The sequence below is a fragment of the Aedes albopictus genome, chromosome 1 (assembly GCF_035046485.1).
Source record: "Aedes albopictus strain Foshan chromosome 1, AalbF5, whole genome shotgun sequence".
In the NCBI taxonomy this organism is placed as follows: domain Eukaryota; kingdom Metazoa; phylum Arthropoda; class Insecta; order Diptera; family Culicidae; genus Aedes; species Aedes albopictus.
This window is the reverse complement of record NC_085136.1, coordinates 313,798,128-313,930,153: the sequence shown is the minus strand read 5'-3', so window position 1 is coordinate 313,930,153 and position 132,026 is coordinate 313,798,128. Positions and strand designations below refer to the sequence as shown.

Sequence of the window (132,026 nt, the reverse complement as noted above, 5' to 3'; positions counted from 1 at the left end):
GCAAGGATGTTTTCGATCACCTGGCAATAACTCAGTTCAGAAGCCTAATATTAAAATGTGATGACATCATAAGCTTGAGAAGCTTCTCATCAAAAGCTGCTCTTTATAAGATTAAAAACTTTGCAGCAGAAGCTTGGAAAACTTCTCATCAGAAGCTTGAGAAGCTTTTCATTAGAAGCTTGTGTTTACCGCATCAGCCCATCGTATCGAACAACCCTACGGTGAGCCATTGTGAGCCACTACCTAGGCCCAACGGCTTGACTGACATAAGTAAAGATGATTTGCAAAATTGAAAGCACTGGAAATTGAGACTTTGTTTTGGATAGATATTCGATCTACAGTGAAATACTAGTGATTTAAGGTGTGGTAAATTAAATGTAATATTATTGAAGTAAAGAGGTTAATTGAAATCTTGTTTGTAGAATTAGGAAACATATCTTGTCTCTGTTTGCGAATTGGTTAAAGTGAACTCAGTCGGAGACTAAAATGTGAGTACACACATTGAAATAGTAACCTGAACTTGATTGTAATAAAAACATTATTTATAGCTTTGAGCTGAACAGACTCCAAATTGCGAGTTTCTGCTACGAGAACTCCGAAAGAATCTCTTCGCAACAGATTCTCAAAGATTTTATCACGAGAAAGATGGACCTCCAGTCTAACGTGCGACAGACTCGGTCACGGACCAGGGCGATCCAGCAGGAGAATGCTGACCCCACTCCACCGGGTGACGAATATGGGATGTCGCAGCAGTCGTCGGAGGATTTATTCGTTCCTTCGATGATAGATAGTGACGGAGGTGAGTTACGGGGCTGTGTCGGTTGTGATCGGCCGAATAACTCGGAAAAGTACATGGTACAGTGTCAGAAGTGTTCTCTGTGGTACCACTTTTCGTGTGCTAACGTTAGCACGACAACGGTACGTACGACGAAGTTTGTATGTACCAAATGCGTTCCTGGTGGTGATTCCCTTGTACCGGAGCAGACACCGAGTATTATGAGTGGGATTTCGAGCTCGTCTAGTGCTCGCCGGACAAGAATTGATCGGGAATTGAAGCGCTTGGAAGAGGAGAAAAGGCTCATGGAAGATTTGAGTCGGCAGAGAATCGAAATGGAGCGAGCTCTGCAGGAACGGGAACTTCGAGAAAAGCTGGATCGCGAGAAACAATTCATCGCTCGCAAGCATGAGTTGTTGAGCCAACAGGATGGAGAAGAAGGGAGTGTGCGGAGCGTGCAGAGTAGCCAGAGAAGTGTGCAACGCACGGTAGACTGGATCAGGCAGACTGAAGCAGCCAAAAGCTCCGGTCAGGTTGGCGTAGAAAATACAATTACGTCGATCGCTACGATTTCGGACCTACCAGACGACGCACCGGCAGCCAATCCGCAGGTTGTACAACACTCTTCAACACCACTGAAGGCTACAACATCCAAAGTTTCTCAGGTCATCGGGGAAAACCGACCGTGTGCCGGATCAGAGGTGAAGTCGATCCCTCGCACATTGGGGAGCATCACGATTGGAGACGAATCAGAGGATTCTCTCGAAGGTGCAGTCGGGGCGGATGCGGATAATCGAGATGAGCAGTCGTCCGATTTGCCGTTAGTTGACCTGCAACCCTATACCGATCTATTAAAGGTCGAAGAAGTAGCACCAGCTGGCGCAATCCCGAAAATAAATCGTTTCGGGGCCCACTGCTACAAACGCTGGAGTGCCGAAACCGGCGAGCTTCGTAGGCAGAATGCACAACAAATGGAAGCGGAACACCGAGTGATCCAGGAGCTTGTGGCGAAACATCGAGTGGACGTTGACATGAGAAGGAAAAGGGAAGTCGAGCTGGTGCACCAGATCAAAAGCCTTCAGTTGCAACATTCCAACGAGCTGAAGCTAGTGCGGCAATCAGAGGATAATTTGCGTTGTCAACTCAGACAGTGGGATCGTGAACGAACGGATATGAAGTCCCAAATTGAAGACCAGGAGAAACGGCTGATCGAAGAGCGGAAGCAGGCGCGCATTTCGGAGGAAGATTTGCGCGGCCAGCTCATCGAACGAACCAAGGAATGTGAAGCGCTTCGACTTCAAATGGCGGAACTGGAGAGCGAATTGCAGTGTCTGCGTGAGACAGAACTGCAACTGCAGTCTCAAATCGAAGCGGGACGTCAGCGAGAGTACGAAGCCATTCGTCTGCGGAATGTAGCAGAGAAGGAATATTGGGATCTACATGATGAGGTACAAGAGATTATAAATCGAGAGAAAGATCGTGCGACAAACGATCATTGTTCTTCTCCGTTGCCTCCTCCTCCGGTGTCGTGGGCTGAGCCCTTGGAAACGTCTCACAGAGGTGATTTCAATCATTGCGATGTAGATGGTTCCTCCTTTCCTCCTCCTCCACCACCTATAGCGGTCGACGTCGAATTATCCAACAGTCAGCGGAATTCAATGGCGCACCATAGATCCTCTGGTTGGGAAACGAACAATCCACCTTCAGTTCCCTTCGCTTCGAATGTCTATACTTCCGCACCAACTATCCATCCGCACACGTATTCTCAGGCATTGCGATCGCCTTTTCCAGGTGATCAGCTTGGACCATCGTCGCAACAACTTGCGGCAAGGCAGGTGGTGACTAAAGAGCTTCCCATTTTCTCTGGTGATCCGATCGATTGGCCGCTGTTCATTAGCAGCTACCGGCATTCCACGGACACTTGCGGGTATACCAATTCCGAGAATCTTCTCCGCCTACAACGAAGTCTAAAGGGAAGTGCGAAGGATTCCGTCAGTAGCTTCCTACTCCACCCTTCTACCGTGCCCCAGGTTGTGTCCACCCTTCAGCAATTGTATGGGCGCCCGGAACAGATCGTCAACAACATGGTCGCCAAGGTTCGCGCAACACCTCCACCGAAACCAGACCGGTTGGAGACTCTTGTTAGTTTCGGTCTAGTGGTCCAGAACCTCTGCGGGCACTTGAAGGCGGTTGGTTTAGAAAGACATTTGGCAAACCCGATCCTTCTTCAAGAGCTGGTTGACAAGCTACCGGCGACGGTGAAGTTCAGCTGGGCTCTCTATCAGGAGCAAGTTCCGGTGGTAGATTTGAATGTCTTCAGCGAATACATGGCGAAAATTTCCTCGGCGGCGAGCGGTGTTACTCCGCTTGTCAGCATCCCGCAGAAAGCAGTGAAGGACGAACGAAGTCGGCAGAAGGAGCGCTCCTTCGTGAACGCACACGTCTCAGCGAACCAGCCGAAAGGCAGCCGACGAGAAGAAGCAGAGAAAGCTGCAACGAGCAGTGGAAAGCAGATTGAGAGGGAGATCAACAAGAGCAGTGGTAAATTGTGCCCAGTCTGCAACGCTGAGAACCACCAAATCGAGAACTGCTCGTCCTTCAAGCGACTGGATTTGGATGGCAGATGGAAGGCAGTGAAAGTGCATAAACTTTGTGCTCGTTGCCTAACATCTCATGCTCGTTGGCCATGCAGAGGTGAACTCTGTGGAATCAACGACTGCCCTAAGCGACATCACCGGCTGCTTCATTTTGAGCCGCCATCGGAGACGAAGGCTACGAATGCTGTTGTAACAGTTCATCGTCAACTATCCTCCTCGACGCTCTTCCGTATTCTTCCGGTTACCTTGTTTGGGAAATCTGGTCGGGTCAACACGTACGCGTTCCTCGACGATGGATCATCGGTCACGCTCATAGAACGATCGATAACAGACGCTCTGGGGGTCAATGGAGAAATGGCAACGTTGCACATCGAATGGACCGGGGGCATCAACAAGACGATTACGGGTGCGGAAGTAGTTGAGATGGAAATATGCGAAGCCGGCGGAAGCAAGCGATACAAATTATCCGATGTGTACACCGTAGATAATCTTGGCCTACCAACACAGACGATGGACTATTCAGAGCTGGCAGCAAGGTACGCGCACCTCAATAAACTACCGGTGAAGAGCTTCAGATCCGCGGTACCTGGAATCCTGATCGGTCAGAGCAACTCTCATCTCCTAGCAACTCTGAAACTGCGAGAGGGAAAACTGAACGAGCCTATAGCTACGAAGACAAGAATTGGATGGGCAGTATGCGGCAGTTTGCGGAAACCTCAAACGAATTCGATGCATCGCCAGTTCCACATCGCGGAGCCAACGGTCGTTGATCTGCACGAGTTCGTTCGCCGCTTCTTCGACATCGAGAGCATGGGAATAGCGGTGGTACCAGCTGTGAAAGGAGCAGAAGAACAACGGGCACTGGGAATCCTAAAATCCACAACACGACGATTGAGCGGCGAGAAGTTCGAGACGGGACTGTTGTGGAAACATGACTACGTGGAGATGCCGAACAGTTGGCCGATGGCAGAACGTCGATTCAGGTGCCTGGAAAAACGTTTAACCAAGAAACCGGAGTTGTATGAAAGCGTTCGACAGCAAATTGCGGATTTTATAAGCAAGGGGTATATCCACGTAGCGACAGCGGAAGAAGTTGAAGGATTCGACCTACGGCGCACATGGTTTTTACCGATTGGAGTTGTCGTGAATGAGAAGAAGCCAGGGAAGATTAGAGTCATCTGGGATGCGGCAGCGAAGGTTGACGGCGTTTCACTGAACTCGATGTTATTGAAGGGACCCGATCTTCTTACGCCGTTGTTGTCCGTAATGTTCCCATACCGGGAGCGACAGGTGGCAGTTTCTGCAGATATCAAGGAGATGTTTCTGCAAATCGCAATTCGTCAGCAAGATCGTAGCGCTTTGTTGTTTCCGTACCGAGATTCCCCTGAACTTCCAATGAAAATTATGGTATCTGACGTGGCAATTTTTGGTGCGGCTTGCTCACCAGCCCATTCACAATACATAAAGAATTTGAACGCGCAAGAGCAAGAACAGGAGCTACCCCGTGGAGCTGCGGCAGTCATCAAAAGGCACTACGTGGACGACTATGTAGACAGTTTCGACACTGCGGAAGAAGCGTGTGAAGTGGCGAGAGAAGTGATCGAGGTGCACAAGCGAGCTGGATTCTACATTCGGAATTGGATGTCAAGTGACAAGAACGTGTTAGAGAAGCTTGGAGAAGTAGACCGGAAACCGCCGAAGGACATGTTACCGGAGAAGGAAGGATTCGAGCGAGTGTTGGGCATGGCCTGGTTACAAGAAGATGACGTCTTTTTATTTTCGCTGCAATCCTGTGATAAAGTACGAAGCCTGCTAGAAAGTGATCGAGCTCCTACGAAACGAGAAATGCTGCGACTGGTCATGAGTATATATGACCCCTTAGGACTGGTAGCATCGTTTGTAATCCAAGGAAAGATTCTAATACAAGAAGTCTGGCGAACCGAGACCGATTGGGACAGCCGAATCCCAAAGGAACTTGCTGCAACTTGGTTGGAGTGGATAGCCATACTGAAGAAGCTGGGTGAATTGCGTATACCTCGGTGCTATTTTCCGGGGTATGATCCGAAAAGCCTTGAAACCCTAGAGCTACACGTGTTCGTCGATGCTAGTGCTCAAGCCTTCGCAGCAGTAGCATACTTTCGAATCATTGATCGAGGCCAGATCAGGGTAGCACTCGTTGCTTCGAAGACGAAGGTCGCGCCGCTTCGAGGACTATCTATTCCTCGACTGGAATTAATGGCGGCGTTGCTAGGAGCTCGGTTACGCAAAACTATCGAGGAAAACCATTCGCTGAAGGTCCAGAAAACTTACTTCTGGAGTGATTCATCTACGGTTTGTTCGTGGATCAAGTCGGATACGCGACGGTACCGCCAGTTTGTCGCCTTCAGGGTCGACGAGATATTAAACCTTTCATGTCTAGAAGAATGGCGATGGATTTCAACGAAAATCAACGTGGCGGATGAAGCAACGAAGTGGGGCAAAGGACCTTCATACAACATAGACAGCCGCTGGTTCCAGGGACCAGAATTTCTCTACAACAGTGATGAACATTGGTTGAAGACTCCGGATGAAGATACCGATGAAAGCGATAAGGAGCTACGGGAAGCGTATGTGTGCAGCCATCTAGTTAGACAACCATTGGTGAATACTGAAAGGTTTTCGCGCTTCGAAAGGATGCTGCGTACAGTGGCGTATGTCCATCACTTCGTGGATAGTCTACGGTTAGCGAAAGGGAAGGAAAAACCTGCTGATGTTATGGGGCTGACTAGTGCGGAGATTCAGAAAGCGGAAAGGACGTTATGGATGCTAGCGCAGGCGGATGCGTTTCCGGACGAAGTCGCAATCCTCAAGCAAAACTTGGAACGTTGCCGGGGAAGCCAGAAGTCAGTGGGATCGTCCAGTTGTCTTGCGAAACTTTCACCATTCGCTGATGATTTCGGAGTGCTGCGAGTAGGCAGTAGGGGCGCAGAAGCTCATGTACTGACCTTTGATGCTAAGTTTCCCGTCATTCTGCCAAGAAATCATCGGGTCACCGAGTTGCTGCTGGATTTCTATCACCGGAAATATGGTCATGCCAATGATGAAACCATCGTCAACGAGGTACGTCAGAAGTTCCATGTGCCACGCCTGCGAGTCGAAATACGTTTAACCAGGAAACGCTGCATGTGGTGCCGCATACACAAAGCAATGCCTGTGGCTCCAAAAATGGGACCGCTTCCAGCTGTACGGTTAGAACCAGATGTTCGCCCGTTCACCTATGTGGGCGTTGATCTTTTTGGCCCATATTTGGTGAAAGTCGGACGGAGCGCAGCTAAACGATGGGTGTGCCTTTTTACCTGTCTTACGATCAGGGCTATTCATCTAGAGGTAGTAGCTAGTCTGTCTACCGACGCGTTTAAGAAGGCAGTTAGAAGGTTTATAGCCCGGAGGGGATCCCCACTGGAAATCTACTCCGACAATGGGACTAACTTTTTAGGAGCAAGCCGGGAACTGCTAGATGAAATCAACAGAATCTACACTGATCTGGGGAGCACCTTCACAAATGGTAACACTCAGTGGCGGTTCAATCCCCCCGCAGCTCCTCACATGGGGGGCTGCTGGGAACGTATGGTTCGCTCTGTCAAATCAGCACTACGAGCGATTCCTATAGAGCGAAAACTGGATGACGAATCGTTTGCGACCGTGCTTGCTGAGGCAGAAAGTATGGTCAACTCTCGACCATTAACGTTCATCCCTTTGGAAACGGCGGACCAGGAATCGCTGACCCCGAACCACTTTTTGTTGCTAAGCTCAAATGGTGTTCGCGAACCTGAAAAGTATCCAACAGATGTAGGTACGGCGTTACGAAGTAGCTGGAATATGGTTAAGCACACACTGGACAATTTTTGGCGGCGTTGGGTATTGGAATATTTGCCAACCATTATCCGCCGGACGAAGTGGTTTAAGGACGTAAGACCGATTCAGGTGGGCGATCTGGTCCTCGTGGTGGACGAAACCGTCAGGAACAGATGGATACGTGGACGAGTGATCCGGACTATTCCGGGCAAGGACGGCGTGACACGGCAAGCAGAGGTGAAGACTATAGGAGGAATCCTTAAACGGCCCGCTACGAAGTTGGCTGTGCTAGACGTCGGAATACCTGGTGACGCTGAACCGGAAGTCCAGACGACACGGGGGGGAGGATGTTTACCGCATCAGCCCATCGTATCGAACAACCCTACGGTGAGCCATTGTGAGCCACTACCTAGGCCCAACGGCTTGACTGACATAAGTAAAGATGATTTGCAAAATTGAAAGCACTGGAAATTGAGACTTTGTTTTGGATAGATATTCGATCTACAGTGAAATACTAGTGATTTAAGGTGTGGTAAATTAAATGTAATATTATTGAAGTAAAGAGGTTAATTGAAATCTTGTTTGTAGAATTAGGAAACATATCTTGTCTCTGTTTGCGAATTGGTTAAAGTGAACTCAGTCGGAGACTAAAATGTGAGTACACACATTGAAATAGTAACCTGAACTTGATTGTAATAAAAACATTATTTATAGCTTTGAGCTGAACAGACTCCAAATTGCGAGTTTCTGCTACGAGAACTCCGAAAGAATCTCTTCGCAACAGCTTGAGAAGCTCCTCATCAGAAGCTTGAGGAGCTTCTCGGCAGAAGCTTGACTGCGTTGCCATAGTGCCGCGTCAAAGTGAGAGTGTGAGTGCGCGTCCAAAGGATTTGTTGTTGTTAATATTCTTCTTTGCGGCTTCGCACAGTAGCATCTAGCCAGGAGTTTGAAAAGGTTTTCATCAAAAGCTTAAGAAGCTTCTCAGTGGAATCTTAAAAAGCTTCTCAGCAGAATCTTAAAAAAGCTTTTCAGCAGAATCTTAAAAAGCTTCTCAGCAGAAACTGTAGAAGCTTCTCAGCAGAAGCTTGATAAGATTCTCATCATGAACTTGAGAAGCTTCTCATCAGAAGCTAGAGAATCTTCTCATCATCAGAAGCTTGAGAAGTGTCTCATCTGAAGCTTCAGAAGCTTTTCTTCAGAAGCTTGAGAAGCTTCTCATCAGAAGCTTGAGGAGCTTCTCGGCAGAAGCTTGACTGCGTTGCCATAGTGCCGCGTCAAAGTGAGAGTTTAAGGCGAAACTGGAAGCATTTTCTCATTATTTTGGTTTTTGATTTTTCATAAAATATCGAAGCAATATTTTCAAAATCGGTTTTCGTGCACATGTAGAGTATGGATCAAGGTATCTCCTGAATTTTTTTCAGATGGAAAATGTTTTTAGTTTTTGCAGAAACCATTTTTTTAAGAAATTTCGTTCAAAAATGGTTTCTGCAAAAACCAAAAACATTTTTCATCTCAAAAAAATTCAGGAGATACCTTGATCCATACTCTACATGTGCACGAAAACCGATTTTGAAAATATTGCTTCGATATTTTATGAAAAATCAAAAACCAAAAAGTGAGGAAATGGATCCAGTTTCGCCTTAAGTGCGCGTCCAAAGGATTTGTTGTTGTTAATATTCTTTTTTGCGGCTTCGCACAGTAGCACCTAGCCAGGAGTTTGAAAAGGTTTTCATCAAAAGCTTAAGAAGCTTCTCAGCGGAATCTTAAAAAGCTTTTCAGCGGAAGCTTGATAAGATTCTCATCATGAACTTGAGAAGCTTCTCATGAGAAGCTAGAGAATCTTTTCATCATCAGAAGCTTGAGAAGCTTCTTATCAGAAGCTTGAGAAGTGTCTCATCTGAAGCTTGAGAAGCTTTTCATCAGAAGAACAGAAGCTTCTCAACAGAAGCTTAAGAAGCTTCTGATCAGAAGCTTGAGAAGTTTATCAAAAGAAGCTTGGATAGCTTCTCATCAGAAGCTAGGAAAACATCTCATCAGAAGCTTGGGAAACTTCTCATCAAAAGTTTGAGAAGCTTCTCATCAGAAGCTTGAGAGGCTTCTCATTAGAGGCTTGAAAAGCAGCAGCTTGAGAATTTCTCAGCAGAAATTTGACAAGCTTCTCATCACAACCTTGAGAAGCTTCTTATCACAATCTTGAGAAGCTTCTCATCATAAGCTTAAGAAGCTTCTCATCACAAGCTTGAGAAGCTTTTCTTCAGCAGTTCAAGGAATTTTTCATCAAAAATTTGAGAAGCTTCTCATCAGAAACTGCTCTTTAGAAGTTTAACAAGCTTCGCAGCGGAAGCTTGAGAAACTTCTCATCAGCAACTTGAGAAGCTTCTCATCAGAAGCTTGAGAAGCTTCTCAACAGAAGCTTGAGAAGCTTCTCATCGGCAGCTTTGGAATGTTATTAGAAATCGAAATCAGCATGAGTTACCAATTGGCTGCAAAGCTGCCAGTTGATACCAGATCAATCGTTGAGGTATTTCTATTAGATGACAAGCAAGTAGGGCTGATCTATTTGCGCCTTCAAGTGCCATTGCGTCATTGACGAAGGTGACTTCCGGTTTTTAGAGGACCTCTCGTTCGACGTAGCGTCTTCGGGATGACGAGTCCAAAAATCACACACATCTGTTGCGACTCTAATTAGGATGATCGTACTTTTCCCGGAGATTCATTAAGTTCAACCTTTCAATTGGTAAATCTGCGCACACTTCTGTCCTCGTTCTCCCTGAATATGCCACACTGTAACCGATTAACAGCATTCCAGACAGAATTAGTTTTATTCGGGAGAATCTTTTAAATGTCCTTCGCGTGTAAACACCTTTCTGCAATGGCTCGATTCAACCAAAACAAAAAAAAAAAAGTAACAGTTGCAGTTGCTTGCTATAAATTGATGCGTTTTCTCCGTCTAACCAACGAAGATTGAAGCGACCATGACTCGGCAAAAACAAACAGCCACCTATAGACAACATGTGCAATTCATTCTTCGTCTTTTCTGATGGGTGGTGGATTGGATACCAACAAAAAAAATCTGACGATGCTGACGTCTGGATGGATAATTGGATCAACGTCATTCAACTTTGTTTATATCGATGTTATTGCGTGTCACTGAATGATGTTCGACTGCTTTTTGGTGTGGATTGATTCTTAAAGTTTCTTGTGTTGAGTTTTTTATCCTGTTTGTAATTAAAGGCTGTCTGGTCTGAGCAGACAGGTCGAATATTTGCCTAGGAATGGGTTGAAGGACAAACGTCTTGTTGGCACAAGAGAATTTGTCATTGATGTGTGATATCCGTGCCACAGAGAAACAGACGTCACACTCTGATCGTTTCCCATCGATCATTTGTTTAACGATTGATTCAAACATTCAGTAGTTGCTTGATTGACCACTCGCGGCGCTGGCATCGTTTTTGCTCCTGTTTGACGTTTGCCCACTACCGCCACCTAGTGATGGCCCGGCCAAACACAGTACGTTTAGCATTGGGCGATGACGTTTGTTTTTTTTTAATAAAATTTGTTCTAAGTGTTACGTCTGTTTCTTTGTGTCCGTGCTTTGCTTCGAATTTTGTCCAGTATTTGTTCTTTGAATTTTTTTAGAATATTGAAAGTCATCAATTTCATTGTTATACTATTCAGCTCCAATTCTATATCAGAATGCAAGCTTTTACCAGTCCCAAAGTTCTCGCTAATTTTTAGATAGTTCTAGCACAGACAAACAATCGTATCACTTGGAATAAATTGCGAATGAAATAATCGTCACGAAAAAAATATCGCCCAATGCTAATTCCACTGTGCTTCTCAAACCATTAAGGGGCTGTCCATAAACCACGTGGTCATGAGGGGGGGGGGGGTTCGGCCAAAGACCATTTTGTATGGACAAATAAAATTTTTTGTATGGACTAATGACCACGCGGGGGGGGGGGGGGTTGAAAAGTCCCAAAAAAATGACCACGTGGTTTATGGACAGCCCCTAAGTAGGTGGCGGTAGTAAGCAAACGTAAAATAGGAGCAAAAACAATGCGAGCTCTGTGAGCGGGTGATTTGCGAACTACGGATTGTTTGAATCAACCGTTAAGAAGTGAAACGATGAGGAGTAAGTAGGGTGAGACTATCTGTGGTTCTAGAAGATTGAGTTTGAATAAAGGGCGAAAGTGACATGATTGATTCTTCTTCATCGACACTCTCTTCTTTGAATTAAAGTGACAAGATGCTACACCGGAAGAGTTTTCGAACCAGCAGACCAACAGGCGATCCGATTTTCACGGCTAATTTTCTTCCACAGAGCTACGATCGGAGTCACGCAACATAGCTCGAGGAGCTTTTGGCACTGCACGAGCTCAAATTGAAAACTGTTCTGAAGAACGAAGCGAAAAGTTCGCACTTATCCGACGACGTATTGGCCCGTTTTTGATCCAAATGAAGAGACGACGGATGTCCAGTTTCTACGTTTATACTTCATAATGTTCCAGAAGCTTTAAGCACAGACAAACAGACGTATCACTTGGAACAAAGTGCGATAAAAATCATCGTCACGCAAACATAATCGCCCAATGCTAGTTACACTGTGGTACGCAAACCCACCGAGTAGATGACGGTAGTGAGCAAACGTCAAACAGGAGTAAAAACGACGCAAGCGCCATAAGCGAGCGATTTGAATAATCCGTTAAAAAGGGAAACGATGGGAAGTGAGTAGAGTGAGACGTCTGTTTGTCTTTGCTTTGAGGTTATGGTCCAGATTATGTTCTGTACAGAATTTTTTTTTGTTTTTGTTTTTATTAACGTGTATTTTAACACATTCTGTACAGATGTCGACGATACAATGTACTATTCAATCTGTGATAATGGCGGCTAGCAAACTGGAACTATAACTTATTCGTTGTTGTGCGATTCCTGCGATAGCTTCTTCCTGTTGCATTGCAGTGTCTTCTCCAGTGCAGTGACGTTACAATTGTTGATCTGAAATTTGCAACTCGATGGCAGTTTGGTTAACTTGAAATATCTTAAGAAATCTTCCTATCTGGCACCACTGCCATCCATCGATTCTAACCAAATCACCCACACAGACAGAAAAGATAGCCGGATCCCGCACCGATGCGATGATGGCACGACGAAACTTCCCCACGCCCTATCACTGTAGTGGAAGACGGAGAACTAGAGAGAACCGTATTTTTTCTCCCAGGACGGTCGTTTGCTTCCACCATGTGGCTATACCGTTTCATCTCTTTTGCTTTGCATACCGTGTGATGAAGAGGAAGGGGCAATTTCTTCCCGATAATACGGATACACTGAGCAGCACGCAACCTGGGTTAAGTAATATCTACTACATAGTAGTATTGTGGACTGTGGTGTATTTGTCGGCCGACCGACTGACTCCGTTCGGTCGGTCATATCCATTCCAAGTTCCAACCCAACTGATTTGCAATGACAGAGAGAGGGTGGAAGGTGGGTCAACAAAACCGCGCTGTCGACGCCACCGTCCGCACGGAGAAACACGTGCATCCTGCTGTAACTATACCTAGTCACGATGATATACATCGTCCGTTTGGGAATGGGAACCAATCTGTCTGGTGTAAATTGTGAAAAGGGTCTAGGCACCGAAATGGGTAAGGAATCTTTACTAAGGATTGTTGATATAACAAAAGCTGTTCCTAATACCGTTCCTAACCTTTTCTGTACTACTATGTTCTAAAACACAGATTGGCATCGGGTCAAGCTCAGCTAGACTCTGGTCTACGAGGCGAATACGCTCCTCACCACCGTTGAGTTGGTTTCCTGCTTAGCGTTCACGTCCACGCTAAGATGATAATTGCGGACAAATTCAGAACATGGATTTGAAACCTTACCATGATTTAATGTTACGCGTCAACCGATGCTGCCGAAATGCAAGACAAAGAGAACTTTTACGGCCACTTGAACTATGAGTACGTCATGGGACTCCATTGTAGAGTTTTGTGGCAAAACATGACATGCTGTTTGAGGGATAGCTCATTCTCCATCGATCAGTGAACAAAGTGAAATGGGTTTCCCGTGATCATCTCACACCACGGAAAATCAAATCGAGCAAATCTGCGTCAGTAGATAATGGAGGCGGAGCCTTATTGGTGTGCAGAACAAACGTTGCGCTGACATTGTATCCGACCATCATATCCTATGCAGCAAAAATTCGACTGCACATTGCTAGGATCCATCGTCACCAAGTTGAACATCCTCCGTGCCCTGAGTGAACGCCTCTCGTGGTACTTTGATTAATGTAGCTATAGGATAATGTGTGTCCCTAGCGTACTTTACGGATCCGAACTGTGGAGCAGAGGTAGCACCGCGAACCTCAATACAATGAAATTGTTAGACTCTGCTCAGGCGCTTTCAAGACTTCACCGGTAGCTTCTCCACGGGTGGAGTGTGGAAGGCTATCACAGCTGCTAAGGCTGCGCGGCTCCTGGAACGGGACCACCTTTCTGGTGGGATGCCGGTAGTCCAGCATGCCTCAAGTCAGTGGCACGATCTTACGTCGGCGAACCTCCCTCGTTAGTCACTAGGCACTAGGCCTCGCCTATGGCAATGTGCATGGGGTACGATCGTCCCTAAGAAAGACTGGCGCGTGAAGGAATCATGCGGGGCTGATACCAACCCTGAAGTTGCTCAGATTATCTACAGAGAGGTTGCAGCTGTGTATGCGGGTAAGCCACATTATTTCACCGATGACTCATTAGTACACGAGGAAGTAGGTTTTGGAGTGTCTGGGGAGGCCATAAGCCGATGCGGTCGGCTACCCGGTGTATGTGGTATCTTCCCAGCTGCATGGAGGCATGCCAATGGGTAACAGGCTGTTGTTTTCTCGAACTGAGTTGTCTTTCTGCCCTAGAGCATGGCAAAATTGGACACCCGTGGCTGATTGAGGTGCAAGAGTACACGAACATAACGTTTGTCCGGGTGCCTGGGACACGCAATGAGACTGCCAACGTTCTAGCAAATCAGGGGCGTCATGCTACACAGGAGGTCGGTTCCTCTCTGTGACGTTACCCGCTGGATCAGACGGACCTCGAGGGAAACGTGGAATGCAGTCTGGCATTACAACCGGGAAGCTTCCCTCCACAGGATAAGGAAAGACACACAAGAGTAGAGAGATGTACCAAGCTTTCGAGATCAGAAGGTTCTGACTTGACTGAGAATCGGACGCACTCGGCCCACTCATGGGTCAAGATTCGGTGGCAATGCGGCCTGTTTTCAGGGATGTGGAAACATTTTGGACGCAACATGCATACTAACAGAATGTCCAGCACGTGAAAAATTCAGGAAGGAACTCGGCTAAGCGGTTCAATACGGGACGTATTGGCGAACGACCGTAACACTGAAAAAGCGGTTATAAAGCTGATTAGAATGTTAGGGCTCTATGGCGCTATCTAGCGAAAAAGGGCTCTGGTGCTCTAAAAAGCTAAAGGTAGAGAGATAGACAGTTAGCGGGCGAGTTTAAGAGGGGTCGTTAGCTACGAAACGCGAGATATCGTACTTCGACATAGTACTGGGTAAGGCAGTACATACCAAGACGTAGAGGTTGGCTCTCTAAGCATTGAAGTTGAATTTGAAAGAAATGACGATGGTGTCCGTCATCAGGACGGAAAAAGTCAACAAGAGGAATGGGGCACGTTCGGTGTTAGTATGTACTAGATTTGTAGTAATGAGCTGAATTTTAGTATGGTGAGAAGGTAAATTCTTCGTTTCTGCAATAAAATGGTGCGAAAAGCGTGGGTATTATGATTCCTTGCCTAATTTGATGCTGTTTGAGCAAAACTTTGGTTAACTATGTTGTTTATGTTGCAAGAAATGGAGAAAACAACAACACTGTTGCCCAAACTTTTGCTCAAACAGCATCAAATTGGGCAAGGAATCATAATACCCACGCTTTTTGCACCATTTTATTGCAGAAACGGAGAATTGACCTTCTCACCATACTAAAATTCAGCTCATTACTACAAATCTAGTACTTCACTGATCTGTCCTATTGACTCACAAACTTGCTCACACATAACTCTAGTTCTCGGGTGTGACGAACACCAGCCTGAGGTATCCAAGAAATCAAAGGAACAAGAGTGTAAGAAACAAAGAGGGAGGAGGGCGTCTAGTGCGATGTGACGTCAATACGATTCGTCGACCAAGGGTTAAGTTGTTTTTACATCAGGTGGTTCGTACCTTGTGCCGTCACGAATGAACTTCTTAGTTTAAAGTGACGTTAATAAAAGTGGTCATCGACAGAAGAAGCTGGTACAATACACGCTGACTGGAAAACGCTGAAAAAGGTGCTGCAGATATTCCGAAAGGTGGAAGCGTAGAAGATCAATGGAGCGCCTACATCGTCACCGGCGTGAATAATTTAGGTAAACTACGCACCCAGAAGAAACAGTGCAATACAGATAACAGTTGTGCCGGGGCCCGTGGCGTAGTTGGTCACACGTTCGCTTCATATGCGGATGGTCATGGGTTTGATTCCCAGCCCCGGCACTTGTAATTTTCGTCAGTTGCTTTTCCCCCGAGAGCAACTGACACTGACCCTCTTCTGAGCCCCATGGCTCAAACGGAAACGGATACCTGGACATCGGCGAACTGCTACTCATAATGGACCCCCAATCGGACTGGAAAGGAACAACGGCCATCCATCATCATCCTTGTGCTCATCATTCTACTAGGTATAAAGTAGAAAAAATGAAAGCAGCAGAAAGGCAACCTGTTCGATAAAGTAGAATAGAATCTAGGCGCTGTACAAAAATGTAAGTGCAGCTGTCAATTGAAATTGCTCACGTAGTGCCCCAGTGGACAATAGAGCTGTAAATTAGGTTAAGTGATTAAGAATAAAAAAAAAAATACAGATAACACCTGAAGGAAGATAGAGTAACGGAGAAACGCCAAAGCCGCGATAGAGCGATTGAAAACACGAGCTAAATCGTTGGATGTAAACACGTCAACCCTTCCAGCTTTACGGTAGCTGGGCAAGCAGTGGAAAGCTTCCAATATCTTGTTAGTCGAATGGCGGCCGATAGCATCACCGAGATCAACATTGTTGCACGGATCAAGAAGACGAGGGCTGTTTTGCGAGTTTAAAAAATGCAGATTAGTCAACGCACCAAAATCCAAATCCAATCGCCCATGATGAAAACCTTTCATTTCGGCCCTATGCACCACCAAGACCAGGTGAAAGAAAGAAAGATTAAACCGTCTTCAACCAGAGGTTGTACAGAGTTAGGCTGACCATCCGTCCCGTATTTAACGGGACAACAAAATTTTCAATCACTTGTCGCTGGAGCACAGTTAACGTTTTTGACTCAATTATTCGTTCTTTCTAGCTGAAATAGCATTATTAACAACATGCAGTTCTGTTTTTGGACATTGATTTGCTTTTTGTTGAGTTTCCGAAATGTGTCCCGTATTTAAACGGGACAAATCTGGTCAGCCTATACAGAGTGAACGAGCACTAACATGAGAAAACGGACAACTCACGAAACACCCAGTGGTCCAGTGGAGAATTTTCCGTTTGACAAAAAGTTTTCACCGAATGGAGCGGGAATCGAACCCACACTCCGAGGCTTACGAAATGCCTAGACGACTGACGCCGCTAACCATACGGCCACGAAGCCCACTCAGGGCAGAAACATAAAAAAATCGACGTGATATATGGGCAGCCCATATGGTAACCCCGAACTGTTACCATCTGTTGTACATCTCAACTGTAAAAAAAACAGTTCAAACCAAAAATCTCGACTGAGGACCTTCTCGTTTGTTCCACCAAGCCATCAGCCTGTCATCACACTACACTACTGGACTGTTACAGGTGGTGGTAATGCAGCGCATGTATGGGTGGCCCTCGTGCCCCCCAGCAGCGCAGACGACCCAGACCTATCAAAAAGCTATTAATTTTCTACCAGAATCTGATGATAGTCTTGGCTTCGCCTTCGATGTGCCGATGCCGATGTCGATACGATGATGATATTGTGTTTTTTTTTGACGACGGTGTGCAGTACAGGTCGTGCTACCAAGGCTTGATGATGGGCGACGGACGGTAAATTGTAGTTAGTTGCAATTGAGGTATGCGCGCGAGCTGTTGCAATCCTGATGGTAGCTCTGTTGTGGTTGCTTTCAGTAGCAGAGAGGAGTCAGACACAATAGTGAAGTGTAGTATGAGCTTCAACTTCAGCACGTGAAGTGAATGCAAATTTTTTTTAAAGAATTATTCTCGACCAATATCTACTAATTGTGTTCTTTAGTGGAGTATCAAAAGTGTTTCAAGTGTGTTCCAGTGAATTTGTTCTGGCCCAAGTAGACAACCAAACCAATCTCAGCAAAAAGGACCAAGTTGACAGTGAGTAGCTCTATACTACAACCTGCCCCGATGGGTGATAAGCGACCGCACCTCTTTTGGTTGGTCTCAATGAGAAAAAAAAACCCAAAACGTTCCTTCTGTTTGTTTACATTGATTTTCTCGAGTGACACCTCTCCTCGTAAAGAATACTCCACAACACCAAAAATAGATCCACTTTTCCTAGCGTTCTCGTTTAATCAGTGTCACCACCGTCCGGCGTCGTAATCACGCAGTGCATTAGTCACCGAAAATTTTATTAAACGTCATTAATTGGCCGTCTCGTTCTGTCCTCCATGGTTCCTCCAAGAGGTATGAGTTTTCCGCGCGGCACCGTTTGGCCGCCCGCTTGTACCATGGCCATCACTGGCCACCACATGGTTCGACGACGATGGGTGGCGGCGATTACTACCGCAGTGTGAGTGTAAGTTTGTCTGATCTAGTTTTCCTTCGTTCGTCGTCGTTGGTCGTCTTCTATACAATATTTCATATCGATGTGGTGAGTGTCGGTCGGCCGAGTGTTTGGTATCGCGTATCGTGTCGAAAGTGTTTGCGAATAAAGTCCACAATCGTGAGGAGAAAAGCCAAAACATATCGTATCGTGTGATGTTCACCATAGGCGTCTTGTGGGGTAGGGACCCTAGCTAGACTTGAAAAAAAGTTGCGATTTATACTGTGAATACTCATTAATACTAGAACTTTCGTTATTCAACGTTAACAATGGAGAAAATGAAACGTATTATATAATATGCTGACAAATAAGAAGCCCAAGTATTTTCATTAGAATGGATGTAAATTGGTGAGCTCGTTTCATACCATTTTTTTGTGAATTAATTGCATTACCTCACAAAAGTAGACAGCAGCGCTAGCTAAACCTTCGAGCAAGGAGCCATCAGTTTAACATACGATGCTGTCTGAAATGCTTCTCTCCAGATAACCAGATGCCTGAAGGATACGGAGGACTGCGCATGTTCTGAGAATGCCGGACATCTACCCTGCGGTTTGGCCTTTAAACAATAGATGTTTTACTCTGATTTACCAGATCTATTGGAGCCATTACCTCTCAACTACTTGAAGAACGCTTTGCATCAGGTCAATAGCTTGGTCGATAGGAGCATTGATGCACACACCCCTTAACAATATTAGGTAGTCGTTGGCAAAAGCATTACACTGTTCGACAAAAAAAAACTTTTGCCGTGATCAGAGACCCCATTAATAGGGCATGAAAGCGCATGGAAAATGTAGAAAAATGCCATTTTCAAATCTGTTGGAGCACCCCTAGAAACTTTTTGAGATGAGTTTGAATTTTATTCATTTTTGAAGGTTTGACAAAAGCTTCAGAAATCATCATAAACACATTTGAAATACAATATCTTTGAAATGCAGTTTTGTGCACCGCTGAAATTTTCACAGATCTGAGAAGCAACTTTGATAAATAACTAGTCAAAATTTCTACCTATTACGACATTCCGCTTCATTGATACATATTCGCGAAGGCTTAACTCTGACTTATATAGTGAAAATCTTTAAGGTTTTTTTAATAATCCCATAAAGCATGCCCATATTCATATCCATTTTAAAAACTTGTATGCGTTTATGCCGTGCAGCGTCAGTCTTTCGGATACTCCGAACGCCTCGGAATATTGCATGGATTTCCGCTCCAGCAGGAGAAAACGTTTCTTTACAAGTTCTCCACTAGGTCACTAGATGTGACGTCCGTTTTCTAGTGTTAATATATTTTTCAGTCTCTGACTGAAGAAGATGAATATTGTATTTCAAACATCTGGTTTAACTAAGTATGATTCTGGAAAGCTATACGAGAAATTTTAGGATATGATTACAAAGGATCCACAGGAAGAAAGTTAGATTAATTCATTGAGGTCAGCATGAGTGTTTTAAGAAAAAACTTTTACAATTAAAGTTAATGTTCTAATTGCAGTTTTCAAGAACTTTTTTGTCGCTTATGAAAATGAACATAGCATTTTGTAACATTTGACATCAAATGTTACTTTCATAATCATGTTTAAATACCAATAAACTGCGATTTTGAATGCGATGGATTAGGATCACAATTCAGGCAAAATACACTTCGCCCATTTAATGCAAGGAAGTATTTTGTTTTGATCGAATTTTGAGTCGTGCCCAAATTTAAATATCCATGTATCGCATATGGATGAGAATGCTTTTCAATGATTTGGTGTGTACCTAAGTAACCGTTCCAGATTGCTTGTCCTGGTGGATATCAAGCAGTTCCATGTTCTTAAAAATTTAAATTCGATGCGGAAAATATATTCAAATTCCAACGACCTTTGCATTGAAACAAATTTGGACTAAATAAATTATATTAACTCGCCTTAGTGCTTCTGGATAGATAGTATTTAACACTATATTAACAAATAGGGTCTAGGACCATTTAGGCAGGAGCACCTGTTTTGGGCACTTGCTGCTATAGCTCAGTCAATTCCAAACCGATTGACTTGAATTGTTGCACAAAGCTAGATACATACTATGCGTATCTGATCGTGTCTCAAAAATCAAGTCAATCGGTTCTAAATTGACTGATTCATAGACACAAGTGCCCGAAATAGGTGATCTTTCCCAAATGATTCCAGACCCTATGCCGCTGGAACTTATAAAGCAATTTTACAATCGTGGAGGACATTATTGAGCTTGAAATTAAGATTGGAAATATTTTACTATATGACAAATTAATTTCATAAAAGTGTCTTCAATGGTAATGCCCCAACATACACATTCTGTATTGTGAAACTAACATTTTAACATGAAAACAACGATTACTAATAGTAAATGGAGAATGTTCTCATTTTTGGCTTGCAGTTTTTTAGGGTTGTATCAGTTGTATTGTTTTGAACAGTCGTAAATTTAAACCATGTTTTCTGCACAATGAAAGCTTCAATTCATTGTATTGAAATAGGTTTGTTTTATTCAATAAAGTTATCAATTTTACCACCTTGGTATGGCTAGGCTAGGAGGTTCTTCGAAACATTAAGTGAACATAGACAACCCACGAAAACACTGGAAACGTTTTTTTTTGTACTGATCGCAAAATTAAATGTATTAGATTTTATTTTTATTTTGAGTAATTTGAAAAATCGACTGGATTTCCTCCTCGAAAATTTGAATTCAATTATTTAGATCATAAGTGTAGCATTTCGAAGTCAAATCAAAGTAAAATAGTTATTTTGGTATGATTAGATAATGACAGGGGCTTGCTTTTGGTGATTGAATTAAGAGAAAACTTCAAGGATTTGTATTATATAAGTCATATTTAATTCTTCCCGGATATGTATCAATGAAATGGAATGTCGTAATAGGCTGAAATTTTGACTAGTTATTTAACAAAGTTACTTCTCAGATCTGTGAAAATTTCAGCGGTGTACAAAATTGCATTTCAAAGATATTGTATTTCAAAAGTGTTTATGATGATTTCTAAAGCTCGTGTCAAACCTTCAAAAATGAATAAAATTCAAACTCATCTCAAAAAGTTTCTAGGGGTGCTCCAACAGATTTGAAAATGGCATTTTTCTACATTTTCCATGCGCTTTAATGCCCTATTAATGGGGTCTCTGATCACGGCAAAAGTTTTTTTTTGTCGAACAGTGTTAGTAGGAAAATCACTTATAGAGTGGTTGCAATATTATATCTTTGGCATCGCGGAAATCCACCCACACCTTTGTTGTGAGTCCTACAATAACCGGGTTTGGCCTCCCAGTGAGGAATCTTGGCATCCCGTGAACTCCAACCCGGGCTGTAAGGTCCAGTATCCAACCCGTAGCCCACAAAGGGTCCTAGCCTTGCAATGGAACATCAACGGTTTCTCCCAAAATCTCCCGGATCTGGAGATCCTCCAGACTACGTACACTTCCATGGTTATAGCCCTACAGGACACCAGGCAGCAACAAAGCTTATGGATCGAACTCTCAACGGTAGCTACAGATGGTATGCTGAGGCCGGGAAGCACATCTATTACTCTGTCGCTCTTGGAATAGCTGCGAAGCTGTCCTTAGAACGGATAGATCTGAAAATCGACCTTTCCATAATCACGGTGTAACATGACCTTTCCCTCTTTCGGACGCGTCGTTACATCTGTCAAACGGGAAGCTGTATGATTGGAAGAAAAAGATCTACGATGCTCTGGAGAATATTCCTGAACCCAAGCTGAATCAGTTAGTACCTCCAGGAGCTACTGGAGGCGCCTCAGGATCATAAACAGCAGTTCAATTTTCGCGATTGGAAGCACGATCGAACAGCCAGAAAAACGCCACCTCCGGAATTTTTGTTGCTGTTTGGAGAGGAGTCCGGTCCTGTCCTGCCGTCCTGAACGTGTCTTTGAACAGTTGACTCGTCGAGGTGTTTTCATTCAGCCAGGTTTCACAAAGAGCGTAGACATCATAGCACCCGTCACTGATAACCGACTCGTACTCGGCGATAGAGCTGTTGATTCCACCAAAATGTTGGTAGTACATCGGGATACTTACGGAAGTCGGTGAAACGTTTGTTCGTGTTGTTCCGGATGGTACATATGAGGACCTCGATGGAGCCGGGGCTGCCGGTAAGCAGGAATTTGGATCAGTAAAGTACGGCGATGATTCGGAAGCATTGTGGCAGGCCAGTTCCAAAGCCGACTGGTATCGTTAGATCTGGCAAAGGCTTACAACAGGGCCTGGATGTCGGTGCTCCTGCACTAGGGCTCAGTGATCGCGAACACTCTTTTCCAGGTGGAAATGAACAGTGTTTTCAGAGTTCTAAGTACCAGCAGGAGTGCACACCGTTGACATTCTCCTGCTAGTCACCAGTAAGCATCCCAAAACCGTACGTACAAAGCTGCATGCTACGGTTACAGCTCAGTTCCTGTATGGGCGGCCAAAAACGCCTAGGATCGGTGCAACACTAGTTTGGATCCCCCTAAAGGCGGTATCTGTAAAACGATCACGAAGCAATGGACTACCCGCTTTGCGCGCAGCCACAGTTGATCAGCAGGAGTAAATCAATTTAATTTTGTATGGCGAAATGCATCTAAACTTGAATTACTTGAAATACAAAGCTATTCCCGAAAAAATATTTGGTAGGCTTAATAGTGGTCACCATTGTGCACAACTACTACCAAATATTTTTTCGAATAATGTGGTCCACTTTGAAGAATTTGCCTTTAGATGGTATTCGCCATACAATATTTTTGCGATTTACTTTTAGCGATTTTTCGCGCATAGAAGCTAGCGCCACATTGGTCGATGCGGAGAGTAGGAAAACAGCCGATGCAGGTAATTAATTGATTGTCGCTTCGTCGAATTGCCAATGCAATCGTGTCTATCCGGAGCCTCTACGGTATTAAGGTTACCTGCCGAGCATCTGAAGAACTTTTGAAAATCCTTGGTCTATCCTACAACGGTGTCGTACGAAGTGTACCTGGTTTGCTACAATCGACACCTCCTGCCCCGGGATCAGCTGCCGAGCCGTTAGCTACTTGGAGTCATCCACATCACACCAACAAATAGGGGTCACCTGTAAGTGAGCTAGTGTTATTCTTAGCCAATTGAGACAACTGCAAAGAAGTTAATATTGATGATCAACTTCATACGGCACCGAACAGTCAGAGGAACACTCTCCTCCTCCTCTTCTCTTCTTGGCGTAACGTCCCAACTGGAACAAAACCTGCTGCTCACCACAGAGTTTCATGAGCATTTCCACAGTTATTAACTGAGTGCTTCCTCTGCCATTGACCATTTTGCATGTGTATATAGTGTGGCAGCCACGAAGATACTCTTGCTGAATATTCGCGCTCTTACTGCTACGACTATGTGATACCCTCAAGAGAGCACTAAACATTCTAAGATCCCCAGCGTACATTACGAAACCCCTATTTTCCTCTACATACACCCCTGGTCACCGTCAAATACGTGTTTACTAACCGGGAATGAAGACTGGACCTTTTCTGGTAAAGTCACCGAGCGAAGCCATGCAAACAGCCAGTCAGTGGAATGACTAGCTTGCGCACACCGTTTTCCATCGATCAGGTTTCGATGTTTTGGGGTTTCTGGTTTGCTACTAGCGGTGCCAATCGACACACAACCGCACTTGTTGCAGAATTTTTCTACCATTTCTACCTCCCGCAGATCGCCGCCATCGCCACTACGACGGCTTGTCTGGGACCTGTGTTCGATTCGGTTGCATATTCGGCCCTACTGGCTCACTAACACGCTCACGTTCGACGAATGATGCACAGCAAGCACATACGACCTCGGGCGAATGATGATGGTTCGAAATCGAAAACACGCTCTTTTTGGCGAAACGTCACTGGCGGTTGGCTACTGGCGACTGATAAGAAACCGCGTGGGATGATTCAACACGATGATGTCGCAGCACCGACCGATGAGGGTGAATAATCAGCTGACTATCTTTCGATAAGAACGTCGTGCCAATGGATGGAGTAGGGAATCCTCCTAGCCCCTTGTGAGCGAATAACGTTCGTCTCACTTATCGGGCTTATCAGAATGTGTCTTCGAGGATTACGGCGATAGAGGAAATCGATTTCCTAGACTCGATTACCCCGGATTACAAGAATTAGATGAATAAGCGGGCATGTTTGCCTAGGTATTGTCCAGTCAGGCAAGTAACGATCAACTCGAAATGCGCACGGCCTTCCAGTGCCAGAGTCAATTCATTGACTCCAAAATGGATTGATTGAAGATAGGAGGTCAAAGTCATGGCGAACCAGATGTCATACTTGCGATTTAGAGTTTTTTTTTGTGTCGGAACAACTATCTTAGGCATTTAGATTACGTCCAATGTTCGGCCATACGATCGCGACGATAGACGACTACCGTTGACCATGAACGGGCCTCGGCGGAAGAGAAAGTTGACAAAATTGAAGACGGTCGTCGTTGTCGTTGGATTTCGAACGCATCTATTTTTGCTGAAGGCGAGGGTGGTTTCCGATATGTTTACGATGCGTATTTGCGTATTCCAGTTATTTGGCTAGTCGTGTGACGGAACTTGTCAGTCAAATTCAGCGTACCTCGGTGTTATTGGATGTACAGTAATGACGAAATTTTGCAAGCACGCAATTATTTCGATTTGTCATTGTTGATAACAGTAGTCCGTAGCGACTGAATGAATTTCAACTTGTGAATCGTTCATAGGGTACCTCACCACTTTGTATCACATACACTACACACTTGAGCAGTGGCTGGTATTTTTTGCGCTTTTCCACTATAACCAATTGACTTGAATTTTTGTGCACGGCTAAACGTATCTCACCGCGTACTAAGAATTATGTCAATTGGTTGAAAATTGACTGAGTTACAGTGTCAAAGTGCCCAAATAAGAAGCCCTGGATTCACCTGGTTCTGGATGCCTTAACGCACGGACGTGAGCTGACCGAAAGGTGGAAGCAGCGCTTCGACAAACATCTGAATGGCGTAGTGAACGTATTAATTGAACACCAGAGTAAGAAATGACGACGCGCAGCTGAACACGCGAGTGGATCAACTTTCACGCTGGTAGAAATAATAATGTCACCAAACAAGCTCAAAAATAAATCAGCTAGAATGGATATCGCAGCGGAACTCCTCCAGTTAGGCCTAAAAAGGTTACCATTGATCTTTAACCGGCGCAGATATGATATTTGATAATACTCGTTTTTTTATTTTCTAAATAACACATAAAGATCTATTCAAGCCTGTGCGTATCATCTTATGTTTCGAATTGGTCAAAACATCCATGGAAGATTCCACCGTGGGTTTCCTACATCCGCGTGAAGGTCAATCGGCCAAGATCGACCACCAAAACTCGGTCACGCACAGAGACCAACGACAACAATAACATCCGATCCGTCAAGGCAAGAGAGGACATGCTTCGGAAAGTAGTGGATAGATATCGATCGCATCATAATCGACAACAAAGCCAGCTGCGCGTCAACTCGAACTTGAAGGCGAGATACGCCGACGGTGTACCGTAAAAGATCTTCCATACGATTCTACCCAAATTGCCGCCGTCATACCGAACTGACCACAATCACAGTGATAGTGTGAGTGGGTGGCGCGTGTGTGTGCGCGCGCGTGAATTATGCAATTTGTGTACGAACGAAAAAACCGGGTCCCCACACGGCGAAAGCTCAGCAACCGAAAAACTGCATTATGGATGGACATGGCTGGCGGTGACCTAAAGAAAGACGGCATTCCGCACCACATATACCTCCACGAAGCAACGACGACGACGACGACGACCGTCAAACAAGACAACGTTTGTATTCGAGTCGAGTTATCGCCTTGTCGCGGTTGTCGCCTACGATGGTTGCCTTGGGGGTTCGTCGCATCTACGCATTTTTCGCCACAAATGTGGAATTTGACACCACCGTCGTTGCCGAGAGTCGAGAGATGCCGCCGAAGATGCAGATTTCAAAATTACTCAAGAAGTTTGTCGGACAGTCGACGACAACCATGTCGACGACTCACTCACTACCTACCTACAAGTCGATGAATGTCCGGGTGGACACACCACGAATTTGCGCAACTAGACCAGGTCGAGCAGAAAAAGCATTCGCATTTTTGAGGCTAAAACAATAAAGATAAATAAACACGACGCTGGCTGCCGCCGCGCCGGTTCGGCATCTACCTGGATTGATAGCGTTGCACGTGCTGCTTCCACTCCACCGCCACCACCGAACATTTCAGCAACGAAGTACATATACCTACGTTGAAGCAGAAAAGTGGAAACGAATTACAGGGAAAGTCCAATCGGAGGATGGAATTATATTTGCACTATTCAATCGGTAATGTAAAAAGCAATCGAGTTGATGAAGGATTTATCGTCCTGACGTAGAGCCAATCATGAAATCATTATTGTTGCCGTAAATAACATCGAATTGCGCTGAACTTTAGGGTCTTCCTTGGCTGAGTGGGTTAATTTACAACATCATACTGAAAACGACTGAATTTGTAGCTCGCAGTATGGCAGGAGTATTCTGGCCACAAGCTGGGATGAAGATTTTGTTCCAGTTGGGAAGTAAAACCAGAAATTAGAATAAAGCACTAGCTTTCAGGCTGATTGCAATCGCTCTAATTCTACCCAACCCCGGAAACGCCCTAATAATTTAGATAACGTGAGAAAGCCCACGTGGCCGCTGCTACATGGTTGCACTTTCGACGCCATTCGGTCGTCCCATGATGTGTGGTCCCACATATCCCACGGCCATGCGAATGGATCTATCATGAGAGATAGTAACCATGGCAAGCGGTCGGGACCACAACAGAGCGACAAATCCTGTTCCAGCTGTCCACCCGTGTCGCACAAACATGAATCACAATTACCGGTTATCCTGAGAGCTAGCGGCCCAGAACTGCGTCCGTTTGGACGACGGTATAATCGTCGACCGATAGATCTGCATATTGAAATTTTATAGCTCCTCCAATCGGAGCGCGAACCGTACATCAACCTCTCGAGATATGTTTTTTTTCCTATTTTTGAGTATGTTACCTTGAATGAAATTCCAATGCCAACTGCCTGCCAATAGCCAACCGGTCAACAAACGTCGCAGTTGTTGTCTCTCGTGCGTTGTCTGATTGTTCAAATGTTCCAAAAATGTTAACGTCGGTTAGTCGGTGCGACCCCGACACCGCTGCTGGATAACCGGATAACTGGTTTGGCTCTCCATCCGTTCAGTTTTAGGATGTGTCAATTAATCGGTGACATCAAGGATCAAATGTCAAGCATTGTTGGTGCTTGGGTTCAAGAGCATATGCAAATTTCGGAATGGTAGTACAAAGATGCTTTTGTCATTTATAATTTTCAATAGTTTTTTTTAAAGCTAACGATGAACAATATTGAAAGTATCACTGGCGCCACGTCCTAAAGTGCACTAGGTACACCGCACCGCAATCTACGACTAAATCCAAGTAGTTCTGGAATTTCGTTAGATCTAAACGAAACTAGGTTTTTTCAGTTTAAGATTTCGGCTTAGCCAGTCTTTGATTTTAACGTTGATAGTTCGTTATTTTCGCCGTCGTTTAGATCCTCGACGAACTTCCTTCCTGTGATCTTCAGCCATTTCGCCGCGTCATCTGCGCAAATTGTGATTGCCATTCGTGATACTCCGTGTGATTTGATGGATTTCAACGCATTTCGGATTAATACTAAAATTTTCGTTCTTTGCCCCGTTCTCCCGATGACATCCCGTCCTTTTTATTGAAACGTTGCTGTTAAGCGATTCTTGAACTGCTGGCAAGGCTTTTCAACCTCTCGTTCCTATGTCAACGGTTTCCAGCTAACTGGAAACATTCACAAAATAAAAAGGCGACAAAAGCGGTATCAGCAACTACCGTGGAATAACCTTCCTCTCAGCCTGCTCCAAGCAGTGATGGAAAACAGTGAGGAATGCAGCTGAGTAGACACAAACGCAAAGCTATCCTACTCGCGAACAACAGAAGCCAGAATATATTCGCACTTCCTTCACTCGCGAGCTAACGAAGCTGGTCGCACTCGTGATTGATTCGCGAAGCAGCTCTGAACATTTTTCAATTTTGTGAAAAAACGAATTTACACGGCCGACAGATTAACTTTTCAGGAACAATAAAGCACAAGTCACTACTATCTGATGGATAATTACTTGTTTTGCTATTAAAATCGCACTAAAATGCAATTCCCGCATCTCCACTTGTTCTTCGCGAATAAACATTCATGAGTGTTTTTGTTTTTGTTTTGCTTCATACTCGTGAAGCAAGCGGGTGCGAATAAACTCACACACGGCTTACTCTCGGCACCGTGAGTAAACCGTTTGTTGCTTTTACACTCGCGAGTTGATTCACGATGAGAGTGTTTCCATCTCTGGCTCCAAGGTGTTCGAAATCATTAAATGATGTACTTTTTACCTATTGCCAGCATTTTATTTCAAATGATCAAAATGGATTCTTTCCGAGACGGTTTGTCATCACCAATCTGACTCAGTTTACTTCAACATGTATGCAAGCAATGGATGCCGCACATCAGGTAGATGCTATCTATTTGGACTTAAAAGCCGCCTTTGACAGAGTTGACCATCTCATACTTCTGGAGCAACTGGAGAAAATTGGCGTGACTCGCAGCTGTGTCGAGTGTCCGGTTTACCTCAAGGCAGTAATCCCGGCCCTCTGCTGTTTTTGCGGTTCATCAACGGCGTGACGCTGATATTACCGCCTGGAGTAAGGTTCTATGCGGATGATGCTAAACTATGCATCGTCGTTACGACTGCATTCAGCTCCAAATGATTTTATCCCGAGTTGAGAAATAGCGCACGAATAACAGACTCACTCTCAGTGCCGAAAAATGTTAGGTTATCACGGTCAGTCGGAAACAAAAGCTAATCACGTTGGATTGTTCGCTAGCAGCAGAATCTCTGGACCGAATACAGCAAGTTCGTGACTTAGGTGTTATCCTCGATCACGGTCTCACATTTCGTTCTCATTACTACGAGATTGTATCTAGAGCGAACCGGCAGATCGGATTTAGATAATGAAGATAGCCAACGAATTCGAAGATCCCCATTGCTTGACGTCACTCCACTGCTCATTGGCGCGCTCAATACTAGAGTTTTCCGTCGTTGTTTGGTGCTCATTCCAGAACACCAGTGATTTCCCAATAACTCCTGAAGGATTCTCCTTCTTTTCAGGAGGAACTTCTGGAAGATTAACAAAAATAATCTATGGGAATTTTTTCAATACACACCAAAAGGGATCCCAGAAGGAACTTCTAGAGGATTTGCAGAAGAAACTCCTGAAGGATCCCCAAATACAACTTCTGGAAGACTTTCAGAAGCAAAGAACATGCAGGAAACACAGTAAGAAACTCTCGAGAAATTCCAAAGACGAGTATATAGAGAATCATGCAAAATTTCATGGAAATCCTACACAGAACTCCTGGAGAATTTTCTTGATGAGTCCCAGAACGATTTCCTGAAAAAATAGCAGAAGAAACTGAACTGAAAAAATTCAGAAAGAAACCTATGAAAGAATCCCTGAAAGAAATGCTGAGGATCACCAGAAGGAACTCCTGGAAGAAAAGCATAAAGAGTTTTTGGAGGAATTTCTGAAAATAATCCATAAAATAATCTTGAAATAGTTCCAGCCAGGGATGGGAAAAATACTGAAAAAACGGTTACTGGCTCTACATCTGACATTTTTCCACACGGAACATCGCAGGCCCATCCATACTTAAACGACTGCAGCCTTCTCCCTTGAAACAGTTTCCAAGCGCGAGAGCGCCAGTACTCTACCACAACGATTTTCTGTCTCTCCCGTTTTCGTTTTTTTTTTCTGCGTTTCAAACCGTGTTTAGATAAACTTCTTAACATGCATCACAAATGTGCTCTAGCTATTTGTGCAAATAGATTTAAATTATTCATTAAAACAAGTCAGTTTTTAGCAGTCGAACATATTTGACATTTTTCGCAATGATGGTATTGGTGCTGCCGTTGTTTTGTTTTTATTTTACAGCCGATATGGATGAACGGAAAAAAGAAAAAAGTCTCTTTGCCATCCCTGATTCCAGCAGTAAATTCTGAAGAATCAGAGGAACTCCTGTAGGGATTCGGCAAGGAATACCTTGGTGAAACTTAAAACCTGCTCGTGGAGGACTTCCAGAAGCAACTCTTGGAGGATTCCTCGAAGAAACTTGGAGGAACACACAATAAGAATTTCTGGAGAAATTCCAAAGACGAGTATACAGAGAATCATACAAAACTAGGGTAATGTTACAAAAAACTTCTGGAGAATTTTCTTGATGAGTCGCAGAAGGATTTTCTGGAAAAATACCAGAAGAAACTGTTTGAAGAAATTGAGAGGGAAGAATCTCAGTAAGAAATGCTGAGGAACTCCTGGAGGAAAAGCAGAAAAAGTTTCTGGAGAAATTTCACAAAATAATCCATAAAATAGTCTTGAAATAATTCCAGCAGTAAATTCTGAAGAATCAGAGGAACACCTGTAGAAATTCGCAAGGAATATTGTGGTGAACTCAAAACCTGCTCATGGAGGACTTCCAGAAGCAACTCTAGGAGAATTCTTCAAAGAAACTTGGAGGATTCCAAGTACGCGTATAGAGAGATTCATACAAAAACAAAGGAAATGTTACAAAGAACTTCTGGAGAGTTATCTTGATGAGTCCCAGAAGGATTTCCTAGAAAAAAAAAAATACCAAAAGAAACTGTTTGAAGAAGTTTAGAAGGAAACCTATGTAAGAATCCCATAAACAAATGGTGGGGCAGCACAAGAAAGATCTTGAAGAATATTAGAAAAAAATACGGTTTTCAAAAAATAATCTTGAAAGGATTCCAGGACTAGGTTCTGGAGAATCAGAGGAACTCCTGTAGGAATTTTGGAAGGAATATCTTGGTGAAACTCAAAAGAAACTCTTGGAGTAATTTTATAAGGATGTCCCAGAATGATTTATTTAATAACATCTGACTCCTGGTGGAATTTCTGAAAAAATCTTTGAAAGGGACAGCTGGATTAATCCGAGAAGGAACTCCGGATGAGATTCCAGGAGCCAAAAACTCTTCCTTCATACAAAATATTCCATCAAATTTCTATAAAAATAACCAAGCGGAATGATATCTTGTGATATCACATCATTTTTGCTGCACAGTCGCGTCGTAAAAGTGATGTCCAAATCACATTCTTTCCACTCAGCACATTTGCCGCCGCCGCTCGAAAGTGAGTCTAGCGATCGGTAGAACCGAACCTAGAGACAAATCATGTAAAAGTAAAATATACGGATTCGTACACAGATCCGCTGATTCTGAGGTATATCTCTTACCTCTCGCCTATTTCACCGAGTTAGAAGGTTGACGATAAATATGGTACTGCACAGTTGGTGAAAAACGGTAGAAAAGCCTTTCAACTAAACGCCAAGGAGTCTATGTACATCGCCACAGCTGGTTGTCCTCTCATGTACGAAGACGATGCCCCAATACGATCCGCCCTCTTCAACTTGACTAAGCTGAGAATTCAGTGCTCCATGTAATCTGTCGGACATCGTCCTGTCGATGGGCAACGTCGAGCCCGAAACTGGTCTACCCCTGGAGACCTTTTTGAAGAAAGTGGTTCAAACTATGTGGAAGAATACAAACTCTATCGTATGGAATTGTAGTAGGTTATTGTGAACGAATGCTGCAAAGATTCATAAGAGAAATTTTCGAATAATGTCAAGCAGTTGCCCAGCTGTCAAAAGGTGATATCAAAAAATCTCTTTGAATTAAATTTTAGGTACCGAAATAAAGTTTTAAAAATCTGAAAAAATATCATAGTGGCTCAGAAAAAGGTGCTCTATACGAAATAAAAAAATCAATACATTTTTCAAAATTAAAAACCCAATTCACACTGTTCTCACAGATTTTTTTCATTGTATTCTATGCATTTTAAATAGTATCTTGACAAATTTAAGAAAAGAATAGAGAAACCACAGATAAACAGACGTAACACCTAGAACAAATTTCGTGAAAATCCACCGGCCAGTTCACACTACCATCACCTGGTGCAAGGCCGGATTTACAAATGTGGGGGCCCGGGGCCACAGTGTTGTGGGGGCCCTTTATATAGAGTCAGTGAATCAAAATTCAACCATCGCGCAACAATAATGACAATGTCGCAACCTGTACTTGTTGCGACAAACAAACGTGCGACATAAGTTTGTCCCAACTTGAAAATAATGGGATTAACATCGTGCATCACGAGTTTAGAGATTTTTAAGCCTTGCATTGCGATTTTCGAACGGTAACTTCGAGTCGGTAAACACAGCAACTCTGGTGAAGCTCTATCATCAAACAGTTTCGACTTTGGGTTAGAAATAATTGATTAATCACGAGTTGAAAAGTACGCAACAAATTCAGCTTACGTTTTGTCTGCAACAAAAAATTTCGAGATCATGTCATTATCTGTTACCAGTAGGGATAAAGAGTAATCGTCGCACCTTCTTTGTTGCTTGTTTTGTGCCTCTTTTGTCTGACAATTCTCTTCACTGTATAGAGTATATATTTTTGTCCATCCAACATGGAAAAAATCTATAAACTATTAATCTTTTTCAAATATGTTTATGAAGGAAGGTATTAATGTCATTAGGGAGGAATTTTAAAATTTTATACATTTCTAGCCAAATTTGTAGCACAACCGATGTTGTTGTTTTTGCGAAATTCATAGAGAATTTCTAGTGGATCCCTGCTGCAATATTTGGAGAAGTTGCAGGTCGATCACCACAAAGAAAGAACACTTAACAAAAACTTGTTCTAACGCGATTGCTAGGCAAGGTTCTCACGACCTCCCAGAAGAATTTTTCACAAAACTCTGAAATCAAGGAGGAAATTATAAAAGAAAATGCTGAAGAAATTTTAAAGGGAATTCATGGTAAGTTCCTGATAGAATTTTTGATTCAATTTCCGATATAAATTCTTGTTAAATTTCTTGAAAATATTTAACGGAAAACTCGGATAAATGTTTAGCCAATTTCTCCACAAATTTATTCTGATAATTTATCTAGGAATCTATGGATTTTATCAATTCGTTATAAATTCATCCTTATTTCAGCAAGCAAATCTCTTAACTCACAAAAAAACGAACTGAAACTCTTCAAAATAATTTGTTTTAATTTCATGCTAGATTTCCTCTAAAAAAATGTTGCAACAGTTCTGATGTACTCCGATTTGAGTATGTCATAAGCTGTCTAAGTACGAGTCTAAGTAAAATCAAAAACAAGAGCTTCAAAAACACCTCTAAATTTCGGGAAAAAATCCCTTAATTCTTCAAAAATTCTTATAGAAAATTCTTCAAAATATTTTCAAAAACTTTAAACAGAAAAAAAACAAATAGGGTAGAAGCTTCAGTTTTGGCCAGTCCGGAGTTTTGGCCATAGTGCGGTATTGAGCCCGTTGCGATTTAAATCGGCGTAAATTTATTTTTTATTAGTAGATCCTAATACAATATGATGATTACAGCTGTGAAAACCACACATTTTGATTAAAAACTGGAAGAAAAAAATATATTTCCTTAAAAAATCTGCTCCCATATATCTATTTTGGCCAGGGTGCTTCTAATTTGGCCACTCCCATAAGAAATACACGTGATTGGCCAAAATAGAAACCAAACTTAAGAATATGGCCAAAACTGCGGCAGAGCTTCTATTTTGGCCAGTGACACTTTTAATACAAAAATCAAGAATTGGCATGATTTCTGCATTTTTCCTTCAAAATATAGATTGAAACCTTTCTTTTGACGCATTGGTTGTTTTCATAGGATTAGTAGTTATTTTTATAAAAATGATTTCCCTTAGACTGGCCAAAACCGGTGCCCGCACCCTACATTTAGCGGGAACTTTTTGACTCTTCAATTTATAGTCTTTTGAAGTTCCTTTAGAATTCAATCGAAGATATTCTTCAGGATTTCCGGTAATTTTTCATAAGAAATTGCACAAAGAAGAATGCAAGCCTAACTTTACCAAACACCGTATGTAACATATGTAAGCAAAAAAAGATTTTCACATTAGCCACTGAATTTCGTTAAGGACTACTTGTATAACTCACCTTTGGGCATGATTTGTGAAAAAATATCCGGATTTTTCACGTTTCCGAAATGCTCAATGTATGAGTTGCTATGGGAACAGCGAACTTCCCTTCCGATTTTCTCCGCTCGTGGATTTTGTTAGATACGGTGTTTGGTAAAGGCTTGAATGGTAATAAGTTTTGGAGGCAAAATTTAAAATTTCATAAATAGCTGGACAAATAGTTCTAGTCTTTCCATGAGTCTTTCTCAAAAGAATCACAACATATCACATACATCTTGCCAGTAGACAGAAATTTGAAGTTCTTATGACAAAAATCAAATCAAGAGAAGTTTGTTGCACTACTTTTTTCTGCTTCGCATTTTTTTTCGTGAAGTGATATTTTGTGAGGCCCCTGAAATGTGGGGACCCGGGGCCCTGGCCACCCTGCCCCCCCCCCTAAATCCGGCACTGACCTGGTGGAAATGCTTCACGAAATACTGCGTTGTGCAATATCGTCAACAGAAGGCGGTAGTTTGAAACGTCAATCGCAAAGAAAAACTATGCGTGCGCCTCTGGCTGTGAAAGCCACAATTATGAAGATTTAAGATGATCGTTAAAAGCTTGGTCGAGGGAAATTTCGCTAGTGTTACGTCTGTTTGTCCGTGGAGAAACGCTGAAAGAGATGTTAGGAAATCAGTAACATTGATATGTAGGATAATAACTAGGGACAATGGAAATTCGCGGCAAAATTTCTCAAATTTCGCGGGCCCACATTGCGAATTTCGCGGTGATTTCGCGGCACCACAATTTGACCGTATCGTTGAAGAAAATCCCAATTTTGAATGCTAAATGAATAATGCACTTGGATTTTGTAAGGCGTAATCATAAATTTACAGAAAAAGTAACAAATTTGATGAAAAATCAAAAAAGAAGTAGATGTTGAATGCATTAAACTTTTATTTTGCCAGATTCGAAACCGTAAATTACCTTACACTGCTAAAAAGTTATCAGCTAATATATGTTTAAATATTCAAAATTGGCAGAATTTTGAGGGTATTTTCAAAATTTTCCCAGATTTCGCGTCATTTCGCGGGATTTCTTAAATTTCGCGACCATTGTCCAATTTCGCGAATTTCGCGGCTTCCGCGAAATCGCGAATTTCCATTGTCCCTAATAATAACAGAAAGAATATTCGCTCTGCTATGGAGTTTTCAAACTACGTTTTCTACAAGGATGACCTTAGCTTCCATTCATACCATAAGGTCAAAAGAGATTAGTGTATTCTTCTTTTTCTTTTTTTCTGGCCAACTAGCACCGTTCGGCGCCAGTTGTGTTTTACGTCGGCTGGGTCTAGGAGCTAAGCCCTCAATTCCGACGCCCCAGGGAGACAGCCACCACACCTGAGGATTAGTGTATTCAATTCTGATATGTCACCCTTCTCAAGTATATGTGTTTCACACTGTTGTGGTTCACTCTTCACTTCATTGCAGTGCTGACAGTTGTTAAGTGTGCTTCAAGCAGATTGCGAGAGAGTCAATCTCTCTGAGCAGTAATGCAAGACGGGCAAAGCGAGCAGGGGCGTTTAATTTCGTTTCAATGATACACTTTCATGCAACATTTGAATGAGTCACTTTATCTGTTTGACACACTATTCGAGTCTTTCTTTTCGATTCGGAAAACGTTCTCATTCATCGTAGCACTCGGTAGTCTCTCTTCGGGGTGGTGTTGCTTGCACGGAAAGATCGATGTACACAGAGCAAGGAGTATCTTTCACGCAGCGATCGAAAAGACAAAAGATTTCATGCAAACTTGTGTGAAAATTCACGCAAATTTGTGTAACACCGGATCAGCACATTTTTTGTGCTGATCCAGTCGTACGCAAATATGAGTGAAAAATCCTTTGTCTTTTCGCAAGTTACTCATTCGCTGTGTACTTTCGTTTTAGGGTGTGTGCTTCACTCGGCAGAGCAGAAGTGCCTCACTCTTGCGCGTTAGTCTCTCAATGGTTACGGGCGCCGTTTAATTGGATTTAAGCGGTCGAACTTGTGTTTCGTTTTCATAAAACATAATAACCGTTCTTTTGGCGTGCACCACTATTTGAAAAATTGTTTTAAATAGTGTTTTTAGCACATTGAAATTTTTCTATGACCCACAATGAATTAACTACATCGGCTGTTTTCCTACTCTCCGCATTGACCAATGCACACTGGGCCAGGAACAGAAATTAGCAAGACAAAACCTCTAGCACATTGGGGTTAGGTCTTATCAAAATGGTGTCTTCGGCAAAGTTGTTGGGTTTTATCTGCGCCTCAAATTGCGCTTGGAATTTAGTTCGTAAAACCACCGCATAGGTGGCGCTGCGGTGCTAACTTTTTTATTTTACATCCTAGAGCTTTGGCGTCTTCGGCAAAGTTGTAGAACAGGCAAAAATATGAAAAGTTGTCGAAGACACCAAACTGTACCTCTTAAAATAACAAAGTTACATTCAATTTTAAAAACGAACGACCTAAATTTTCGGTTTTATGTCATTCTCTTGTTTTCAGCCTACATGTTGCCATGGCAACAGAAAACAACAATCGCAGTAGTCGAACAAGATCGTACATTTGAAATTGTATTCACTCTTGCAACAATCATGCGTTTTTGAGAATAATCTATACATTTGAATTACTAGTAGAAGTTCCTGTTTAATGTATATGGTTATATCGCTAGCTGTCGATTTGCACTTTCCTGATTTTGCCCGAATCAAACGCATTTTTCGTAGGTGAATTCACTTCTAGTATCTTTTATACTTTTGTTTCACGCATTTTAACATCAAATCATAAACAATATCAACAGCAAAACTGAAGAATTTATCAGATAAAAGTTAACCAATTATCCATTCACGGCCTTTGTGGGTTGTCAAGATAGCACACAAAAGGTATATTATTTTAATTCACTATTTATTATATTAAGTATGATTGAAATAAGCAGCATTAGCATGCGGAATATTGCGGGATTTTGTTGAACATAAAACTGTCGATGAAGTAGGTGGAATCTTAACCCGCTGTTTCATCTTGCCCCAACCGTTTGAACTTGCCCCGGTGTACCTTATATCACTCATATACACTAAAACAGGAATTTCTTCTACTAATACCTGGACAAATATATGTATTATATTACGAAAAATAATGAAGCACTACAAATGCGTATTGAAGATATCACATATTGTAGTGGATCACTACAAATGCGTAATAAATTAGGACATCACAATTGGACATACACAACACAGAACATATATTTGCCCTGTTACCCTGTTGGATAACAGATTCCGATGAAAGGATGACGAGGTTTCATAAATGTTGTTGGTCCATCAGTCAATCCTGTAATCGTATTTTGTCTGGCAGATTGCCTTTCGTTCGCAGCATTAGTTGCTTTCATAGCTTGAGCTTTGGTCTAGGAATTTCTAATCCTAAGGGGGCATGCCGATTCGGGTTTCATCACTAGAGTTCTATAACTTGAAGTCTGTGCCAGGGAAAGGTTTACATCTCTAGTACTTAAGGGCGGACGGGACGGTCGGGGAAATATCCGCCATTGCTCTGTTGCTACTAAGATGGTAATCTCAGATTCTACTTCATATTTTGCAACAAAAAGCTATCACTGTGTATGCTCACTTGGAGTGCATATGCTGATTGTTTTTCAGCATCTTCAGTGCGATAGAACTCGAGATTACCATCTTCAAAATCACGAGGCAAATTGTTAGAAAGAGAGGCAAGATAGGAAAAATAACACGGCGTCCCGTTTCACCTTAATCACGGCCCGAAATGGCCTGAATGTTGGCAATCGAAATAGGATTGCGAGCCTCTATTCTGCCAGAGCCCTATAAATGTGCATTAATACTAGGGGAATATCTACAAGTTAAAATAGCACATTTAACACAAAAATAAAACTTGTAATAATTATTCCTCAAAACGCATGATTGTTGCAAGAGTGGAATACAATTTCAAATGTACGATCTTGTTCGGCAACTGCGATTATTGTTTTCTGTTGCCATGGCAACATGTAGGCTGAAAAACAAGAGAATAACATAAAACCAGAAAATTTAAGTTGTTCGTTTATAAAATTCAATGTAACTTTGTTATTTTAAGAGCTACAGTTGTGGTGTCTTCGACAACTTTTCATATTTTTGCCTGTTCTACAACTTTGCCGAAGACGCGAAAGCTCTAGGATGTAAAATAAAAAAACTTAGCACCGCAGCGCCACCTATGCGGCGGTTTTGCGTACTAAATTCGAAGCGCAATTTGAGGCGCAGATAAAACCCAACAACTTTGCCGAAGACACCAACTTGATAGGACGTAACCCCAATGTACTAGAGGTTTTGTCTTGCTAATCTCTGTTCCTGGCCCAGTGTGCAATGTGGCGCTAGCTTCTATGCGCGAAAAATCGCTAAAAGTAAATCGCAAAAATATTGTATGGCGAATACCATCTAAAGGCAAATTCTTCAAAGTGGAACACATTATTCGAAAAAATATTTGGTAGTGGTTGTGCACAACGGTGACCACTATTAAGCCTACCAAATATTTTTTCGGGAAAAGCTTTGTATTTCAAGTAATTCAAGTTTAGATGCATTTCGCCATACAAAATAAAATTGATTTGCTCCTGCTGATCAACTGTGGCTGCGCGCAAAGCGGGTAGTCCGGGTAGTCCATTGAAACGAAAATCCAAAGTGTTTCATTTCAATTTTCAAACACACTTGTTTCAGTAGCAGTAATGAGCGAGCGTGTTGCAGTGTGAGTTATGAAGCATCGCAGCAGTCCCGTCGCATGGGAAACGATTTGCTACAGCTCTCGTGCGTCATGTTTTCCTTTCGAAATTGTACGTCCCTGAAAGCGAGAGAGTTTGTCGTAGACCGGACGCACTGTGGGATATACGTTTTTTGTGTACGTTCTGACGGAGCTCTGCGGAACAAATAGGATTTGTGACGTCGTGGTGTGCTTGTACTACTCCATATGCATTGCTTCGCTTACCATTATGCGTACTTTTCTCATATGGGCCTGTCCATAAACTACGTAGACTCGGAAGGGGGGAGGGGGGGTTCAGGGCAAAGTCTACGCTCCATACAAATTTCAAAATTTTTGTATGGACAAAAGTCTACGAGGGGGGAGGGGGGGGGGGTCTGAAATTGCCAAAAATGAGTCTACGTAGTTTATGGACAGCGCCTATCCACATCAGTGGTGATGGTCGCAAAACAAGTATGGTGGGTGATGTGTGTGTGTGATTCAGTCTGTTCAGGAGTTAACCGCAAAGAGCGAATCAGAAATCATAAAGAGAGGTTAACAGTGACACAAATATGATTTAATTCAGTGTTAATGTGCCAAGAACGCTCATGGTTCGCGGCATTGATCAAAAGCATGAATATACTTATGCTCATTTGAACTCCTAAAAGACCTGCAGTCTATTCGCTTATTAATAGATTATACGTGAACATCGCTTTTGTGAATCTGTAGATCATAAAGTTCTAGACAATGTTGTCATCATCTAGCTACTATTGATAAAACATGGATTGTTGTACATTTTCGGGTATGGTATACCATCTGGTTGACCATGGCTAATAAATATTATTCGATGTATTGTCAAAAGACGATTTTTATATCTGAAAGAACTTTTAAACTACTGGTTGCTGCGTGAAGGTCACATATGTCTCAACAAGTTGTTACTTCCCAAAAACAACTCATGATACAATAAACATGAATCATAGGATATTCTAGAATGCAATGTGTGATCAGCAACACACGTGTTCTCTGAAAAATGATTCAAAACAACACTAAACCGTTTCTCCACGCATGACCTTCACTGCATACATTTATCATAAGTGATTCATTGGTCGAAAGCCTGAATCGGCAACTGCGCACACCCATTCCGTTTGATTGCAGCAGCCCTGACGACTCAAACTTCTCGAATTTTTCGCAAGAACCTGCCTTGACTACGTAGACCTTGTACTTCCACCTCGTCCGATCTGGGCTAATCACTTCGCTTCCATTCTTAGGGGTTGTTCTTGGCATGTGCCGCTAGAGCTAGAACTAGAGAAAGACCGGCAGGCGGCGGTGCCGATCTGGAAAGTTCTTGAGCTTGCACTCTATCGATCCACTCACCGCACCGCCGCGGATGCAATGTTGTTGTTGAATGTTGATGCATTTCGTCCATTCTCGGGGGGCCCGGTTAGCCTTCGCGCCTTGGTAACATTGAAACTACGAAGCTTCCAGAAACTATAGCCAATTGCGAGCGAACGAGCGAGTGAACCGTTGGTAAGTGCCGAACGGAGCCGGACCCTGGTCGTCCATCGTCCACGATCATACACATAATTGAGAGTAGAATTAGAGTTATGCAACATCTCTTTGGTAGCCTGCCGGCGTGCGACGGTGCGCGCCACGCTTTTCTAGACGTTTACGCCGATCCGGACCGACCAAAGTCCAATAATTGCACATGCAGGGTGTGCGATATGTACACCGCATCGACTGACTGCGGTCAGTTCTGCACATAGGCTGTAGGGTAGACCAAAAACTATCAAAAAGCCTCAAAATAAAAACATAAAAAACGTTTTCTTCAAAAATTTGGTAAATCAAAACTATTGATTTTTTGTAAAAAAAAAATCCAAAGATGTGAGAATCTACAGGTAAACTTTATTAGTAATTGTTAAAATGGTTCAACTTTTTTGGTTCGATCTTTTAACGACGCCTTATGGGCCACCCTAACAGCTGATCGTACGAGTGGTGATTGGAAATTTCGTGTGATCTTCGGGGTGATCTGCTGTTGTTGTGGAGAAGTGGCTAGCCGTTCGTCGTTCATCGTCGTCGTCATCGTCTGATTGGTGTTTACCGCGGATAGCGGCGAGTCTGTTGTGTTACTCGAAACATTTCATCGGTGTTGAGTGGATGGTTTTCCCGGGAGTTCGTTGCTGCGACGGCGACTGTTCTATAGGTAGATAGTTACGTGGGAGACTGTTTGTGAGGAAAAATTATAGTAGAGTAAATAAATTCCAAGACGGTTTGGCATTGATCCGTTCATTCACATTCGCATGCATATCATCACGGTTAATCCCATTTGTATTATAATTGGTTGCATTAATCTAACGAATGTTTCTTTTTCTATCTTCGTTACAGGTACGTATCGGAAAATCACGGAATTGTTTACAATGATGTTGATGTTTGTGCTAGAGAAACCGTTCGCATTGAAACCCGAGTGTGCCATGATTCAGCAGTGCAATGAATAAACCGAGAAAAAAATCAGACCAATCATAAAAGCTAGAAGGCGAAGCAAGAAGCAGATGATCGGATTTACCAAAATTGCGGCCTCCGAATGTATCCAAATGTAGTTCCAGTTTCAAGTGTCTGACGAGAACACCGCATGGTTGTCGAGTGTCGACACGCCGCCAGTTGAAGGTGGCACGTGCCGACGACTAATCAGCGAAAAATGCAAAAATTTGATTCATGATTTGCGAAAACAATGCGGTGTCGTTGGGTTGGCTGTGTGTGAATTGCGTGTTCGTGATGTGCAGTGCTTTTTTCCAGCTACACAAGTCGTTGTTGATTTAGACAGGAATCTGTTCGATAAGGATTTTCTGGAAGGTTCTATTGCGTAAGAATTTCTGTGGACAAGTTCCGGCTTGACGTATACACTTGAGCATGTGAGTTTTAGATAAACATCGACAAAACAATCCTTTCAGCAGAATTTGTTAGATCTTCTGTTTAAAACTGTTAATTTCAACCTTGGTGTACAATCCAGAAAGTTTATGACCAAAAAGGTCAATCCCGACGAAGGCAGATCGGAAATGATCGCCACATTTAAATGCAGAGAACCAGTTATACTTAAAGATTTTAAAAATCAAACGAGATTGAAAACAGTATCGTAAAAGTCTGAGACGCACCTTTTGAGAAGAGTTGTAAAAAATCAGTAAAACTGAAAAGCAGATAGATGTTGCTGTAAAACTAAAAGAGGAGAACAACAGCAGCTGACAGTATTACAACTGAAGTGAGTAATGAAGTAAGGCGTCAACAGTGTTCGAATGCAGTGATGTGAAGTTTCCATGAAATAATAACTCCGGCTCAAAGTGTCACTATTTGTGCAACAGTTTCTCGTGAGTACCTTATGAGCAGTATTGCACTAGACCTCAGTAAAATATTACAATTGGACGTCAAGTAGTACACACTCAAAACGTATTAGCGGGCCCGGCAAAAACGCGCACAGTCGTGTGCTCAGTAAAACTATTAACTGATATATCTGTTACGAACTGGGGAAATGCTGGTGCACCTCGGCAATCCAGAAAAAATCATAACGCCAAATGTATCGAATACTCAGAAGCTTTTACCTTTGTCAAAAAATTAACTGTGCTCGTACATAGGGCTAATTACAGGACATTGCCCATTTAAATATCATCTGAAATTAATGGGCAAAACTGAAAACGATATTTGTCGCTTTTGTCTAGTGTCTTTACCCTTTACCCGACAAAAACTGATATTTCAGCAAAAAGCAACGTTTGTTAGCTGACTATCAGCGAAACGTTCTCTGAACCTTAGCAATTGATTGTCAAATTTGATGACGTCTCGGCAGAATAGTTGTTTGGTGATTATACTCGGATGTGCAATTATCCGCATTTTGCTGCAAGAAAGAGGAAACATTACCGAATATTACCAACACCGCTGCTTCACTTCTGAACTCGTGTGATCTGGGCGACATGAGGTCGACGCACCTGTAGCCGGAATGCAGAATTTGGCAGCTGGACTAAATGTGGACGATGTTCTAATTATGATGATGTTTTTGCAGCGACTGCCTGCTACAGTTAAACTGCGTTGACGATCCACGACAGCAGAAGAGAAAATCGAAATTTGTGTAAGCCTAGGCACTATTGTGCCAATTGCGAAGCACGAGAATTCAAAACCATGATGGATCTAGGCATCTGTCGCCGTTGTTCAAGTTACAGTTGGATGAGTTGACTACATTGTGTTCCCAAAAAGTCTGTACAATTACAATTTGTGGGAGACTGCCGGACGGAAACTGAACAGTGTCCCTCAGTACTATCAATCTTGAACGGGCATATCATCAGATCCCGGTAGAAAAAGACTGGAATTTATTGGGATGCAGTTTGCGCTGTGCAATGCTGGTCAAACATTTCAAAGATTTATGCATCGAATGTACGCAAACCTCGATTTCGTTGTCGTCTTTATCGACGATATATGCGTAGCATCGTCCTCGATTAAGGAACACTATCAGCACTTGCAAAACGTTTTTGATCGACTTAGATCAAATGGTCTTGTGATCAAATGCCATTTCGTTCAAGGGTTTTTTTTATTATCGTACAAATTGGTACCAATGTTCTCATAACTCAGGAACGGAGACAAACCACATCTTAAAAATTTTACAGAATATAGCTTATGTAATTCTCATCCAGAAATATTTTTTTTAGAATTATCCCGGACTACGAAAATAGTTTTTCCGACTTTTCCAACCGATTTTCCTCAACAGTGGAAAATTTTATGGAAAACAATTTTTATTTTGTATTTTTTTTCAATTGCTGAGAAAATTTGCTTATGATTTCACAAAAAAACATTGTGTCTACGATGCTTCGTTCTTAAGTTATGCTTTTTCAAAGTAGGTAGGGTGCCTGTACCAATCATGGCACTACCTAAGGAAAATTATTTGTACAAATATAACGAGAAGACCAACGAATGTCATCAATATGTTAAAAGATAGCTTAGTTTCCATACTTTACAGGAAAAATATAGGAACGGAGCCAAAACTACTTTTAGTATTTATTACAGCGTGTGCCAATGATAGAAACCCTGCACCAGTTATGGATACATTTTATAACTTCGGTTCCTTTTCACACCATTTGCATGCATTTCTTATGGGATTAGCCATAATTGGTACACTGTGGCGAAAATGGGTGCAAGGAAGCCGAAATTTTAAGGAAAATGATTTATTTCTTCCATAATTTGAGCAAAATGTGGAGTTTCAATGAGTGCAACCATCTTTTCTGAACGTAATCTGTTGTTCACAAAATTATTCTGGCTGATTTACATCGTTAACGGGTGAAAAGCCAACTATGGCGAATAATTGGTACTATAGCCATAATTGGTACACTTACCCTAGTGTCTGTGGAAAATGTTAGTTTTCCACTGGAGTTTTCCGGAAAATTAGGCGACTCTGATTTTTTTCAATTTTTTTTTTGTTCATATATATATGAAAAAATTTTCATTGAACTTTGAAAACCTTGGTACCAATTTGTACGATAATAAAAAAAAAATCCCTCAACAAGAAAGATAGAATAAAACTGCTGCCCAGTCGAGTAACTGCAGCACGTAGAGCAGTTCAGTCTACTAACGACGGTCAAAGATCTTAGTAAGCGCTCTAGTAAATGGCTATACGCGTTTCGTACGTCAAGCTACCGACATGCAAGTAGCATAAAGATCAGTGGCGTCTCGTAACCTCACTTTTTACCTGTTCAACGACCCTAAAACTTGCATTTACGGAGAATTCAGGATCATAATCAAATTTAAAATAGACGGAAACGGCTATTCTCGTAATTTTCTACAACTTACAAGGCAATTTGTTGAGAAAATTCAAGAATTTACAGTCGTTGAACAGGTTGATTTGAGGTTAGGGAATCGCCACTGATAAAGATGTCTTACCGCTGCTGGGAACAAGAGAAATGATTAACGAAAAACCGAGTGGAGCGATAGATCAGAACAACGACGTCAAAGTCCAAACATTGTTGAAATCGCCTAAGTCATCGATGACTTTACAAGCCTGTACCGCTGTACTGCGAAGCAGGTTGGTCTCGACCATTCATACCAGAACCGCATCGGCAGATGGTTATAAAACATTTCCACAATATCGTTCACTCTGGCATACCAGCGACACAGACGGAAGTTGATATCCAGTAGATTTATTTGGCCCAAAATGAATCAACAAGTCGGCTTCGATTGGTTTACCCAAATTCCGTTTCAACCACATCCGAATTGACCTTGTGAACCCGTTGCCACCGTTTTGCGGTCATACCTACATTATCTTCTTACAATTGTAGATCGAAATACCAGATGGCCGCCTCCTTTGGAGAATATGACGACGAACACTGTAGCAATGGCACTCTGCTCTCAGTGGATCGTGCGCTTTGGCTGCCCTAGAATATATCACTACTACATGTCTGACGCATCTATTCGAGTCCGAGTTATTCAGGGAATTGCCGATTTTACTAGGAGTCACATGTACAACGACGTACTACTACTGACAAGCAAACGGGATGGTCGAACGTTTTCATCGACAGTTGTAGCAGGTCATCATTTGCGCCGACGCCAATCCATTAATTCTGTTGGATTTGCGAACCGCCTTTGAAGAGGATATGGATTGCTGCCTCGCCGAGTTGGTCTACGTTCAACGCTTGCGTCTACCTGAAGAGTTCTTCAAACCCCCGGGGAAGTTCATCGATCGGGCCGATTGATCTTGACCTTCATCGAGTAATGGTCAAATCAGACCAGGCCATGCCAAACATCACACCAAAGGGAAAGTGTTCGTACCTGAAAAATTAAAGAAGTGCACACATGTATTTGTACGTTACGATGCTGTGAAGCAATCCCTACCTAGAGCGACCATATGATGGACCGATAAGTGTTTGGACGTCATGGTAAATCAAAAAGTGCAAAGAATTTCGATCGAGCGGGTAAAACGAGCTCATACCGGACCGGAAACCATTGCCAGCTATCCTGAAAATAAGAAGACTAGTAGAGTTACAACTATAACAGGCCACCGCGTAAGGTTCTTGGAGTACCTGGGGGGAGGCGGTGTGGCACCCCCGGGTAGCCACTCACACTAAGAAAGCAAAAACGACGACGACAGTGGATAAGAGACAACAAAGCAGATCGAAGTGAGAGTTCTTATGTGTAGCAATGCGCTGAACTCGGAGATCGAATAACTCGTGTTTTGTTAAATACTCGCGTCCCTTTATTGCTGTATTCGTCCTCCACGAGAGTTTCAGCTTCAATCTAAGAAAAACATATGACAAAGTGATCGAATCCTCCTACCACCATTTTACAAGGAATGTTCAGATGATCGTGTTTGAAATCTACAACAATAAAAACGGGAGAAATAGGCAAGAGACGGTGTCATGAACACTGCAAGAACTAAGCAAGAAATGTAATATTGAGGGTTTGAAAGATCAGAAATTCTTCAAAGAGTAGTGAGTTGAACCATTTGAGCAGTGCTTCTATTTTGCGCACATTTTTATACAACTTTCGCCAGTTTCGAATTTAACGATTTGGTATTTTTTTTACAGGATAAGACAGTAACTGTCTTTTCGGATGTATCCACCCGGACGCGAAAATGCAAGTGCTCAAATTAGAATAGCTGCCCGAGTGGTCATATCCAGTACCCTGCCAAGGATCTCAGAAAATTGTCAAAGAATTTGTGCGGAATCACCATGTCGTCGATAGTTGATCAAAGTTATTTTTTTTTCGTGATATTTTGGAAACTAGTGTTATCAGATATCTATAACTGAGTCAATGTTTTAGATTCATTCTCAAATGCTGACTATGCACAAGCATCGTAACGCACCATTATGTAAACCTTCAGAAGCAAGGTTGTCATGCGCAGTGAGAGCTCCGAAAAAATGTCAGAAATTGCGATTCCGACAAGTTTTCGGTGAGGACCGAAAAAAGACGTCAGAAAACCTAGCGAAATATAAATGAAGGAGACTTAGCCAGACGATCGCTGGAGTCGTCACCGGGGCTGAACTACTACACGGGGACTCACCTCGACCGAACGAGCGCAACTGCTAGCTTGCGGGGAGAGGGGGCGCGCGGTGGGTACAGAGCTCTGATAAACCGGAGGTGATGGGAGTTAAAAGTAACTGCGCAAGTCGCATTGGAAGACTACAGAGGCCCATGCACACACATATTTGGCAAGCATTCGTGTGTCGGATGACAATAATTGGAATTTTGCCGCGGGGTTTATGTATTTATTTTTTCGTTTCGATTTTACTTACAAAAGACTTGGTGCGAGCAAGTGATGAACCTGAATTTCATGGATCAAACTGCTGTCCCCTACTCCATCCATGTCGTCGGTAAGCCGAAGTGTACGCGAGGTTGGATTGAGATATCTGTTTTGAGTCGGTCAAGGGGACTTATGGGGAATAATAGTCGAGTGGCTGAACAGTGGTTGGTCGACCCCTTATAATCCTTTTTTTCCATTCGCAGACAGAAAAAAATCCACTCCATTCACCAGAAACCGACCCATAGGGATCGGTATCGAACTGGTCTCGGAGAATAAGGGGCCTGTTCGGGCACAAGTCGTCGTCCGACCGCAGCTAGGTCTCGAACTACTTCATCAACCCAATTCGCTTTCGTATTGCACTGTTGTTGTTGCGATTGCTGCTGCCTCACATAGCCGACCAAACCGGGCAAGACCCAGACCAAAATGATGACGACAGAGCTGGTGCTACCGCTGCTGCTGATGGTGCTGGTGCTTGTGCAGTGATGTAACTCCTTGGTATGCGAGTCCAGCCAGCCAGTCAGTAGTTAGTCAGTCAGTCAACGAGCAAACCAACTGATTGCGATTGGTGTGCGAGTGCGCATGGCTCCATTGTGAGAGCGCGCGTGCTCGGTTGATCCATTCGCCATCATCGATTGTTGTACTAGGGCTATCAGAGATTCTCAACTTTGTGGGGATTTCTATGATTTTCAGCTGAAAGATGAAACTCATTCTACATTTTTTCCTACGAAGATTATTTTACTTTGAACAGAAAGTACCTAAGTTAGTGTCTGATGATAATTACCAATTTGCAAAGCTTGGAGCTCACTGTCTGAACAAATTGGTTTGTTGTTGAGCTACGCATTACCGTACCAATGCCCTTCATGACTCTTTACCCTTTCACTTTATTTGAAGATGCTGCTCGTCTTGTTCTGAGGAAATCATGCCGTTCGATATGGTCATGTATGTTCACCAGAAGCTGTCAAAATATCTTCACATTGGCCGCGTTGAATCCTTAAAAAAAAGGCAGCGTTGCAGAACTTCGAAACCTTGTTCAAGGTCAGTTCTTCAATAGAATGGGTTCTGAATCCCTGACAACATCGCAAGTTCAGTACAGAAGAACAGCGAACATGCTTTGTCGATTACTGTCCGAATCACTAACCTAGCCAACCTACAAATATTACCGTTAGCCAAGCAGTCATGATTGTTTTTTTTTATATAAATTCTCTATTTCCATTTAGCTTGTAGAGCCCGCGCTCGTACGGAGGAAGGTTGAAGCACAAGCCAAACCGCCGGCCAGTAATGGGGTATCGAGGTGAAAGAAAACCCGATCGCTATCGGCTGCTCACTCATTTACTTTGGGGAGCTGGCAAGGTAGCCACCAGCGGATGCCCAACAATCAGTCGTTCGGGTCCGACGCGGGTTGCATGCGGTCGGGTTTTCGGTAAAGCCACTTCCGAATTTGTGCACGTAGGCATATTCCGCCGTTTGGGGGGGGCTTGTGAGCGCGAACCAATGCATTTAAATGGCGTTTGCACTACAGTCGTGATGGAGAAATTTTTTCGCTGCATAATTGTGTCGTTGGAAGGAAGTGGGTCATGCGATTGGAAATGCTGCCGATTTGATTGACTCGTTGTTGACAATGACGGGCTAGATTTTGTAGCGTTGATGCATTGGACAGACAAACGACTTCAAAGTTTTGAACTGAAGTAAATCCATTCAGCTTAAAAGCACGACAACGTTGTCAGCTTTTCGCAGTTGCAACACATGCACGGAAACGTCATTCTTATATGTCACAGGTGCTCAAAAATACATAAATTCTTCAACAGCTCCAAACACATCCCCATTAATCATTACTTCAGCACTAACATCACTAAGCCTGTCTCTGCATCTTCCCGCAATCATGTACCTTATATTGGTCGAGTTTATTGTCAAGCATATCATCGCGTTCTTCCTCTTCAGAAGAGCAAAAACTTCCTGTGCTATCTTACGATTAATTTCGCCAGAAAACCATGTTGTGACACTACCTGCCAAAGCTCAATTGTTTTCATCACAATTGTGGTGAATCAACAAAATTGCATTGCTAGAATTGCACTTTGAGAATAAGTGGAGTGTCCCAGCCCTTATTCATTTGGATCTCAGTGCAATTGGTACCAGCTCAGATCAATAACGGAGTAGCAACCATTGACATGTATAGTCAGATTTGATCGTTTTTGTTTTGATCAATTGTGGTGAATCAACAAAATGTATTCCTATGGAACACATGGGGACATCCGCAGGTTAAACATGTTTGAGGGTTTGACTCCTTATTCAGCAAGCTGATTCATTTGATAGCTGTGAATCCGATTATGGAACTTCATATCATTTAATATGTAACTGTCCAGTTTTTGCGCAATTGCGTTTCCGAGTACTTGGGAAACACTTATTAGGTGAAACTGACTTCAGAAACCTGAATCTTCAGGACGTTCTGTTGTTCTTGACCCGCTGTGGTAAAGAGCTATAGGCTCTCTTTACGCTTTATGCATTATCACAGTGCCCTTCTCAGGGCGCTGTTCGAACCCATTGTGGCACGCTTATGCGTTATTACAGTGTCCTTTTCAGGACGCTATGTGAACCCATTGTGGTACGCTTTGCGAGTATGACGATCCTATTCCCTTACCTGTCCTTTCCCATGTCCTATCCTTTTTCCTTCCCTTCTCCGTCAGGTAAATGATGAATAGGCTCGTGTTCATGGCGATGGCACAAATTTCCCGAATGGAGGAGAACGTGCCTCTAGAGCCGACCTACTGATACCTGATACCTCAAGACTCCTTAGTCCATTCAATGTAACGGTGGTGTCAGTATACTTTCCGCATACAATAAAAGATCGAAACATCATAGATGCATTAGAAAAACTTGTAAAAACAACGTATCCATCATACATTATAGCAGGAGATGTGAATGCCTCTCACGAAGCTTGGAGTAGCTCTAAGTCAACGAAGAGAGGTAGAATGATTTTGTCTTGGGTAGTCAAAAATCAAATGATCGTTCTAAACGATGGATCTCCAACTTGTATAAATGAAGCGCGTGGATCTTTATCCGCCATCGACATCACTATTGCTTCGCATAATCTGGCCTTCAAGTTCATCAGGGAAGCTGCAGAGGATACTATAGGAACTGATCACATACCGATTTCCCTGAAAACGAATGAGACGTCAACCTACTATTAGAGCCCAAAACGGTGGCTATACAAAGATGCAAATTGGAAGGAATATGAGCGAAAAATTGAGAAACTAGCAGACCATGATAGTACCGGCGAGACCATTATTGAACGCACTATTTATCAAGCAACAATGTCTTCAATACCACGAACATCTGGAAAACCATGTGGCAAATTAGGTATCTGGTGGACGGATGAGGTGAAAGCAGTTGAAAAGGCTCGCCGAAAGGCATTACGTGCACTGAGAAAGGATAGATACAGACGACCCTCGAAGGAATTATTGTCTCCAAGAATTTCAGAGAACCAGACGGAAATCTCGAAAAGTTATTACCAGTGTCAAACAGGAATCCTGGGTTCAGTTTTGTGAACGTTTTGCACCTACAACTGGAGCGGATCAAATATGGAGCAACTTCAATAGACTATGCGGCAGGAAGTGTAATGGAAACAAAAGTTTTATTATAAACAACAAGCATGTCACCGATCCCGCCAAGATCGCTGAACATTTCGCCGATATTTTCGAAGAAAACACTGCAGACACTACCAACACCGAGCAAACCGAGGGCCAATAGGTTCAATCAGACTCGAACTCCGAATGCGACGAAAGTGACCCGCCTGAAATGGACAAACTGGACAGCGAATGTAGTCTCTAGGAACTGTTGAGCGCAATCGATTCGACGAAAGGCTATTCGACAGGGAAGGACCAAGTAGGCTACCCTATGATCAAAAGGCTTCCTTCATCTGGCGAACTAGCAATGCTGAACGCGTTTAATAAAACATGGACCAAAAGACGTTTCCCTGAGAGTTGGAAGAAGGGGTTTTTTGTTCCAATACCGAAACAAGGAGAAAAATCTAAATTCGCTTCCAATAACCGTTCAGTAACTCTGTTGAGATGTATTGGCAAAATCTATGTAAAGCCTACGTAAAGCCTACGATAGGACTTGGCGTCCTCAGATCTTGAAAAGCGTGGGAGTAAACATGTTCAAATGTATCGAAGGATTTCCTTACAGATCGTACATTTCATGTCAGTTTCGGAGGTAAACTTTCGAATCCTCAATTTCAGGAAACGGGCGTACCACAAGAATCAGTCTTTTCAGTGACCCTGTTCACTCTGGTCATGGATACAATATTTGAGTCTATTCCATAATGCGAGGTATGCACTTCAAACGGAATCGCTCAAGTAATTTTCGTTCAGTGCATTATTTTTCCGTGACCGGAATGGTCAAGATATTTAACACAGCAAGCCCCATTTGATTTGACGTTTCGTTTCAGCTCCGTACTAGGATCCGGAATAAAGCAACGCTTTCTCATTTCTTGAGCGATTCCTTGCCTGAATTTTCCACGCATCGAGATAGGCCAATAAATTTCTTGAGATACCCTGCGTACTACACATAAAACGTGAGAATCTTGCTCTATGCCGAGGATATATTGCTCATTTCCACTGGAAAACAAACGTTTGCCGCCAGAGTAAGACTGAGGAAAGCTATTGAGGCGGACCATATTTGGGCAACGAACAACCATTACGAACTTTCTGCAAGCAAATCATTGTTGCTACATGTTAGCTAAAGGAAACACTCCCAGGTGAAAACAGAAGAACAGATTTGAAATCAAACCGTGAAAAAATTCGAGACGTACCGTCAGCGAGGATCCTTGGAGTAGAATTGGATAGGCGCTGCACGTTCAAAAAAAAACACTGCAAGATGGCCGTTCAATGTGTTAAAAAGCGATTAAACTTCATTAAAGCAATTGGATATCACGCTACCAGAGAAGTTCTGTGGCGGTTAGGAAATGCCATCTGTATTTCAAAGCTGTTATACCACGGGATCGAATTATTCGGAAATGTGTCAAGCCTTACCAATCCCCGTTCAACCAACTCCTGCGAATGACATCCGGTGCTTTTCGTACATCACCTGCGATAGCCATGAGCCATGGCTGTAGAAAGCGGAGTACTGCAGGATATTTTTGGCAGAAGCAGCAGCAATAGCTACAGCAATGAAATATGCATCGAAAAAACCAACCGTTGTTTTATCTGCCTCAGCAAGTTGTTTGAAAACGTTGGAAAGTGGTAAATGTCGGAACTCCAGCACACAATCCATCGAGTCAAGCATCGGCAACAAAAAAAAATCACTTTTTGCTGGGTTCCGGGTCACACAGGCATCAAGGGAAATGAAGAGGCCGATCGAGCTGCATATAGAAGAAGACCTTCGCGATTATCAGTACATGACGTTCCAGCATCGGATATTGTCAAATGGGTTTCAAAAGAGCTTTGGAAGAAACATCAACGTAAATGGACTAACGAACACCATCACCATTTAGCATCTATTAAACCGCAAGTTAGGAAGTGGAAAGATCGATTGAAGCGGAAGGAACAAATAGCTTTAACAAGATGTCGATTAGGACATTCCAGAATAACGAAAAGCCACATTTTTATAAAGCTTGCACCAGATATATGTGAAACATGTAATGATGAACTGAACATTAACCACATATTAACGAGGTGCAAAAAGTTTGATAATATCAGGGAAAATATAGGAATTAGGTTGAATCTACAAGAAGATTATGCTGAAAATCGATATTTTATTCATTTATAACGGGGACTTGGATTTGAGACGTCAAAAACGCAGTAGGCAAAGTTTGCCAGGTACAGCTAGTATCTTCATGAAAATCTAGTAGCGTGGCAGTAGCTACTCGCTTCCGCGCTTAGGAATTTCAACTGGGGTCGGACAAAGCTCCGTTATGCAGGACTTTGCATAACGCAGCCTCGTACTGCGCTTCGATAAGGTTGGCGTTTTTATCTTAAGCTGCCTTGCGTCTCAGAACGCTCCACAGATTTTCGTGGTTCAGACGATCGAAAGCCTTTTTTTGTAGCCAACGAATACCAAATAGAGGTACCCTTCGAATTCGTTGACCTGCTCCAGAATGATACGGAGCATGACAATATGGTCCGCACATGATACGGCAAGGAATCCTGCCTGCTGCCGCCGGAGAGTCGCGTCTATCTTTTCGAGATGTTGATGGTTAGTCGGACGTTGGAACTTGAAGAAGTTGTTCGAAGTGCTCAAACCAACGCAACGGTTTAGCTGGTCAGTTGGGTCGGTGAGTAACTATTCAGTAGCGTCTTTCACTGGGATCCTCGGATTCATCCTTGCTCTGCCCAGGTATCGCGAGATATCATAAAAGAGGCGGATATCGCTGGTTGAGGCAGCTTTCTCCCCTTCGTCACCCATGGAGTGCACCCACGCTCGTTTTTTTTTTTTCATTTGCAGCAGTGTTTGACTTCCTTTTCTATAGAGCCGAATACCGTTGACGAGACTAGTATTTGACTGCTCTGGTTCTTGCCCGCTTAATCGAGGCCTTTGCTTCACCTCAGTCTTCCGCCAGGTTGCATCAGTGATCCAATCTTTTCGCTGAGTGCGCAAGCTCACCCAATAAACGCATTCCTAATGGCTGTCCACTGCTCTTCTACAAGTTCGTCATCGAATGATCTCTTCACAGCTGGATCTTCTAATCGGTGTGTACTGAATCGTCGTTCGAGTGTTTCCTCCTGCCGCTGGATCCGAGCAATAGGTAGCCGGATCTGGCCGATCTGATGGTGATGATCAGACGCGATGTCAGCTCTGCGTTAATTCCGGACATCGAGTAAGCGCCGTCTTTTTTTTGTCTGTATTAAAGAGATTTTTAACCCTAGGCTAGTTCATCTCGGGACCCACGCTTTACTTCCCTTCCGAAGGAAGACCTCACATTATGTGAGTATGTCGGGAGTGGGATTCGATCCCAGGTCCTCGGCGTGATAGTCTTGTGTTCTAACCACCACACCAGGTCCGCTCCAAAGCGCCGTCTCCATGTCTGATGCAGATGTGGTCGATTTGGTTCGAGCCCCTAACAGTGGTGGAATTACTCTCATCATGAAGCAATGGGGCACGTTCGGTGTAGTACTAGATTTGTAGTAATGAGCTGAATTTTAGTATGGTGAGAAGGTCAATTCTCCGTTTCTGCAATGAAATGGTGCAAAAAGCGTGGGTATTATGATTCCTTGCCTAATTTGATGCTGTTTGAGCAAAACTTTGGATAACTATGTTGTTTATGTTGCAAGAAATGGAGAAAACAACAACACTGTTGCCCAAAGTTTTGCTCAAACAGCACCAAATTAGGCAAGGAATCACAATACCCACGCGTTTTGCACTATTTCATTGCAGAAACGGAGAACTGACCTTCTCACCATAGTAAAATTCAGCTCATTACTACAAAACTAGTACTTCACCGATCTGTCTTATTCGCGAGTGTAAAGCCAACACAAGGTTTATTCACGATTCCGAGAGTAAACAGTGTGTGAGTTTATTCGCACCCGCTTGCTTCGTGAGTAAGAAGCATAACAAAAACAGAAACACTCATGAGTTTTTATTCGTGAAGAAATAGTAGAGGTGCGGGAAGTGCATTTTATTGTGTTTATAATAGCAAATCTAGTGATTATCCAACATAAACTAATGCTTTATGCTTCATTGTTCCTGAAAAGCAGCACTGCCAGTCGTTAAAATGCGTTTTTCGTCAAAATGCAAAAAACTCACGAAGCTTCGCAAATCACATGCGAGTGCTTGCCAGCTTCGTTTACTCACGAATAAAGAAGTGCGAGTATTCTCGGGCCCCTGTTGTTCGCGAGTATGTTTGTTTTGGTTTGTGTCTGCTCAGCTGCAGTCTTCATCATTTTCCATCTCTGGCCCCCAATCACCAGGTCCGTTGTTGTCACAAAACTCAACAAACAGCTCGCTGTTTTCGATAACATTCAATTCACTGTAAAAGTTCTCCTTGTCCTGTTGTTCGGTAGCATCAGTCGGTGCGTAACTTTGGATTATCATGAGGTTGGAAACCCCGAGTTCTGAATTTGGTAGTTATGGTAATCTTTTTTTTTTTTTAAATTGGCTCCCACTTGATAAGCACCGCTTGTGCCTGGGCGCTAAGTACCTGGAAAAAACCTGGAAAACCGGGAATCCTCAGGGAATTTTATTTAACAGGGAAAAACCTGGAATACTCAGGGAAATTTTGCACCGATGAAAAAACCATAAAACATTGGGTCGTATGAAAAAAAGAAGCGAATTTTATTACTTAGAAAATCGGCTACAACGATTTTCCCAGAAAGTCTGTCAGGGTTTCTTTCTGGAATTTCTTTGGAAATACCTCTTGAAATTCCTCCCAGGAATTTTTACACGATTCCTTCCGTATTTTTTCACGCCATTTGTCCTGGTTTTCCTTCCGGATTCCTACCAGCATTTTCCCAAGATTCGAACATTTCTTTTCGGAATTCTTCCTTGAGCATCTTCTAGGATTCCGGAATTCCGATTGATTTCTTTTGGAATTTTTACATACAGAAATTCATATCATACAGATCATACATAATTTCTCCAGAGATTTTCCTGGTATTGCTGCCAGAGTTCCCGTGGGTTTCTACCAGGATATATCCCGAGATCTCCACAAGAGTTTCTCTCAGGATATACCGCAGATGTTTTCGCGGAATTTCTGTTAGTGTTTCTCTCGGGATTCCTCTTGAAGGACTTAGTCCTGGGATTTCTACTAAAGCTCTTCCACCAATTTCAAGGAGTTTTTCACAAATTTTCTGCAAGAATTCCTTTCGGGATTTCTTTAAAAACTGTGATTTCTTCAAGAAATTTAGCTTTCTTCTAGAGTTGCTCCTTAGATTCCTACAGAAGTATGTATACCCTATATATTTCCCAAAGGTTCTCATGGGATTTTTTTTAGATTTCTCTCGGAGCTTCTGAGAGAAAGATTTCTTCCGGGGTTAATCCTGGGATGTCTCTCAAAGTTTTTCAGATTTTATCCTGGACTTTCTCCTAAGATGTTTTAGAGTCTTCAGGGATTTCTGCAGGAGCTACTGCTGGTATTTCTCATGGAGTTCGTGCCGTATTTTTTTTAGATATTTCTTGCAGTGATCCACCTGAGATTATTTTCCTACAGATTTTCTTGGGATTTTTCCCAGATCCGAGATTCTGGATGCTCCTCTTTGGAATTTCTTTAAAAATTTCTCCCGAAGTTCTTGCAGGATTTTTTGAAAGAGTTTTTCTCGGAATATCTCCTTGGATAACTTACGAAATTTCTTATAAGAAATTCCCGGTGAAATATCAGAAGGAATGCCGGTCAAATTTTGCGAAAATCTCCAGAAAGACTTATTGGAGAAATCTCGAGAGGAACTACGAAAGAAAGCCTGAGAGAAACTGGGAAATCTCGGCAAAATTTCCGGAACTTATCCCAGGATGAAATATTAAGGAAATTTAAGAAGAAACTCTGAAAATCTCTAAAAGTAATCCCAGGAGAAACTACGTGCGAAATCCCGTAAGGAAATCCACGAGGAATATCTGAAAAGTGTTTCTGGAAGAAATCCCTGGAAGAACTTCTGCAAAAATCCCTACAGAAACTCTTGGAAAACTATCCCGAAACCACTAAGATAAATTCCTGGAAGAACTTTGGATAAAATTTGGAAAGATCTCCGGGAAGAATCCAGCGAGAAACTCTGGAAGAAAGTCTGGGGGTACATACTCTAGCAGAAAGCTCGAAAAACCTGAAAAATCTCGGAAGGAGCTATTTATGGAAGCAAATACGTAAAAACCTGCGGATATTCTTGGGAAACCTGAAAAAAGCCAGATTTTTTTTGATAATTTCAAGGAAAAACTGCGAGAAACTCGGATTGAATTTAAGGACAAACGTCTTGAAACCCCGCTTCAACAGTGCTTCAGAACTTCAGACGCACAAATTTCAAGAAGCAAGCTTCAAACAACAGTGCATTTTATTATTCTGTTCTTGCTCACTTGTAATAAGCTTAAAATAAGAAGATCAGGTGCGCTGGTTTTGTTTACGAAGAGATTTGTGCCCTCGAAATCGTGAGTAGGTACCAAAGTCGGCCATTGTGGCGGCCATTTTGGGATTCTAACAAGTCTGTCCTTAAGGCGAAACTGGAAGCATTTCCTCATTTTCTTGGTTTTTGATTTTTTATTAAATATCGAAGCAATATTTTCAAAATCGTGCACACGTAGAGCATGGATCAAGGTATCTTCTGATTTTTTTTGTGGTGGAAAGAGTTTCCCATTTTTTCAGAAACCATTTTTAGGTGAAATTATATTCAAAAATGGTTTCTGCAAAAAAGAAAAACATTTTCCACCACGAAAAAAAAATAATCAGGAGATACCTTGATCCATACTCTACATGTGCACGAAAACCGATTTTGAAAATATTGTTTCGTTGTTTTATAAAAAAATCAAAAACCAAAAAGTGAGGAAATGGATCCAGTTTCGCCTTAAAGGAGGAATTCTGAGAGTATTTGAAGGAAGAATTTCGAAATCTCAACATTACTACACTACCAGCACAGAGTACAAACATCCAAGTTCAATTTCAAAACTGTGTATGGAATTTAACGGTCATATAATCTGTGGAATAACTGATTGAACTCCTGAATGTTTTTTCCTGATTTTTTAGAGTATTCGGATGTCATTGTAGGTGGAAAAGCAATTTCTTGCAATCAGTCCAAAAGAACTTTTGGGAAAAGTTTAGAAATATTCCTCAACCGATTTTTCCAATATATTCAAAAGAGTTTCGTTAAACAGTTCTTGAAAAAAATCAGCGATTTTGTAAAATCTCTTGGATAAAAAAACTTGTGCATTTCTCTTTAAAATATTAAACTTAAGTTTTGAGGATATTTCTGTATAGTTTTTGAGAAGTATAGAAATTTTATAAAATTTCGGATAATTTTTGATTTATCAACATTTAAAATTTCCCCCTGGAAAAAGCTGGAAAACTCAGGGAATTTTATTTTGTCTTATGAGTAGACACCCTGAAGTAGGAAACCAACTCCTCGGTGTCGGGGCGCATTGTCGTCTTCAATACCGGATTATTACAATACCTGTCAATGGGCTTAACTTAGTCCCAGGATTGCGAGCTTCATGCGCCGTGCCTCGCTTGTGCCACCTGGCCTTACTGAGCTTTTATTCTTCAATTCTTGTCCGTTGTTTCATGCGTAAAGTCTATACGGGTAAATCGGTTTCGCCATTTGATCCAAGTTGAAACCTAACTTGATACTAACATCAGCTTCAGTCTTTTCCCAAGATATCCCGAAATTGCTGACGCTTTCATTTCATTCATCAGTCACTGATCGCCCACATGGACACAAACGGTATTCGCCATTAGCTCCCGGATTCCGAATGAACTCGGAGGAAGATGCTAATCAAATTAGCAAACGACTCCCCCATCTCATGTAGCAGCCAGTGTCATCATTTGATCCGATGGACAAGCGGTGCTACATGTGTTGAATCCACTTTCTAGTGCACAAACAGGTTTTGCTGGACAGTTCAAGATATACGCTACCGCTCAGGAATCATATTTAACGCATGTTCTTTTGCTAGAACCAATAACTGCAAGCTGAGCACTATCCAAGAATTATTGCGAATTTCTAAACCTGATTTCGGATGAGTTTGCGCACCCTTTATAGATAGATTGAAGGTGTGATCCTATAGCATAGTCTTTCTAATTCAAGAACCAACCGGGACGCTTCGCACACACAACGAACGGCCGCTGCGCGTCCCGAAAATCATTCGATGTAAACCTGTTGGACAAGTTTCTGGCCTCAAAACCTCCCGAGACGTGTGGTCGCCGGCCCTGCCAATTCGTGGAATAAAATTGACAGGAACGCCTTTCGATATTTTATATCTTGTATTTGTTTTGCTTGGCGTTACGTTCCAACTAGGACAGAATCTGTTTCTCAGATTAGAATGTTCTATGAGCACTTTCATAGTTACAGAATTGAGAGATCTTTTAGCTACATTCGTCATTGTTGTACTCGTATATCGTGTGGTAGGCACGAAGATACTCTAGAATCGATGAAATTATGAAAGTTCTCAGTACGAAAAGTTCCTGGGCGAACCCAGACATCCTCAGCATAATCTTGCTTGTATAGCTATGCGTACCGCTTCGGCTATATGGACCCAACTCTACACCTGTTTTCTAGAGGAGTTGACCATGGCAATAAAACCTAGCCCACCGAGATTGATCGGTATTGATTGATCTTTCATCTTAGAAAGGGGTTGAAACAGCACAGCCAGCCATTTCTACAGTGGGCAATAACTCATCCTCGTTATCCCCGGCCAATTTTATCTTGGACTCGGCCGCCAACGAGGGGCAATGGCCTCCCTCCTTTTCACAGCATCATGCCATAACCAGTTTTCATTTTCGTGATGAAATCCAAAAATTTAGCACGTGTTTTTCGGAACTCTACATCGAAACCGGAATACATCGTCAGCTTGGCTCGAGCGATCTTGGGACGGCGGTTGACGTTGTTCTATTTGAACTTTGGTCTTTGCAAGTCACAAAAAAAGGTTCGATGATGATGTTCGAACGGGATGTTTGCCCACATCGAACTATCACGTTGGAGGTTTGCAGATGATTGGCACCTCTCCCCGTGTCGTCAATTGTGGTTCTATCGTAAACATTTGCTTTCCGAGCGAAAAAAAAACGCAAGTACACAGAGTAGCGAGTTGAGTACAAAAAACATTGCTATAGATCGAAGATGATTTTGCTGGAAATCCGTGTTTGCTGAGAACTTTTTACGCTGACGCGGACGATCGCTTTTGTGATCCGGCAAGTTCGAAGGTAAACACACGTTGTTTCGAGCTCCAATGGCGACGTCTCCGGCCGGGCCCCACGTGAGCACCTTGAAAGGTCTTTCCGAGTTTGCTGGTTCTGCCGACGAGAGGAGGCTGATGCTTTTTGCAAACGCGCAGTATTTCGATCTTGAATTTTTTTTCTCGCCACCACTTTGCTGGCTTCGTTGGTCGATCATCGGTCAAGAGCGTTCCGTCATTGCGCCTGGGTACTTTAAGTCAAGTGTACGTTCTGCACTCTGGGATGTTAGCGCGGCCGTTCTGAGACGTACTTTGAGAAGACAAATTGAGGAGGGGTTGATTTTATCTGCTTGCTTAGCAAAAACTGATTAGCGATGCTATGGGAGCTCACGATCTTGGAAATCATCTGAAGTGATTGTGGTGGCGATGATCGTCAGTCGGCGGTTTTTTGCAAGACGATGTACAAATTGACGCGGATATCGATGAGTGTAATTGTTCACTTAAAAATACCACCTGGGCACTTTTGTAACTTTTTGCAACTACGGCAAGATCATGGCCACATAAACATCTACCTATCTTTGTAAAAGTGATGAATACCGACAGTTCAATCAAGATAATTCGCCAATTGTTGAACTGTTGGTACTGATATTTTTGTTTTGTTTTTCTGAAAAATATCCAGTCAACGTCTAGATCCAGCCATTTTTATACTTCTCATATAATAAAAGAATTCCATTTTCTAAGAAAAAAATATAGAGTGTTTTCTAAGAAAAAATAGAGTATTTGTATCGAAAGACTGGAATCCAAATGTTGCACGCATGCTTAAGCAAGCTCATCCTAATGTTGATCGATTTTCACTAATTGTTGAACGGCTCACTCCGGTAGTCGAAATTTCAAATTTTCTGTAACATATTTGTCAGATTTTCATTTTTATGTTTCATGGGAGTTTCGGAAGGGTTTCGGAGCGGTTCGTTAGGACTGCTAGAAGGCATTTCAAAACTTGTCAGGGGCTTTCAGTAAGGTTTCGGGAGGGGCTTCCTAGGCATTCAGAGGAGATTTGAGAGGCTTTCAACGAAATTTCAGGCGATTTTCAGAGGAGTTTCAAGACGTTTCAAGGTTTCAGGTGATATCACCCCTGGAATACCGCTGAAACTCTCTGGAACGCCCATGAACACACCTAAAACACCATGAGGTTTCTTGAACAGACCCCCCCCCCCACGATACCCCTGGAACACTCGTAAAATTCCTCAAAACCCTCTGGAACGTCTGAGATATCCTAACGCCTGTGAAACTTTCTGAAAGTCCATGAAAAGCCCCTAAAGCCCCTTGAAACCCCCTCGACACCACTGGAACGCCCCTGAAACCCCCCGAAATCCGATGGAACGTCCAAAAAGACTCCTGCGACCCCCTGAATCTCCCATGGAACACATCTGAAATCACCTGAAACTCCATTGCACAGCCAAGGAACAACCCTGGGTTTCCCTGAAACCCCTTGAATCCACTGAAACACATCTAAAACGTTCTAAAAACCCCACGGAATGATCATGAAAACCCCTGGAACGCTCCCAAAATGCTCTTAGAGCGTATCTGAAACCCCCTAATCCTCTATAGAATGCCACTGATCCCCATGGAACCGCTAAAGCCCCCTGGAACACTCCTAAAACCCCCTGAAACACTCCTAAAATCCCCTGAAACACTCATAAAACCCACTGGAACGCCCTTGGAATGCCTCTAAAACCCCCTGAAACTCCATGACACAGTCCTGAAACGCCCCATAGAACTTCCTGAAATCCTCTGAAGCCCAATGAACCACCCCTGAAACCCCCTGAAATCGCCCGGAACACTCCTGCAACACCCCTGGAACGCAACTGAAACTTCTTGAAACCCTCTGGGATGCTCCAGAAATCCCTTGAAAGACAAGTACCGAAAAATCAAAAAGAGAAATACTGCGAACCGATACCAATAGCAACGACCACAGCGAACAAAAAGGACTTGCGATTGGAAACTCGGTACGTGTATCTGCAGATCTCTTAACTGCACTGGAAGCACCCGCATACTCGCCTATCTACTGAAGGACCGCGGGATCGGCATCGTAGCGGTGAAGGTGTGTTGGACAGGATCCATGGTGCAAACGTGTAGAGGTAATCATACCATCTATCAGAGTTGCGACAGCACACGCGAGTTGGGCAGAGCTTTCTTCATGATGAGCGATATGCAGAGGCGCGTAATCGGTCGACGAAAGAATGTGCAGGTTGAGGATCATGGGGGCCGATTCTTCAACATCAGTATAATAAGCGTGCACAGCCCTCGTGAAGACGCAATTTACGCGCAGCTCGAACGCGAGTACGACCGCTGCCCAAGCCACGACGTCAAGATCACCATAGGAGACCTAATCGCTGAGATAGGGCATTAGTAACACCTTCCAGCAAATCCTTACACCTGGAGATCACCACGGCAAACGGAATCGCAAATCGACCACGTTCTGATTGATGAACGGCACTGCTCCGACATTATCGACGTCAGGACCTATCGTGGCGCTAACATCGACTCTAACCGCTACCTGCTGTTGGTCAAACTGCGCCCAAAACTCGCCGTCATTAACAATGAACAGTACCGGCGACTGACTCGGTACGATCTGGAGCGATTGAAGCAACCGGATGTCGCCACCGCATACGTACAGTATTTCAAGGCAGCGTTGCCGGACGAGGGTGTGCTCGATGTGGCCCCTCTGGAGGCCTGCTGGAGTACAGTCAAAGCAGCCATCAACAACACAGTCGAGAGCACGATCAACAACACAGTCGAGAGCACGATACATGGAACGGCCTCAACGGAGCGATTGATTTGACGAGGAGTGCAGAGCGGTTTTGGAGGAGAAGAACGCAGCGCGGATTGTAATGCAGCAGCATGGAACCTGACAGAATCTGGAGCGATACAGACAGAAGTGGAAGCAGCAGACCCACCTCTTCCGGGAGAAAAAGCGCTGTCTAGAAGAAGCGGAGTGCGAGGACATCGAATTGCTGTGTCGTTCTCATGGTACACGTAAGTTCTACCAGAAGCTCAACGCATCCCGCAAAGGCTTCGTGCCGCGAGCCGAAATCTGCAGGGATAAGGACGGTAGTCTCCTGGTGGACAAACGTGAGGTGATCGAAGGTGGAAGCAACACTCGACGAGCATCTGTATAGCGAAGAGAATGTACGCTCGGGGGCTCAAGGCTGCGAAGGAAATGACTACGTTAGTGTAGTAGAGAACGGGAACGAACCAACTTCCACGCTGAGGGAAGTTAAGGATGCCATCTACCACCCCAGAAACAACAAAACAGCTGGTAAGGATGGTATCGCAGCAGAACTCGTCAAAATGGGCCCGGAAAAGTTGGACGCCTGTCTGCATCGGTTAGTAATCAAGATCTGGGGAGCCGAACAGTTACCGGAGGAGTGGAAGGAAGGGATAATCTGCCCCATACACAAGAAAGGCGACAAGTTAATGTGTGAGAACCTTGGAGCGATCACCATTTTGAATGCCGCCTACAATGTGCTATCTCAGATCATCTTCCGTCGTTTATTACCTGAAGTATATGAGCTCGTAGAAAGTTACCAAGACGGTTTCATCGATGGGCGGTCGACAACGGACCAGATCTTCAATGTATGGCAAATCCTCCAAAAATGCCGGGAATACCAGTCAGTTCCCAACGCACCACCTGTTCATCGACTTCAAGGCGGCCTTCGAAGATATTGACCGCACAGAGCTATGGAAAATCATGGACGAGAACGGCTTTCCTGGGAAGCTGATCAGCAGACTGATCCAAGCAACGGTAGACGGTGTAATGTGACGAGCCGGGCTTAACAAGCGGGGTACGATTTACATAAAATCCGATCAATTTGTGTGCTTTGCGTACGACATAGATGCAACTGAGTGAGACTGGGCAAGCCTTGACAGCAATGTTACGATAGACAGAAATACCTTCAAAATGGTAGATAAAATCGTTTAGCCAGGATCTTTGCTAACGGAAGAAAGCTGCAGTTAAACAAGATTCTACTCCCGCTAAATGTTCCAAGTACAAGATTGGATGTCTTCTACGGACAGGAGACATGAATCATGCTGGAGGAGGACCTGCAAGCACTCGAATTGTACGAGCGACGCGTGCTACAGGCCTGGTAGCGAGTCACTATTTAGTGACTTGGTCAATATTTTCGTGTAAGTCACTATAAAGTCACTATTTTCAAGACTTTTCAACTAAAGTCACTTTTTCCGATAAAAAGTCACTATTTTCAACTATTTTCATTGTCCTAAAATTTTGTCTGTGAGAAGAGCAAAAAATGATATCTAAAAAAGTATCTAAAGCTTGGTGTTATTGGAGACAATAAAATGTCGAATCAACAAAGGTATGATGGCAAATTCATCAATCGTCTTTATAGAGGAGCTGACTTTGATTATTAGTGTTGCCTTTTTTTAAATATGATTCATGTGACTACATTTCAAACAGAAATTTGACAATAAGAATTCAGATGTTTTTAAGAAAATTACTGGCAAAATTACAGTGAGTATGCTGGAAGGCTTATGTTTCTTCGTATATATATGTAAGAACTTCTGTATGATTTTTTTGCAAGATCTTTCGTATTCTGGTGCCGTTCCTGGAAGAACTTCTGGTAGATTTCGTGAGCCTGATAAAATCACCAGGGTGCGAAGCCGCCATTTTTAAGAATCCAACATCTTGTAATAAACATTTGTGTATCCACAAAGGATTCCATTGTGGATACAAGATAGATGTTGGCTCCTGTCACCAGGGATGGCATGTCACGCAGAAACTGTGCCCATTTACGCTCATCTTTCACTGAACTTCTCACTTTCATTTTTCTTACAAAAGAGAAAGAGAAAAAACGCACAATAAAATGTACATAATTTCTCTCACGCAGAGTTTTTGTGCGGGTGATTAGAGTGCTGCGTGAGAGCAATGAGAGCCCGCAGATCATAATCCCAGTGCGCAATTTCTGCGCACACGCAGAAAAAAACAGAACTCAGTGCACACGCAGTGTGTTCAAAGGGGTCAGTGTTGTTTGAGCATTTGGTGAACCGAAAGCATGCCAGTGAGCCCAAAACCAGGGGTATCAAATCCTGTGATATCAGAGACAAGCATACGTCTTAAGCTGGTCAAGTACTTCCAGTTGATGGATATTTTGGTTCCAAATTCCACCAAAAGGCTGTGCTAGTGAGCTAACAAATTTTGTTTTTCAAATATATCAGGAAAATTTGCAAAAAATTGCAACGAAATTTCAATCTCATATATCTCATGATCCTGATTACTTAGAGAGTTGGTGTCTTCGGCAAAGTTGTTTGGCTGGTCAAGGACTAACCGATAATAAAACTTAAGGTTCAAAATTCCACCGCTAGGCGGTGCTAGTGAGTTAGCAAATTTTGTTTTTCATATATATCAGGAAAATTTGCAAAAAATTGCAACTAGCGCCGCCTAGCTGCAGAAACTTGAACCAAACGGTAATTATGCTGAAAGCCCTTGATATACCAAACAATTTTGCCGAAGACACCATCATTCTAAAGAATCAGAGTACTGAGATATGTGAAATGTAAAATTTGTACGCTCTCTTGCGCCGCCTAGCGGTGAAATCACGAAGCATACGGCCCATATTGTGAAAGCCCATGACCAGCTGAACTACTTTGCCGAAGAAACCAACTCTCTAAGTAATCAGGATCCTGAGATATATTGTATGGAAATTTTGTCAGTGTTGCATCTGCTTGTCTATGATATTATCACATAAATCACAGACAAATAGATATGTGACACTAACGAAATTTCAATCTCATATATCTCATGATCCTGATTACTTAGAGAGTTGGTGTCTTCGGCAAAGTTGTTTGGCTGGTCAAGGACTAACCGATAATAAGGCTTGAGATTCAAAATTCTACCGCTAGGCGGCGCTAGAGAGCAAACAAATTTTAAATGTCGCATATCTCAGCATCCTGATTTTGTAGAAAGATGGTGTCTTCGGCAATATTGTTTAGTAGACCATGGGCTTCCAGAATAATTACCGTTTGGTTCAAGTTTTTGCAGCTAGGCGGCGCTAGTTGCAGTTTCTTGCAAATTTTCCTGATATTTATGAAAAACAAAATTTGTTAACTCACTAGCACCGCCTAGCGGTGGAATTTTGAATCTTAAGTTTTATTATCGGTTAGTCCTTGACCAGCCAAACAACTTTGCCGAAGACACCAACTCTCTAAGTAATCAGGATCATGAGATATATGAGATTGAAATTTCGTTAGTGTCACATATCTATTTGTCTGTGATTTATGTGATATCTTATGTCGTTTTCGTTTTTGCGGTGCAGCTACACCGGTGCAGCACTTTTGCACCGAAAACGTTCGTTTTTGATTTTCGTGCTACACCGGTGTAGCACTTTTTCTGCACCGCTCATGATAGTGCAGCACTCAGAAAATCGGGAGTGTAGCAGGTGTACACCGCATCCACCAATCAGCGTTTGCAAAGTTGTCAATATTTTGGTTTGTATACACGCACACCAATGCAACTACACCAAAAACGTTCGTTTTTTCAGCGAAAAGTGTAGCACGAAACGGTGTAGCACCGTCGCAAAAACGAAAACGACATTAGACAAGCAGATGCATTTGCTACTAGACGGCGTAATAGTACTTTCATACTCCCTGTGGTACACGCAGTATTGCACTGGAAGTACGACTGAGTGCGCACTCAACGAATTTTTGTGTGCACATTTTCTGTGCGCACAAAATGTGCACGCAGAAACTGAAAAACATGCTTGTTCTATCATTTGTATGAGCACTCATTTTGAGTGTGCCGCTGATGGATGCCAGAGAGTGAGCGGCTGGTTTGTGTGTGAAAAAAGTTGCGTAGTTCACCCTCGCTCTCGTTGAAAGTCGTGTGTAGAGTGTATGTTTTCTCTTCTCACGTTTCGCACTGAGGAGCATGCCATCTCTGCCTGTCACATGCATTAGGTGGGATTAGGGTTGCCACATACGTGGATAAAATTCATTAAGGAATATCTAACATATACACCATCCTGGAAAAAGGTGGTTTAATCCCTCTAGAATGTGTGGAAAATGTTTTACAGTACTTCTCGAATATTTTCTGAAAAAATACCACAAAAAAGAATAACTCTGCATTCGGAAAATATTTATTGGTAAAAGTCTTTCATGTTTTTGTAGAAGTCCTGAATGATTTATAATTAAACTTCTTGAGAAATCTTCGAGATGGTACCACCCAAAAATCTGCAGAAAAATGTTTGGTTTGTTTCAGGAGTACCATAAAATAAACACTTTTATATTTGAAGAAAACTTTCTTCCCAGAGAAAAAACTGACAAAGTCCTCCCAAAATGTTTCTACATTTTTATTTCTAGGATAAACCCAATAATCAGCCGAGAACATGACTTTGCTATGCCAATGTCAGGCGCAATCAAATCAACATATTTTTTCTTGTATCCTTTTGATATTAAAAAAAGAGATAACTTATTGGACTAGAAAATGTTCGTAATGTTCAAGTTTTATGCTAACACATTTTCAACAAGTTTTCCTAGGATTTCTTTAGGAAATATCACATTGGAAGCATAGCCATTACCTAGGACACACCGCCACGAAATGTAAAAAAAAATAATATTTTTATTTTCATTCTTGGCATAATTTTCTCCAGGAGTTTTTGCAAATATCACTCCATAATATTTCCCTGAAATCTGTCTACAAGTACGAAGAAAATACCCGAAAATTATGTTCATAGAAATCTATTCAGCAACTCCTTCAATAAACCTCTGAGTGTTTCTTCTTGAATTCCTCAGATAAAATTGCCAAGCATTTCTTTATCAACCTGGAATAAGTGAAATTTTTTTTCTTGAAAATGTTCATTATACGAAACTTCTGGGTTTTCTGAATCAAACTCGTCCAACAATTTTTCATCACTAATATTTGTGTTGTGCCAAAAGTCACTATTTAGTCACTTTTTTGCTATCTGTAAGTCACTATTTGGTCACTATTTTCGAGAAATCGGTCACTAAATTAACTATTTTGACCATCAAATGTTGCTACCAGCCCTGCGCGTGCTAAGGGCGATCTTCGGTGGTGGTGCGTAATGGCGAAGGATGAACCACGAGCTAACTGCATTCTACGGCGAATCCAGCATCCAGAAGGTGACCAAAATCGGAAGGATACGGTGGGCGAGACATGTTTCAAGAACGCCAGAGAATAACCCTGCAAAGTTGGTATTTGCATGAAATTTGGATGGTAAATGACGACGTGGACCGCTGCTGACAAGATGGGCTGACCAGGTCGAGAGTAATTTTGCGAGTGTAGGACGTTCCCGAGGTTGGAGAAAAGCAGCAACCGAAATATGTGGCGTACCTACAATTGTGGACTCAGTCTTATCTATGTAAAGATATTGCACTTAATAAATATAATGAAATGAAATAGAATACATATAGGCATAGCCAGCAAAGACAATGATTACACTTTTTCTATAAAATCTACCCTAATAAACCAACACCATACACAGACCGTAAGGCAGACGGTTCAACAATACCGCATACTGTTCGAATTGTATCCCGAATGGGTGGTTAAGCACATCTTATGGTTATCGTTTATGCGGGTATATAAAATAGATACACAAGGTAGTTTTTCGACAGCTATTCAAGGGCAATCCTCAAATTACCCCGCGTCCAACGCCACCAAAAATGCGCTAAATGATTTACCATTGTCAAAAGTGCATCCAACCTCGTATTGCCGCCTGGTGGCGGCTCGTTTGAGGCACATTCATTCAAAAAAATCAGCAAACTCACACACTCACCCGGGGACCGGTTCCCATCGTTTAGCCGCATTTGGTGAATATGATGTAGGTACAATGCCGATCAGCAGCGATCATTCAGCGCGCGCGCGCGATCGACGAAAGTAAAAGTTGACGAACGAAGGACAAACCAATAACGTTACATAATCGCTCGATGGTTCGCGCGCATATTTCTCTCTCTCTCTCTGTCATGACAATACCAAAGGTCTATCTCTACGAGACTCTACAGAGAGGGTCTCTCTTTGCCGTTGAATTGCCGCCGCCGCCGCTAGCGCTTCTATGTTGACGGATGGCGATGCTAAGTAGTATCATCATTGTCGTGATTATCATGCCGACCGACACAAAACAGAAGGAGACATAAAGAGAAGGTTCCACTACGGTGCGGTGTTGAACCGTGCGGTAATTCGGCTAGGGGGCCAAAGACGGAAACCTTTCTTCCCCGGCGCGGCGGTCTCTACGGTTTGGTCATGACCTACTAAAACGGGATCCAACGGCGATGAATAAGGTGCGATGATCGTTGCAGAGAAAGAGAGTGCACAATCGGGAGAGAAAGTGAAAAATGAGAAAGAGAGCGGAATTTATCTTGTTCATGAACGAACGACGGACGGTGAACTGCGACACGTGACGTAATAGTTGTTGAAGAGAGGGAAAAATGTCGTGACATTTTTGAACTTGAGATCTGACTTGATCGGCTGTCGAAAAGCTGTAAGCTTGTTCGTCGCGTTAAATAAAGACAAATGTATTCAAAGGATCATGAGGCGGTCGATTTTTATCGACGCCAGAAAATTGTCGATCAAGTGACACAGAAAAACTTGTGTGCAGACACAGTTATTCGAACGCAACGGAGTCAACCATATCCATTACACTGTTGATCGATGCGGAAACGCATCCAGCAACACCCGCCGCCGTCGCCGTTGGGTGTTGTGGAGGCGGTGTCAACGGTAGTAGCGCAACAGACCGTTGATCGTGGTTGGACGTTTTGTTGTGACCGCCGGAGTCATGATCGTCGTCGGTATTCCTCCTCCATGTCACGGTGCAGTCAGCGTCGAGCGAGTGGTGTGATCGATTGATTGATGGGTTTTGTTTTTCTACCAATAACGGTACTGTGCGCGAGGGCGACGGGCTGCAGTCAGGTGGACGTGATGGCGGCTTGTAAAACCTGGTGATTTATGTTAAGGGGTTGTTTGCGGTGATGTTACGCCGGCGGCAGGTTATAGTTTTAGAATGAATTGCTGTTGTTACTTGTCGTACAGTTTGTTTTGACGATAACTCACCGGCCGTTACTAATTTTCACACTTTTTACTCCCTTTTTTCAGATCACCCAAGATGGCGTTCATACTCACAGACATACACGAATGGTACCGAGACCTAATGGACAATAAAAGCGGTAAGTTGAGTCTTGGATTCCTTGCTTCGTGATTTTGAACTTTCCTGATTGTTTTAGCAGTTCTCCTAGCACAAATTTTCAAATCTATTTTGGCGACATTGTTAGTTAAACTTTTTTTTTTAATTACACCCCTAGTTGATAACAATTTCCGAATCCCAGATGACGAGGTTTCGTTATTGTTCTTGGTCCATCAGTCAATCCTAAAATCGTATTGCCTCTGACAGGTTTCCTTTCTGTTCGCAGCGTTAGTTACTTTCATAGCTTGAGTGTTGTCTAGGAATTTCTAATCCACGCACGCTTATTCGAGTTTTAATATGAGACATCTACGCTTTGATGTCTCTGTTAGGGAACGGTTTACTTCTAGTTAACCATTGCCCGAAATGACCTGAAAGTAGGCTATCAAACTGGCAAATAGGCGATTCCGATTCGATGCTGCAAACTACGGGTGGATTTCCTGAGGTCTTCCAGAAGAAGTTCTGCTCTCAAAGGAACCCGTGAGATTAATCCCGGAGTTACTCCTATGTTTTCTCCAAAACAATTTCATAGGGTTTCTTCCAGAGTTTTTCCCGAGATTTTTAAAGGAGTTTCTTCCAGGATATTTCTCAGATGTTGTCGCGGGATTTCTCTTAGATTTTCTTCTGAGATCTTTCCTGAGTGATTTGCCTCAATTTCTTTCGCTTTTACACCTGGTATTCCCTCGAGTTTTTCCTGGTTTTCTACCAGAGATTTTCGGGGGATTTATTCCAGAATTTCTAATGAAATTACTCCTGGGATTCTAGTAATTCTAGCAAACTCCTAAAATTATTTTCTAGTAAATTTCAAGAGTTTTTTTTTCGTGAGGTTACTGCAGCAGGGGGCCGGAAAACAACGTCCGAGGCCATACTGTCCAGGCCGTTAAGTCGCGTTTTTTTACGAAATAACGTCCAAAAGTTTAGGTGCGTCATAATATCCTATGTGCCTTCTTTCCTTGGACTTCGTGGCATACTTGCATGTTTGGACGTTATGCCCCGAAAAAATGCGCCATAAAGCCCTGGGACATTATGGCCTCGGACGTTATGATACTGCGCCCTGCAGCAGTATCACTCGGGATTTCTTCCAGGGGTTTTTCCTGTAGTTCGTCATGAGATTTCTCTCAAAGTTCATTGTTTCTACAACGAGTTTTCGTGAGCTTTCGTCTAGAATTTTTTCCCGGATTTTTTACAGGAATTGTTCCCAGGATGTTTCTTAACGGTACTCGCGGGATTTCTTTGAAATTTCACCTGTGGGGTTTTTTTTATTCTTCAACCACTTAACCTAATTTACAGCTCTTTTGTCCTCGTGAGCGATTCCAATTGGCAGCTGCACTTACAGCCCGTACAGCGCCTAAATGTATTCTATTCTAATTCTACTATATCGAACTGGTTGCCTTTGCGCTGCTGTCACTTTTCTACTCTGTCCATGGTAGAATGATGAGCACGAGATGATGATGTGTGGCTCTTGTTCTTTTTCCAGTCCGATTGGGGATCCATTATGAGTTCCCGTCACCGATGTCCAAGTTTCCGGTTCCGTTAGAGCATATGCTCAGAAGAGGGTCAGGTGTCAGCCGCTTTCGGGGGGAAAAGTAACTGACGAAAAATTGCAAGTACCGGGGCTGGCTTCCTGGATTCGAACCCATGACCATCCACTTATGAAGTGAACATGTGACCATCACGCCACGGGCCCCGGTACCTGTGGTGTTTTGACCCGGGACTATCTAAGTAGATTCCTTCCGGAATCGCTCCGGGATGTCCCTTAAAGTTTTTCAGGTTTCGTTCTGGACTTTCTTTCATATTTTTTTCTGCGTTGGTTTCAGGAATTTTGGTGTGATTCTCCGGAAATTTCTCTTAGAGAATTTGCCGGGGTTACTCTCCATGTTCTTCCGGGAACCCCTACTGGAAATTGTCCCGGGATTCTTCTGGGTGTTCCTTTTGGGCTCTCTCTAAGAGTTACTCCCGGAGTTCTTGCCGACATTTTCCAGGAGTTTTTATCGGAATATCTTCTGGTATAACCTCCCTAAAATCATCATTGTAAGATCCTGTAATCCTGGAATCTAGGGTGAATCTTTTGAAGAACCCTGATAAGAGCTGTTGTTGAAATCCCGAGGGAAATCCCGAGAAAAACTAATATATCTCAAGAACTTCTGGTAGTTATCCCCGGGATCAAATATTTGAAAAAAATACGAAGGAACTCTGAAAACTTGTAAGTAATATTCCGGGATGTTCTACGTGAAAAATGCTCCAGAAAAATTTCTGCAGACGTCTCGTGAAAATTCCGGGAGTCATAACTGTTGGAAAGCTGTAACGGGAAACCATCAAGGGAAATCCATGAAGACATTTTGGGAAAATTTTGTAATTGTTAGGAAGGAATCCCGCGAGAAATACCTCGCAATATCGGAAATACCCCTTTAACCATCCAGGACGCACGCCTGTTCGATACTGAAGCTGCACCGCGCTCGCGCTGTATATGACGAGCGAGGTTTTTTGGTAGTGTTGTACTTTTTACAACGACGCGAGTCCTGAAGCGTTAAGAATTCCCGGGAGGTACTCCTGCTGAATTCATATGAAAAACTTTTGCTGAGGAATCATGAGAGGAACTCTGATAGAAATCCTTGAAAACACCGGAAATTGTAAGTAAGCAACTCGGGGAGCAAATCCTGAAAAACCACTGGATAGAATATTAAGTGAAATTCCTTGAGAAATCCAGAATGGAACTCCGGCGAACCTCTGGGAACAAATTTCTCAGGAATGTGACTGGGACCTCGAAAAGGTTACGTGGCTACTTCTGAATCCTGGTCCAGCTCATCCGGGTCCGAATTTCGACCAATTCAAGTGAATTCGATGGGGCACCCTTCTCATTTCGTTATATACGACGCCCGATGCTCTGGTCAAATGTTCAGCTGAATCCGTTTACATTTGGACGGTACTAAACTCATTTGAAATTTGTATGGGAGTTTATATGGGAAAACATTGTTTTTTTACCTTTTTCTCGTGAGGGGCTCTATTTTTCTTAAACTTTTTGCCATGTGGTTCTCCTATATAAGTGTGAACCACCCTAATTGTTTCTATGATCGTGTACGGGTACGTTGCAACTCATGTATATCACTCAAGTTCTTGGTTGCTCACTTCTTTTTTTCACTCCTTAATGCTTCACACCCCTAGCTCTTCATTTTTCATTCCTTGCTCTTCATTACTAACTTTTTAGTTATGACACTCCACTGCTCACTTATCACTCTTCTCTTTTCGATACCCACTTCTGCTTACTTCTCGTTCTTTCATCACCGCTCACTCTCCACTGCGCACTCTTCATTCTTTGCTCACTTCTCACTTTATCACACTCCTCACTTTTCACTGATCTACACTTTTCATTATTTAGTTCTCACTGCTCACTTCTAACTCTTCACTGCCCACTCCTCACTCCACAGCACTCATTTATCACTCCTCACTGGTCACTCCTAACTATTCACTCCTAACCAGAGTTGATGTGCACGTGCTGCAGACCCATGTACAGGAGTCGCATTGCAAGCCAGCTCCCAGGAGCACTGTATGTTTTGAGACTCACAGTTGTGCGCCTCATTTTTCTCAAGATGTGCCCAATGTGCTTCGTTATGTGCTCATTGTAGCGGAAACATTCATGACAAAAACGTTCTAAACGAACGAGAATTGAAACCTTAACCTTTGCATTGACAGTCCCTAGTCGTATCGTATAGACCAACCAGACACTTGAGTCCTGTAGGAAAAAAAAAGTTGTTGGAGTTTTTCGTTACCATGTTTTTCGCCTTAGATACCAACAGCACATGCAGCGCATGAAACGAGCTTGCCATGAGCTATGTGCCTGGTTCGCACCCACAGGATTTTCTTCGATTTTGAAGAGCTGCGATTTTGAAGAGCTAGGAGACAATTTGGTGAGAGGTTCGCTGTCACATTTATGTACACATGAGAAATGGGAAAATCTGATCCGTACTCTTCACTGCTCATTTCTTACTCATCGCTGCCTCATTCTTTGTTTATTCAACATTTTCTTTGCTCACTTCTGGCATCTGACTCTTCGCTGTTTATTTCGCACTCCTCATCCCTAACTTTACTTTTCAATGCTCACTCCTCACTGCTTGTTTTTCACTCACTCCTGCCTCCTCACTCTTAGCTGCTCATTCCTTATTACTAACTCTTCATTTCTCACTTTTACTCCTCACTTCTTCACTACTTATTCCTTAAAGTTCATTTCACACTCTTAACTTTTTTCTCGGATTTTAACAGCTTCTTCTTCTTCTTCTTCTTTATGGCTCGACGTCCCCACTGGGACTTGGCCTGCCTCGCTTCAACTTAGTGTTCTTTGAGCACTTCCACAGTTATTAATTGAAGGGCTTTCTTTGCCTGCCATTGCATGAATATGTCTATTGTGAGGCAAGTACAATGATACACTATGCCCAGGGAATCGCGAAAATTTTCCCGACCGGAACGGGAATCGAACCCGCCGTCTCTGGATTGTCGATCCATAGCCTTAACCACTAGGCTAACTGGAGACCCCATTTTAACAGCTTCTCAGTCTTGATAAATCAAAACGAGTTGTTTATCTAACCCGACATTTCGACACTTTGGACAATTTGTCTTCTTCAGAGGAAAGATACATTTGTCGTTTTTTGTTCTATGTGGTGTTTTCTAACTCTGTCGGGTGGTAAAAATTTGGGTACATAACTTCGGTTTTTGTAACACATGTAACATGTAACGAAAAACATATCTTTTCCCTGAAGAAGATAAAGTATCCAAAGTGTCGAAACGTCGATAAACAACTCGGTTTGCTTTATCAAGACTGCGTAGCCGTTAAAATCCAAGTTGCACAGAATTCAGTCGATTCTCCCTCAAACTTTTTTTCTGATTTGTCACTTTTCATTTTTGTTGCTCACTCGTCACTACTCGTTGCTCACTGTGTCACTCTCCGTACTGCTCATTTCTGACTGCTCACACCTTCCTTCACTCCTCTATCTTTAGGGAAGATTCATTTATTACGTCCATCGTTTTTCGGGATTTCTAGACTCCCCCTCCACCCTTCGTCACGCTATTCTCCTATGCCTGATACACATAATGTCACACTTTCCTACCCCCCCCCCCCCCCTTCCTCCAAATGTTGGACGTAATTTGTGATCGTTCCCTTACCGCTTACTTCTCACTCTTCACTTTTCACTGCTAATTGCTCACAACTCATTTCACACTCACTTTTCACTGATCACTCCGAACTGTTTACTTCTCACTTCTTACTCTTCATTACTCAATACTCTGTAATGTAATGCTTTCTTCACTCTTCACTCTTCACTGGTTATTCCTGAAAAGCTTACTACAACTTCTAATTCTTCACTGCTCACTACACATCCTACACTTCTCACTCCTCACTCCTTCACTGCACATTCCTTACTCTTATTTGCTCACTTCTCACTCCTTATATTTGTGGGACAGTTTTTTATGAGTATAAATTGTAGATGGGACAGCTTATGCTGAAAAATCAAACATAGGATAGCTCATGATGAAAAAAAAATGAATATCGGACAAGCTGACTTGATGTTGTTTTCATAGTTTCCGGAACAAAATATACTAACCAAGAGCGGTTTCAGAAGATATACGTCACAATATACCATTTTGCGATAAAAAGTCGAATTCGTCAAGAACTTACATGGCAGTCCACAAGTTCTTTGTGAAATTCCTCCAGATGTTCGACCAGGAATTCCGCCTATGTTCATCTCCCTGATTTATTTCGTGAAATCCTCAAGTAGTTCGCTCGAGAATTTCTCCAACCTGCAAGTATTACTTCGGGAAGTACTGCGGAAGTTTTTTTCGGACATTCCTCCTAATTTCGTCATAAGTTCCTTCTTGAATTCCTTCAGGAGTTCCTTTGGAACTTATTTCGGGATTTTCTTCAAGAGTTCGTTTGGACATTGTTCTACGAGTTCTTTTAAAAATTCTTCCAGGAGGTTGCTCAGAAATTCCTTCAACAGTTCATCGGAAATTACTTCATGAGTTACTAGGAGTTCGGGAATAGGACAGATCGGTGAAGTACTAGATTTGTTGTAATGAGCTGAATTTTAGTATGGTGAGAAGGTCAATTTTCCGTTTCTGCAATGAAATGGTGCAAAAAGCGTGGGTATTATCGTATTATGATTCCTTACATAATTTGATGCTGTTTGAGCAAAACTTTGGGCAACAGTGTTGTTGTTTTCTCCATTTCTTGCAACATAAACAACATAGTTATCCAAAGTTTTGATCAAACAGCACCAAATTAGACAAGGAGTCATAATACCCACGCTTTTTGCACAATTTCATTGCAGAAACGGAGAATTGACTTTCTCACCATACAAAAATTCAGCTCATTAGGGCCTGTCCATAAACTACGTAGACTCTGAGGGGGGACGGGGGGGTCAGACCACAGTCTACGGTCCATACAAATTTCAAAAATTTTGTATGGACGAAAGTCTACGAGGGGGGAGGGGGGGGGGTATGAGATTGTCAAAATTGAGTCTACGTAGTTTATGGACAGCGACTTATTACAAATCTAGTACTACACCGAACGTGCCCCATTCCTCCTGATGCTACTTCGACAGTTCATCGTAAGTTTTTTTCAGAAGTTCTTTGTGGAATTCATTAAGGAGTTGGCTCGGCAGTTTTTCCATGACTTCAATCAGGAATCCTTCAAAAAATGCATTTGGGAATTGTTCCAGGAGTTTCTGAAAACCACGGGCTGAGAGGTGTTCCAATCGGAATCAACTGATTTTTTTCCATTTATTGAAATAAATATTCCACCCAAATTCGTGCCAAATCCGTGAAGGTCAATTACACACATTGTGTGCACTTGCTGTGGGATGATCCACATTCTTTATGTAACAGACAAAGACTAGGCAAAGCCCAGAAGCTTAGAACAAGGTATATGCAAATCATCCTCGTAAGCTTGCTGTAACAAGATCAGCCTAGCGATCTACAAACGACTGACTTACTTTCCGTAAGTCACCCTGCGGTCACCGAGCGAACAAATTGAATTGATCGTTTGCTAATGAATTGCCTTTTTGCTGCTGTTCCACAAAGCAAAGCTCGATCGATCGGAAGAAACCCCATTTTATGACCGGGGCACCTACTGCCTCTTTATCCTACGCTCGTAGGTAATCGCTGCGTAATCGGTCGGTCGCTGAATTGCTAAGGGGCTGTCCATAAACCACGTGGTCATGAGGGGGGGGGGGGGGGGGGGGGGGGTTCGGCCAATGACCATTTTGTATGGACAAATAAAATTTTTTGTATGGACTAATGACCACGCGGGGGGGGGGGGGGTTGAAAAGTCCCAAAAAAATGACCACGTGGTTTATGGACAGCCCCTAAGCAGCTAGCGGTTGCAACGAATCGCTACCGATCGTTTGAACCCGTATAGGTTTCTGTCGCCAATAGCAGCGACAGGATTAAGGTATCGCCTGGGTAGCGTTTCCAATTTGCATACAAAGGCGCCGCTGCTGGTTGCCCTCCGGGTGACCTGTCACGTCGAATCCGGTAATCTTTCCATTTCACCTAAATAACCCAAAGGTATCAATTAGCGATCCGAACTAATCGGCGACCTTACAGCGATAGTGACCTTGTTGTTTTCGTTTTGCGTTTTTTCAGAGCGATGTGACTGTCATTCTAAACAAAACAGTAAAGAAAAACTAGAACCGTGGGGTGCCCTAATTTCGCGCGGGTCCAAATTTCGCTCACTGATCATATTTAGACATCATAATCATAAAAACAATGGTGCAATTGTTCCAATTTCACTTTAACTATACTATCTACAGTAAAATATGGGCAATGCAACGATTAGTTCTATGATTATGTTCTCTAAATATTATCAGTGAGCGAAATTTGGACCCGCGCGAAATTAGGGCACCCCACGGTATTCATATTCAGCAAGACCATGCTGAAGGTGACGGATTCGGTATTTTTTTCGTACCAACCAGACTTTCTCCATGGAACTATTATTGGCTTACTTGGGCGTAGAGTATCTTCACGTTTGCCACGCGATTTACAATTGCCAAATGATCATTGGGATAGGAATCTTTCAGTGAATATATGTGAAGTCCTCATTGAAAAGCTGATTAGCAAGCCTTGTTCTAGTTGGGGCCTTAATCTTGGGAAGATACAACCAGATTTTTTACGAAGTTGTTCTTTGTTCCATTCACTAATTGTTATCACCGATACCTGAAACCAGTACACTAACGAATCTTCTCAATTTCCTTCTTTCCCGTCCGCAGATCCCCGAGTAGCAGACTGGCCCATGATGTCCTCGCCACTGCCCACACTGGCCCTCTGCATATTCTACGCCTACTTTAGCAAATCGCTCGCCCCGCGGATCATGGAGAAGCGGAAACCGATGGACCTGCGGAATCTACTCGTGGGCTACAACCTCTTTCAGACGATCTTTAGCACGTGGATATTTTACGAGGTAGGTGATCGATGGCGTTCAAGTTGACCGATCGAAGTGAGTTTACAACCTCGCTAATTTGCCATGCAAATCAGATCAAATCCAATTAGAAGCACGCTTTTGTTGTTCGGGTGAGCGAGTGAGTCGTGATTGTCGTGTGGCGACTCTTCCGGTGTAGGAAAAAAAAGCGAGCGATCTAGAGCCAGTAATTAGGTGCACTAATTTTGCATCGCGCGAACAAATGGCGGGCGATCGTGTTGCGGTGGTGGCTGGCTAATTTGTGGTCTTTCATGTGATAACGTAAACTGTTTATGCGAGTTTTGCGTGCCGCTACGGCGCAGGTAACCGGTGTCGTTTACACGAGGAAGTGTTTTGTTACATTTACTGCTAAGCTGCCGTTGTTGATCGAGGGACTGGTGAGGGGACATTGTCATTTTGTTCTGATTAATTGGCTGGATGGTGTGATGTGTGATTAATGGCTTAGCTGAAATGACTCCTTATAACAACTTGAGGAAGAACGTTAGAGTGGCCCAGCGCAAGATCGATGTCCTATCAAACCTCCTGAAAGTGAGTCGAGTTAATTTGTCCACTTGTCCCATTCTTAGATGCAGCAGTATTTCTCCAAGAATTTTGATTGATTGTCGCTCAGAAAATGTTTCAGTGATTCATAAAAATTCAATATTTTCCATCTGTTCTCTTGGCTCTAATGGCTATCTGTCCAAAAACGTCGATATTGGCACCCATATAACAAAGTAGCCTGATACCTAAATGTGTCTTTATGTGGTATAGTCTCAAAGTCTTCAAAGTCTTAAGGAGTGTCTACAGCTATCCAACAACGCCTATCTCGTTAACACCATCCCTCCTGTATCTAAACGTTTTGTGAAGAAGTCACCTCATTGATCCCTGCTTACTATCGGTTCCACCAAAATCATTCCAGCAAAGCAATTGCCAAATTTCGAAGAAAGTGATGTGCTTCACGTTTTTGTTCTCCACGTTCGTGCCAGTTGCAGCGCTTTCTCCATCGATGTTGTTGTAGAGTTGCATTCAGACAAGCCGAACTTCTTGAAAACCTTCTCTAAATTCCCTTCTTGAGTCTATCTCGAATCGATCATAGCGTATCTCAATTGGGTTTATAAATTAAGAAAAATGTATTGATTTTTTGATTCTATACGAAAAAGCACCTTTTTCCGAATCACTATGATTTTTTTCAGATTTTTAGAACTTTATTTTGGTACCTAAAATCAATTTCAAAGAGATTTTTGGAAAATACCTTTTGACAGCTGGGCTACTGTTTGACAGCTCTGCCCAGTACAAACTGCGACGAGGGGTGATTCGACAAATCGCTCCCATACAAACTTTAAATTGATTTTTAAATAGGTTCCCGGGCACCAAAATTCATGAAAATTTGGATTTCGGTTCAGTTTGACATGCAGATTTAGAATATCGAATTATCTCAACACCGTTAAAGAAGCCAATTGGCTTCTTTAACGGAGTTGAGATAATGACATATTCTGAATCTGCATACCAAACTGGGCTGAAATCCAAATTTTCATGATTTTTGGTGCCCGGGAACCTAATTTAAAAATCAATTTTACGTTTGTATGGGAGCGATTTGTTGAATCACCCCTCGTCGGATTTTGTACTAGGTGGAGCTGTCTATCAGTTAACCAGTTGTCGAAAGGTGATTTATAAAAGTCTCTTTGAAATTAATTTTAGGTATCAAAATGAGGTTCTAAAAATCTGAAAAAAAAAATCATAGTTGCTCAGAAAAAGGTGCTCTTTCGTGTAAAATTTAAAAATCAATATTTTTTTTCTAAATTTTAAACCACGATACCACAAACAAACAGACGTAACACTTGCGAAATTTCCATCGACCACGCTTTTAACGATCATTTTAAATTTTCATAGTTGTGGCTTTTACAACCAGAGGCGCGCGCATCGTTTTTCTCAGGGGTTTAAGATCCTACCCTCTACGCCCCCCACCCAAACATGCCCACCTGCGCGCCATCTACTGTTGGTTCTAATTTGTAAACAACTTTTGTTGTTTTATAAACATCAACACTAGCACAAACAGCTGTGTTTTTCTCTCGATTTTGATGCTTATGATCACTGTTTTCGATAATTATGGAAATTTCTTGAGCCATAGTATTAAATTATCCTCACATTTGAGCAAAAAAATCGCCCAGGGAGTTTTCAATTTTCAGCCAATTTCCGCGCTCCAAACAAAACAACAACAAAAACAAACGAGAGTAGAGGCTAATATTTCATAATAGTGAAAACAGAACACTGATTTTTTTTCGGAATGAAATTTTTCAATCAAATATGCTGAATATAACATTTTTTAAGTTTGAACCACATATTGACTTGCTTTAAGCATGACGAAACGGCATTAAAATCAATTTTGCAAACGAAAATTGTAATTGTTGGTAGTTACGTCTTTTTACTGGTTCTAAAACAAGATAGAGGGTAGGCGTAATTTGTTCCAGCTTACACCCCTGGTTTCTCTATGTGTTTGACGTTTCACACTAGCGCCTTCTGTTGACGATATTGCACAACACAGTGATTCGTGCAACTTTTCCACCAGGTGATGGTAGTGTGAACTGGGCGATGGATTTTCATGAAAATCGTTCAAGGTGTTACGTCTGTTTGTCTGTGTCAATACCGAGGAAGTGGCTGAGTTCTCCACAGTCGGTCATTGGAAACATCTGGGACAATTCACGGTTCAGCTTCAGGGTTACTGACTACTTCACTGCCGTGTGCAGCATAGTTGTCTCATATTAATAGGACGGATTCCCATAGAACATGGGACAACTATGCTGCACACGGTAGTTCATTCCAGCAATGAGCCGATCATTTCCCGTAACGTAAATCGCATGATTCCCCCCCCCCCCCGCGGTACGGCGTACGGGTTTACCTAGACAATGATCATGATAGGAACGGGCAAACCCCAACTTCAGCAGCGCTAGGTTGAACTTATCGTTTCAACATCGAGGGGAATACTTCAACCCGTAGAGTGACTTCAACAGTTGGGACTTCGATCCTGGCTTCGGAACGCCGTCTTCACATGCATGTGATCAATAAAACAGAATCCTCGTGGAACACTGACGGCCAAGACCATTTTTTTTTCCTTCTAAACCATAGGGGGATAATCTGCTCAACAGACACCCTAACAGAAGGTTAGGGTAGTGTAGGTCTGACAGGCCGTCTTCTACAACAAAAGTAAAATCCAGGACTACTCTCTCCTCGTACCCACTAAACCATTCCTATGGTCGCCAAACCCTACGTCTCTCCGGAACCACCAAGAAGGTATTGCTTCAGAGAGGGGCTAGTGCACATCGCACCCACAAGGTTAGCTGCGTAGCCTGCAGCAACGAACATCGATGACTCGCTTTGGAGAGTCCATCACGGTAGCATGCTGGCGCTTAGCCAGTTTCCCGAGTGGTCCTCGCCACTTCCTTTGTCCTCGGAAGGCGGGCAGGGTCAACCCCGCCCGCGCCCTACTGCTGAGCGGACATCAAGAACTGATGCCCACGTGCAACCCGATCTGACCTGCCCGTAAGGAAGGGTATCACTACCCTTCAGGCCCTATCAGATGCACCCGTAGGTTGCAGACAGCAGGATCTCACCTACCCCGATCCTTGCCGGGGACCCCTTTCCAACCGCGGGCTCGGATCCAACCCAGTAGACCGACGCCACGACAGCACCGCTACCGGGACTTCCTCTCCGCGGCCACTTAATCGTTGTAAGGGTCGATCTCGACCGCAGGGCACCGGTATGACCTACGAAGCCGACTCCGAACCCCTGGACCACCTCTTGTACTGCATCTGGACTAGCCACTCTCCGAGTCCACGCGCCACATCCTCTGTAGTTCCCAGACGATATGGGTGATAGCCGTTGAAACGGCGTTCCAGCCAAACTCATCCCTACACATCCTGTGGACCAAGTTGTCCGGGTTTGTGTCCTCCCCGCATGTGGCAAGCATGCGGTCACGCATTGTGCGAAAACGCGGGCACACGAACAAAACGTGTTCCGCCGTTTCCTCTAAACCATTGCACGCTGGGCATTCGGGAGAATCCGCATGCCCGAAACGGTGTAGATACTGTCGGAAGCAACCATGACCTGTAAGGACATGTGTCAGGTGGAATGTAACTTCCCCATGGCGCCTATTAATCCAACTATCTACCCTCGGTATCAACCTATGGGTCCACCTTCCTTTGGTGGAGCTGTCCCACGCGCGCTGCCATTTGACCATAGAGGCCATCCTGGCAGTCCTGCGTATGCCTCTTGTGCCGCGCATTTCGAAGCACTCCATGTCCTCACTGATAAGAATGCTGATAGGCACCATACCAGTAATGACGCAGAGAGCGTCGTGTGACACGGTACGGTATGCGCTCGCAACCCTCAGACACATAAGCCTGTAAGTACTTTCCAGCTTCCGTCGGTAGCATTTAGTACTTAGCGCGGTGCCCCACGCCGGGCCGCCATACCTAAGTATGGACGTAGCAACACTAGCCAGAAGCTTGCGCTTACTGGCGTACACCACAGAGCTATTGGACATCATCCGGGACAGTGCCGCAATAGCTTTGGAGGCTCTTTTACAGGCATAATCGACGTGGCTACCGAAGGTAAGCTTATCGTCGATCATCACGCCCAAGTGTTTGATGGAGCGCTTTGACAGGATAGTACACTCTCCTACACTGATCTCCGTCTGCTGCTCCGACTTCAGGTTGTTAACAACCGTCACCTCTGTCTTGTGGTGAGCCAGCTCCAGTTTCCTGGACCGCATCCACGCCTCCACAACCTTGATCGAGTGGTTGGTAGTCAACTTTACCTCCTCGATCGTTTCACCGTAGACTTCGAGCGTAATGTCGTCGGCAAATCCGACAATCACCACTCCCACTGGATACTCTAACCTCAACACCTCGTCGTACATGACATTCCATAACACCGGACCCAGGATGGAACCTTGCGGGACTCCTGAGGTTATGTGAAAGCACTTCCGACCCACCTCCGTGTCGTAGACTAGTACACGATTCTGAAAGTAACTTCCGAGAATCTTGTACAGGTACTCCGATATCCCCAGACGCAAGAGCGCATCGGCAATAGCAGACCAGCTGGCGCTATTAAACGCATTCCTTACATCCAGAGTCACTACCGCGCAAAAGCGAATTCCCCTCCTCTTAGGCTCGAGTGCTTTCTCGGCGGTTTTTGTAACCGACAAGATAGCGTCTACGGTGGACCTCCCCTTCCGGAAGCCGTACTGGTTACTCGAAAGACCATTTTCGCCCTCGGTGAACCGCAACATTCTATTGAGGATGATCTTTTCGAGCACCTTCCCCGCCGTGTCAATCAAGTATATTGGTCTATATGCCGACGGGTCTCCGGGTGGTTTCCCCGCCTTTGGCAATAGTACCAGGCTCTGCCTCTTCCAAGCTTCTGGGAAAACTCCCTCGTCCAGGCATTTCTGCATAGCAGACCTGAACATCTCGGGAGCCTCTGCAATGGCTACTTTTAAGGCCAGGTTCGGAACTCCGTCCGGACCTGGGGCCTTACCTACGCTAAGGGACTTAGCTATCCCCACAAGTTCCACATCGGTGACCCTCTCCTCATCGCCAGCCCCAGTCCCCGGCTGTCCTACGAAAGGAGGCCAAGGATTAGGATCATGACGCGGAAAAAGTCCTCCAATGATCCCCTCCAACATCTCTGGAGATTGCTCTGTAGGAGCCATCACACCTCTCGTCTTGGCCATAACGATCCTGTAGGCGTCACCCCACGGGTTCGTATTGGCACTCTGACAGAGACCCTCAAAGCAGGCCGTTTTGCTTGCTCTTATCTCGGTCTTAAGCGCGGCTTTTGCAGCGGCGAACACCACCCGCCGTTCGTTTCGCTCTTCCTCTGATCGTGCTCGCTGCATCCTCCGCCTAGCCCGTAGGCAGGCGCGGCGCAGGTCCGCAATCGCGTCGGTCCACCAGTAAGCCGGTGGCCTCCCATTTCTAGGGTGGACTCACCTAGGCATGGTCGCATCACACGCACGTGAGAGCACCGCTACCAGCTCGTCGCCGTCTAAACCGATTAAGTTTCGCTCACGACGGAGCGCCTCCCTAAATACCCCTTCGTCGAAGTATGATGTCTTCCACCTGCGAGGGCTTGGCCTTGGCCTAGCCGCCTCTTCTTCTATCCGCTGTCTGCTGTTATTGTAGTCGATACTGTAGCGAACCGCCAGGTGGTCGCTGTGAGTGTAGCCATCATCTACTCTCCAGTTCGAACTACTTGTTAGGCCAGGAACAAAAGGTCACGTCAATAATTGACTCCGCTCCGTTTCGACTAAAGGTACTCTTGGTACCGACATTAGCCAAGTCGACATCTAAGATGGCCAGTGTTTCTAGCAGGATCTGACCCCGCTGGTTCGTGAAACGGCTTCCCCATTCCACGGCCCAGGCATTAAAGTCGCCCGCTATTACCACCGGCCTTCGCCCTGTTAGCACGGTCGTTAAGCGGTCCAGCATTTGCGTGAACTGCTCGATCGGCCACCGCGGAGGCGCATAACAGCTACAGAAGAAGACCCCGTTTACTTTGGCGACCACGAAGCCCTCATAGGTAATAGACACCAACTCCTGAACGGGGTATTTACCCGTCGTCCATATCGCCGCCATTTTCCTGGTCCTATCCGAGGCCCAGTTGCCGTTGCCGGCGGGTACTCGGTATGGGTCCGAAATGATGGCGATATCCGTCTCCCACTCAGAAACCGCCTGACAAAGCAGTTGCTGAGCCGGCCAAGACCATCTGGGGGATACGTTTCGTGGTAGACAAACCCCTTGATGACCAGTCTTGTCTTCCACCTTTTTATGCCATACTTCTTTCGGAAGGATTTGACGCTGGCTGGACACGGCATCAGTTTACAACACATACCGTTTGAATCCATCCACAGCTTCAGTCATCTTACGATCTAATTTCAGTAGAAGTCAGTAAGGAATCTGAGAATATCGGAAATTTGGCAGCAGACGTTGCTTTGAATACAGGTAAAAAATCGAAAAGTTTACCTGGGAGCTTGCGCTCCCGTTCACCATCTTTGGTGTAAGATTCCGAACAGTCATCAACTCTTAATTGTTATGGTAGCGCATCAGGATTTTCGAATTGATCGTCAAATTCAGTTTCAGCTTCGTCACTGCTAGATACCGGAATTGGTCAGTCTCCTTGACCCGCTAAAGTGTTGAGGTTCTTAAAGGTGCTACTCCAAGACACATGGTGCTCCAACATAGGATGGGACGAGCCAATATCGGATCAGCATCTACAAAAGAGGAGAGCATGGCTTAGTGTGTTGTACAGTGTACACTAGCGTGGGTTATATAGGTCGTTTTTTCATGTCAAGGTTTTTTTGGTTCCATTTCGTGTCCTGAATGACTGCGCAAAATTTGAGCGCGATCGGTTATGCCTACACTTTGCGCATCGCGATTGAAATTAGTATTGAATTCTATATGGGAACACTTACTTTTTTGAATTTTTCCTATAAAATGTTGAAATTATTCTGAAAGTATGTAACCAATTATGTAAAAGTATAGCCTCAGATGCCTTGTAAAATTTTGCCGAAAACCGCAAAGTGATCCGAGTCTTGTTACAAAAGTTATAACCTACTGATCGTCTGAAGGTGCTTAACATTTAACATGTAGAGGAATAACATCAATAATATAATCTCAATTTTAGGCCAGAGTTTCCAAGAGTATATCTTTTTCCACATGCATCGGATCACTTTGCGGTCTTCGACAAAGTTTTTCGACACATCCTGGGCTATACTTTTACATTAGCGGTTATATGGTATAGGACAATTTTGAGCAACTTTCAAGAAAAATACGAAAAAGTATGTTCTTCCATGTAAAATCCCATACAAACTTCAACCGCGATGCGCAAAATGTAGTCTAAACCAATCATGCCCAAGTGTTGACCTCAAATGACACAAAAAAAACTTTGATCTGATTGAGTCTGAACAATTTCAATTTTTTTCATGCAACGTTGACCCTCCCTAGTGTACATATAGTGTACATTCCTTGTTTTTACCGAACTACATAATCATCATCAGTAGAAAGTAACGAACTCCAACTTCATATCTTTGTCGATGCGAGCGAGAACGCAGCAGTAGTATATTTTTGCTTAGCAGAGCGTGGTACGATTGAGTGTGCATTCGTCATTACTAAAAAAAAGTGTGGCTCCTCAGAAGTACGTCTCTATTCCTCGTTCGGAACTTCAAACGACAGTTATTGGCAAGCGTCTGACGAAAAATGTGGGTGAAACTCATCGGATCCCAATCAACAAGCGGTTCTTCTGGCTGGACCGACTCCAGAGATGTTCTGTGCTGGCTACCCGAGCAAAGTCTGATAGCAAATTGAAAACTAATTATGATGTTGTGATATTGCAAATTTTGATAACTCAGGTTGTTGTCGTTTTGGTCGTTTTAACGGTTAAAACATCAAAAATGAGAGCAGAAAAATGTTCCAGTGATAGCAAATTGAAAACCATTCCTGCTATCGATGATAGCAAATGGATAAATAGTTTTGTTATCAGCGCAAGAAAATTGAAAAATCGATAAATGTAGAGTTTTTCGGTTGACATCAAATCTTAAATGCAATTATACAATTGCACTAATGATATATTCCTAGAATTACGTTAAATAGTTTACTAAAAGATTCAAAAACTATTGTTACACTAAATATTTACATTAATTTAAAATGACAGCAAACCGAAGGCAAAATTTGAAATCAAATTAAGTAAAGATAAAATAATATCAAAATGTGATATCAATTTGCTGCTGAATACAAACCATGTTTTCGATTTGCTGTAATTTTGTTGTTGGACTTTGCTCGGGTACACTCCGACCACAAAAGGTATAGGACATATTCTACCGTGACGTTACAACGTTTTGACGCCTTTTCTGTCAGATTTTCCACTATAACGCGTAAATTTGACCGTAAACCCTCAAATATTTTTACATATTCGGATTCTTTGTAAAATTTCCGATAAGTATGATCTGTTGAACAGTTAGTTTTCATTGCGAAAGTATGTTAAAAATGGGAATGAGTAGCGTGACGTTACAACGTTGTAACGTCACGCTACTAATTCCCATTTTTAACATACTTTTCCAATGAAAACAAACTGTTAAACATTGGAAATTTTACAAGGATTCCGAATATATAAAAATATTTGAGTGTTTACGGTCGAATTTACGAGTTATAGTGGAAAATCTGACAGAAAAGGCGTCAAAACGTTGTAACGTCACGGTAGAATGTGTCATAGCAAGTTTGTCGACGAAAGGACCGGCAAAACTCTGGAAAACACCAAACTGTTGGAATGGTTTTGGATCCCAACGAAGCAACGATGGCTCAAAAGGCTGGATTTCCTGTTGTAACATCAGTGTTGTGAATGGCCGGTTCAGCCGACAAGAGGAACGAGACTACCAATATCGAAATGAATGCATTAGTTAACTTGCACTTCATGAACCCATAGTGACCTTGGTCAATATTCCGACTGGATAAAGCTTGTTAGGGTCACCGCCTACGTGCTTCGATTTTTCAGAAACATTCAACAAGTTCAGTTTGAAGTCTTCGGCGAAGAGATTTTGCTACTGAAACATTCCGAAAGAACAGACGCAAAGTTCGTGGTTCTGGTTTCCAAAAACGGATCACTGTAGCACAAGCTTTCACCGTTCCTGAATGATCACGGAGTGCTACGCACAAGTGGAAGAACTACTGGATGTAGTAAGTTCATAGATGAGTATGCCGCTCATAACATGCTTCTGAAGAATCATATGTCCGTGATATGTCCAGTTAAATTCATTCATGAGAGTTGCCAACATCTCAATCAAGAGACAGACGTTAACGAACTAAGATTACTTGATTCTACAGCTGTGAAGAGTGTGTTACCAAAGTCCAACAACATTGTCAGTATTGCAAAGATGCCAGAACACGACCGCAGCCGCCTGTTGTGAGTGACTGACCTTCCACAAGCCCGGCTAGCAGTACACTCAAGACCGTTGTCCTGCACGGGAACAGACTTGTGCTAATCACACGTCCGAGTGTATCCGCTCCAGAAACCATCCAGCTATGTAGTTCACGAGTTCCATGAAACGGTTCTCGACATTGCTTGACAAGGACGCATGTGTTGCAAAATCCAAGAACATCGACCTTCTGACCGATTTTTTTCACCATATTGTACCGCATCAACATGTTCACCATGGTCTAGCTAGCTTCACCTAACCGCCGATGTCAGAGGTTTCCAAAATCCGTGGCGCAAGTATTTGCTGAAGCTCCTGCAATATTCAAGCCTAAATTGAGCACATGAAAATTATCTCTGATATTTGCTACAGTCCATACTGTTCTCTAGCTGAGCGCTACATCCGGAATCGACTACAAATCGACCGGCATCTTGGTTATCATGAACGAATCTGACTTACTTCTAACAGCAGCGTTTATCTTACCTCTTCCAACAAATGCAATGCTTCGTCGATCTTCACAAGAACTTCCCATCCTATCAGACCTCTTGGATTCCTCTGCCAGCAATCGCTGCTTCACGGTTTTCAACATCATGGCTTTTACACTGATATTCTCCAAAGCCGTTACCAATGAGTCATAGCTCATTGTCAGGAAGGGTAGAAAATAACTGCAGAACTGTATCGTTTTTCTCGAGTTTTGCATCAGCGGGCTTGAGTTGGTGTGCGATGTCATCGAATAGCTGAAAATGATGCCGCATTGAAGTTCCCTCCTTTATTCGAAGTTTCACCAGCTGTTTCCATAGCAGTATCTGACTTGCAGAACACGGACTTCTCACCGCAGGTATCTTCAAAAGCCTTCCATATATCGCGGCTCGTCTTCTTGTCCCGGGCTATGCCAAGACACTCTTTGAAAACAAATCCAATCAAGTAAGACATCGCCTTCCGATCTGTCTGCAGGAACTTCACTCTTCCAGCATCCGCTTTACCGAGGACTGGCTTCGGTAGAACTTTCGAAACTAACTATTACAACGCCTACCTCGCCAACAGTCTGACACAAATTCAAGAAAACGTAAAAAGCTCCATCCCTGTTTATATAAATAAAGGTGAAACTCGTATGAACAGGGTTCCTCGCTTTGTGAACAAATCTTTCGTTCAGCATTAGAAATCCTTATCTTATTGCTAATCATTACCTCTGTTATTCCTTTCTTTTCTTTGCAGTATTTACAGAGTGGATGGTGGGGCCACTATAGCTTTAGGTGTCAGCCAGTAGACTATTCGGATAATCCCCTTGCCTTACGGGTAAGCCCCCCAATTCCGGAACGAAAGCGCGGATGTTAAAATCTGACGTCATTTCTATCATTTCCCCTGTAGATGGCGCGGACGTGCTGGTGGTACTACATCTCCAAGTTCACCGAATTCTTCGACACGTTGTTCTTCCTGCTGCGAAAGAAGAACCAGCACGTGTCGACCCTGCACGTTATCCACCACGGATGCATGCCGTTCTCGGTGTGGATGGGCATGAAGTTCGCCCCCGGTAAGTTCGCCCCCAGGCTTAACCATCCATAAATAGCTACGTATGCGAATTCGATTGAGAAGGTAGACATCGCGCAGACACACTTGGTGAACTTGTCGGGTGCAAGCAGGCTTGTCCGCACTGAGCGCATGAAAATTCTGCTCTTTCGATTTACACCACCAAAGCCATCATATTTATGCAATCTTCCTATCTTACCTGATAGAAGGATGTCTGAATATCCTAAATGTCATTTCGAACTGTCAAAAAATCGCACCGCAGTGCCGCACTGAGCGCGCAAAGAGAAATTCACTGGGGTGAATTCACCCGGGTGAAATTCTCTTTGCGCGCACAGTGTGACACTACGGTGCAATTTTTTGACAGTTCAAAATGACATTTAGGATATTTCAACATCCTTCTATCATGTAAGATAGGAAGATTGCTTAAATATGATGGTTTTGGTGGTGTAAATCAAAAGAGCAGAATTTGCATGCACTCAGTGCGGACAAGCCTGGGTGCAAGCAGGGCAGGGCAGTAGGTTTCGGATTAATTCCCACCGGTACGACCATTTATTGGCATATGAGCGCGACCGGCAGCGGCGTGGCAGCAGCACCAGCAACAACGACCGGGAATTGTGTAATCCTGCGAGAGTTACTGGTCCAAATAAACAGCAGTGCGCTCCAACTTGGGCGAACAACAAGCTCCGACGACGAGTACTTGTACTAGCTCCTCCTACTTCTCCTGTGGAGTCGTCCGTCGTCGTCGACGTCGGACTATTTGTTCCATGTAAATAAATACCGACGATTATTATTTGCATTTATTACGTACCTATACTGCGCCGTGTTGAAGGCATCAGGCCTGAAGAGCAGGGTGCGTTACAGGCATTTAAACTGTTCATGAAGTTGCGGAACGATATGGTTGTTTTATTCAATGCGACGGATTTAATAGAATTAGGATGATTTGTCAATGGAACGCAGTTGATTCTTGATGCTGCTTGAGCAAAATATTGGACTATTATGTTGTTGATGAGACACTCCCGAGTTGGTGCACGATGAGAATACATCCATTTCTACTCAGAATTGCTCAACTCGCATTCTCCAAGTTTTAAGAAGGTCAAGAACGGGACCAGCAACGTCATCGGGGATGAAAAAGAATGTTAATTTTACAACCATGATTACTAGAGATCCATACAGTGGAAATGTATCTCACGAGTAGTTTCTGAAAGAAGCAAGAATCATGTTGGACGGTAATGAAGTTGATAAAACACAACACACGTACAGCCGCTCTCCGACTTGTTATCACGATCACACGTTAATCAATGCTCCCGTTCCACGTGCATACATTTGAACCAAACAATCCACCCAGTCGAATTCAAATCTCGGGGATGTTGTGTTTCCTCAATTTCTCTCACCTTGAGCCAACAAACAGAATATGAATGTGTTAGTGTGTTACAAAATTACCACCAAACTGTGTCAAGTTCAGTCGCGCAGCGTTCGATGCGGTACGCGTGCCCAAACATCTTCGCTTCCACTGTTCATTTGCCAGCCCCAATGGGCGGTCGGCCACACATAGCCCCCGTAGCGTAGCGATCACCTACCGTCGTGCTGTTGCTGTTGCAGGCGGCTGATTTATTTCGATGTTGATCGCTCCGGCGGCGGCACCTGTTACTAGGTCATACCGCCGCCACTATGCACATAAGGCCAAGCCCCCCTGCCTGGGTGCGAAATGTATTGCATTGAACGCATCGTTGTTGACTGGACAAGTAGCAAGGAAATGCACCGCTGCGTTGGATGCCCTTTCGTTTCCAACATGTCTACCTACCTAGGGTTGGAATGGAATGCGCTTTTCGGTCCCGGTCGGATCGGTCGTTTTCGGTTATATGCACCGCCGCACACTGTTTCGGACGAACCGGTTTCGGCTGTTTATTTATGTCATAATAGCGGCCCCGGTCCATAATGAACAACATTTCGATGCATCGGCCACAGCTGCGTGCGGCTGCACCAATTCGAGTCTCAGTCTATAGGACAAGAAGCACAAAGTGCATCAAAAAATTGCAAGAGCGGAGATTTATTTTAGATTAGCATTGTTATTGCTTTTCAACCAGCGCATAGCTCTCTTGTTCAAGGTTGAAGGTGGAAGATGCAGAGGTATTCGCGTTTTTCTTGTAACAGGGCATAGTCCAACTAACTAACATTCCTTCCTTTTCCCGGACATTCTATCAACAATCATTGAATTCGGCTCCGACAACCTAGTGGTAAACGCAATGCACTACACCCGATTTTTTTTTTTGCACGGGTCGTTATTTTGCTATAACTCAGTCAATTTTGAGCCGATTATCATGAAATTTTGTACACTGATAGTACTAATCGTGCCTATATGTGTACAAAATTTCATGAGAATCGGTTGATAATTTGATAATTGACTGAGTTATAGCAAAAACCAGAGCCGTGCAAAAAAGAATCGGGTATAGTGCATTGCGTTTACCACTAAGTTGCCGGAGCCGAATTCAATGGGTTTCATTCTTTGCGCGATCGATCGGTGGTGTTGTTGGTACGACCAAACCTGCACGCGGCAGCGAGAGACGGGTAAAAATATGAAAGTAAAAGTGTGACATCCGTCTTCTTGAGTAATAACAATTACCTGTACCTACCTACCTACAGTAGGTAACTGCTGAAACACAAAGAGTGTAATTTTGAAGGTCGCTGCAAGTGTGGAATGTTGGTCCTTGTAACCGGCCAATTTGGGTGGGGCCAAAGCCTCGTGCGATGCAGGATTGGCAATGAGACTAAAAGTAAAAGTTGTTTTTTTTTTCGAAAGAATCTCGGTGATCTTTTATTGCATCATGCAGGATGATGACTGAGCAAATTTCAACTGTCGTAAACAAAACTTCTTTCCTTTTGGTTTAACTTGTTGATTCTGATATTTAGAATTGCATTGTGTTGTCATACAATAATTCTCTTGACTATAAGAAGCGATTTCTATCAAAACATGCTTCTTTTCTAAGCAATACACATTTTGTGTTTGAATGTGTTTTGTTCATATGAGACCCTTCCAGCGAAGGAAGGTCCTCCAACCACCCCCGGCCCCAAAGACCCCACGTCCTACTTACTTACCACGAGTTCTGAGCATCCACGGTGCTGCAGGGAACCGGAACGAAAGATCTCAATCCTGGGCGATTGCCCGCCATCGCCTTGACCTGTGGCCAGGTCAAATCGCTGTCGACTTGCTTTATTTCGTTGTTGAGGCTGCGCCGCCTCTGCTGCAATGCCCTGCTGAATTCCAATCTACCTAATGCTTGCTCACAGATTTCGTTTCCGTTCCTACGTAGAGTGCGACCGGCCCACCTCCACTTCGGCTCCCGATTTTTTGTCGCCATCGGCTTTTGATGACATCGACGATGAGCTCCACGTTGAAGATCCAATTGTGAGGCCACAATTCAAGAATTATATACCGCAGACATCTATTGATGCAGGCATGCAGCCGTTGAGCCGTTGATACACACCAGGTTTCACTGACAGCACAGATTTCACGTTTGAATCAAAATTCGGATTTTGGAGCGTTGGCTAATCGACTGTTTTCCATACATTTCTTAAACTCGCAAAAGCAGCCCTCGCCTTCTTGGTGTTGTTGACGTTGATGGTAAGACCTGCCGCCGAGGAGCGATCGGCAAGATCATCGTGCCTACTCTGCACATCAGAACGCCGTTGAGCTAGGAGAGCAACGTCATCAGCCAGTTCGAAGTCATTTAGGTGCCACAGCAATCCACGATTTGGTTCACGATAAATCGACCTTACCTAGATCTTGTTTACGATAAGGAACAGTAACGGTGAAAGCACACACCCTTGTCTCACTCCAGCAACGACCCGGATGGGATCGGACAAAACACCGTTGTGAAGTACTCTGCACGAAAATGCCTTGTACTGTGCTTTAATGAGGCCGATGATTTTCTCAGAGACACCCTTGCGTCTGAGGGCTTTCCACATGTTTCCGTGATTAAGACGGTCGAAAGCTTTTTCGTAATCAATGAACACCAGGTAGAGAGACTCTTGGAATTGATAGATTTGCTCCAGAATGATACGGAGCGTGACAATATGGTCCTCGTCCGGCACGGAATCCTGCTTGATGTTGGAGAGTACCGTCAATCTTCTTTCCTGTATCCGGTTCAGGATTACTTTGCAGAGGACTTTGAGAACGATACACAGTAACATGATGCCCCGCCAATTATCGCATACAGTCAGGTCACCCTTTTAGGGCACCTTTACTAAGACGCCTTGAAACCAGTCGACCGGAAATGTCGCGGTTTCCCTTTTGTTGCAGAATAATTGATGCAGTAGTTGTGCAGATACTACGGGATCAGCTTTGAGCAACTCGACTGCTATGCGATCGTCCCCTCGGGGCCCTGTTCGATTCCATGCTACGGATGGTTGTTTCTATCTCCTACAATGATGGAGGTTCGGTGTTGACACGGGTAATGCGTCGAACCCTTGGCGAATCATGTTGAGGTGTTGATGGCGTGGTCGACACTTGAAAAAGGCTTCCGAAGTGCTCGAACCAGCATTTCAGCTGGTTAGCCGGGTCGGTCAGTAATTGTCCAGACGTGTCTTTCACGGGCATCGCAGCATTCATCTTGGTCCCGCTAAGGCGTGATACATCGTAGAGGAGACGCATGCCGGTATTTGCGGCTTTCTCGCTTTCGTCGGCTAGGGAGTCCGCCCACGCTCTTTTGTCTCGCCTACATGAGCGCTTCACTCCCTTCTCAAGAGCCGACTATCGCTCACAGGCTACGGCTTTGGCTACTCGTGTTTTCACTCGCTCTATCGTGGCGTTGGCGTTCCTTCGCTCCTCTTTCTTCCTCCAGGTATCATCTGAGATCCACTGCATTCTCCGGGTGCGTTGCTCACCCAAAATATTCTCGCCGGTGGCAAGGAAGGCGTTCTTGATCCAATGATCTTCTACGCTTCCACCTTCCGGAATATTCGCAGCACGGTTCTGTAGCTCCTCTACAAAGGACCTTTTCATCGCAGCGTCTTCCAGTCGGCGTGTGTTGATTCGATTTTCTCCTCCTGTAGATGGATGCTCCCAATGCGCAGTCGGATCTCCCCGATTAGGAGATGACGGATGCAATTTCGGCGCTACGTTTGTTCCGCACATCAAAAAAGGTCCGTCTTGATTTTCGGCTGATGCAGATGTGGTCGATTTGTCACTTTGTGCACCGGTCGATGGGGAAATAGCGATCTCGCAATCACCATGTCATTGTTGCCACAAAACAGTGCAAACAGCTCTCCGTTCTCGCTCATTTCTCCGACGCCATGGCGTCCCATAACGTGTCCGAGTTGTCGGAACCAACCTTCGCGTTGAAGTCGCCCAATTCGGCAGCATCGATTGGCGCGAAACATTGGATCATGGTAAGGTTTCTATCCCGTGTGTCGATCAGCGTGTTCTTATCGTAGGCCAGAGTATAGCAGAATTTCACCCGACGCCAATCCGTGTTGTCCAAAGTTCGGCCAACGGAATTCGCTCAGTCCAAGGCAGGGTTGTGCAGTTTCAGTATGGTTAATGTCGAACGACACTCACTTTAATCATCACTTCAAACGCAGTCCATCAAAACATAAATCGATTCACGCAAAAGCCACTCAATCCAACCCTCATTCAATGCAGAGTCAACCACATCCAACAGCAGCGATCGTCTCTTGTTTTCGAACCACACGATGAAACACCGAAGCGATTTTTTGTTCTACGCCTTGCATTCATATTCATAGGACGGACTATGTTTGTGTTTGTTGCGCCATGCAATACTACTTAACAAATTGACATTCATCCTGGCCCTTTCAGATGAGAGTCACCCAGCAGTGAGTGACATACCTCTGCGTCGGAACGACTGTTAACAAGCGTTCGGCTGATCAGGGGATTTGCAAAGAAAGAGCGTGACGTCAGCAGCCACCGTATTAATGCGTTCGTCTCGAATGTGTTCGTTAGCAACATAGAGCCGGTCGGCTGTAGCGTTGATGGAGGAAGAACGGCAATGTTGATGTTGCGGCTTTTTGTGTTATGATGGTGATAATGCACAAGACTGGTCCTAGAATCTCAATCTTCATACGGCATGCCTCATCGGCTAGTTGCGCTATAAGTCGTTGCCGTTGAATCAGTTCGTAATCCTTTTATTTTCGGTTTCTGTAACGGTTTTTGAGGTTTCGGTAACAGTAGATTGTTGGCCAAAGGTCCTCTATCCACCGTGATGGCGCTGCCATCTTAGGTATATCCTCCAGTGGAGGAGTGTATTTCATACTCAACCGCTGGATGCCAGAACAGACGCTGTTTATCCCGCACCTCCTTGGTGAAGAGACGCTCGGGGTGTACCTCCTCAATCTAGCTGATGTCAGAAGGACAACAGGGGTTGCCATTGATCTTGGTTTGTATTATTCTGTTGTTGTTTTTCCTTTGCAATGTTTGTTCACGGTTGGCTTGCAGGGCCGCACACCAACTCCCCTACTTTCCAGAGGGCCATTCAGAAGGTCGGCTCCTGGAACATTTGTGCCATTACACCATGGGAGGACCGTAGTGCACAGTTGAGCTTTAGAGTCCTTCCTTGGTTCTTCAGCCACCCTAACATGGGGTTCGCGGACGCTATTGTGAGCCGTTCCTCTAGAAGAACAGACGTTTAGGTTTGCAGAGCCTCCCTTTCCCTGTCAGATTATAACGGAAGTTTCCACCAGGGTTAGTTACCCGATCTTCTCTAAGGTTTCTCGTAGTTCGTCCTGGGAAGTAGGGATAAGAGTTGTTGAGCAGATGCAAATGGATCTCAATGGGATCTAAATTACGAAAAATTCTTATGCTTCTTGGTCTTTTAGGAGCGCTTTAGAGAAGTTCCAATGCACTTCAGAGCGTTTCAGCGAGTTTCAGAAGTGTTCCGGGTAGTTTTTGGGGGCTTCACAGGCTTTCCGGTAAACTTCGAGGGAGTTTCAGAGACGCTTTAGGGCGTTTCGGGAGGGTTTTGAAGTGCTACAGCTGGTTTCGAAAGGCTTCCCGAGAGTTTTAGCATGAGTTTCATTGGGTTTCAGTTTTTTGATGAGTTTCATTGGGTTTCAGAGGGGTTCAAGGAGTTTCAGAGGCATTGCAAAGCCTTTCTAGGGTTTTAGAGGTGTTTTAGGGGCTTCACAGGATTTCAGGTGAGCATTTTCAACCCAAAACACGAAAAAATATACCGTTTTTGACTCAATATTTTTCAATTTGATGAGATTTTGTTCTTGTATTGGATCTCACCTAATTTTTGGAAAGGGAGTATGCAAAAAACTTAATTTTCTTATTTGAAAACATATAGGGCATAGTTTCCCAAACTGTGGGTTGCGACCCCCCAGGGGGGTCACCGGCCTTTTTCCAGAGGGTCGCGAAGGACAGTTAAATAATTTACTGTAACAGACAACAAATGAGGGAATTTTTATGGTGGGTCGCCGAAAGCACGTCTACTGGCAAAAGGGGGTCGCGCACTCAAAAAGTTTGGGAACCTATGATATAGGGGAACTTACGTATTTTCGGCCATTTTATTCTTTTTGTTATGGGGGGTTCCTTGAAACCTATTGAACTCAAAATTGGCCTTGAATCTTTCCCAACCTAACTAGGTTATACGATCATGTTTTAGGAAATTTGGCCGTCAAAAACCCTCGTGACGAAGAGAACAACCCTACCAAGAATGTTGATCACAGCAACCGGCAGTCGATGGTCACGATCACAGCAATCACTGCAGAAGTGATAACTACTTTTCTTTTCGTTCTTATTCGAACCGCTACTGAATGAAGACGGTACCAAAACCACTGCTTACTTATTAGGTTATTGGCCCGATACGTGAAGGAGTATTGAATCAAGTGAAATGGAGGACGAGAAGAAGTGAATTTCGACGGAAGGAACTACGATCCGTGGGCTTACCGAATGCGTGTGTTGTTGGAAGAAAAGGACACTACAAGTTGTATCGAGGAATCCATGAACGAGGAAGAATTTGCTGTACACCCTGGAGATACTGCGGAGGTAAAGGCGAGAAAGAAGCATCAACTCGAGGAAAAATGGAAGCTTGATCGGAAGTGCAAGAGTCTGATCGTACACCGCGTTGCCGATAGCCACCTGGAATTCGTGATGGAAAAAAGAACTGCTAAGGAATGCTGGGATAGCCAGCAAGGAACTTTCCAACGTGAGAGATCTCGCTAACCGTTAGTACTACCGGAGAAGACTTGGTTTGCTGAAGTTGAGGAGCGGTACGACATTGTTGGAGTACGTCAAGGTATTGCAAGGACTACAGATGACTGGTGCCAAGGTGTTGATTTGAAAAAGATGATGCAATCACTCAACTACTGCTCACGTTACCGGAACAATACGACGGTCTGTGCACGCCGCTAGAAACAATGGCATTTGAGAAGCTGTTGGAATCGGTGTTTACTGGAAAGAGGTCTTCGTTCAAGTGCTAAAATTGTGGAAGATTCGGACACAAGCGCTCGGAATGCAAAGCGAAGATTATGGATGCTTGCGGAAAACCACGTGAGTATTCAAAGTTTAACGGAACACGAAAAGGACGAGCAAATGTGAATTGTGCTACCGATAGAGCTGCCGATATTGCTTTCGTTGCGGCCTGCGAACCGGAGCAGCAGTTACGGAGAAGACCAACGATTCTTTACAGTAGTTTCTGGACTCAGGAGCATCTGACCATATGGCAGAAGAAAAAAGCTATTTCGAAGAACCGCACCATTTGCCGAAGGAGATAAAAATCGCCGTTGCAAAAAGTGGCCAATCGCTAATCGTACGCTGGAACTATTCGGACCTGTGGAGAAGTAGATGGAAGGAAGATATTCTCAATTGTCGAACGTTCCTGGATTACACCTGAATTTGTTCTTCATCAGTCGTCTGGAAGAGAAAGGTATGGCCATTACAGTTGCCGGTGGAATAGTTGAAATCGAGAAGGATTATCAAACTGTCGGCAACTGGTCGGAAATGTGGAATACTTTATAAACTGAATGTCACCTGGTACAAGTCAGGAGAAGCCTTGCTGACCAAGGAAGTAGAACTTGAGCTCTCTGGCATCGAAGATATGGTCACCTGGGTGAAGCATGAAATGATGAGTACGAAAGCGACGTTATCGGCAGGAATCAAACAAAAACCATGCGAAAAGTGTCTGAGTTGAAAACAAGCTCGTCAACCATTTGGAAGTTGTGATGTTATATAGCAGTGTGGAAACGTCAACGGCCTATGCCTTGAAGGCGAAAGCATTTGTAGAAGATATTCCTAGTAGTATAGCCGAATTGAAGAAAAGAGAAGATTGGAACCGATGGAAAACAAGATTCGAAAGTGAACTGCAGAGTTTGAAGAAAAACAAAACGCCAACAGAACGCGGAAGCTAGAACCCAGGCCTGAAGGTAAGAAAATCGAGGAAAGCAAATCGTTGCCAAAGGATACTCCCAGAGGATGAATTACGATTACACCGAAACCTATGCTCCAGTGATTACGACGTTCCGAATCATGCTGAGTATTACGAACCATTGAAAGTACATCATACCAAATGGACGTGAAAACAGCGTTTCTGAATGGAAACTTGAAGGGAAAAATTTATAGGGTATTGGTTCCCTTATTAAGCATGTGGCTCCCATTTTCATCCTACGAAAAACGAAGGATTAAAGCGCTGTTTGTTTTGTTTCTTATTTTTGTATTTTTTGTTAGAAGTGAGCACCCATGAAAACAAAAAGAACGGAATCAATCGGTGCCTTAACCGCATGTTTTCGAATAGGATGAATATGGGAGCGTGAGATTACTGATGGCACACATACCCTATGAACCAGCCAGAAGGATTCGAAGATGGAGATCGAAATTTGGTATGCCGCCTACAGAAATTGCTTCATGGACTCAAGCAGAGGCCACGAAGCTGGAATGGAGCATTATTTTCATTTGTGCTGAGATTGGGATTCAAGCGTTCAAATTATGATTGCTGTTTTGTAAGTGGAAACGAAATGGAGATGTTATTGTATATGTACGTATGTATGTACGTGCAAGACATTTTGCTGATGCCAAACAATATCGAAGAAGACATACAATCAAAGCACAACTTTCGGAAAAAATCTAAATGAGCGATATGGCAGAAATTAAGCAGTTTCTTGGGATAAAAGTTGAACAAGATGTCAAACAGGGACGATTGAATGTCAGGCAGCCGAAATACATTGATGGTAAACGCTTTATAATGGAACATTGTCGGCCAACGTCAGCTCCAATGGAACAAAAATCTCAATTTGGACTTCGAGAAAATCAGGAAGTGACGAAATACCCGTATAAGGAACTAATTGGATGCCTGTCGTATCAAATGCTATCAACAAGACCAGATGTAGCGGTGACAGTTAGCACTTCTAGCCGAGATCAATCAATGAAAAGGATTTCTCCTAAAAAATCGACCTTGTTAACCCAGTCTACTGTATATAGATTGTGCTCTTCTCCATACTCTACCTAAGCTGTGATCAGCCCAATTACCTACGACCAAAAGATTAACGCAGTTAATTACTGCCGAAGGCCTCCCGTCTATTTGAACACAGCGTTGAATAAGCAGCTGAGTTTCGTGCTTAAAATGCTTAAACATGGAGGAATGCATCTTGATCCAACCTAACCTACTGCAGCAAGCTTCACGTAATCTCACTCATCTCAAAGATGATTTGCAACGAGGGGTTAAACTGGTAGGTAAGTCGAGTCGATGCTTGTCGTCGTCGTCATTTACGCGGCCCGAAATCGATGCGAAAACAATAGGTAGAGGTACCTAGTGGTGGTTGCTATTCAAACCGGCTAAATCAACATAAGTGGCCAATTTGGTTTGTTTTGAAATATTTCACGAAACGGAAAAAATAACATCACAAATCGGCTTTAGTCTAGAAGTGGTCGGTTGATCGTCTGCCGGCGAAAAAAAAGTGGATGCACCCATCGCGCACTAATTAATGTGAATAATTATTTTTTTCGAGTACTGCGTCATTGTCTGCTGCGAACGAAGGTCTGCGTGTGTCAAAATTCAATCGAATTCATTAAATTGCAGTTGGTTCGATGTCGGTCCGAGTCCGCGAAGCTTCTCGATACCTGCCTGGCCTAGCTATAGCTGCTGCTGGTAGCTGGTGGCCAAACAGATTTCTTCATCTCGTTGAATTTTATTTCTGATGGATTTGTTTGCGTTTCTTTTCAGGTGGTCACAGCACATTCTTCGCCATGCTGAACTCGTTTGTACATATTGTTATGTATTTCTACTACATGGTAGCTGCCCTAGGACCAAAGTACCAGAAGTACATCTGGTGGAAGAAGTACCTCACCGCTTTCCAGATGGTAGGTTTCCCAGGAATTATTTGTAAGGAACTACGACAACCTAACAGTACATTTTAATTGTTAGGCTAGTACTGCTTAGAAAATTTGATCGCGAGACAACAGTGAGGGCGATAGCCCTCCAAGGCCAACCACCTCACGTCCGCGTGAGGTGGTGTGCCCTACCGATCAATTAATTTGCAATTAATTAGGTTCGCGCATTTGCACTAACCACTTCCTCCTTTTCCATCTCCTCCGCGCTACTCGCAGCTGCAATTTGTGGCAATCTTCACGCACCAGTTCCAGCTGCTGTTCACCGACTGCGACTACCCGAAAGGTTTCATGGTGTGGATCGGACTGCACGGCGTCATGTTCCTGTTCCTGTTCTCGGACTTCTACAAGCAGGCGTACAGCAAGCGGAAGGCGCGACGGGCTGCTGCTGCCGAAGCCAACAGCAAACAGTACGATGCGCTGGTCAACGGCACAAGTCACACGCACAACGGCTCGATGCCCAACGGTCACCATCTGTACCAGAACGACAAGCTGTCCAACGGCGACCTGGCCAACAATAACCAGGGAGCGTGCATGGTAAGTTTTCGATGGCTCTGTGTCATTGTTCATCATTGCATTATCCCGAATGATCATCTATTAAACGCCATGAGACCGAGCCTAATTATTCATAGGTGCTAATTACATGTTCAAACTTTCTGGGATATCAAAAACCAAAGAACTGAAAGGTTTTCGCAAATTTTGGGATCTATTTTGAAATTTTGAAGTCTTGGGAAATCCCAGTACCTACTTTACCGGAAACTTTCGATCACGCTGCCTGTAATCTGACGAACAACCTGTGACCAATGTCAATATTGGGCCTTAGAACACACCAAGCTCGTTCCCTCAAGTGGTAAATGGATAATCGAACTTTAATTTTGTTTACAAATTGTCGGCGATTGACGTCAATCGAACAAGTAGAATCTGTACACTCATTGTCCATAGAGCCAAGCGGGAAGTACAGAACTGCTGGTGATGCAGGCGAATAACTTGTTCAATCAACCTCATCATCCTCCGACGAACGCAATTGATGGCTATTTATCCGCGGCATGAAGTCCCCCACGACCATCATCGGCAATTTTCGGTTCAATTATCCGGCACCGCGCCGCGCCGCACCGCGTCACACACGCGTCCCGGTGAAACAACTTTGAATCTGCGTGGATAATTACCCACGGTGTTGTTCTCGGAATGATTCTGACTATTTTGGGATTCGATATGGTATCAAACCCACAAAAAAAAAGCGCTGACCAAAGGTGATACGATGGCGTCTTCTTCGGTTGATTTATGTATACTTTCCTGTACGCCCATCATCATCGGACGGACAAGAACTGGATTTTTTTTTGTTTTCTATGCGGTGAAGTACCCTGCCACACGACACCCAACCAACCAGCGGTTGGTAAAGCCGAGGTCGAGTACAAGTGGATTTACTGGCGTCATTACAGGGAAGATTAACGATCGCCGCCAGTCAGCGGGTACTCCGGTGTACACACTTCATGAAGTTTACACTGTTTTGATGAGTGGTGGTAAAAAGTAGATAAACCATAGCCCCAAGAATGACGGGTTTTGCGGTAGCAGTTGAGGGTCCTATAAAATTAGATTGTTCATAATTTATGGCCGTGCGGTGGTCACAGTTGAACAGTTTGGGACGCAAAAACAGATGAACGTGTTCGTCTTTCACAGTTTGATGGAGATTGTTTGATGACCATCCAGGATGTCGACGGCTTCTGACTGATTTCAGGCAAAAACACGGGTTAATAAATTTGTAGCAGGGTAGCTAAAGCTCGTTCCGGGATTCCTCTCGGAATTTCATCTGCTTTTGTTTGGAATTCGCGGAAATTATTCCCTGGAGTTTCATGCTCTCACTCTAAAAAGGAAAATAAGGAACTCTAAGCATACCTTAGAGAAAAAATAATGAAAAAATAAGAAATTTGCTATCAATAGTAAAGTTCTAATAGACTAAACATGATCACACGAAAAAAATTGCAGTCTTTGGTGTAGTTCCAAAAAAATCTCCTCTCACTCATCTAAACTCTAAACGAGCGCAAGAGATGATAACTATTCTGAAGGAAAAAGGACTGTAAGATTACATTGCAGCTTATTACAAAAATGTCTATCTAAAAATTTTCTCTGAGTTCTCTTTCGCTTCTACTCTCATTCGATCTAATTTTACCTTTTTTCTATTCAGTAAGACCATGGTGAGAGTGTCAGGGTTCGATTTAGGTCGATCTAGCCACAAATGACGATGCCTTTTTCTAACTTTTTTTTACATTCCCTTACTGCCCTTGTAGCATATTTGTTGGAAAAAAAAACACAGGCGAGGCTTTGTTCTCCAAACCCAGGCACTGACTGATATCGCTACCAGCTCAGTGCCTCTCCTTTATTCAATCTAGGTATAACATATTTACAATTTATTTCCATTTACCTACCAGTTGATACCTAGCTCTCCACTGAGCAGTGTGATGCACTTCCAAGGATGTACCTACCATTCAACACTCCTCCTCATCACACACTCTCAGATCCGACGCGTCCCGAGCTTCACCTGGCCACGTACTCCTCCAGCCTACCGAGCTCCTCCTTAGCAACCGAGCTACCAGACTCCTCCTGGCTCCAAGCAGACTCTGCTACCAGGCCCTGGCTCCAAGCTACGTCTGCTACTAAGAGGCTACCAAGCTCCTCCTGGCTCGAAGCGTCTTCCGCCTCAAGTACCTTCTGCCATCCAGCTCCAGCGTCCATCGATCAGCCAGCACCTTCTGCCTCTTGGTTCCAGCGCAGGTTCCAGCACGGCTATCAATCCTCACCGAGTGTTGGTCCCCTCACCGCATCTTGGTGTCTCAACGAATATTGGCACCAGGCCTCATCGCATCTTGACACCTCATCGGGTATTGGCCTCCTCATCGTATCTTGGATACCGCATCTCGGTCTCCTCGCTTCCCGAACCACCACCAGGGCGTCCCTGGGCCCATAACCTGTTGGAAATAAAAAACACAGGCGAGGCTTTGTTCTCCAAACCCAGGCACTGACTGATATCGCTACCAGCTCAGTGCCTCTCCTTTATTCAATCTAGGTATAACATATTTACAATTTATTTCCATTTACCTACCAGTTGATACCTAGCTCTCCACTGAGCAGTGTGATGCACTTCCAAGGATGTACATACCATTCAACAATATTACACTATCGAAAAATATCCTTGCTCCTCACATGGAGTAATCCTTACAGGAACCGCGTGAACTTATCTTGAGAAATCGAGTTTCAGGAAAAATCCTATAAGGAATATCGCAATCCACGAGGAATTTCGTCAGAAATCGCTGGAACAATCACGTGAGCAAGTCATGAAATAATCCTGGAGTAATCCCTGAAAGATATGAAGAAGTGTCCCTGAGAGTCTTCCGGAGGAATTCTTGAATTAGCCCCAGGAGGAGTTAAGGAAAGAATCTCGAAAAGATTCTTGGAGAAATCATCTCGGAAAGCTTTCCTGAAAGAATCTCGGGAGAAATCCCTGAATGAGTCCTGGGAGAGATCCCTTATGGGAATTAAGGAATCGCTGGAAAAATTACTGGAATATTCGAGAATAAATCTTCGGAAGAATTTCCTGAAAGAATTATCCAGTCAATGATAGGATCCCGGAAAAAATGAGTAGAGGAATTCCGAAAAAAAAACCTGAAAGCATGTCGAGAAAAATTCCTCAAGGAAGCCCGTGGAAAAATCAATGAAGAAATCCCGGTAGAACTCAATAAAAGAACCCTAGGAGGAATACTTGAAGAAATTCCGGAATGATGCCTGGAAGAAATTCCCTGAAAGAATTCCGGGAGACACCCCAGGAATAACTCTGAAGAATTTCTCGAAAAAATCGCGCCAGAAATCCCTTAATATTGTTGGTGTTAACACTGAATGAATCAGAAAAGAGTCTCTTTGAATTTCCTTGAAGAATCTTTGGAAGAATCCAGGAAGAGATGTCTTAAACAATCTTCGAGGAATACGAGATGAAACCCCAGGAGCAATGCCTGAAGAAAATCATCGAATGAATTTCTGGAGGAATCCTAAAAGGAACTAGTGTATGTATCGCGGGAAGAATCTCCGTACATCTCAGAAGGATTCCCTGTAAAAAATCTGAAGATATCCCCAAAGGAAACTCTGAAAAGATCCTTGAAAAAATCATTTAAAGAATCTTGGGAGCAATCTCGAAGAAATACCGAGATAAATTCATAAGGAAGGAAACCCAAAAAGAATCAATGAAGGAATCACGGGAGAAACATCTGAAGGAATCCCTGAAAGGATCCAGGAGAAATCCCCAACAGAACTCCAAAGGACAATCAGTGAAGTAATCACAGAAGGAGTCCCGGAAGAAATTTCACTAATGAACCAGTGTTGATACTGGCAACACTTCTGGTCACGCTCCGATGACGGCCGGAGCGAACCGTCAAACTTATGTCAGGGAATCTGTAGTGGTGGGTGATGACAATTAATAGAGCAATGTGATGGCCAGCCTCGTCATCGTTATTGTTGGCCAAAGTACAGTGAAGAACACTTGTGTAAGGTGAAAACTCAATTGAACTCTAATTAAATTATTGCTAAAACTTAATCTAGTTTGAACTTACAGCTATTTGTGCCTAGTATCTACAGCTATAAAAATTCATAGATTGTTATTCCCGATAACCTACACAAAACGTTACACAAATTGTAAGTTAGAGTCTAAATTGTTTGAACTTAACCTAACTTAAACTATATATACAGATACTCCTCGTGTTAACGGTAGTACGGTTAGAATTGTGCGATAAATTACCCATGCAAACGATTTTCTGTGAGTACAAACATGCAATTAACCTAAAACCTAAACTAATTAAAAATAAAATTTACAGCTAAAGCTACATTACCACCAACATAACGGTGTTGTGATTTGCTACAAGAAATCGACCAGGGGTTCGCAGTTCATAACCACAACGGGAACAAACTTTAGAGAAAATCGACAGCAGTTTCTATAAACTCGTCGATATGGAATCGAATCCACAAAAATCCCTCCCGGACATGCACAGCGAGCTAACATTGAATCCCGCACACACGCTCGACGAAAACCGGTCAGATTGCGTACGGTGCGACCGCCGGAACGGCGAAGATTCAATGGTGCAGTGCGACACTTGTCAGACGTGGTGGCACTTCGCATGCGCAGGCGTCACCGACTCGATCAACGATCGATCGTGGTCCTGTCCAAAATGTCAGGTAGACGATCTGGGCAGTAGCGTGTCTCATTCTCGTCGCTCCCGAATCTCCAATAGCTCGGTTAAATCAGCGAGAGTGAATCTGCAGCTTGAGAAGCTGGAGGAGCTCCAAGCAATGAAAGAGAAGTTTATCGAGGAGAAATACAAGCTGCTAGAATCTCAACTGGAGGGCGAAAACGAGAGTATTCGGAGCAAACGTAGCCGAGTCAGCAAGCAAACCAGCCTCGATAAGGTAGCGAATTGGGTAAACAAATGCGCAGAGCAGAAGGATGACGTCAACGTGCCTACCTCAAAGGACACCGATTCTCCATTGCCGCCAGCCCATTCCAGCCATCCCGTGGCGAACGCACACATCGATGGCAAACACATTCCGGATGAAGTGCAGTTTCCAGTGGGCGATAATCAACAGAGTCCCCTCAAACATCCTTCGTTGCCCAAGCAGCGATTCGCTCCACCAGCTGCAGCCACCAAACCCGCTCTAGAATATACTAAAACGAATCCGAATCAGGGCGAAGATTCAGCCAAACGTTCCGTTTTCAATAAGCTCACAGGGACAGCACCTTTGGCCCAATCGACCCCTGGCTACCCCTCGTTTGCTCCTGCGACACTGGTGCTACCAGCATCGTCACTGCCAACAGTGGTGTCCAAAACAACAGACGGTCCGTCCATGGCGCCGGTGTACTCGCTTGCATCTGCGCACAAATCCACTGTGACGGGGTTGTTCCCTTCAGTACTGAGCTCGATGCCATCCGGTGCCGCGGCCGCCCCGTATCAGTTGGCCTCCATCCCAGAGAACTCTCCCGAAAAGCAAACGTTTTCGCAAATTTTTCCAGGATCCGTATCGGCTCCACCACCTCCCGCGGTAGTGCGGGCACCGCCGATGTCGATGATTTCTCATCCTGCCGCTCCGTCTCAACAATTTAGCCATCACCAGGGGAATTTGGCGTCGATTCTCAGTGCACCCATACCCCCGCCGGTGTTCCAAGCTGCGCCGATACTTCCATCAGTCTCGGCACCGTACCACCTACCAACGTATCCGGTGGTTCCATCGATGCTTCAAACGGCACACGCATCTGCTCCTGCGCCAGCCCTTGGACCTGTGTCGGCAACTTCGCCGGCGATCGCATCTACACCTGCATCGTCCCTCGTGCCACCGTCCGCGCCGGCCGCCCAGCCTGCATCTTTGGTCAGAGAAGTATTATTCCCTCAGCCACCAGGTGAGCCAGATATTTGTCCTCCAGTGAATATGCAACCAACCAGTAATGATAATAACATTCAACATCTAATGAGGCAATTTGGTAGCATTGCTTTGTCGCCCGCGCAATCACCATTCCTCAACACAAATTTAGCCACTTTTGCCCCCTCCCCCTCGCAGTTAGCTGCCAGGCAAGTCATGCCTCGTGACTTACCTCCCTTTTCTGGCAACCCAGCCGATTGGCCAGTGTTCATAAGCTGTTTTATGAACACTACGTTAGCTTGTGGGTACTCCAGTGCCGAAAATCTGTGCCGCCTCCAGCGAAGCCTGAAGGGCGCGGCGTACGAGGCCGTTCAAAGTAGACTACTTCTACCTGAATCGGTACCTCACATTATGGAAACTCTCCATATGCTTTATGGCCGTCCAGAGCTGCTGATTTCAGCCCTCTTGGACAAAGTTCGCTCGACACCACCACCAAAAGTGGAGAAATTTCAAACGATTATTGATTTTGGGATGTCTATACAAAGTCTCTGCGATCACCTTGAAGTCGCAGGACAAACCGCCCATCTGTCAAATCCATCTCTTCTCGCGGAACTCGTCACAAAACTCCCACCACATCTTCAAATGGAATGGGGCTCATATCTCCAGGGATTTTCGGAGGTTAATCTGAAAACGTTCGGCCTCTTCATGTCCAGTGTAGTGAAAGCAGTGAGCAAAGTGACAGTGTACGCCAGCAGTAGTGGAAGGTCTCCAGCATTCGGGAAGAACAGTTCGAACTCGAGAGGAAGTGTCAACACCCACCGTAGTGACCCGATTTTCAGCTCCGAATCCAGTCGTGAGGGTGCAAAGCATTGTCCAGCCTGCAAGAACGTCGGGCATCGAATCCAGGATTGTCGGGCCTTCCAATCACTTTCCGTGGACGGCCGCTGGAAGTGTGTTCAGTCAAACGGGTTGTGCCGAAACTGCTTGAGTTCGCATGCTAGAAGAAGCTGTAGAAAAACCAGCAACTGCGGGACGAACGGTTGCGAATACCGGCATCATCCGCTTCTACATTCGCCGCGGAACAGTACAGACACGCAGATTCAACCGTTAGTGAATACCGCAGAAAACCATACGCATCGGCAGGGGCAACAATCGCTACTCTTCAGAATACTACCAGTGACCCTGCACGGGCCCAAAGGATCAGTGGATACTTTTGCGTTCCTCGACGATGGATCATCTTTGACGCTAGTTGAAGACAGCCTGGTCAAAGAGTTGGGCGTCGAAGGTGTAACGATGCCGTTATGTTTACTATGGACAGCGAACGTATCACGCACAGAGAAGGGGTCCAAGCAACTGTCGCTTACCGTTTCATCAACTGATGGGAAAAGATACTCACTCGAGGAAGTTCAAACCGTAAAGGAGTTGTCGTTGCCCACACAATCGCTGCCATACGACCATCTCTCCGAGCAGTTTGCACATCTTAAAGGTCTTCCTGTTAAGAGCTATTCCAAGGCGACTCCAAAGCTACTGATTGGAGTCAACAATCTAGATTTGATGGTTCCATTAAAAGTGCGCGAAGGATACAAACGCGAACCCATCGCTGCCAAAACCAGACTAGGATGGTGTATCTATGGCGGTAAAGCGAGCGACGGACAACAATTATCAGTAAACTACCATGCCTGTGGATGTGCATCGGACCAGTCACTACACAACCTCGTCAAGGATTTCTTCTCTACGGAAGACATCAGTGTACCGACCGTAGCTCCTCTCGTATCAGCAGCAGAAGAACGCGCTCTGCGAATACTGCAGGATACTACAGTGCGGGTCGGCAATCACTTTGAGACGGGCTTATTATGGAAGTTTGACCATGTTGAACTTCCTGATAGCTATGGTATGGCTCGTCGACGACTGGAGTGCCTGGAAAAACGTATGATGCGGAACCCGGATCTCAAGCAAGCGTTACAGACACAGCTGGAGGATTATCAGGCCAAAGGATATGCACATCGCGCCACTGAGGAGGAGCTAGCAAGCGCTGACATTCGACGCGTATGGTACTTGCCGCTAGGAGCAGTAGTGAACCCTCGGAAGCCAGGCAAGATTCGCATGATCTGGGATGCTAGAGCAGCCGTGAACGGGATCTCGCTCAACTCAGTGTTACTGAAAGGTCCCGACCAACTTACGTCCCTTCCTGGCGTTCTAGTACGGTTTCGTCAATTTCATGTGGGAGTCTGCTCTGATATAAAGGAGATGTTTCACCAAATCCTTATACGCAAGGAAGATCGCCACTCGCAGAGGTTTCTTTGGCGCTGCGATTCGTCCGAAACACCTGAAGTGTACCTAATGGATGTTGCTACGTTCGGTTCGACCTGCTCCCCGGCATCAGCCCAATATATTAAAAACAAGAATGCCAAGGAGTTTCAAGAGACGTACCCTCGAGCAGTCGAAGGAATTGTCGACAATCACTATGTGGACGACTCTCTTGAAAGTTATGAGTCCACAGAGGAGGCAATAAAAGTATCCCAGGAAATGCGTTTCATCCACGCGCATGGAGGGTTCGAGCTGAGGAACTGGTTATCCAATAGCAGCGAAGTTCTGAACGCTTTAGGTGAAGTTAAACCCGGAGAAGACAAGAAATTCGCGACGGACAAGCAAAGCAACTTCGACCGTGTACTCGGGCTCCTGTGGTTGACACAGGAAGACTCATTCAGCTTCTCAACCGAGATGAAGGAAGATATTACTGAGCTGTTGCAGAGCGACCAACATCCTACTAAAAGACAAATGCTGAAGTGTCTGATGTCACTCTTTGATCCTTTGGGTCTGCTAAGCCTCTTTGTGGTGCACGGGAAGATTCTTCTTCAAGAAGTCTGGAGAGAAGGGATACAATGGGACGAAAAAGTGAACAACGATCTGCATCAAAGGTGGAAAAGTTGGACCCACCTGTTCAAAGATGTTCGAAACCTGAAAATTCCTCGCTGCTATTTCATTGCTGCTACCAAGGAGAGATATCGGGATCTTCAACTTCACGTTTTTGTGGATGCCAGTGAGAGTGCGTACAGCGCAGTAGCGTATTTTCGAACATCGAACGCTGAAGGACTACCAGAATGTGCGCTCATTGCAGCGAAAACGAAGGTGGCTCCCTTGAGGACCCAATCCATTCCTCGATTGGAGTTACAGGCTGCAGTACTGGGCGCTCGACTGTCGCAGTTCGTGGAAGAAAACCATACTCTACGCATTTCAAAGAAAGTCTTTTGGAGTGACTCAGCAACCGTCCTCTCCTGGCTGCGAGCTGACCATCGACGATATAAACAATTCGTCGCGTGCAGGATCGGAGAATTGCTGACCATCACCGATGTTGGAAACTGGCGGTGGGTTCCAACCAAACAGAACCCAGCAGATCTTGCAACGAAGTGGGGAAACGGGCCCAACCTAACGGCCAACAGCGTATGGTTCAGAGGTCCCGGTTTTCTTCAATTATCGGAAGACGAATGGCCAGTGCAGAAAACGTCGACGCCCTCTACAGAAGAAGAGCTACGCCCCTGCTATGCGCATAAGGCTACGAGTATTCCTGTACGTTTGGTAGAACTTGAGCGCTTCTCTCAGCTTACCCGAGCTACTCGAGCTGTTGCTTACGTTTTACGTTTCATTGGGAACCTCAAGCGGAAAGTCACACGACAGGAGGGATTCGTTGGCCCGTTATCTTCGGAAGAACTGGTACGAGCTGAATGTCTGCTTATCCGTGAGACACAGTGGCAATCTTTTCCGGACGAAATGGTTGTCCTTGTACGCAACCGATCGAAGCCTAGGACCGAACAAGAATCTCTGGGAAAATCTAGTGCCCTCTATCAACTATGTCCAGTTTTGGATGAGCATGGCATCCTTCGCGTTGATGGCAGAATCGGAGCAGCCCCAAATGTCAATATGCAAACAAAATTTCCGATGATCCTCCCGCGGAAACACAAATTTACTGAACTACTATTGGATGGCTACCATCGTAGATTTTTACACAGTAACGCTGAGACTGTAGTGAATGAGGTTCGCCAAGCTTACTACATCCCAAGACTCAGGTTGGCGGTTAAAGGCGCAGCTAAAGCTTGTCAATGGTGTAGAGTCTACAAAAGCACACCGGAGATTCCCCGTATGGCACCTCTGCCACTAGCAAGAATGGCGTCGTTTATGAGACCGTTTACCTACACAGGCCTGGATTTCTTTGGGCCGTTAACGGTGAAGATCGGGAGAAGCAACGCAAAACGCTGGATAGCCGTGTTCACATGTTTGACCATACGGGCGGTACACGTTGAAGTAGCTCACAATCTAACCACGGATTCGTGCATCAAATGCATTCGACGGTTCATTTGTCGCAGAGGAGCACCAGCCGAGATATATTCGGACAACGGAACCAATTTTCTAGGCGCCGCCAGACTTCTTCGGGATCAAGTTGAGCAGTTGGCCGTAACATTCACGGGCACCGCTACCAAGTGGGTATTCATTCCACCTGGCACTCCGCATATGGGCGGAGCATGGGAGCGGATGGTCCGCTCCATCAAAACAGCCGTTGAAGCGGCGTACAACAACAACCGTAAACTGAATGACGAGGCGTTGGAAACGTTTATGGCGGAAGCCGAAGCTATCGTGAACAGCCGTCCTCTCACATACCTGCCGCTAACGTCGGAGGAAAGCGAAGCTCTCACTCCAAATCATTTTTTGCTGGGCAATTCGAACGGCGTTAAACAACCTGCTGTCGAAGCAACGGATCCAGCGGTAGCTCTCCGCTCATCTTGGCACCAAGTTCAGCACCAGCTCGACATGTTTTGGAGGAGGTGGCTTAAAGAGTATTTGCCAACGCTGACAAGACGACCGAAGTGGTGTGGCGAAGCAAAGGCAGTGGCGGAAGGACAACTGGTCCTGGTGGTCGGTGAAGGAAAAAGAAACGAGTGGACAAGAGGCCGTGTTGTCGAAACCATTCAAGGGGCTGATGGGAGAGTACGGCAAGCTATTGTCCAAACTGCGAGGGGGCTTGTTCGTAGACCGGTGGCTAGGTTGGCAGTATTAGAGGTTGATGAGGTTGGTAAAACTGGACCTGGTGGCCAGTGTTACGGGGGTGAGGATGTTGATACTGGCAACACTTCTGGTCACGCTCCGATGACGGCCGGAGCGAACCGTCAAACTTATGTCAGGGAATCTGTAGTGGTGGGTGATGACAATTAATAGAGCAATGTGATGGCCAGCCTCGTCATCGTTATTGTTGGCCAAAGTACAGTGAAGAACACTTGTGTAAGGTGAAAACTCAATTGAACTCTAATTAAATTATTGCTAAAACTTAATCTAGTTTGAACTTACAGCTATTTGTGCCTAGTATCTACAGCTATAAAAATTCATAGATTGTTATTCCCGATAACCTACACAAAACGTTACACAAATTGTAAGTTAGAGTCTAAATTGTTTGAACTTAACCTAACTTAAACTATATATACAGATACTCCTCGTGTTAACGGTAGTACGGTTAGAATTGTGCGATAAATTACCCATGCAAACGATTTTCTGTGAGTACAAACATGCAATTAACCTAAAACCTAAACTAATTAAAAATAAAATTTACAGCTAAAGCTACATTACCACCAACATAACGGTGTTGTGATTTGCTACAAGAAATCGACCAGGGGTTCGCAGTTCATAACCACAACGGGAACAACCAGGAAGAATCCATAAAACAATTTCTGAGCGAATCTCAGGTGGAATCTCTGAAGAAAACGAGGGCAAAATCAATGAAGAAATCCCAGAAAGACAGTCAAGGAAAAATATCTAAAGAAATCCAGAAAAAAAATCTGAAGGAATCCCTGCTGCAATACCGGGAATAAACCTTGAAAGAGTGCCGGTAGTAAACCAGGGAGGATTCATTGAAAGAATGCCAGAGGTAGTCCTTGATGGAATGCGAAAAATTTCCATGAACGAATTCCCTGCAGGAATCTCTAAAGGAATCCCGGGAGGAATCAATGAAGGAATCCCGCGAGGAGTTTCTCTAGAATTCTTGGAGGAATCCTTGACAGAATCCTGGAGGAATTCCTGACGAAATCCCAGGAGCAATCCCTGAGGAACATCCGGGAAGAATTAATGAACGAATCCCGGAAAGAATCCCAGAAAGATTCCCGAGGGAATTGTTGAAGGAAACTCAGAAAAAAATGCCAGCAAAAAAAACCTTTGAAGTGTTTCAGGAGAAATCAATGAAGAAATTCCGCGGGAATCTCTGAAGTAATCTAGGGAAGATTACCTGATAGTTTTCCTTGAAGAAATCCTCGAGGGAAACCCAGGAGAAATTTCTGAAGGGATCCAGTGAGAAATCGATGAAATAATCCCAGAAAGTTCCAGGAAGAATCCACAAAAGTATTATTCAATGAGTCTCCGCAATATCTATGAAGGGATTAATCGTCGGAGAAATCCCTAAAGGAATTTCCGAAAAAAAATCTGAAAGAATCTCAGGAGGATACCCAGGAAGAATGCTGGGGGTATTTCTGATGAAACTCAAGAATAATCCGTGAAAGACCCCGAAAAAATCCGGGGAAAAATCTTAAGGAATCACAGGATAAATCAACGAAGGAATCCCGGGAGGAACCCCTAAAGGATTTCCAGAAAAAAAAATCCTGCAGGAATCCTTGTCAGAATCCTCAAAGGGATTCAAGGATAAATTCCTCAAGGAAAGAATTTTAAACAGAATCCCGTGAAAAAAAAACTGAAAGAATCCAGGGAAGATTCCTTAAGGAAAATCCGGAAGAAATTTCTAAAGGAATCCAGTGAAAAATCGACGAAAGAATCCGGGAAAATTCTAGGAAGAATGCACAAAAGTATTCAAAGAAATCCCTAATCGAATCCCCGGAAGAAATCCCTGAAGGTATCTCGAGTGAAAATCCAGGAAGAATTCTGGAGAAATTGCTGATGAAAATTGAAGAATAATCCGTGAAAGACCCCAAAAGGATCCGAGGAGGAATTTCTGAAGGAATCACAAGAGAAATCGAAAAAAGGAATCCCGGGAGGAATCATTGAAGGAATCTCAGGAAAAATTCCTGATGGAATGCCAGAAAATATCTTCGAAGAATCCTGGGAGGATTCTTTCTGAAGTAATCGCGGAAGGAATCAATCAAAGAATCTCAGGAGAAATCCCTAACGGATTTCCAGAGGATAAAATCCTGAAAGAATCATTGCCAGAAATTCCTGAAGAACATACGAAAAGAATCGCACAAGGAACTCCGGGAAAAATGCCGGAATAAACTGAAAGAATTTCAAGCAAAATTTATGAATAATTCCCGGGAGAAATCTCTGAATAAATCTCACCAGCAATCGCAGGAGAAGTCCTTGGCGAAATCTCAGGAGACATAAAAACAGTGAGATTTTCCTAAAGAAATCACATGAAAAATCAATCATGGAATCCCGAATGGATTCCCTAGAGGAGTCCTAAGAAGAATATATGAACGGATCTCAGGAAGAATCCTGAGAAGGACAAATCATGGGATGAATCCATACAGGAATCTCGGGTGGAATTATAAGTTTAAACCTTGTAGGAATTCTTGGAGATCTCCATGTAGAATTATCGGGAGGAATTGCTGAATATTTTCAGAGATAAATTCTTGCGAGAACCCTTGTATTTAGACAAGGATATCCGTGATATAAATTACATCAGCGCCATCTGATACGGCAATTTTAAACTGTAAATCTTTCCGACTCGTTGCTCTTATACTTGAAAAGTTTTGTTGGAAACGCCATCTCTATATCTCTTCGTAGAATCGAGCAACAGTAATTTTATTCAAACCAGTCCCACCTGGTCGGAGAATTTCCTACTCTGCCTAAGGCTTATGTACAAATTTTCCTGGGAATGCCTTGTGCAATTATTGTCTCGGTATTCCTCTAATTTCTTCCAGGTTTTCTATGGGGACTGTTGCCAGAACTTCTAGAGATGTTCTTCTCTCGGAATTCTCAAAATTTCTACCGATTTTTTTCTGAAATACCTACAGGAGTATTTCCGGGACTTCTACTTTTATTCCTCTTAGCATTCCTAATTCCGGTAGATATCCCGGAAAACTCCTCTCTAAAAGAATTCTGGTAACAGGTAATACAAAAAAAAAAGATGATTCCCGGAATGAGCTCTGTGAGAAATCACGGAAGGAAATTTCCGCTCGGCACTCCGAGATAAATCCCGGGAAAATATGTTGAAGAAATGCTGGAAGCAACTATGGTAGGAATTTTGGTCGAAATCCGGAAGACACTCTGGGAGAAATCCTTGGCACATCTCTGGGAGATATCTCGTGAGGAACTGTGGAAAAATTATCACGAGGGACTTCTGCAGGAAACTTTAGGGGAAATCACGAAGAAGACTCCCGTGAGGGATTTCGGGACAGATCCAGCAAGGGAGTCTGAGAGAAGCCTCGAAACAATCTCAGAAAACTTGAAAATTCCGAAAACAACTTATGGAGAAATCCCGCGAAAACTCCTGGAGAATTTCTAGGAGAAGCCAAGGAGAAATTCAGGAAAATATCTAGAGGTATATCTAGTGAGGAACTGTTGGAGAAATTTCAGCAGAAGTTCGTGGAATTCGTAAAGAAACGCGAGGAACTTCAGGAGAAATCCTGAGAATATCTCTTGTAGAAAATGCAAACAAAGATCTCTGCATATCCTGGGCGGAGTTCTACATTAAATTCCAGATTTTCTGGAGAGATCCCCTAGTGAAAATCGAAGCAGATTCCCGGGGAAACTTGATTCTGGAGATGTTGAAGAAAACGTGGGAGAAATCCCGGGAAAATATCTGAGAAAATATCTGGGAGGTATTTCGCGAGGAACTTTTCAAGAAAAGAATAGGAGAAGTTCATGGAATTCGTAAAGAAACACCATGGACTCCAGGAGAAATCCCGAGAAAATCTCTGAAAGAAACCTCAGGGGAATCTTTGGATGAAATCTTGGAGAGCAATTCCAGGAGACGCTCCGGAGAAATCGATATGAAATTCTGGAATCTGTGAGACGTCTTGTGAGGAATTTCTGGAGAAAGATCAAGACGAATTCGTAAAGAACCGCGATGTGCTCCAGGAAAAAAATAAAGAAAATCTTCTTGAAAAAATCCGGAAGGATCTCACAATGAAATTCTACAAAGAACTCCTGGAAAAGTTCCGGGAGGAACTTCTGAAAATTTCCTGGAGATATGTCCAAGAGAATCCCTGGAAAATATCTGGGACATATTTTGCGAGAACTGTAGATCAGGAGTGTTCTTGATGAAATCCCGGGTGAACCTCCGAGAGAAATTACGGGGAAAACTCTTGGAGAAATCCGGTGAGAATCGCTCGGAGAAACCCGAAAAAAATCCGGAAAAACTCCGCGGAATGATTCCGTAAGGAAAACCGGGAGAACATGAAAAAAAAAGTTGAAAAATTACTTGGGGAAGCTCTGGAAGATATCCCGGGAAATGTTCTAGAAGACATTCTGGGAGGAACGAGAAAAATTCCACAAGGATCTCTTGGATTAATTCCGGAAAAGCTTTGCAACAAATACCGAACGTCGTAGGGCCCGAGGAGGATTCTTCCCAGAATCTGAAGAGGATCGTCCACAGAGTCCACAAAGGAATCTCCACAAAATCAGGATTTCACGGCGAAGGGTTCTCCTAGCCATGAATCCCCTCAGCAGAGCACTCTAACAATCGAACTTGTGACTCTAGCCACACTCAGGAAGATGTAAAGGCATCACCGATAATCAGGTATTATGTGTACCTCAGATCTAGTAGCTGCGGTAAGATTAACTGTCATGAAATGTACATCCCGCAATGTATGTGAAACTGATCATGGTTACAGAACTCTCCATCTGGCGCCACGAAGATTATCAACTGAATTGCTATATCAAGACAGTCGACGAGACTGTCATATTGTGGAAGCAGAAGGAAGGTTGTACGGGAAGCTCTCCCATCAGCGTAGTATTATGGTACCGTGACCTTACCAATTGTCCCTTTAAATTTTCTTGAGAAAATTTCCATTTGCCCTTCAAAAATTCGAGAAATCAGATTGATTACATTTTTCTTATGTTATTGGCCGGATTCTGTAAAAAAATCTCGCCGGGTTCTTTGGAGAATTCTGTCTAGAATTTGTGGAGAATACCATCCGGATTCTATGGAAGATCAATTTTGGATACTGTGGAACATCTTCGCCAGATTACGTGGTGAATTCTCTCCAAATTCTGTGAAGAATGCTTGTTGACTTCTGTGGGTAATCCAATACGGATTTTATGGAGAATCCTCTCCGGATTTTAAGGAGAACACTCTCCGAATTCTGTGGAGAATCCTCTCCTAATTATGTTGAGAATCCGGACTCTTTGGAGAATGCTGAGGGAAATCCTTTCTAGATTCTGAGGGAAATCCTTTCTAGATTCTGTGGAGAATCCTTTTCGGATTCTGTGGAGAAGCCTCTACGGATTCTGTGGAGAGTTCTCTCCAGATTTTGTGGAGAATTCTCTCCAGATTCTGTGGAGAATCCTCTCTGGATTATGTGGAAAATCCTATCAGGATTCTGTTAAGAATTCTCTCCGAATTATATGGAGAATCTACTCCTGATTCTGAGAAGAACCCTCTCCGGATATTAAGGAGAATCTTTTCCAGATTCTATGAGTTATTCGCGCTGAAATGTGCAGGGAATCTTCGCTAGAATCTGTTGAAAATCCTCTCCGGATTCTGTAAGGAATTCTCTGTGGAGAATCCTCTCCTCATTCTATGGAGTATCCTCTCCGGATTGTGTGGATAGTCTCCATAGTGAATCGGCAAATTTTATGGAAAATCCTCTCCAAATTCAGTGGAGCTTCTCGTCAAACATTGTAGAGAATCCCCTCTGGATTCTGTGAAGAATCCACGCCAAATTTCATGATGAATCCTCCGAATCCTCCCTATATTCTGTGAAAAATCCTCTCCAGATTCTGTAAAAAAATCTTCTCCGAATTTGCTGAAGAATTCTCGCCGGATTCCATGGATGATCCTTGCTGGATTACCTAGGAACCTACGAACTTTTAGAATTTATTGAATAAGCTCCATTCTGAGATATCTTTCTCAACGACAAACCCCGGTGTTGTAATTTTCCATTACAAGTTATAGAATCTTGGTGACATTCCGTAGCACGCAATACCTATTCTTCCGTAAGTTATGATCTGTAAACAATCAGGGATTCCGATCCAAGTCAAACAGCTTCATTAGCTAGTAGCTTACAACACCGGTGACGATAGCCAGCGCGCGACGTCAAGTTCTCGGCCGCCACCCCACACACCGCACCGGTTCTAATCACCCTCTTAATCATCATCATGGTTCACCTACAACCGTTTCGCTTGTGTAATAATTAATACGACTCACCCCCTCTCCCTCGCCTCTTCCACAGCCCGTCCTCGACGATGACGCGCTGCACCAGCGCAAGGTGACGGCCAACGGGATCTACGTGAACGGTATGCCCAAGCCGGCGGCCAACTCCTACAGCAACGGCAACTCCAACGGATTCATCGAGGCCATGCGGGACGATTTCGACAACGATCGGATGCGGAAGACGCAATAACCCAGGACCGCCCAGGACGGATCGAGGGAGGACGTCGTCGTCGTTGTTGGTCCTGCTTCTTCTTCTTCTTCGTCGTCTTCGGGAAGAAGAAGAATCCGCAGGAGGAGGAGAAGAAGCGATAAATCCCTGCTACCACTAAAACCTCTAGATACACAACCTACTGTTAGGTAAACTGTACTCTGTTAGGGCGCGGTCGGGCGCGGCACGCCGCGTAACATAAGTGAAGATTAACACAGATTTTTAAGTCAAAACAAGTGTGAGGGGGAAGAAACGAGAGGAAAACTCTAGAATTAAGCTAGTAGAAAGTGTCTCTAACTAATATGTATTACTTAGTAGCAAACGAAGGATACCGCGGGTGAGAGAAGAATGCGAGTGCTTGTGAGCGCGAGATTGTGAGCGAACGAGGTGTAGAATGGGTAGGACTCTTTATTTTTTAGTAAGGATCTTAGGAACTTAGTGCAGAAGTTTTGTTTTTTGTTGTCGATGGAGAGGAGAAGAGATTCGAACAAAACGAGTAGGTCTTTTGGCGTAATGGCTGTTTGGCGCAGCAGAAAAAAATGGCATTGTGATGGTTGTTTAATCAATTTTAAAACTAAATTTCGGTTTACGTAATCATGATGTCATTTCTGTTCTCATATTTTCTGTTCTCTATATTATGCCAAACGGCCCTTGTTTAACGAAATGTCATTTGGTATAAAATAAGAACAGTGACAAGACAAACAATCAAAATTGGAAAATTATGTTAATCGGCATTACGCGAAACAACCAATATGCCAAATGGTCTACTCCCAGAAAAAAAAGCGTTTATTGTGACTGTGTTGCATAGTTACGGGTGGCCATTTCCTCGAAAGGTCGCCATCAATAGACACAAGGAGAACGGAAATGGTATATTATTCTTTTGTTTATTGTTTTTATTTCGGCTAGATGGCTTTTACCTACATACTTTCTGTACTATATAGATAGGGAAGGAACAGGGATCGTTTCAAAAACGATGCCAACCTTCAGTTTTCTGTTGGTAACTAGGAAATCCAATCAATCAGCGTCGAAACTTCTTGTTTTGATCGGAAAAGAATTGTGTGCGTTCATCGGAAGCTAGCGAACTAGAAAGAGAAAGTGAGAGAAAGAGAGATAATACAAACTGAAACTGAAAATCTGCTTAGATAGAGCAAAAAATGTGGTATTTTTATTCTTTAGAGACATTTAAACGCAACGCGTTTGTCGTCGTTGCAGAAAGCAGCTAATATTTTTGTAATCCTGTCCTTTGGAATGTCTTTCCTGTCTAGAATGGAAGAAGAGAAGTCACTATTACTCTTGTTGTATGTATAAAATCATGTGGGAGCCGCGGAAGAATCAGCTAATATGTGTGCTTTAGCACTAGACACTGTTACACAGCCTCATGTATTGTCCCTGTCGTAGAATGTTTGCATTTAGTGATTGCTTTTTTAGTCTATTTAGTTGGTTTTCCACGCTTTTACTTCATTTTTACTATCCACAGTTGATGATTACACACAGAAACACCACTTCACAAATAGCATTGAACATTGATAGGTTTGATTTCTGTCGTATCGCAGACTTTTCTGTGAGCGCAGTGAGTCTGGACAATTTCATTTTCCACTGCAGAGTGAGATAACTCAAGTAAAATGAGAGGAATTTCTCATTTCATTTTCTTCTCACTTATGAAAAATCAAATCCCAACTCGAGTGAAGTGAGCCTCCGCACAAAGGTTGTCAAATTTTCTCACTCTTCATGAGACTTCTGGAATTTACATATAGTGAGCACAGTAAGAACACAAGTCGAGTGAGATAAAACTGTTGGGCATTTGTTTTACGAATGGCTTGACGCACAATGATTTGGTGGATAAATGATTCAAGAATCCATCTCACAAAAAATGAGATTTCTCACCTTTTATGGGCGACCGAGAATCCTCACGAGACTTAAGATCACAGTCTTATCAAGCGCATTTGTCTGATATAACAGGAAAGTCAACTCATCCCACTCAAGTCCGGGGTTTTTTACGGGACCTGATTCACCTCACTCCACTTGAAGATAGCTGGCATAGCAGCAGTAAGCCTATGAGAGAACATGGCTCAAAAGTTCAAGTGAGAAAAATCGTCTCACTCGAGCGAGAACTTCTCATTTTGACTGTCTCAACGCTCTCACCTCACTTCACTTGTAGGATGGTTGATGTAGCTCATACTAGACTGGGAAACAACATGACTCAAATGTTTACGTGAAAATAACTCGTCTTGCATGATGGCCATCCCCGGGGACACCGTTCACTGTACGGTAACTCATCTCATTTGAGTTCATTTTTCTCTCCTTTTTGTGTTGATTTTGCTCACCTTTTATGGTGTTGTCGTGAGAGAAAGAAGCACATTCTCATCTTGTTTCTTAACGAGGATCAGAGGTTAACCTGATTGAGCGGGACTTTATGCACTTTATGCAGTAGTAAGAGGTGAGAAGTGAGACATCTCGTTTCAGATATGGTGGCCACTCACCACATAACTAAACGTGCCCTCATCTTCTTCAAGTCTAGGTTTCTTCATCGCTAGACAAGAGTGATCTGTCGTACTTCTCTTCCTTTGCAAAATGAGAATGTACAGTTTTATTTTTCGAGGTGAGAACATGAACTGAGCAACCTCCATTTGAGCGATATCCAATGAAAGTGGTGTACTGACCTCTCGACAGAACTTCGGACCTTCTATAACTTCTATTTCCGAGGTTATTCTGCAGCCTTATATCCTCTGTGCATACTCACACTTTTGAACATTTTGGACAAATTTTTGGGCTACGAGCGGAGTGAGGTGAGATATCTCGATTTCACATAACAAGTGAGAAAACAAGACTCGAATGAGATGACTTCTCATCTTACTCCAATCGAGGTTTCTCACTCCATCATACGAGACAGACACGTCTTGGATCACGCAACTTTCAATATAAATCAAATTGGCCTTATTTTACGAGCGAAGTGAGATGAGACGTCTCAGTCTCATATGACAAGTGAGAAAATGAGGTGAGTCGCCTTCTGGTTTACATGATGATGCATCTCATTCGAGATAAGTTTTCTCACTTCGTTCGAGAAAACTCTTATCTCAGAATAAAGAGTGGGAAATACTTGAAATCACTGCAGCAGATACGCCCGTTTTACCGTTGGTTAGCTTCATATGTATACGATCGGCCCCGTTCCCGTTTTCGGTCTAAATTCCTATTTTCAAAACAATTTTCCCGCGAATTGTTTTCCCTTTGTAAGATTTGAATTCTGACCTCAGCTCGTAGCGTGCGCAGTCAGTAGCGTTTATGAAGTATCTCAAAGAGTTGCATTGTTTCTCCTCAAGAAAAATGTCAAACTTGCCCACCCCGAAGAATGTCGTCGAAAGAAAAAAAAAAATGTCGCCTACTACTGTTGAAACGAAGTAGCCCGGTTCCGGTTGGATAGGACTGTCTGCTGGCAGTGAGATCATATCAAAGGAAACCAAACAAGTTGAGGTCACCCAAAGTGGTCCAATGTGTGAAGATTGCAGAATTCTACCTATTGCAAGGTTCTTTATTGAGTTTCAGTACATAACCTCACAAATTTGACTACTTTTAGACGATTTTGATAGATTATTGGTGAAGCATCAAGGACTAGAACATATATGAACTTTCTTTGCCTTCTCTGTTGATCATCTGGCAATATGCTCGTGTCAAAGCTTTTGAGGTTATGTCGGTCTAAATTTTGCACGCACGCACACAACAATCAAAAGCCAGAACTGTTTGCAACACACCCACTCATTTGTCTATGGTGGTGACAGTTCTCTGTCCCCTCGAGAGACATAAAACAAGTTCTGACTTGAAGTTTTATACCCGCATCGGACTTTTTTTCCAGAATCCGATGTGAATAAGGTGGTTTTGTCTCTTTTTGGTTGGTATGGACCGTTTTACACATATCGTAGCATTTTACTGATTTTTAATCCGACAAAAACAATAGAAGAGTAATCTTTTTTCTTTTCCCAAAGAAGAAACCAGTAAAGTTGTAAATTTTAAGCTTGTTATTGCTCAAGAACTTTCGAACAAACCAAATGGAACAAATAAAAAATAAATGCAAGCGAACAGCTTGATCCGAAACACAAAAACTCATACAAATACAAACACACACTTTTTTATTTAGAAAAAAAAAACTGTTAGTCCATAAGTTAGTCATTCGTTAGAGTACTTTTACAATACCAATTCTTTTCCGTTCTAGGTTATTATTTTTTTGTTTCTATCTGTTAGAATAACACATTTTTTACACCAACCGCATTGTTTGAATGATGAACGACTTGTTTTTGTTGAACGGAAACTTTTCTGTTATGTAAAGTCTTTCGGGAAATTGAGGCAGCAAAGGGGACGCATGGTCGGCCACTGCGCACTGTCTACGGTTTCTTGTTATTTTTAGGTTAGTAAAGCTAACAAATGTGAACCGCGACAACAAATAGGCAATCGAAAGAGAGCGAGAGAGATAGGGAAAGCTGAAGGCCGTGCAAAAGATCGCGGAAGATATGCAGTATGGTTCGATTGAGAGAAAAGAAAACTGATAATGTTGAGCAAGAAGCTGGTCCAAATTAATGATAATGTTTAATATAATTCGAGGAGTAACTAAAAAGGTCGCTTGTGGATTGGTGTTTTTTTTTCTGAAAGAACTCTCCTTTAAAGACTACTGGTATTGTAGTTTTTTGTAGAATTTGATGTAGTACTTTCCTTGTTTTCGTTGTCCGCCCTTTGGTTTTGTTGTTCGCCCCTGTCTGTCGTCACCCCCCTTCCGTTTGTCCTCTTCTTGTCGTTGTCTACCGATAAAGTCCTTTCTTTTTTGTTCCATTTCAGATAAGGACATTTTGCCCCTTCAATGTTTTTAGTATGGTAAGTGGGGGCAGGATGGGTCACCTAAGAAATGGATCCCTATAACTTTCTGAATATAAATCGCATTTCTCTGTATTCTACCACGACTCTCAGATACACTAGTCAGCTATGATATAAGAGTATAAAAAGGTTATAAAGTTTGAAACCTGCGTCTTGACAAACAATTTTCAAAACTTGACCCATCTTGCCCCACCTCATTTTAACGGGGGCAAGATGGGTCAGCTATAAGAAAACTCGATTTTCCTCCAACAAAAAATACTATATCTTCTAGTTTTTCTCTATACATCTAAGCTTCATAGACGTACAGATTACATGAAGAAAGTGTTGAAACCAAGGGGTTGGTCGCTCAGCACATCTACTTTTGTCTTCAGTGTGCCGGTACTGTGCCGAACTGTGCCCAATTGTGCCCGATACTGTGCCGTACACATTTAGCGTGCAGAGATTCTTTAGTATATTTTTTTCCATGTATCTGGCAACCATTCTAAATTTAGGTGTTTTGTAGTGATCCATTTATAAACAAAACATATCAGGTGTGATGAAGATATTTTAAATTGGCTACTAATTACGTTATATTCAAGGTAAATTCACACATAAAAACTACTATGTGAATCGGTCAATGAAAGTATTGAAATTCAGTGTTATTTTGTTCCAGGAGAGAGTGAAGAATGTGTTATTTTTCGGAGCAGCACCGCTGGTAGCCACGGTCATCATTCGTGCAGGAAATCGATTTCTGTTCGAGCAATCTGAAGAAGACCATAGTATAATGCGGATGAACACTAGTCTACGATAGGTCTGCTGGTGCTGGGATTCGCATTAATGATGTTGGTGAATCGGGTAGCTCCACCGAGAGAGGATTTCCAGGCGCACAATCAGAATGCCACCAACTGTCACGATCCAATCGGTAGGTTCCCGCCGCAGCTGACGAAGTGAGCACAACACCGGGCATGGAGGCCACTGAACCGGCATACACAACATTAAAATCTCTGAAGACCGCTTCCAGCAGCAGAGTGGAAATGGGGGCCCTGATGCCGCTGTTCTTGATCATTTTGGTTACTACCAGTAGACAGCGTTCAATGAAGCACTGACGAGGTAAACCCAAACATTGCTCAGTTAGCAAAGCTGGCCTAACTTTGTCGAAGGGAAAGCAATCAATTTATTACCAAATGTGTGTTTCCTGAATAATGTTGGTTTAAGCCTGGTATGAGTGGACGAAGTTCAGATACATACTCAGAAACGTATAATAGTAAAAGCTACAGATATGCTAGAGCGAATGCGCCAGTTAAGACAGATTAAAGTAGTTTTGTGCAATAATAACAAAATCACGATTTGTATCACTTTTAAATAAATTTTTGTTTTAATTATCAAGTGAGTTCGTTGTTTTTTTAAACCAGTTTATATGTTTGTAGATGAGACAATGTGTCACTTGACAAAGAAAGCTTGCTGTTCGGTGCTTTGATGTGTGTAACGTAGTGGTCGATATCCGATTTTTGATGTTTCTTATTGTTGAGACTTAAGCATCCAACCGAAGACACAGTGTAGAAGTTTCCCAGAAGAAAAATACCTCTTTTCTCTACATTCGCTGGACACTCTCTAGGTATAGTGGTGAGTGGACAAGTTTTCAATTTACCTGTGGATAAAACACATTTTTAGTTTTCATTGAATTTTAATGCACCCAATACTTTAAACCAAAATACAATCACGGTAATAGGATCTTCGAACTTCTATCTGTTTAATGTGAATTTTAAAACGAACTGTGGATTGAGGATCTTCATTAGAACACACAGAACGAGAAAGGAATTTTGACTGCTAGAACTGTTCACGTTCAAGCCAGAATGTCAGTTGTTCAATTTTCTAAAGCAGTTACAAATCTTACTTGTAGTTAAACAGGGTAGTAAACTGTTCCATTCGCACAACAGTCCCATGTGAATAGGAGACCCAGCAAACATGGGACTCTTATGAGAATAAGGACAGTAAATGCCCTGCTTAAGATATAGCTGAAGAAACTCTTTTTACCTGTTTGGTATTGGAAGTTTGTTACATGGCAAACCATGTGTCCTTGTAATGCAATCCAATCTCCGGTACTGATCTCATGTTTAATGCAGTTTTGGTTAGATGAATCTTTTGGTGCAAGCATTCTTATTTGATGGAACCGTCTCAAGCGGTCGTTGGATCTTTTAAAACGCCCCGATGAAAGCATCCATAGCATTGTGGATTTTTTAATACTTATAACTTTACCGTTTATCCCTTTTACGTAGAAAACGTTTCGATTATTCTCGGATGAACATTGGCGTAGAAGTAGCTCTCCACCTGCATTGGAAAAGATTTTCTCTGCATCCTCAATTATATGTTTCATTGAATTTTCATTCAACGAGGAACTTTCAACTTCCGCTTCACTGCTAATTCCATCTGTAATTTGATATTCGTTTAGTTCGCATGCATCTGAAATAATGAAAAAAAAAATGATTTCGTTTGAATTCGATGAAGCCTTGAACTCAAGGAGACGTCTTCTTCGTTTCTAAAGCCTGAAGTACACCTTAGCATTAGCATTAAGCGAGTCGCACAAATTCGTAGGTGGTACAGTCCCAGACCCAGACGATCTCTCAGGGTTTAAGGCCTGAAGTACACAGAATCAAATTTGACAAAAAAAAAACTCAAGAAACAACATCAGTTTGACACTCATGAAAATTCGATGAAGTCAAACAAGATGTTTGAGCATTGGTTTCTTTTTAGACAAATATTTGACCCTGTGTACTAACAACTCAAATATGTATAGACTTGGCGATTTATGAACCAAAATCTAAAGCTAACACGAACTTATACCCTGCTTGTCTTTGTACCTTTGCATGCTGAATCAATTGAATCGTTGGCGACCTCGGAGCTCTCAATCGAGACAAACTCAAATTCGGTTTCTGTTTTGGAATTTCTGGTCATACTCTCCCTGAAATCAATTTCATGATTTTCAACTCCTAGACAGGTTAATAAATGTTCCGTATCTTTCGCAGCTGTGTCGATGGCCAGACGGATTTGATCGTCGTTAGGAAGATCGTGATTGGTTGTTTTTTGGCATTTTAGCTGCTGTTTTTGCAGACAAGGAAAGTTTAGGTCTGCTTTTCTTCGATGCACAATCAGCAACTTCATTTGCACCTTCTGCATTCTTTGCTCAACTTCCTTCATTGTGAAATTGACTGCCGTATGGTTGACAGTCGTCATCGAACGAAGCTCCCGAAATGTTGTTTCACATGGCTGACTAGATAAGTGAGTAATTATGAATTGCTCTGTGCTATCGGCTTGTCGGCACCTGACAATGAATTTTACCAAGCCATGTGCGTTTAACTCCAAACAATGATACACGTTTGATGTTGGGCAGTCCTTCAGTGTTTTTCTATTGCTTATGCAAATTTGGCGCCATGCCCTTACAAATAACAAAGCAGTCCTGAAAGGAAGAAATAATTTTAATAGATTTATAACTTTGACGACATCATTTTGAGACAAACCATATCGAAGTTATTCGTTCAGTAGGACACATATGCTCATCGTTGAAAGCCAAATATGCATGACGCATTATTTGTATATAAGTAGCAGTTCCAATGCTGCCAGGTACCACATCGATAAGATGGTCTATAAGATCCAAAGACATCAGTTTCAGTGATGGGTCAAATTTCATTCGGTCCGCCGCGTTCAAATCTGAAGGGTTTAATTTGTGAATCAATTTTTGACCATTTTCCATCATTTGTTTGAGAACAGCTGATGAAATTACGTAGTCTCCTAAATTAAAGTAAAGAGTAAATAAAGAAATTAGGTAAATAAGTCATAACGTGTTGTATAATGTAAATAGAATATCATTACCTAAGCGCATTTGCTTTTTTGGATCTAGCAAAGAATGTCGAAATTTATTAACTAAGTGAATACTGTCCTGAATGGAAATAGCTTTGAAATCGTTATTCATAGCAAAATGGGGACCATATTGCGATTCCGATCCCACGTGAAGTGTATGAAGAGTTGATCTTTGTCTCATAGCCATGAGAAGCCGCGGATCACCATCGGACGCGTTAGCAATGACAGTTATTCCAGCTTTTAGTAGCTCGGATTCTATATGATTCCAACGTGAAATGACTTGGTCATGTGTGAACTTGTTATCACTGCACATATATAAAATGCAGAATGGTGATGCTCCAACGGCCATTGGTGTTGCCATTACAATATAAAGGTATTCACCGACAGAATAGCGCTCAAGGTCATTAATCATTTTCTCAACCGTGCTGGCATTAAATGTATTCTGTTCAGGCATACCGGAATGGTTCAACGGAGCCACCAGGCCACGAATTGAGTCATTTCTTGAATCGTATTCTGGGTTGGGCGAAAGCGTTGTTCCATCTTCGCTTAAGGCAACTACTAGAGGATAATTGTGCGCGTTCAAATACTTCAGTAGAGGTGTCACCATTAGGATTCCTTCCTGAGTCTCTGTAGTATGCTTTGCGATATGTCGCTTCAATGTTTTTGAGCTAGGCAGCTGCATATTTGCCTTTATAAATTGATAGTTGCTATTGCCACCCGCCATCAATTCGTATGCAGCTGCATCTAGCTCAGGTTCCGTGTACCGTATTCCATTCGGCTTACATAATTTTGATCTCGAATCCATCTGAACATGTAAGTCAAGAAGAGGGCTTGAACTTTTTCTTCTGACATGTTCAATGAATTGGCTTCCAGTATAATTTTCCGGGTATCCTGAAGATTATGTTAATAGATTTTTATTTAAGAATACACACTGTACGACTCTTGTTATTAGAGACCGTTCATATGCCACGTGGACAGACCAATCTTGAATTTTGAACAGCTTCTCCCCTTCCCTTGGATAAGCATGGACTTTTCCAAAATCCTCTCCCTCTATAAATTATCCACCTAGTATGGACGGCACTGGATTTATTTAGTTTATTTAAATTATGTTATTACTTGTAGTGGTTGAATGACCTTCATGTTTTTGTTCCACTTGTTCTTCTACGATTTCGTGGTCTTTTGAGCTCTCCTTAACATCTTTGCTCTCGTGTTCTTTTGCGTATCCGTGCTCCTTAGTGTTTCGATCCCAGTTATCGTTCTCGTGTTCCTCCATAGCATCACCATGGTAATCATCTGAATCGAGATTCGTTTAAGAAAAGAAAAACTAAAAAACTGCAAGAACTCTGCGAAAAAGTTTATCGAAATCAACTGAGACGAAAAAAAAATACCTTGGGAGTCAAACACGGTTTCATCAAAATATTTGCCCTTGGTATCAGAAACACTATACTCGTGATGTTTTTCGGCCTGTATATCGCCTGTACTTGAGCTTACGGTGTCGTCAAGGTATTCTGCAGGTCCAATGTCGGTTTCTGCTTCATCGAGGTGCAGCGGATCTATTTCCGTACCAGCTGTATCCAGATGAGGTGGATCCATACTAGACGTCGTAAGTTCAAAGTCTGAAACATTCAATTGGCTTAGAAGTTTGTGTGCACCACTTCATTTAAACGCTTTAATATACCACATGCAGTTCCGATACCAGTCGATTCCAGGGAAGGTCGTTTTATTGGACAATTGTTCTCGTTAGCATCGTCAGTAGCAACTGGTGTGACACTACGACGTTTCTGTTTAGATGAGTGCGGTGTCTGGATGTGAAATGTTTTACAGTGCCGTTTGAAAGCGAAAATATGCCAACTGCCTGTTGTGTCCATGTTGAGGGAAATTTTAGATTGCCGACTGTCATCGCAAATAGGACAGGTCACGTGAGCGTGGATTTTGCCGCTTGTAGTGTATGCTTCTACTCGAAGATCTTGCATTTTTTCTCGAAAGCTATCAAAAGCACCGTCCTGGCAGTTTCTACAAAAAAAAACAGATAGATTAAATGATTTAAAAAATAAGTACTAATTGTTTCATCATAACAATTAAAAAGTCAGCTTTTAACAAAAACAAAGTTTTTTTTAAATTTAATTTACAGTACATATTAGGCCTTAGAATTAAATAAAGTTTAAACATATTTTAGAGCACAATTCTAATCGTATTTTATGAATATATTATTATAGCTATATGTAACAATTTTTAAAATAATGTATTATGTGGTATTATGTAAACTCATATTTATATGTATCTAGTGATTTTGATTGACTCTTTAAGCACTTTTAAGGTCATAGCTGCTGACGATAGAAGGCCGAAGAATATTCAAATTAATATGGATTGGATGGATGGATATTGCGTCAAATGAAAATCAAGGAAGTTAAGAAGAAATAATCCACGACCAAGCTTAAAATATGAGTTTCATTTCTGGTCAGTCTGAGAACTTCTCGTAATGAAAATTTCTTTAGCTTTAATCGAGCTTTAATAGCGTTCGTATAGCGTAAGAAAATTACTAAAATTGTCACAAAGCGACGAAGCGACTTTCAGTACACTTGCATAAATGTGCATCGTTTCTTAAATCGGCCAGTTCTTATTGAGATCTACCTCAGAGTCTTTACACCAAGGGTAGTTTGAAAGTAGGTTTGAAATTGTTGGAGAAGCATAATTGTAGTATTATGGTAAATATGAGAAAAATGTAAAGCATGACATCTGTACTGCCGTTTTATGCATAACTGTCCCCATGTTATATGGGATTCCCATATAACATGGGACAATTGGGCGTAGAACGGCAGTGTAGGTCTCTGGTTACACTCACAGGGACGCAAAGTAATCCCAAATTTTGGTTTGCAGTTTTTGGACATGATTCTCCAATTCCACGTCCTTGTGTCGTTCATCATTAGGAATTATCTGTGGTTTCTGTGCATTTTTACGCTTGATTTTCTTTAAAAATTTGCTGATCCCGCAGCGGTTGATGATGCCTGCTAAATCAAGGAGGCATAAGGTTTCCCCTTCAGTAAACCGGAAGTTCTCGGGCTGCAATGCGTAATTCCTGCCGTAAATCTCTCTCAATGGAATTCCTCCTGCTAAAGCTTCTTCTTTTAAGCTCTCCACCATCCCACGCATATCCTCCTCAATGAGTTTGATAGTTTCTCGCGTCAGTCTCGCCAGAGATTGGCTGCATAGGTTGTTTATGTTGAGGATATTTTTAAGATGCAGGTTTATTGCGCCATATTCTTCCTCAAGTTTCGTCCAGAAAAAATCCTAAAATAAATTAAAGTGATTCATAATGTATCAATTCTTTCCGATCCCTACAGCATGTAAAATGTTCTAGGACTGACAAAGGCCTTGTTATCATATCACCAGTAAATAAGATCGATGATTTTTTTTGCGCAATTTGATGCATCAAAAACAAGTCAATTTGGCCATGTTGGATCGCAAAAATCACGTACATACTTACCATGTCTATTACGGAGTGGTCCATTTTAAAATTGAAGTAGGTTCCAAGGCAGGTTCCTTAAATTGTAGTCCTTAAATAATGATATTTCAAGAGCCGAAGTCTTGGCCGAACTAATTTCTTGAATTTGCCCAACGATCTGTTTACTTTTAAGTCTAGCTGCAACAGTCGCAGTGACAGAAAGCGACAGTGCTCCCATTTAATTTAATCAATGCACTGCTATTTATAATTATGTGTTAGAGCGTGCTGAAATGTGCCGGCAAGTGTGCCGAAGTGTGCCGGCCAGTGTGCCGATGTGTGCCGAAGTGTGCCCGGGCACAATGTGCCGAGTGACCGACCCCTTGGTTGAAACATATCGGTAGATTATTCTCAGAACTAGAAGATTTTTGTTCGGGTAGCCATAAACGGACTTTGTAAACCTATATTTTTGAAGGAAAATTTAAAAAATATGTTCTCAAATTTTCAGTGCTCTCATCGCTTCGATAATGTAGGTCACAGAATAGCCT

The 132,026-nt window shown here is 43.3% G+C and overlaps 3 protein-coding genes and 1 long non-coding RNA gene across 7 annotated transcripts; 2 read left to right on the top strand and 2 right to left on the bottom strand.

Annotated features, from left to right (window-relative positions):
* The first annotated feature begins 17,270 nt into the window (after positions 1–17,270).
* On the top strand, positions 17,271–120,378 carry LOC115264094 (elongation of very long chain fatty acids protein AAEL008004). Its single transcript, XM_029867416.2, has 8 exons — positions 17,271–17,596; positions 70,038–70,108; positions 78,378–78,568; positions 89,745–89,825; positions 89,898–90,060; positions 101,225–101,361; positions 101,608–101,925; positions 119,160–120,378. The coding sequence occupies exons 2-8, from the start codon at positions 70,048–70,050 to the stop codon at positions 119,328–119,330; spliced, it is 1,122 nt and encodes a 373-aa protein (XP_029723276.1). The 5' UTR covers positions 17,271–17,596; positions 70,038–70,047; the 3' UTR covers positions 119,331–120,378.
* LOC134287704 (uncharacterized) lies at positions 35,054–39,125 on the bottom strand. The gene is made up of 2 exons (XR_009997464.1): positions 37,895–39,125; positions 35,054–37,643 (listed from the first exon to the last, which is right to left on the bottom strand). It is a non-coding gene; the product is annotated as an uncharacterized LOC134287704 (long non-coding RNA).
* Positions 101,934–119,153, top strand: LOC134285752 (uncharacterized). Of its 4 annotated transcripts, XR_009996593.1 has the most exons (7): positions 101,934–105,922; positions 105,986–106,065; positions 106,120–106,186; positions 106,245–113,054; positions 113,118–113,197; positions 113,252–113,318; positions 113,377–119,153. XR_009996593.1 is itself a non-coding variant. In XM_062847165.1 (4 exons), exon 4 carries the CDS (start codon positions 106,378–106,380, stop codon positions 112,981–112,983), a length of 6,606 nt encoding a protein of 2,201 aa, XP_062703149.1. In that variant the 5' UTR covers positions 101,934–105,922; positions 105,986–106,065; positions 106,120–106,186; positions 106,245–106,377; the 3' UTR covers positions 112,984–113,098. The 4 variants fall into 4 exon arrangements, 1 of the variants encoding a protein (XP_062703149.1); XR_009996592.1 differs by lacking the exon at positions 113,377–119,153 and having other exon boundaries at positions 113,252–113,325; XR_009996591.1 differs by lacking the exon at positions 113,377–119,153 and having other exon boundaries at positions 113,118–113,366.
* Positions 120,379–125,582: 5,204 nt separating the features above from the next.
* LOC115264092 (uncharacterized) lies at positions 125,583–130,020 on the bottom strand. Its single transcript, XM_062847164.1, has 6 exons — positions 129,428–130,020; positions 128,052–129,332; positions 127,700–127,970; positions 127,043–127,638; positions 126,219–126,644; positions 125,583–125,832 (listed from the first exon to the last, which is right to left on the bottom strand). Exons 2-6 carry the CDS (start codon positions 128,842–128,844, stop codon positions 125,588–125,590), a joined length of 2,331 nt encoding a protein of 776 aa, XP_062703148.1. The 5' UTR covers positions 128,845–129,332; positions 129,428–130,020; the 3' UTR covers positions 125,583–125,587.
* Positions 130,021–132,026: the final 2,006 nt, after the last annotated feature.

What these genes read in the sequence shown, in the direction of transcription:
- LOC115264094 (XM_029867416.2), top strand. Translation starts at nt 70,048, where the DNA reads ATGGCGTTCATACTCACAGACATACACGAATGGTACCGAGACCTAATG. An exon ending in GCACGTGGATATTTTACGAG is followed by an intron (nt 78,569 to 89,744) that starts GTAGGTGATCGA and finishes TTTTCTTTGCAG; the next exon opens with TATTTACAGAGTGGATGGTG. An exon ending in ACCTCACCGCTTTCCAGATG is followed by an intron (nt 101,362 to 101,607) that starts GTAGGTTTCCCA and finishes CGCTACTCGCAG; the next exon opens with CTGCAATTTGTGGCAATCTT.
- LOC134285752 (XM_062847165.1), top strand. Translation starts at nt 106,378, where the DNA reads ATGGAATCGAATCCACAAAAATCCCTCCCGGACATGCACAGCGAGCTA.
- LOC115264092 (XM_062847164.1), bottom strand. Translation starts at nt 128,844, where the DNA reads ATGGATTCGAGATCAAAATTATGTAAGCCGAATGGAATACGGTACACG. An exon ending in GAACGAATAACTTCGATATG is followed by an intron (nt 127,639 to 127,699) that starts GTTTGTCTCAAA and finishes TCTTCCTTTCAG; the next exon opens with GACTGCTTTGTTATTTGTAA. An exon ending in AATTGATTCAGCATGCAAAG is followed by an intron (nt 126,645 to 127,042) that starts GTACAAAGACAA and finishes TCATTATTTCAG; the next exon opens with ATGCATGCGAACTAAACGAA.